The sequence below is a fragment of the Squalius cephalus genome, assembly GCF_949319135.1.
Source record: "Squalius cephalus genome assembly, chromosome: 4".
Classification (NCBI taxonomy): Eukaryota; Metazoa; Chordata; class Actinopteri; order Cypriniformes; family Leuciscidae; genus Squalius; species Squalius cephalus.
Window position 1 is genome coordinate 49,475,355 of NC_137125.1, and position 144,179 is coordinate 49,619,533.

A 144,179-nucleotide genomic window follows, 5' to 3' on the forward strand; every position below is an offset into this window, starting at 1 on the left:
ATGGACATTGAAAGCAATTGAAAGGGTACACGACTGATACCGAGAGCATGAAAAGAGCGTCTTACCAGTTGAATCTGCTCCAGAGTCAACAGAAACGAGTTCACCTATATAATACAAGAGGAAAATAAGCTACAGCAGTTTTCGATCAGACACTGATATGCACCTGGATCACTGAAATCTGAAAGTTCACACCACGCATTGAAGAATCGATCCATTGTTTGTAGTGGGACAGCATGGTGTAGACCCCTGGTCTTTGGGCTCGACCACATCCGACCCCCCAGCTGACCACCCCGGCAAGCTCGTACCTCTCGCCTGTGAAACACGACAGGGGACCGCCAGAGTCGCCCTGAACAGACATCCACACCACAGTTTTTTATTTATTAATATGACTTAATTTAATATTAACAATATTATATCCTCTGTGTGATGTTCTCCTGCATGTTTGTCACACCACACGGCATATATTTATTTATTTATTTATTAAAAAAATATATTATATATAAAAAAAAACAAACATATCCTTCTGGTAACCGTCATTAAAAAAAAAAATGCAAATGTTTACCTCACAATTAATTAATTATTATATATATATATATATATATATATATATATATATATATATATATATATATATATATATATATATATATATATATATATATATATATATATATATATATATATATATATATATATATATATATATATATACACAATATTAGATATTTATTATTAATATTATATGATATTAGGATTATGCAAAATTACTTTTTTTTGTAAAGATTTTTATTAAATCAATCATTTATATACATATTTTCCTAAGATTTTTTTTTTTGTTGCTGAATAAATTAACCAATTGAGACCACGTAAAGACATCAAGACAAAAAAAAATCCAAAATTCCTAATTTGCAAATGTTTACCTGACATGCATCCATTCCACCAGCAGCCGCCCCGGCACACATCATAAACTCATACATTTTCCCTCCATAAAAACTGCTACATGTTTGTGGATCAAAAACAGTAACATTGACCTCTTGAAGTCTGGAGGCACGAGCACCATCTATAAAGAGACAAATACCATCTAATCACATAACCACCACTATTACACAGGTTTAACAGCACATTTAATTAAATAACGGCGTACTTTCTCTGATGGCGCCCCAGCCCGTGACAGTGCAGTTTTCCAGAGGACCCAACTCATCATTCAAGATGCCAACAGGTCTCACACACTCATCAAACAGCAGTGGACTCTGCAGTTTCAGCAGGGCAATATCATTCTCATTTGTCTTTTGGTTGTAGTCCTTGTGGGAGATGATTTTTTCCACCCTGACAGTCTTTAAATAAAACACACAAGAGAGTTCAAATAGCAAAAATCAATGATAATACACTAAAGATCACATAATAAGGTAATGCGATGTAAATATACACGCAGACACTTACTTGATGATAGGATTCATTCGTATTCTCCAAATCGTGCATTCCAACCACTGCGTTCCACATCGACGCCTTTTTATAACTGCTCACAAACAGGAATTTTGGTTTAGACACACAGACTGCACTCAGTCAGTCAGAGGGTTTATAGACTCACCGTTTGAAGCAGTGGCCGGCGGTGATGACCCACCACCGGTCGAGGATGGCACCCCCGCAGGCTGGCGTGTCGGAGTACTGCAGGGACACTTGCCAAGGCCAGGAATGTGCCCAGGCCTCCTGCCCACCTATAATCCGACTCTCCTCCTCATCCTGCTCTGGGATGAAGGCGCGTATGCCAGCCTGCTCTGAAAAGCATGGTGCAAGTAATCATATTTTTAAGCAATCCAGCAGACATTGGGGGAGGACGTGTAAAGCTGGGCAAGGCTTAGCCTTCTCTTGGCCACAGACTTGAGACTAGCGTGGAATAGTCTCACTCAAACCGCTGCTTTGTCTGCTTATTTTAGAAGGAAAAGAAAACTGATCAGCAGTTACGAGCAGCTTTTCTCCATAATAAAGATATTTGGCAAACGATCCAGTGCGTATCAGTTTTTGTGCTCTGGAGAACGTCAAAGGTTTCTATTGACAAAGTGTTTTTGCAGCGTTGAGCAGTGTAGCCAATCACAAACATATCTGTTGATTTCTTGAACGCAATGGCCAATCAGAGGCGTTTAAATTAGCACTGAACAAAACCTCCAGTGAGTGGATTCAGAGTTCTGCATGCTTGCAAATTATTATGTAATTATGTAAACAAGAGATTCATTGTGCAGTCAGCTTCTTTGACCATAATGTGAGATTGCAATGAACTATGATGAGTGACAGATTTTTACTGATTATAAAGGGAGGGCTCTTTGCACGCTTTCTGCCATGCCAAATCCCACATACAGTAGCCTATAGATGCTTGCTTTCTGTTAAAATTAACGGTGGTATGTGAATGTAGAAGCTTTAATAAATAGTTTATCAGGAGCGTTTATGCTGGGATATGTGGCTAGGCTACACATAATTTGAAATTATTTCATGGAAATCTATGTTTTTAAAGGGGAAGTGCATCTCCTTACCCTGGAGTTGGTTCACCCTTCACCTATAGCATATTAACAATTGACATGGAAAACTTTCAAATATTATCTGCAACCATACGATCATTTGTTGCCTAACAAGTTGTTGTGTCTGCTTAACCGGCTACACGACATAAACTATAGCCACATAACATCGGAACAAGCTTTTTTGTTCGATGTATTGTGAAAGGTGTTACCCAATACAAATAGACTTGAAGAAAAGCATTACGAACTCGGTCTCACCATAACATCCCTTGCCAAAGATGCAGTTTGTCTCTGTTGAAGCACTCTCTTTGGGTTTCTTTTCTGCATCTTAAAAGAAACATTAAGATCATTGAAATAAATCACATCAGGTTACATGGTTCCACAAAGCTACCAAAACACGATCAAGATCCGCTCACCAGGGTCAGCCTTAGTCCAATTAAGAGAGAGTATTAAAATAAATAAATACTTTTTACACATGTTCACAAATCTGTTATTAAAAATGAACGGAGAAACCGTAATACAAAAGACTTTACGGGTAAACAACGCGCAAAGCAAATTTAATCCCTGTAACACCTGTGAGGGGCAATCAGCGCTTAATTAATTAAGCGAGTGTGTGGTAGTTCAGGAGTTCACCACTAGAGGCCAGCAGAGATTCAAGCGCGAACACGAGAACTGCACGGATTATAGATGCTTTGCACGACAGATTTTCCATCCTTGTAAAAAATCTATTGTTATAAAATATAAAAAGACCAATTACTGTCGAGAATACATACAGAAATTCAAATTCAGTCTCTACACCAATCTGCATCATTGTTCTGGCTAGGGTCACTCCAGGGTTTTAAATGTTTTATTTAATCATAATTAACGACACATAATAACAATGTTTTTTTATTACTAATTTCAATTGTTTGAAAAAAGAAATGGATTTCATATAGAGAAGCCTACCATTTGCTTATCTTATCATTCAAGCAGATGGCATCATTTCAATAAAAAAATTATGATATGCAAAACAGTATTAGTGCTGTCAAATCGATTAATCATGATTAATCACATACATGTTTATTTATACAATGTGTGTGTGTATATATATATATATATATATATTCATCTACACACATACATACATATTATTTATATATATATACACCCATAAAAAACTTACCTTATGGTTTTATATATATATTGTATAATATAAATATGAAATGTATATAAAATCCGTATTTAAACCATTTTTTGTGCATTCTCAAATGTTAATAAAATAGTTTCGGAATGCTGATAAAAGATTTAGATTTGTAACAAATGCTATATGAAAATGTCTTGTTCAAGATAACGCAGCATTCATTCATGTACCAACGTCTGCGATTAAAAATATTGTTAGGCAAGATGAAATCAAATGAAAATCTTGAATCATACAGCAAATTCAGTAGGAGGAGAAAGTGTTTCTATATCTGATCTGTCAGCTTTGTGTGCATTATGTTAAAACAGTGGGATGTAAACACAATTACACAATTCAATGCAACGGGTAATTTAACACCTGGCCTGGGATTCTGATAAAAAGTGATTGCACACATAATTGCCCATCCAGAGCAATGTCAACACCTCCAAACAACAAGAGCACATTCATAAGTATTGGATAATATTTATTAAATAATCATACATTACTTCACATTGGTTTCTGCTATGACATGTTTAGCACGGCTGCTTGCTCATTTAAAGAAATGTTCTTGATAACAGTTCCTATGGCAACGAAACGTAAGTGCAAAGATTACGGTGTAATCAAGAGTACTGCATGACAAACTCTGGCCAGCGAAAATATGACTCCAATCCATTTACTGTCAACGGTGACCCAGTTCAAGGATACGTCGTTATGCATCATATTCGTAATTCCAATTCACAGAGACTTCAGTATTATAGCTTATGAGGAGAAAAATAGGATATGTAATTCACTGCACAGGTCAAAACGCCTTTAGTCAAAGATACATTCCACAATATTGATGCATGTACAAGATGAAAGATCAAATTAAAGCACATGATGAACGACCCTGTCATTTTTTTGTCCTTCATTTAAACCACAAAATCAGATCAGCCGTGTTCATGGAACACAGTAGATGCCCAGTCATATTTGAAAACTTGCAGCATTTGTCCGAAACGCTAGTTCCCGAGGCTTAGCGATCATCGAAGCAGAACGGAGCCGCTGCGGTCGAGTGGAACGGCTTTACATCCGGAAAAAAAACCCTCTCAGTCTCGGAGATGGCACCTCTGCTTCCACGCCTGACGGTGAGGAATAACACGAGAACACACGATCGGTCTGAGCACTTTAAAGTAGTCGTTGAGTGGTTTTAGAGACAGGAACAATGATGAAATCTTCTGAAATGTGTAGTTGCTGAGGTCAGTGGTGTCTGTGTGCTCCAGTTCTGAATGCAGAGGCTACAAAATGTCAGTCTTTTGGATTATTTCAATCCTCTGTAAACTCTGGAGAGGAAGGAAGCGGTCATGAATCATCTCCTGAGTCCAAACTGTGTTCGTCCGCTCCCTCTCTTCACCCTTCTGTCTCTTGGCTACTTGGCCGATGGTTCGGGTCTCGCTGTTCCTCTAGGCCCCTTGTAGTTTTTTCTCTAGTCTGTCCAGCTTGGCCAGGTTTTCCTTCAGCAGTTTGGAGCTGGGTGAGAGGAGAAGAGCTCTTTGGTAGTACATTCGTGCTGCTGCATAGTCTCCCTAAAAAACAGACAAGAGTGCTTGGATCGGTCTCATGAGGAAATATCCAGGTCATATAATCAAAAGGATTAAAAAAAAAAGAATTAAAATAATATATATTTTGTGCCTTTTCTTAATTAAGCACATTTCCCTCAAAATTATTACTTTAAAAAAATCTCTCATTATCATTGTAATGCAGGCATAAAAATGTTTTTTTTTTCTTAAAAAATGTGGAATATTGTTTTTATTGTTTTTTTATGGTTGCAATGTGACTAAGTTATAATATTAGCATTATAAAACAATATAGTTTTGTATTAAGTAAATCTATTTAGAAATGTTTAATGTAAATAAAACCAATTTTATACAATGTTGTTTACACACACACACATATATGTACACACACACAAATAATATTCTTACAACAATTACCTTTTATACCACCATTTCTGACTATATGCACTGCATATATTTATCTAAAAATAATTATATATATATATATATATATATATATATATATATATACACATACATTTAATGTTTAACTTTTAATTGTTATAATTATTAGATTTTTTTTGCATATTTGATTTGTATTATGAATTATAATAGATTATATCTATTCTATTAACTATAGTTTTTATTCATATTTATATATTTAAATAATATATCATAATTGATTCTTCACATTACAGTAATAAGAATTTTCAAATAAGTTACTTAGATTAAATTATCATAAAAATAATGTCAGAATTATTTATGGTCCTAACCAAAGGCTTAATTTTTCTTAATGCAAACAATTCCTTTGTTTATGCAAAATATTTTGGTTTTTGTGGTGAAATTTCTTGTCAGTTTTCATCAGACCTCAAGTCTCAGCCAACACACCTTGATATGCTGAATGCCGCCCATATTCATCCAGGCCTGTGATTGGTCAGGCTTGAGCTCGACAGCAAGCTTATAGCTCTGGAAACATTAGATCAACACATGACACATTATATATGGTATAAACATGATATGTATCCAATGATGAATGAATTCAACAGCATTAAACCACCGGCGAGATTCAACCTTTTATAACAGTTTTGGTCTGTGTAAGAAACATGATCCATGAAGAAAAGAAAAGAAAAAACACTGGAGGTGAATTTAACAGCCTGGCTCTACCGCAGATGTGGTGTTGAAATACCGCAAAAGGCCTTTTTGTTTAAGCCTTTATAATTGAGCTTTGAACTGGATAGCAGCATTATGTGAACCTGAGACCAGCCTGTTCTCATCCGTCCCTTTGTGGTCCAAATAAATGTGGAACTACAGGGCAAATATTAGCGGGAGACCTGGAATGAGTCCAGGAACAAAGAATAAACCATAACAGTCCTTGTGTTAACCAGACATTCTGCCCATTCAAGTCCTTTTAAGGCAGAGAAAAACCAAGGTTAAGAAGAAAGCTTCCAGCACGAGACAAAGTCTGGACTGTTTATATTTGGAGATGAAAGGATGCGGCTGATGTTCCTGTGACAGTATCAGGGCACCAGCAAGAACAGTGTGAAGGTGAGAGAAGAAGCAAGCAGCAGAAAACACAATTACTCCACATTTAGCCAGACTTTAGTTGGTTTCATACTGCAGCTTATTATAACCATGACTTGAACTCTGTTTTAACACTCTCATAATCGGAAGTCTCATAAAAACAGAATGGTGGCCAAATGGTACAAAAATAATGTTCATTGCTGAATTTTATATCACCAGAAAATGATCATAAATATATTGGTAATATTTAATTTATCACTCATTTAGTATTGCTCTTAAATATATTTAAAAAACAAATTGATGTCATGAACCTGGTAAATGTTGGCAGATGGGTCAATGACAAATATCTAAGATGATAAAAAACTAAATCTTGAAAATGTCTTTGACTTTGTGCCACACAAAAATATCTAAATGAATCTTAATTCGTAAATGGAAAGCACGCTCATCACAGAAGATGAAGTATTCAAGTGACTGTCTATATGAATTGCATTTATGTATATTTATGTGCATTTATGTTTTAATGCAGTGATGAAAATTGTGTCCAAAATTCAGCATTTAATTTAACATAAGTAAATGTATCCATATTTTATTTCATATTATGACATTAATTTTCTAATTTTTCTTTTAAACAATAATAAATAATGCTTCATATTTTTTCCTTTCACAATACAGCAATCAGAATTGCTTTTTCTTAACAAGCAATGGAGAATATATTGTCATGAAAATTATCTATGATCCTAAAAGGCTTCGTTTCTTTATGCAAAGTATTTCTTCCTTTGTGAAAAATATTATATTATCATAGAAGATGTGTTTTCAAGTTATTTTCAGTGTGAATTGCATATTTCAGAGACAAAAAAATAAGCCTCAAGTCTCATGCTTCTCAGAGGACTCATAAAACCCTGTTAATCTTGACTTGGATTTTGTATAAAATCAGCCAGTCGAATAAGAGTTTTCCATTTGAGGAAAAGCTCTAGCAGTATTAAATGGTCCGTGAACTGTCTTTAGGCAAACTACAACCCAGTAAACAAGAATGTGTTGAAAGGGAATATTTGAAGAGCTGTTCTCTCAGTCTGACAGCTGCAGGTGAAGTTACCTGGAAGGCTCGATCAAGCTCGTTCATCTCTCGGAGCTGGTTACCCATGGAGAAGTGCAGCTCTGCCTTCACCACAGGGTCTGCCGGCTCCTGCTGCAGTGCGGTCTTCAACGCATCCAACGCCTGAAACACACACACACACGCACACTCATTCAGCTCAAAACTAGTGCTGAACTTCTTCATCTGCAAGAGCTGAGATTTCTCTTTGAGGTGCAGAATTGCTAAACTCAAGTAATAAAGTAATGAGAAAAGGCATGTGTAATGAAAAGAAATGACACAGAAAAAATTTCTAGTCTGAGACGCCTCACTGAGATTTAATAAAATGTTCTTTTGAACTGCCGACCTCAGCGACGAGATTAGACCGAAGGCAAAATTAAGCTCCTGCATGAACTGATTTCACAGAGCACCAAATTAAGGGGAAAAATCTTGTGTTAGTGTGTTTTCCGTTTCCATACAAGAAAGAGCTGTGTGATTCTGCATAAAATGAAAATCACATTTTTTTTTTTTAATCACGATTCTCCCAGGATTCCGAACAGACAACTAAATAAAGTAACAGGTAATTATTTATGAGGTTCTGACAAAATATTATTTGCTGCAGTCTATTTAAAAGTGTTTAATTCATTAGAATGAATATTTAAAAAAATAATTGGTTCATTTCATTTCAATTTCAATCAGTGTTTTTGAATGAATCTCTGATTCAATGACTCACTCATAAAGATTTCACTTGTTAAGTCAAATTTTTTATGCCCTTCCCTCGATAACTCCCCTCAGACTCGTTCACTTGGATGTGCGTCATTGCTCACAGTGCACGAGTGCACTACTGGAGAAACCCTTGCAATGTGTTTAAATTGAAGCCCTTGATCAGCATCTGCAATAGAGCTGATTTATTATTTACAGGTTTTTTCCTTATGAATTTTACACACCATTCTATAGGCCTGTGTGTATGCTTGAGCTGTTAAAAATTTAAATATATGCAAATATTAATTATGAATATATTTGTATATTTATAATAAATATATTAAAACACAAAAATGATAACACTATACCTGTGTTAAAAAACAGTCAGCTTACAAGTATTAAATGCGATTAAATGTCAAAATAACTAGTTGTATGGGGTGTGGGGTGAATTAAGCGTGTTCTGCTGTGACGTCACAATCATGGTGCATTGTGGTCTATGGATCTGCCTGAAGTGTACATGTTGAGTAGACTCCCTCAGTCAGGATCGAGGGGTCAAGGGTCTGTCCAAACAAACTTCCCTCGTCCACTTGACGAAGTTGAACGCATTTCAAAATGGCGGCAGGGATTCCCCGAGCGGAAGTGCTTAGGGAAGTTTGCCAGTGTATGTCTAAAAGTGAAGTTAAACGCAGCCCTATTTCATTACTGGATGAATCAGCGTTTTTGAACGAATGAATGAATGATTCAATGACACATACATTTTGAACAGTCACTTGTCGCCACCTAGTGGTTTAACAATGTAATCGATACAATCGTTATTTGAAGCGCCAAGTTACATTCAAAAAGGATTTGCTCTATTTTTTGCAATCTTTTAATGATTAACCGTGCAGCTCTAGTACAGGGCAATAAAAGGGAGCACACACACAGACACATACACAGACCTCAGTGTGGTTGCCTTGTTTGCTGTAGATGGCAGACAACAAGCGGAAACATTCAATGCAGTTGCTGGTCTTTGAAATGATGCCCAGGGTCATTTTCTCTGCCTCTGTAGAACGACCTGCCATGGCTAAAACCTGCGCCTGTGGAGACAACGAGACGGGAACAGACAAAACAAGTTAAAAAAAGGAAAGAGGGAATGAAAGAGCGGCCAGAAAGGAACCCGAGAGGTTGCGGCGTTTGTTTCTCGAGTCTAGGCGGTGATGTGAATCACAGTGATGGTTCTGTGGACGTTGTACGCTTTAAAACTCTTCAAGAAAACTATTTTCAAGGACGCTGACAGTTATAACAACATCAAACCTAACTGGTCGGATTGGAAAAAAAAGGCATTGGGCATTTTTTGGGCTAAAAAGTCACTGTAATCTCACCAGGGCGAGCCAGATATCAGTGCTGTCGGGCTGCAGTGTGGCTGCCTCTCTGTAAACCTCCAGTGCCTCCTCGAATCTACCCGTGTTGTAGTATAAAGCCCCAAGAGGCGTCAGGATATCCACTTTACGAACCACTTGCAGGGCCCTGTGTGGGGCGCACACAAACACACACACACACACACAGCGCCTGTGATTTAGTTTACAGTTGTGTAAGCTGGATACACTGTTTAGTCTATACAGTTTCATTTGATCTCATCTTACCTTTTGTACCATAGCTCCGCCTCTTTATTTTCATTGGACGAGCGAAGAAGACGGCCCAGGTTCACCATGGCAACATAGTGAGCTGGCTTGAGACGCACCGCTTCCTGGTAATGAAAGGCTGCACGATCCCCATGACCTAAAAGGGACACAGACAATATGTAGGTGTGCAAAATGTGGTTGATATGAAGCATATATTTATTTATCACTAGAGATTTGGGGCACTAACACCCTCAAGTCACAATCATCTAGCAATGCAACCATTTAAAGACACTAGTTTCAATCATTTGAAGTGAAAAAAGTGTCTTACCCGTGTCCACCAGGAACACACCGTAGTTGTTATGGAGGTCAGAACTGTCGGGACAGTTCTCAATACCCTTGGTGTAAATTTCATTTGCTTCTTTTGAATGTCCCTACACACACACACACACACAAAAAAAATCCTTTTAAAGGAATTGCAAAAAATGTCTAACAAGAACTGAAAAGACCACTTTGTATGTGTCACTAACTGAATCGAGAGAGCAAGACCTGGTCAGCATATAGAGAGGCGAGGCTGGAGTACGCATCAGCGAAATGGGGACCGAACCGAATCGATTCCTTCAACATCCTCTCCGCCTCTTCCTCCTTCCCCTGAGACCTGGAAAACAATATCACCATCATCCTCTTCCTCATATACACAGAGACACAGAGACAGTGTCTGAAACCAAAGGCAGCGGACACAAGTATTATGTGTTTACTTCAGAAGATTGCCCAGGTTGAAGAGAGCTCTGTTGTGCTGAGGGTTAATGTCCAGCGCTCTCCTGTAATAAACCTCAGCCTCCTCAGCCTGATGAGTCAGAGTGCCCAGATTATTCAGAGCACTGGCATGTCGAGGGTACAGTCTACACAAAGACAGAGGACGTTTTTAGGATTTACATTACCAATCAAAGAGCTAATACAGTATTAAATATTAAGTAAAAAAAAAAAATGTAAAACTAATTTTACAAAACTAAAAAAAAGTCTTGTATAAATTAGGGCTGTCAAAAGATTAATCGCGATTAATCGCATCCAAAATAAAAGTTTGTGTTTAAATAATATATGTGTGTGTACTGTGTATAATTAAATTTGCATATATAAATACACACACATGCTTGTATATATTTAAGAAAAATGTGTAATTTATATATAAAAAAATTATATTTATATATAATATAAATTATAAATAAATATATACAGTATATGTATGCAAATATTTCTTAAATATATACATGCATGTGTGTGTATTTATATATACAAAATAATTATACACAGTACACACACATATATTATATAAAACACAAACTTTTATTTTGGATGCGATTAATCGCGATTAATCTTTTGACAGCCCTAATATATATATATAAATAATTATGGTCACACTTTAGATTAGGGTCCAATTCACAACTATTAACCACGACTTTTACCTCAATAAACTACAAATTACTGCCAATTTATAGTTAGCAAAGTAGTTAAGTTTAGGTATTGTGTAGGGTTAAGGGATGTAGAATATGATCATGCAGAATGAGGCATTAATATGTGCTTTATAAGTACTAATAAACAGCCAATATCCTAGTATTATGCATGCTAATAAGCAATAGTGAGAATTGGACCCTAAACTAAAATGTTACCATAATTATTATATGTCTAACATGTCTGTGTCATATACACACACACACACACACACACACACACACACACACACACACACACACACACACACACACACACACACACACACACACACACACACACACACACACACACACACACACACACACACACACACACACACACACACACACACACACACACACACACACACACACACACACACACAGTACCTGAGGGCTGTTTTATAGTGGTAAATGGCTTCTTGGTTTCGCCCTCTGTCCTTCAGGAAGTTGGCATAGTTGTAATGAACTTTAGCATTGTGAGGTAAAGTCTGAATGCCAGACCTGACAGAGGTGGAAGAAAATAGTTCAGGACCCAGAAGGCAAAGAGAAAGAAAACATTTCGCATTCACTATTTAGGAGGAAAATCCAAAGAATGCAAAAGTCAATCCATTTCATGCTAATTGCATTAAAACTCATTAAAAAAAATACAAATGTAATGGAACATAAAATGTGATAAAAAAGAAAATCTCGGCCAAGAATTCTGAAAAATCCAATTGAACCAGCTTAAAATGGCAGATGGAGCCTGTTAGATCAGGGCTGGGCAACTGTGGTCTTCGAGATCCAGTTTCCTGAAGAATCATCAAACTCATCTGCCTTCTAGTAATCCTGAAAACCTTGATTAGCTTGTTCAGGTGTGATTATTTAGGGATGGAGATGAAGCTAAACTCTGTAGGAAAATGGATCTCGAGGGCAACAATCGCCCCCCACCCCGGTGTTAGAATACGAATTTTGTGTTAGATTACGAATTGATTGCGCTAATTTACAAATATCTATGCTGGTTTAGATGGCTGACCAGGCACACTACAAGCTAGATCAAGATGGTCTAAAGGCCACAATATACTTCAAGCGAGATCGAAGAACGAACTGGTGTGACGTCATTTCGAACAAAATCAAGCCACAGCGAAGTTCGTCTGGTGTTCGTTTTGGGAGTTTGAAACAGCTTGCGAATTTTCCAAACCAAAGCGAACATTACGGAAAATGTTGCTCCAGCTGGTAAACACCTTCGAACTACCATTGGTCTGTGGCGATTGCGTAATAGGAAGGTGGGCTCAGCGTCTCCACTGTTTTTCATGTTTATTACTGTAAAGCTGCTGCTTTATAGCAATCTATTGTATAAAGTGGTATATAATTAAACATGACGTGACCGTTAGGATGTTCGCTAACAGTGTACCGCTGCTCACGTTGTTCAAACTTCTTTTAAACCCAAAGTGAAGAATGAAAGGAACTTGGCCTTGAGTATATCGGGGCCTTAATAGCTCAGCCAGGTCCTCTTCAGGTAATAGTCCAACTAAACCAGCTAGAAACCAGTAATTGTGTTGCAAAACCCAGCTATCACCTTAAACTGGTTTACTGTGGATCTTTCAGCTGGAACTGAATATGAACACACCTGAACAGGGCTTCTCTGGAGAGCCAAATCTCATTCTGTTGGACGGTCTTCCAGGAGAAGAGGAGGAGGACAACCAGCATGGACACAGTTAAAGCGGCCGCTCCCCACCGACTGACCACTGAATACAGTCTGTTCAGCCCGTGCACCACCAGAACACAGTAACCCATACTGGACACACACACACAGAGCGTTATTAAAAGCTTTGTAATGTGAGAAACACTGGATAGATTTTTAAACAGGCCTTTGTGTATAACAGGTGATGTAGTGTAGAGAGTATTGTCATATTTTAATGCCATATGGGTGCTAATGCATTTCTAATGCAAACACATAAAGATGGTGATAACCAACTGGAAAATCTTCAGACTTCACATGCAGATATTAACTATTTCCTAGAGCCAGACAGTGAAACTCATGATGAATGGTAATATGATACCCTTAAAATTTGATGTGTGTGCAAGGAAATAGTTAAAATAAGACTGGGGACAAATGACTTGCGCTAAAAATCACATTCTTGAAAGCATCTTTGGGAATATTTGTAGTATCACTGACACAAATACTGAATGACAAAATACGCACGGATATTTAAAAGTGTAGTTTAAAAGTTCAAAACAAAATCACAGGGAAGAAATAATTAAAATGAATATATTAATAGAAAATTAAGTAAAATGTTATTTTGCATGGATTATTCTGCATATTAAATAAGATATTTAATACAATAATTTATAATAAATGTATAATACAACATTTTATAATATATAATCATTTACAATATCCTAAAATAATTATACTGTTAAATTGTATATATATATATATATATATATATATATATATATATATATATATATATATATATATATAACAGCATCAAAATGTTGTATAAATATCAAATTATTAATGTATAAATTATATGTATGTCATTTTTTGAACATTTTATGTCATTTTTTTTGCAGTATTATTATCAAACACTGACTATATTTATTCATTATAGTGTAAGGCACTGGTAATATTCACTATCTAGCAAGATACAAACACAAAAGCACATCCAAAGTGTCTCCAGCACATCTGTGAATGTGCATATTTAAAGGTAATCATGAGAAGGACAAAACCCTCAATCTTTAGCCACAGGAAAGGGGCTGATCCAATTTCGCATCTCACAATGTTTATCCTCAGACGCTGGTGTCACTGTGGACACGGTCAAAAACGGCTCAAGTCAAACACATTTACATCAATCTCTCACAGTGTCGACGCAAAGAGCAAGTTAAAAAAGGGAATGTCTGGTTTATGTATTCAGTGCTGGAGTGTTTTTAGGGCTGAATTTGGACTCAATATCCAGTAACACTTTAGTTTAGGGTCCAGTTCTCACTATTAACTTTGCTTATTAGCATGCATATTCCTAGGATATTGGCTGTTTATTAGAACTTATAAAGCCCGTAATCCTACCTAGTACCTAAACTTAACAACTACCTTACTAACTATTAAGAAGCAGTAATTAGGCAAAAATAGTTCATAGTCGGTTCATAGTGAGAATTGGACCCTAATATTAAAAAAAAAGTGTGACCCAATATCCTTTCAGGTTAATTTTCTTTCTTTGTCTCTGCTTTGCTGCACAGGAAATTTATATTTGGAAGGTGACACCTCCCTTTCCCCGTCAACACCCACTCCCCACAAACAGAACATATGATGACTTCTGCGGCTTCACACACACTTTCACTGCTTCCCACACATGCACGCACACATACACACACACTTCTGAAACATGTGGTACATTCACAGTTCAAATGAATTTGTTTTGTAATTCTGTTTTGAAGATACACCAATTGCACTAGTTTTTACTGAAGAACATATGAGTGCTATGCTATTTTGGTCTCCAGATTTGGTTTAGGTCCTTCCTTCTATAAGTCTAAAGGATTGTTTTTGCATATTTTACCATGAATAGGGAAAAATTCACCCAATCCACTTTCTAAATGCATGTTACTGATCTTGAGAAAGATTCATGTGTATGCTTTATTTTTTTATGACTAGGGGTGGGACAAAATATCGATAGGGAAATTATCGTTGTGGATATGAGAATCGATATACGCTGGCGCCAAACATTGATATTTTAAGTAATAAAATACAGCGCTCAAAATAGATTTCCCTGCTCCCAGCGTCGCTACTTCATGGCTCCTCGAGGTGGTGCTCAACACACGAATGAGGGAAATGTGAACATAAGTTAACTAGTCAAGGAAAAAGGGGATTTTAACGGCATGGTGGACAGCAGTGTGTGTAAAATAATAGATGCCCCAGCCACGTTTAAGTCCAAAGTCTGGAAAACCTGCACTTAACATTTTCACAGGCATTTTGTTTGCATAGTTAGACAGATATCTTGATATATCATTATAGGACTGTCTAGCAATATATTGATTATTACAGAATATTATCGGTATCGTGAGCCCTGTATCGTATCGTGAGGTACCATGTAATTCCAACCCCTATTTATGACCTTTTTATTCTTAATCAAAGTGTCTTAACTTGATCATCTGGTGAAACGACAGATTTCATCGCTTTCTTACGGTCAACTGTCGTATTCAGATCTGCCTAATCTAATCAACAACCCACGCATAGAACAAAGTCTCTGCCCTACGTTTTTTCTTTTTTGATAATTCGTGTCACTTTAATGTACATCACAACACGGAGGAAAAGAACTGAAGCTACTCCCATTTCATTGCATCTTTAAAGGGGCCATGACATGATTTTTTTATTAATATTTTAATATGTCCCCTGATGTTCACATATAATTTAAATAAAGTTTTTTGCATTAAAAAAAATATATTATTTTCAACCTTCATTATGACCCTCTGTCTGTCTTTAAGGCTTAGTAAACAGCCACTAATCTCAACAGCCTCAACACTTTAGGATTTTCGAAGTTGTCATCTGATTGGTTGAATTCTACAGGATGTCTGGGAGACGTGTGTGTCACGTTTTTTAATGGTCCACCTGGAAATAAAGATGCCGTGAAGCCAAACCCCCTCATGGAAGAAGAGAGCCGTCGTGTTTTACAACTGTGATGATGAGCGCTTATCAGGATCAACTAAACGCTGGATTTTCAAAAGGATGAGAAGTATGTAAAGTTCGCGCCATATACTCTTTAAAATCTCCATAGACAAGTGAATCAGAGCCTGAGAGTTCCTCACATTCCTCTCATAGCTGTGTGCTGATGTGTGTGTGAGTGTGTGTGTGTGTCAGAGACTGTGAGTGTAAACGGTTGGCCTCCGAGCCGCAGTGCGGCCCTCACGTGTCTGATCACTATTGCTCTTGGCACTAACAAAGACAGTGCTACTAATATTTACCCAGCATGCATAGAGAATGGCTGCCTAAATGCCAAGATAAGAGCCCATCTGATCCTAACACAAGCCATTAAATTCACTGAGCAGAAACCGCTCATTACTCATAACTAAGTGTACTCAAGGATGTAATGCTGTGTGTATGTGTATTTATGTGTGTATGTGGGCGTTTGTCGGGTCACCGCTACACTCCGAGCTAATAAGATCATTTTTTAACATCCTCTATTAAATACCACGCCTCATTGTCTGTTAATCTCTACAGTTCACATAAATCATAAATCACACACACACACACACACACAGATCAGTGGTGCATTATGGGAAGCAGAGCTAAAGACAGATTATGTACCGTTATCAGTGGTGTGTGATTCCCACAGCGAGTTGAAGGAGAACGAGGGAGAGAAAAATGGGGGTTGAATTTGTAAAGCTCAACAAAAAAAAAAAAAGTATTTTGCAGAGCAAGGAATGTTTTTAAAGGACATTTTCTCTGGCTGTCGCAATATATTTTTACAGGCGCAGACACAAACCTGGGCATGTAGAGAACTCTTTCTGCCACCACAAATCCCACGCGGAAGAACAGATTACTGGCTGGGATGAAGGGAAAGACCAGGAACAGCACGCCCACCAACACCTCCTTCCCTTTCATCCTCTACACAAAGAAAGAGAGACAGAGAAAAAGTGAGAAACCAGAGTAGAGAGAACATGGAAAAACCTTGATGTTTTTTTTGCAATTTTTTTACGAAACAAAAGCAAACGTTTGCTACATGCAAAACCCGCAGGCACAATATTAGGGCATTGCTACTGTATTTTGTTGCTAAGGTGTTGTTATGAAGATGCTGTGTTTTTTTTGTTTTTTTCATGTATTACCTTGTCGTTGATATGGTATTCTGAGTGGTTTTTAACTGCGTTGCTAAGGTGTTGCTATGAAGTTACATTCGGATTGTGTTTAGCACGTTGCTATGAGGTCACTATGGTATTCTGAGGGGTTAACTGAGTTGCTATGAGGTTGCTAGGGTGTTGCTTAGGTTTTTAGGTTAGAAGTTGCTAAGGTATTCTGAGTGTTTTAAGCATGTTGGTGTGGTATTCGGAGTGTTTTTTAACTGTGTTGCTTAGGTTGTTAGGGTGTTGCTATGAAGTCGCTATGGTAATCTGGTACGCTGAGTATGTTTTGTGCAAATGCTTTTTCATCCGCCAAGTGAAATTCATAATAGTAAAGTATAAGCATAGGAAATGTAAGACTGAAAATACTGGTTGAGGCCCTGGTCTGAGACAAAGGGCTAATTACCATTTGACCTCCCCCATACGACTGAAAATACTGGTTGAGGCCCTGGTCTGAGACAAAGGGCTAATTACCATTTGACCTCCCCCATACGACCTCACTTCCGCAAACTACTAAGAACTCACACAAGAATATGGTTTAATGTGAAAGTTTATCATTGACTGTTATGTTTTTGGTGTCATTTGAAATGTCTCAAAGTGAGTGGTACAGATATCTCATATCCAGATAGATAAAATAAAAGGTAATAAGGTTTATAGAAGTTTAGAGAAAACTGGTTAAGCCATTTGAGGGTGGTTTTCCCCATCCCCCATATCACCTGGGCAAACAGGATAAAGGAAGGTGTGCGTGCTCTATCTGGGCTTTTCTTTGCTGGTCACGAATGGAATAGGTGGTCTCTCTCTCTCTCTCTCTCTCTCTCTCTCTCTCTCTCTCTCTCTCTCTCTCTCTCTCTCTCTCTCTCTCTCTCTCTCTCTCTCTCTCTCTCTCTCTTTCCCTTTTTCTCTCTCTATCTCAGGTGCAAACTGGGTAAGATTCTTTGGTGTAATCAATGTATAATCATGTTCTAGATATTTGAATTGATTGTGGGATTGATCTCTGATATCTGAAATATCAAATTGTTACATGGGATTATTCTAACTGATTTTGACATTGTTCATTTAATGGTTAAAAGGAATAGTCAAACATTCGCTCACTTTTAGTGAGGCACAGATATTATTAAAACCTTTCATTTATGGAGTCAGATGAATTAACGAGAGAATACATGATTAATGTATTGCATTTAACCAACCAATACTTTGCATGAGAAAAGGACAGTAACACGTGATAACCTTCCCCGTGTATTGGCGAACCGGCAATTGGACCAATATAACGGGCCTTACAGAAACAACATAGGAAAATGGCCTTTTATGCTCCACTACAGAGCTTCCATATCTTTATTAGTGTTATTTGAGTGAGTATACTTGAAATATGAGCTGGCGTTGTTTTTATCGACGTACAAGTTCATTAAATATGACAGTTGAGGATTGATGGGTCAATAGAGAGATATGAATTGGATATGAAATCTAAGCTAGAGTGAGAGAGGTGGTGGTGCGGGTTAAAATGATAACTGTATCACGCTCGGTTTACTTTACATAGGCCGATACGCTGCTAAAAAATAAACAATATTACCACAGCCATTGTCTGGAGTCTCATTCTCATTTCCACAGACAATATATGAATGTTTTAATATTGATTTTTGCCTTCCAGTCCATCAAAAACATTAATTAACTTCAGGTTCAGCAACAAATAAGCAGTCATTCTGACATGCAACAACTGTACCAAGAAATATACAAAATGTGCTGATGACATTCATTCTCACGGTCTCAAATCAGTAAAATCGACCCACTCTCGGGCCTGCGTGTGTGTCTGTGTGTTTTGCTTGAGACAATTAGCCTAGTAAACATTCCTGCAGAGACAGATTGGAAAGTCATTAGGGTGAATCATTGGCACGGCTGATCGGAGGATGTGCGTGATAGAGGCGTGGCCAAGGATGGTCATGTGACAAAGGAATTATTTCAGTGAAAGTGGAAGCTATGCATTTTAAGTTCAAGTCAAATGAGCTGCAAAGCTCAATTCATGATATCCATTTTTCTGATATTACATAGGTCATATTCTACACTTTCTTTAGCTTTGTTCCCCTCTAAAGTCCACTTGTTTTATTTTAGTATTATTTTTATTGTATTATAGTATTTATTAATACACTGAATTAGCTTTTATTTTTATATTTTCCATTTTCATTTTAATGTGTTTTGTCATTTTTATTAGTTAGTTTTATATTTTATAATAATAATGATTATTTTTTATTTCTATTTAGCTTTAATTTGTTTTTATTTCAGGTTTTGTTTTAGTCATTTTAGAACTAGAACTTATTTTATTTTATTAGTTGCCAATGCAACATTTCATTTAAGTTTTTTAATAATTTTTTGTTAACAATAAAAACACTGCTAATAGTGACTTTCGATTGGCTGATCTTCGCATGGTTATGATTGTGATTCCATAACTGTCTGTTGCATTCTGTATGTGCAGATTTGTTTAAAACAATAAATTATAAACAATCTCTGAGGACTTTATTTGCTTAAATGTTAAAAGATATTTACCTATATATCCACCTCATCCACGTCAGTCCCTCTTTTTTCAACATCACCACAAGTATTTGGCCTTTTGAAGAAACTTTTCACACTCAGCTGGCGTGACATTTTTGCAATTGTGTGTAGTGGTGAGTAAGTCCCTGTCCCAAATGGAGCCCTAAGCCTTTGTGATCTTCCTCCGAGTCCACACTTTTGTGATGTAATGCCACTTTGACTGTCAGGTGGAAGTCTGCAGCGGAGCTCACGGGCGCATATCGGCCGGAAAGGGGGTACTCGCGACCAAATGGGACACTCACATGCGATGGCCATTGTAAGTCCACAAGACTGCAAGTGTACATGGAAGTGTGCCATTTGGGACAGGGCCTAAGCCTCAGGCTGCACTGAGATCAAAGACAAGACCATACTAGATAATAGCTAATTAATATGCGCACTTGCCACCAACTGGACAGGAGAGGGAATTACAGTTATATGTTTAGATAGATAACCCTCAGTGTAATCTGTCTTCAGATTTTTCCCTTCACTGCTAAAAAAAATTCAGTCAATAGCGGAAAATATTTGGTTAATGTTACCACTTATTTATAATTGTGGAAAAAGAGCAAAAAAAAAAAAAACATATGCCCCATTACAAATAGTTCAATACAAATAGGAATCGATAGCAACGCAAAGCAAAACCAGACAACACTCATAAAAACAGAGCCTAAAGCTTATGTTTTTCTGGGAAATATTATAGGGCTGAAGCTGGGTCATGATGATAGCTTTGGCATTATCCTTTTCGCCAGTTGCCATCTGTTGTCATGGCAGCACAAACAGAGGTCATCCGCAGTCTGTCCCAAAATGTCACTGGGCCAAAATCCATTCAGTGGCCTTTATAGACTAACACCTCTCTGCTCTTTCCTTCTGGTTCTTCCCCTCAGCCAGCGCCTAATTTGTAAATGAATAATTTCCGGATCAAAATTAAAAGTCGCTGTGACCGACACTGACCATACAACTGAACATACGTGAAGGCATAACTGTAAGAGCATCATTCACAAGTTTCTGCACAGCCCTAAGTGTGTGTTATTCTGTCACGTACAGTATACGGTGAGACCAATGATTCAGTTGATCAGTGATATTCTCTCACCGCCGACGTCAATGCCTTTTCCATTACATAGCTTTCTGATTCTGACTGATCTAACTCCCGTGCTCGTGTCTCCCGCTATCCTTATTATTAGCCGTTCCATATTTGGGATCGCTTTTGATCAGAAACACCATCAGCTTTACTCGTGGATATGGAAAATGAAACCATGCTTGACTGTCTTTTTGACATTTTGGCGATATTGGTGAATAATTTATTAGGTATATGCACTCTATCCAAACTTTATGCTACTTACTCTCCAAACTTTAGCCTTTACTGGGTGCAAACTAATAAGTAGTAAGCACCAACCAATGAGAGTGATTCTGAACTTAGGAAAGCTGATCAAAAATATATATGCTAAAGGGCCAATGGCAAAACATAACCTCCAAATTCATCTGCATTAACCCATGTTCACTCTGTCTCTCTCTCATACGTCACCATGTAATTGCACTTGTCTATGCCGGATTGCTAAAAAAACCCGGCAAAAATCGGACATTTTCCGGAAAAGGATCCGGCATGATCCGGCTCAAATTAAGCACTTCCCTTAACCCATTCCTTTATTCTCTTTCACCTAGACTTTTTTCAGTCCTTCAATTCCTTCCTATCATCTTTCCCCTTCCTGAGGCAAGAAGGATAGTTGTGTGATAATAGCATTACAATTTAAGTGAAAATTTTAATCATGTGTCTAGGATGATTTGAGAACGATTCAAAGAGCTTCAATATGAGCAAGAACATCTGATAGTCTGTACAAAGTTTGCATGATAATTTTGATTAATGATTTATATATATTTTGAATTAGCTTTTATTTTCATATTAGTTTTAAATAGTTTTAGTTTACAATAACAACAATGATACTCACATACAAATAGTGCACACTCTTATCATAATGTTTCTGTTTTAAAATGTTCTAAATCCTAAAATTGCCAGGATTAAATTAAATCTGAAATCCCAGATTTTCAACGTGGCCTCAGACCTTGAAAGGTGCATGAAAGTTTGAACTGATCCTCCAGTCCACGTGTGAAACATTTATAGAATATGAAATCTGAGATTGTTGTCTCTATAAACGGAATGAGAAAACCAGGTTTTTTCTCTCTTAAGCATTCGCACACATCCACACACCTCCACTCGATCAGTAAAAGGAGCAGGCAGTTTACTGACATTGGTCTGTCAGCTTGTCTCAGACACACACTATGAATTATTCAGTCAGTAGATATGAGATCTGCTGAACAGGGACTGGAATATTCTCTCTCTCTCTTTCTCTTTCATTTTCCCATTCCCCAAGTCTCATTATGTGGAGTCGGATCAGCCTTTCTAGAAACGAGAAAACGCACTGCCAATTTCTTTCCACAAACTCAAGGACCTGTATAGAAAAATGTGAACATTTCTAAAAGATCCCCCAAGGACACCGCCAACACAGCGGCAAACAACTAATAAACCGTTCTGGGGGTCGACAAAACCTGACTGACATCCTCTCGCAGTTTCACAAAATGTTTTAAGAAAACGGTCCTGTAAATGTTTTATTGGTGGCTGGAGCTCTCAAGCTCTTATAAAACCTTGAATGCTTTGCTGTTATCTGTTTTATTCTAATTCATAGGCTTTTTTGAGCTTGTTCAATGCATAGAAATCTGTAGAAAAACTGAAAAATAGATTTGAACCTGCATATACAGTATCATAAGCACACTATCCACTATGTTAACTTTTTCCATGCATAACCAGCAAACAATATTGGTGTCTTTGATGCTAACAAACAAACAAACACCCCTTGCACAGCAAGCAGGAGCATAAAGACCCGTTCACACCAAGAATGATAACTATAGAGTTATAGTTATTGTCCTTGGTGTGAACAGGCCTTAAGACGGGTAGGAATCGAGACATTTTGGTCACTCAGGCATTTAAAAAAGTTAAAAAGTTGAAACAAAGGTCTTTGATTGCAACAGCAAATGCCTTAAGATGTTCTTTGTCTGAGACTATAATGGTGCTAATAAAGATTTGCAAGCAGTTTTGATGTACTGCTAATTCTTCCAGAGTCTGTGATGCTAAAAGTACATTTATATGGCATATGAAAATGATATATGAATTTCACCGTCAGCATATGTGCCTCACAAAATTTGCAAGATTGAGATGAGCAGAAATAATCGCCTAAGGAACTGAAAAACCTGATAAATAAACATCTCACTTCATGCGCAACCTGCGTGAGGAACGTGTGCATTAGCTCACGGGCAAACATCTGCTTCGCGTGATGTGAGCGTTTGCACTCATTTACACAGTTGCTGCTATTTTTCATTGGTTGCTATGGCGATGAGTCGTGGAGAATTGGTGGAACGACAGAATAGCGGGATGTGAGACAGCATGAGTGAAGGCTTTCATATGATCGAAAACAGGAAAGTCTCAGCGGTTGTCTTGACATGAGGAAATTTGTGTGTGTGTGCTCACCTGTAGGCGTGTAACACAGTTCAGGCTCAGTGCCAGCATGACGAGAGCCAAAGTCAGGGAAGCAATATTCCGTCCGTCCCACAGACACTCCACTAAAGGAATGCTTCCCACCTGTCAATCAAAACTCATGCAATCATCAAACGCTTACTAGAATGTAGTTTTTGCAGTGTGTTTCTGTTGATGCCATTTACCTGCCAATCGTAGCAAAGCATTATGGGAGCCAGTAAGAGCCAGGCATTGAAGGAGAGCAGATAGCAGTATGAAAGAAACCTAAAAAGACAGCAAAGATTTGCTAAATTAATACATGTAAAGTTAAAAAAAGTCGTAAAACGATTTCCATGACATGGATATTTTAAGATTTTTTATGCATTCACAGAAAATATTAATGGTTCTTCTTACATAAGATAATTATAGTAGATAAAATCATGCAACAAAACAATTCTTCATCCGGTTATTTATGGATGGGAGGAAATTTCAAGGTTTTTCTGCTTTTTTGAATGCTGTTATCATCCATATATTCTTCAGTGGATGAGAACATATTTCTCATGACGCAGGAGATTCAAATAACTCAGGAGAACGCCGCCACATATAACATTGAAGACACGGAGCAATCAACCCGAGGAAACTAAAGTCTTAAGTTCAAGGAAGAGCTAATGAACTGAGCAGAAACCGGTGCGTGATTCATTTGAAACCATGGAAACCAATAAGCAAATGGAGTACGAGTATGTGATTTTGGATGCAGCCAATCAAACAGTCAGACCGACCTGGTGAGCAGATACGGAGAGAAGGATGCTGGATTGTCTTGCTCTGAGAACAGTGGCATGGATCCACCCATCAACCATAAGCGGAAAGACATGATGACTGTAACCTGCAGAAAAACACAGTAAAACACTTGTGGAATAGTTACAAATTAGCACATGAGGTTCAACAAAATTGCTAATTTAAATGAAATAAAAATGATATAAATCAATTATTATAATAAATCAATAATAAAATAAAAAGAAGTTAAATAAAATAATACAAAATATAATAAAATAAAAAAGTAATACATTTGAACATTAAATAGGTGCTTGTAAAATTGACGATATTATGAAAGGTTAACGTTTTTTAAAATATCACAGGTTCACATGAAAAAAACCCTGTTTATGTAACTGGGATGCTAAAATTATTAGAGGGAGGGACAAATGTGAATACACCACTGAAAACAAGATTCATCAATATTCCTGAAGAAAGACCCCTGATCCACTAAGAGTCTATTTTCCCAGCTTTTAGTAGGTTGCTATCATCTAGATACTCAAAGATCAAAGCTCAAAGCTCACAGGCATGAACTAAAAGCCACAAAACATTGATTATGATTTTCACATTGATGTAAATTTCCGGAAACTTTCTATGGGAAGTTAAGCTGGGGAATTTTGGAAATATTCCAAGTTGGAAACTTAACGGGAATTATGGGAATTAAAGGGAATTCACTTAAAATTTGGGGCAATTTATACAAACTGTATCATAAACATAAATGTAAACATTTTATTTGGTCATAAGAAGACATGCATGCAAACTAAATCAAATAAATAAAAAAAAGACATTTTTGACTGATTTATTTGTTCGTTTCTTTGACTGAACAACAAAAAAGCATGAATGTTGAATAAAATAAACATTTCCCAGATCCCACCCAAAAGCATTGCAATATTTGGCAGTAAAAATGTAGGGTTACATTTAAGTACTGAGTGATATTAAGTAACTACATGTACTTACTATAGGGTTAGGATTAGGGTTTGGTTGAGTGTTAGTTACATGTAATTATGCATAATTTATAGTTATTACTATAGTAACTACATGTAACATATGTAACAAAGACATTGTAAAATAAAGTGTTACCAAATGTAGCTACTTACATGCACCGAGACGACGCAAGCACGTTTGACAAACGGGCAGGAAATTCTGACAAGCTCCTTCAACCTGGAGCGCGACAGATGTCTGGAACGAAAGCATAACCAGATGTGACAGTTTATAAACTCCATAACTCAATCAGCTGATGAACGCATTTTCAATCATTACCGACTTAATCAAACCATCAGTGAATTACTTTAGGGGTATATTAATCCATTTACCGTTGCTCTCAATTAATTACCTCTACATCTTGGAAAACAGAGTTGCAAGAAATCGAGTGAAAACACACATGCAGACAAACACTCTCACAGCCCTCTTTATAAGACTTTAAAATGCCGCTCTAAACTGGAACGCCATCATCCCTCTTTGAGAGTGCCGGGATGTACAGTGAATTTTAATTCAGCGTGACATGACACCATGACAGCTGTGACTGGAAGTGTGGGGTGAGATGAATGAAAGAAAAGAAGAGGCGAGAGAAGGAGGTGGGGGAGGAATGGAGCTCAGGCAGTACATCGCACTTCTGCTGATTGATTCAGTAAAGAGTTGGAGAGAGCTCAGCTTAATGACTATGTGCGTGAATGTGTGTGTGCGCATCAGTGCTGTTCAGAGCGTATTGTACTCCTGGGATCGTAACCGTGCTCAAAGACAGCACAGCATTTTAAAAAATGCAAGCCTCCCGTCTCTATCCTTGCCCTTCATCGCTACTTCCGTTAAAAGACTTCAAAAGACTTTTCGTTAAAAGAAAATGAGAATAGTTTTTACACTGAACAAAGAATGTTTAAATTTTCTATTTACTTTATTAATTTACATTCTTGTTCTTACTCTGATCAATTCCTCAGTACATGCTATTCAAAAGAAATACAAATAGTCATAAAATTTTATAGTAATATACAATTTTATAGTAATAAAATTTTTCATCAAAATCTCAACTTTCCTTTTCTGATGACAAATGATGCCACCAAGATTCAACCAATGGAGAAGTTCCCAGATTCATTTGTGCATGTTATTCCAAAGAAATTCAATTATTAAATGTAGATTTCATTAAAATATAAACACTTTCTCTGCCTCTGAAACAACTTTCCTTTTTAAATGACATCACCAAGTCCACCAAGTTTCAGCCAATGGGGGCTGGTCGTGCTTCAGATGGGGAGGAGTCCTACACAAAATGCAAACTGGCACGCTAATTACATTTTTTTTTTTTTTTCCTGATTAAATATCTACCTTCCCTTGTAAATATATCACTTTAGGGAAGTAAAACGGGTTGCAAATGCAGATAAATGCAAAAATCCAGATAAACAATCCTTTTAATGGAATTGGGAGCATTTACTTAATGTCAGCCGATTGTGAGGAGTTAGTAACTGATACCCTTATGAATATTGCACTGGTGTAGAATTACAGGAGAGAAAACAAGTGTCAGCTTATGCATTTAATAAAGCCCACAGGAGACACTCCACCCCCTCACTGCAAACACACACTCACCAAAACTGAGAGACAGCGTGTCTGCAGGCATTATGATGACTATCAGTCACAATCACACACTCACACACTCCACACTGTGTGTGTGTGTGTGAGAGGGTTTGTGTCTCGTGTCCTCCCCAGGGTCACGGGTAGCAGCAAAGGTTTATGGGCACTTTTGAAAATCAAATAAAGCTACAGAGCCCTCATTCCCCAGAGGGAGACGCAGACGGAGAGAGGAACCTTTCCTCTGCTGTTCTTCAAGGCTGAAGGAAGGGTTATCACGCCCGCCAGCGAGCACACGTCGCTCTGTTTGTAGAAATGACACAGATGTTCTTTTCTGTCGTCACTGAAGCTGTGTCTTCTCTGGATCAGCTCATAAATATTCCTTCAATCTAATAATCTGCCTAATAAATATCCACAGCATGCTCACTGAAAAGGGTACAAAATTCAAAACCTTTAAATTAATCTAAAAATTATAGTTTTTCAACAAATGGTTAGTGAAATAAGGTGCTAAATCACTGGAAAAATGTAGCTCATCAACCTGAGGAGGTCAAACTTATTTTTTTTTTAAATAACTCATAAGTTTGTAAATTTTGCAACATTGTCACTAAAATTTGGGACATGTTTAAATGAAATACATGATTTGTTATTTTGTCATTTTCATTGAATAAAGGATTTTTTTTTAAATACTACATTTATAATTTTTTTATTTATATTTTTTTTACAAAGTGGATAAAAAGTATTTTTTTAAGGGACAATAATGCAGTGGCTTAAATAGGGTTATGTACTAAAAATGTTGAACACTAAATAATTTGTTAAAGCTAAATATTACATATTAGTATTAACTAAAAAAATATTCATTGCATGTAGGATTATAATCGAAAATCTAAAAACCTAAAAACCTTTGAGATGTAAAAAAAAAAAAAAAAAAAAAAAAACCTTTAAGGGGGATACAGTCATATAATTCATTTAAAGGGGTGGTTGATTATGAATTCACTTTTCTAACTTTAGTTAGTGTGTAATGTTGCTGTTTGAGCATAACCAACATCTGCAAAGTTACGACGCTCAAAGTTCAAAGCAAAGGGAGATATTTGCTTTTAAAGAAATTGCTTTTTAAGGACTTCAACAAACGGCTGGTAGGGACTACACAAGCTTCCTCCTGGGTTAGTGACATCACTAACCCTAAAATTTACATAAACCCCGTCCCCGGGAACGCGATTTATAGATTATCATGACAGAATATGCTAATCAATGACTAGAAGATAACTACACATAAGCTACATAAATTCATCAACTAAACATTCAAAAATGTCCTGTTGCTTCTACATGTTGTCACTTCTTCTTGAGTCTCTCCATCTTTGTCTGAATCCGTTTGAACATAAAAGGCTACAAGTTTTTGATATTTTCAGTGCATGTCTGTGTGACGTAAAAGGACACAAGCTGTTGTAGCTCCGCCCCCTGTGCCGGGAGCAGCAGCTCATTTGCATTTAAAGGGACAGACACAAAAACGGTGCGTTTTTGCTCACCCTCAAAAAGTGACAATTTTAACATGCTATATAAAAATATCTGTGGGGTATTTTGAGCTAAAACTTCACACACACATACACACTCTGGGGACATCAGAGTGACTGTGAAAAGGGCATTATACCACCCCTTTAAACCCACTTTACATGCCGGTTAATTTTATTTTAGATAATAAAATATATAACATATCCAACAGCTTTTACAACAGAGTCTATTGCTTTAAAATAAATAAATAAAAGTATCCCAGATTTGTGGAATATGACGCATGCTCATACATAACCACAAATAAACACTACAAGCATCATATCATCCATAATAAATGTCTTAATAATGGATTAAAAGTGCTTTTGCTACTGGATGTTTGATGTACTGTTTATCTCTGAGGTTATGCGCTCTGTGACTAAAGCGGAGGAATAGACGCATGTCTTGTGTTTTTGATCTCTGCAGAACACATGGGAGCGTAGAGAGACTCAATTGCACAAACAAAGCTGGCACTGAACATAATTTAACCGATTGGTGCTGTAGCAATATGAGTTAGACAACATAATGCATTACTGCAAAGTGATAAATACAGGGATGCGAGATGTATCACAGATGTTGCAGTTGACCACACAACTCTCCCTATTATTTGCAAATGTGTTTCTAGGGCATTAGAAGTGGTTCAAATGCTGTTAGGACTGTTAATGTCATAATTAAACCATGCATTGACAACTACACCTCATAACCACGAGTATTAGTTAGAAAATAAATTTCGTCCTCCTCTTCTAAATACCCATACGTTTTTCTGTAAGCCCTAATGGATGAAATAGGAGTTTCATTACACTACCAAAATTGCAAAGCTGGTCCAGCAACTTATTAGCCTGGGGGAGAGGAATGAGCATGGGATTGTGTGCGAATGTGTGTACTGGGGTGTAATGTTTTCACACAGCACTCAAGGATCAGTCTGGCATCTCAGTCGTGTGTCTCCTTCAGTAATGAGAACCCAAGGGCCAGTCAAGGGGTCCCTCTCTGTTTCCCACTCAGTGATGAGACCCTTTGTTCAGCTTTTCACATTCTCGGAGAGTGCAGACCCACTGGACACAGAGCACATTTTAAGTAGCTGCGACTGTAATTGAAGCAAATGAGGTTCACACTATGAGAGAGAGAGAATGCGAGAGTTTGGGGTGAGTCTGAGAGTGCGATTGCTGTTTGTCTCGCCTGATTGACTCTCTTTGAATGCCAATTACCGGCACAGCTGAACGAAAGTGCCGAGCTGTAATTGGAAGATTGCTTTGTGTATTATCCATCGCAGATCTGTGCTGATCTTTGGCTAGATTGTCTGCTCGTACAATTTGTTTGGTACCAGTTAAACAAGAAGTCGTCCTTTAAATGATTAAAGAAGCAAAAAACTAATTAGCTGATTAAATTTTTTTTTTTAAAAAGAGTAGGCGATAAATAGACACACATGATGAAAATTGTGTCATTTGTGCTCATGATGCAACATAAGGCGGATGATTTAGTTATATATTTTTTTAACTTTTTGTTATATATATATATATATATACATACATAAAGTATATTTACATACTTTTATGTTAGATGCAATTAATCGTGATTAATCAATCTGACAGAACTAATGTATATAAATAAATAAATAAATAAATAAATAAATAATATATATACCGTCGATCGTTAACCGTCTCCTAATGAATTTAATGAGTGTCTGTGCTATGTGATCCGACTGCATGTGATGAATGTGTATTGGTCACTTATGGCACTGTCTCAGCCTTGGGTTGAAGATTGAAAGCACACGGCTGCTCCGATGCCCCGGCCACAATGGAATTCTCCATAAACATTCCATGGAAGATTCCGTTATAGACAGACACAGACGGCCTTCTCCGAGCTCTCTACATGCCACTTCTATACACAGCACAACAGATATGAGAGAAAGGATTGCTATTTCAGATCTAAATGAAAAAGATGACCTTAAAACTCGATCGACAAATCAGAGACAATTACGGGTTTGAGAAAATACGCCTAAAAGTGATATAATTTGATATATATAACGTCATGTTGTCATGCTTGTTGAATGTAAAAATATCAACGCAATGACACCCAGTGCCTCCCGAAGCAAAGCCAGCCAATAATAATTAACATCTGCAAATAGTCTAGTATAGTGAGCATACAAACACTTACAAGATGAGCGGCTTGCGGCAGAGCACCAGGAAATCATAGAGGACGCACACACCAAACACAGTAACGCCCGTCTCTTTCACCAGCATGGCACAGGTGCCCAACAACAGACTGAGAGCCAGTGACAAGACTGACACTGTAGTGGGAAACTCGTCCGCCATTCTGCTCGCTGACACACTCCTGAAAGAAAAAAAGAAGTCACCATATTAGACTACCATTCAAGGTCAGTTTGTTTTTAAAGAAATTAATACTTTTATTCAGCAAGGATGTATAAAGTTGATCAAAAGTAGCAGTAAAGACATTTATAATGTTGCAAAAGATTTCTATTTCAAATAAATGTTGTTCTTTTGAACTTTCAATTCATCAAAAAATCATGAATTTTTTTTTATCAGAGTTTCCACAAAAATATGAAGCAGCAAAACTGTTTTCAACATTGATGATAATAATAATAATATGAAATATTTCTTGAGCACCAAATCATCATATCAGAATCATTTCTGGAGTAATGATGCTGAAAATTCAGCTTTGCAAAACAGGAATAATGACGTTTTAAAATATATTAAATAGAGATATTGAGATATTTCTCAATAATACTGTTTTACTTATTTTCATCAAGTAAATGAAGCTTTGGTGAGCATCAGAGAAAACGCTACTGTACTCTGACACTAAGTAAATATGTTTCCTCTAAGACCGACAAACAATTTAAAAAGATGTTATGGCAGAACAAATCTGACAATGTCACAGAATACATAATAATCAAAATAAATAAATTAGATTCTTTTGATCTGATTTATAATCATTTTCAGTACTAACAATTGCAATCGAACACATCATGAAATCTAAAATTTCGTCAAGGTTCGGTTTGATAAGATTAAACTAATTGCATTTTGGATACAAATGAATCGATAGTTATTATTTTTAGAATTATAATCAGTTATTCAATTCAGTAATCGATGCATTGCATGTTCAGTACAGATCTGTATTTTACACCCTAATGGAAAATACTCAGCTCTGTTACCTAATATAGGAGAGAAAGGCCAGGAGGAACAACATGCTGGCTAACACATCTGCTCTCCCAACGATCCCAGACACCTGTAACACACAAGCACAACACATTTATAATCCATCATGCTAATGTAACAAAACCATCAGATTATCAACATAAAGACTTTCAAATTTTATCTTTATTACAGCAACTGTCTGGCACTAGGTTTGCAGATTCAGTCCAGGTCCACTAGCCAGAGATTTATGGGGCCGTTAACATGACACCGCATTCAACTAAAAACAGAAAACTTGTTATGTGTTTTAGCTATTTATTTACACGAAAATGGCATTTTGGGAGCCTTACGAAAACGTTTTTTAAAATGCACGTAAAAAAATAAATAAAATGATACCGTTATAGTCTCCATGTAAACTACAAAAACGTGCATTTGTGAAACCGGTGATGTCATGCGAATGTGTATTCCGTGTTTAGGCACGTAGTGTTTCTTTACAAAGTGGCATCGCCATCTACTGGCCTGGCGAAAGAATACAGCGTTTTTAGTCTTTTTTTTTTTTTTTTTTTTTGGATCCGTGTGAACAGGGATCGTTTTAACAATGTTGTCGTCTGTACGTGAAAAACGCAAAGGAAAAGGTTTCTAGTAAATTGTTGTCGTGTAAATGTACCCTATATCTACATCTATATTCAGCCCATAAATGCAGCAGCAGCTGGACTGTAATACCAAACACACACACACACACATATCGAAAACGGACCTATCAGCAAACCTAGTGTAATAAAGCATTGCTTTCATTGTCAATGTCAATGAGCCTCTCTTCCAAAACGGTTTGAGTAGTGATGCCCATTACTGAAGTTTTCCTACATTCTCATTAAATTCACTCCCATTGTGGCAGCTTTGCCACTGAGGGTGATGTAAAACTGTGAATTGTATGAGGAAAGGGTTGGATAAATCTATGTGTGTGTTAGTTTGCATTGAGGCAGAGACATTTAATGATCACATCTTTATAGGACTTATGGTCTCACAAAACTCAAATGAGGGGGAAGAAAGAGCGGGAAGGAGAAAACGAAAACGTGAGGGCAAGAGGGAGAGAGATTTATTTCCCTGGCGCTGTCTGCTCCGTCCTTTTATCGTCCCATCCCCCTAAATACGCACAACATCCTTAAAATCCGCCTATCCTCTCCAATCTGTTTGCATGCACATTTTTTCCTCCTAGTTTTTGCCTGTTAAAATGATCCCACACTTCACATCTGGAGGGTTTCTGAAGCCCATCCCCCCCAGAGGCAGAATTCCATGGAATTACACACACACTTCCAGAAGACACACCCCGGAGCAACAGACTATGCACCACTGGTGAGGGACAGGGAGTGTGTTTTTGCACTGCTCCGAGACATCTTCAGTGTAAACATATAAAAAGCCCACTGGCATTACGGTCCGGCTGCTGTGTTTATGGGCTGAATATAGATGTCTGGCTAGTGGACCTATCAGCAAATCTAGCGCCAGACTTTCACAGTTGCTGTAATAAAGCAGTCATCCATTAAAAGCATGTATAAATGCTGCCTCTGGGTCACATTGAAATAATAGTATTTATGAGATAAGCGCAGATGAACGTCACCCTAATGTCGTAATGGATGCGGCAACTAGGGAATGCTGCCGTTATCATACTTTTGCTTGTATTATCCATTATTAAAACATCAAAAAGATAAACGTGGAATTTCTGCACCACTAACATGATCATAAAATAAAATAAATTAAAATGATATATTTATATAAAATGAGAGAATAATAGTGGAAGCACATTTATTTTGATCAAATTCTCTAATTCGCCACAATCGCAAATTGAGCATTTTTGACTATCAAAATAAATTGATGCACATCACATCACGTAATTACCAATGTACAGTACTGTGCAAAAGTCTTAGGCATGTTAATACCCCCCCCCCCCCCCCAAAAAAAATGTTTTTAAGTCAGTTATTTATATCTTTTGCTGTAGTGTGTCAGTAGGAAATATCAGTTTACATTTCCAAACATTCTTTTTGCCATTAATTGTAATAATCCAGTGAGATTTCTGTATGCACAAGGAGTCTGACAACAGCCAGTATGATCTGATCTCACCATCATCGAGTCTGTCTGTGATTACATGAAGAAACAGAAAAAACTGAGACTAAATCCAGAAGAACTGTGGGAACGTCTCCGAGACGCTTGAAGAAACCTTCCTGCAAAGCTACAGGACTGTGAAAAGCACTGGCACTTGTGTTAAAATGCTGTAAAGTGAGAATGCTTTCAAAAATAAAATCACAAATTTAATTTATTTATGATTTAACTTCTATTAACTAATTCAAATCAATAGATGGTGTAACGGCCCTTTGCGTTTAAAACGGCTTTTGTCCAGGTACACTTGCGCATAGTTTTTCAGGGAGCTTTGCAGGAAGGTTTCTTCAAGCGTCTCGGAGACGTTCCCGCAGTTCTTCTGGATTTAGTCTGTCTCAGTTTTTCTGTTTCTTCATGTAATCACAGACGGACTCGATGATGGTGAGATCAGATCATACCGGCTGTTGTCAGACTCCTTGTGCATACACAAATCTCACTGGATTATTACAATTAATGGCAAAAAGAATGTTTGGAAATGTAAATTGATATTTCCTACTGACACACTACAACAAAAGATATAAATGACTGACTTAAAACCATTTTTTTTGGGGGGGGGGGGGGGGGGGGGTATTAACATGCCTAAGACTTTAGCACAGTACTATATGTGATTGTAACTAGGAACTTCCTGGATGGACTTGCCTAGAGTTAACAAACACAGAAGAAAAAAAAACATCACCTGACCATGCATAATGCTATTGTCCAAACAGTTTGCGTAAAAAAGTTTGAATGACCCTATAATTATCCATCACTCCATTGAACCTTTACATTATTTGTCACCTGTCCTCCTACACATGTATTTCAACAGGCAATTACCACCACCAACAAACTGTAATCACGACTCCTCAAATGGAAAATGTCACCCTGGACACTTGCAGAGAGTACTTACACATACTGTACGAACAGTGTAGTGTTTACAGTGAAGGAATTGTATTACTTATCGTGTGTCCTTATAATGTTACTGTAATTTTTGTCAAATGCACTGCAAACCTAGTTAAACATTTCATTCAACTGTATATACTGCTGGAATGACAAATAAGTCCAATCCAATCTAATCTAATCTAAATGGACCGCATTGCTGATCTATTGTCTTTTAAGACATTTACAAGTAGATCCATGAATCTCTAGGGTCTCTTCCAAGGGAGAGGAATCAATTGTGATTTCTTCCCCCTCAATTGCGACTTCTTCTAAGATTGGCGTTTAAATGCCCACACGCACACACACACACATCTGTAGAGTAATTGTAAATCAAGCTGGAGATCTGAAACGCTCCACTTCTCAGAAAGACCCACAGCTATACCTCATTTCAGCCAATTACCTAATTCGACAGGAATTCCTCTAAAACAGCTGCAGCCGGGCCCTGTCCTGCCAACGCAGAGGGTCCGCAGAACACACACCAACTGCTTTCCCACTGCTGCGAAACCAAATCTATCAACAGTTTTTCCACTCACACACCTTTCAAAAACCCTTATAAGGGACAGATAGAGTGGAGAAACTACACTTTATCGCACATGCACAGCCAAAAGCCGATTTTTAACAACCAAGAAAAGTTAAGATCAGGAAAATATGAGTCAAGCTTATGGCTAGAATAATATAACGAGAAAAAGTGTAATTAATGCAAGGACAAAATGTATTTTTCAATTACAAGACACCATGGTCAGTGTCCAGCGCGAGGTGCTGGTGGATGTCAGTGCAGGACTAGGACCGACAGATGGTCGGCAGGTTTGGCGGCAGACTTCAGTACAGTCTCCAGGGAGAGACAGAATGCCAGTCCTCCATCAGGAGCCTGCTGATGCCTGTCAAGTGATGCTCCTCTCGACTAACAACTAGCCAACGGCCTGCCGGCAGTCCCTGCTGTGAGGACAAACCTGCGGTTGCAAGCTGGGTGACACACATCTATGGAACGAGCCGAAGAGAGGATCTGATGTAACCTGACGCTGGATATCGTTTACTATGATACTGACTCGACTCACCGCACGAGCATCACTGTATATACACACTACTACCACTCGAAGTTTGGGTCCCTCAAATTTTTGAAAGAAAGCTCAGCAAGGCTGCATTTATTTGCTCAAAAATACAGTAAAAAGAGTAACATTGAGAAATAATATTACAATTTAAAATAACTGTTTTCTATTTATCTATTTTAATGTATTTTAAAATGTAGTGTATTCCTGTGATGGTAAAGCTGAATTTTCACCAGCCATTACGGCAAGTCTTCAGTTTTTAATTAAATTTAACAATATTACTGTTTTACTGTATTTTTGATCAAATAAATCCAGCCTGGCTGAGTATAGGAGACTTCTTTTAAAATGATTATTCCATATATTTGAGTGGTAGTGCTTATTTGTGTGTGTATGTCTGTGTGTGTGTGTGTATATACATTAAATAATATATACGCACATACAGTATATTATAAACAAAAACTTTTGTTAGATGCGATTAAATACGATAAATCGATTTGACAGCATTTTGTCACACATACATATATATATACACACATACATACACATATATATGTAAATATGCACTACTGGTCAAATATATGTTTGCTCTTTATATAGAGAGAGCATGCACGTGCCACGAGCACAGCATAACGTCTGACAGGACAGTCAAGTTTATTTTGTTACGAAACTAACGTTAGAAAAATGACACTGACAGCCTGACAACATCATCTGACAGCAGACACTGAATCAGGACAACACGTTTTTCTCAGGCACTTTTACATAAACCGCGTCTGACAGAAGAATCAACACCGGTGTTGCCGAGTCCGCGGTTTTTCACGGTTACTTTTACACTGTTGCCACGGTTTGTCAACCCACCGGTTGGTTTGGTTTGTATAAAAGTGAGTAAATCATTGTTTTTTAAGTTGATTATTTGAATCAGATTCAAAATGTTTAATGTATAATAATCTAAATAAAATAAATAAAAATGTTTGGTGAAAATAGTTTTTTTCTGAAACGACATATATACACATATACCTTGCTCGACCTTATGAAAGTGGCAATAAATAAAAGGAAAAGAAAACTATGATAATTGCACATACACACAGAGAGCTGGGTACAGATCCTTTTCTTTGTCTTTCTCATATTTATCCAGAGACTAATTATATTTCTGCTTGATCAGTCACAACTCGAAGGACAGCACCTCCCGTGCTGTGTGTGTGTGTGTGTGTGTGTGTGTGTGTGTGTGTGTGTGTGTGTGTGTGTGTGAGAGTCTCATTAATGCTGGTGGCATGCAGTGCAACTGTTGATGTATGGTGTTTACACAGAGCTGATGATCAGACTCTGGCTCAGTGGCATGGACTCACTCCAAGCGAACCAGCAAACGCTCTACTGTAAACAATACACTGTTCACAGCCTTCAATACACTGTCCACATGTCCACAAAACCCCAAGAAAAAACTTCAGAATTCACAAAACATTAAACATAGACATCCTGAATATATTATTAAAATATATTAATACATTGATGGATGGATGGAACGATTGATAGAACGATAGAACGATAGATAGATAGATAGATAGATGGAACGATCGATAGATAGATCGAACAATAGAATGATAGAACGATAGATGGATGATGGATGATAGATTGATAGATAGACAGATAAACAGATAGATGGATAGATAGATGAACGATGCATGGATGGAACAATAGAATGATAGAACGATAGATAGATAGATAGAACGATTGATCGATCGATCGATCGATCGATAGATAGATAGATGGATGGAACGATTGATAGACCGAACAATAGAATGATAGAACGATAGATGGATGATGGATGATAGATAGATAGATAGATAGATAGATAGATAGATAGATAGAAAGATGGATGGATGGAACGATCGATAGATAGATCGAACAACAGAATGATAGAATGATAGATGGATGATGGATGATAGATAGATAGATAGATAGATAGATAGATAGATAGATAGATAGATAGATAGACAGATAGATGGATAGATAGATGAACGATGGATGGATGGAACAATAGAATGATAGAACGATAGATAGATAGATAGATAGATAAGACAGATAGATAGAACGATAGATAGAACGATAGATAGATAGATAGATAGATAGATAGATAGATAGATAGATAGATAGATAGAACGATTGATCGATCGATAGATCGATAGATCGATAGATAGATCGATAGATAGATGGATGGAACGATTGATAGATCGAACAATAGAATGATAGAACGATAGATGGATGATAGATAGATAGATAGATAGATAGATAGATAGATAGATAGATAGACAATGGATGGATGGAACAATAGAATGATAGAACAATGGATAGATAGATAGATAGATAGATAGATAGATAGATAGATAGATAGATAGATAGATAGATAGATAGATAGATAGATAGATAGATAGATAGATAGATGGAACGATCGATAGATTGAACAATAGAATGATAGAACGATAGATGGATGATGGATGATAGATAGATAGATAGATAGATAGATAGATAGATAGATAGATAGATAGATAGATAGATAGAACAATAATGATAGATAGATAGATAGAACGATAGATAGAACGATAGATAGATAGATAGATAGATAGATAGATAGATAGATAGAACGATAGATAGAACGATAGAACGATAGATAGATAGATAGATAGATAGATAGATAGATAGATAGATAGATAGATAGATAGATAGATAGATAGATAGATAGATAGAGTTTTTGTTATTAGTATTGCACAGCCCTTTCCATATAAAACATCTACAGACTCACTGACAATAGAAATGATTAGAAATGCAACATGTGATGCACGAGACTCACAGCTTCGGTGTGAATGGGGTGGACAGAGAAAAGCAGAGCGGTGAGGAAAGAGAAGTTGCTGTCTTCAAACACACACTGTTCGCAGGTGTGCATGAGCAGCGCCGTCACTGAGCAGTGCAGAAACACGTTCACCAGGTGGAAGTAGAACGGAGTCATGCCGCCCAACAAAATGTTCAGCCTGCAGAGAGAGTGAAAAAGAGAGAAACAGAGTCATTAACAAGATGAGGAGTCCCACGCAGTGACGAGAGCCAGCCGTGACAGAAACAAACAACAGGACAATTTTCTTGTGCTGCATTTGCTGGATATCGGTATACTCAGAATCAGATGTGTTCTGATTGGCTGAACGTTCTTTATTTCACTATGCAGAGACAAATTACTTTGGTGAGGAAAGTTGCAGTATTACACCAGAAAGTTGACTTCAAGAGTGTCTCAGCATGGCAAAACAAAAGGACATAGCCGTGGAAAAACCTCTGATGTTCAGTAAACACATTTGCTTGACCTTGCGATACGGTATCACAGGAGGCCCTTAAAGAAAAAGAGAGGAAGGGACTGAACGAGATGAGAGAAGGGAACAATTAGCCTAAAGCAATGCAGCATTAATGAGATTCCATGGTCACCTTGACTTGCAGGAGAGATTGCATTAAAATTTAACACGGCACGGAACAAGATGAACATAAACTCATTTCACAATACACTTTGAGATTTAAAATCACCTCAATCTGATTGAAAATTATCAGGTTTTTTAAATGGTTGAAGAAAAATAAAAAAGACATTATAATTAGGGCTGCGTGATATTGGAAAAAAATGTGATATTTTGTTTTTCTGCGATTTATATAGTTACTTTAATATTATTTATACTATTACGGTATTTTTATATTTTCTGTTTTCATTTTATTTTTTGTTTTCAAGTTTTTTTGTAATTTTTATTCGTTTTTTAATATTTCTATTTCACTTTAATTTATTTCGATTTCGATTTAGTAATTTTACTTTAGTAAGTGAACTTAATCTATTTCAACATTTCTCATTTATGTTTATGTTTCTCATCTAATATTTATATTTGGAATAGTTTTTTAGTTAAAAATAACAACTGTGATCTTAACGTTTTGGGTTTTTAAACTTCAAAACAAGAACATAATGATTCCAAGATCTAATAATATGGAATTATTATTTCTAAATGATTCATTCTGAGAGAGTTACACATCTGTAGTGGACACCATGCATCATAATTTTTTTTTTTAATCTTTCATATTCTGAAAATGTATGAAATGAAAATTCTCTCATGTATTCTTTGTCATGTCACTCCGAATCCTTCCGCTGTTATATTTGTTATTAACATGCGTCCATTCCTCTAAACCTATAAGTATGAACACCATTAACATTGATGCCAGTAACTAAAATCAAATTAACATCAAAATCAAAAAGTTCTTTAATCATAAGTTACTTAAATTAAAGATGATTTTAGAGGGACTTTTGAGTGCTACCCCATTCGGACTGTAAAACGAACAAGTTCTAAGACTTGTCAGGATAAATTCCAGATCACAGTATTTGAAGACCTATGCTTGGATGGCATACTTTGTTATGCAAGCATAAAAAGTTCTACACGAGTCACTTAAAATTTAGCTCCGAGCATGACGTTCAGTGGCCAGGGTAGAGAACGAGAGGAAATTGAATGAGAGCGAAAGGGTGACAGTTAATGAAATGATGGAAGGAAAACGATAATGACTGTGAAACAGTTTGTACATCTGCAGGCAATAATAAGCCGGTGTTTGTTTAACCACCGCTGATTAATGTGACATCGAGGCGTGAATGTGTGCAATACAGTCTCTACAGGAGAACTAGAAAATGTCTTCAAGTCTCATCAGAGATGAAGATAAAAATCTAGCCATCAATTCTGAGCGTGCAGTGTTTAGTTTCCCTCGAACAGCATATTCTGCAATCATAGAGCCATGGGAAACTCTTGGTCACAGCTAACATCAGCTAATTGCAATTCTCTCAGAGAGCAGGGGAGATACTCCAATCGATTTGAGGAAAATATATGAAATTAATGGCTGAATTACTGACATTCCACACCATGGAACACAAAAGTAGAAAGAATAGGGGCTGTGAGGCTCCAACAACCTCCAAAAAGCCCCATAAATGTATCATGACAGCAGGGCTTTTCTGCTCGACCAATCAAGTACTTCCAATTTTTACCCTCGCTGCCAACTATTTACTAGCCCCTCCACAGAAGAACAATAAATTGTTATTATTAATTTTTTTCAATTATATTATTTATTTTGTTTTTATATTAGCAATGTATTTTTATATTTTTGCAATATATATACAATGCAATATATATATATATATATTTTTTTTTTTTAATTCTACATTACATAATTTAAATTTAATTTATTTTTCTATTTCCAGTATATACTAGCCCTGCCCAGTTTCACTGGCTCCACCACAAAATAATTATATAATTTTTTTTTTAGCAATGTATTTTTATATTTGTTAGAAATATAATTTTTAAAACATTATATATTATATAAAACTTTTAATTAAGTTTTATCTTTAATTACCTTACAAAGGATCGTTTCAGACAGAGGATCAGAATGAAGGTTGAAAATAATAGTTTTTACATATATATTATTAATATATATATATATATAATTAATAATATACATATATTAATATATTATATATTATTAATATATATATATATTAGGGCTGTCAAACGATTAATCGCGATTAATCGCATCCAAAATAAAAGTTTGTGTTTACATAATATATGTGTGTGTATGGAGTATAATTATTTTCTATATATAAATACACACACATGCATATATATTTAAGAAAAATGTGTTATTTATATCTAAAATATTTATATATAATATAAATTATATATAATATAAATATATATACACAGTATATACATGCAAATATTTCTTAAATATATACATGCATGTGTGTGTATTTATATATACAAAATAATTATACACCGTACACACACATATATTATGTAAAAACAAACTTTTATTTTGGATGCGATTAATCGCGATTAATCGTTTGACAGCCCTAATATATATTAATAATATATATATATATTTGCTTTTGTGCAAAAAACTTTATTAAGATTATAGGTGAACCTCAAGGGACATACTAAAATAATAAAAATGGTCCATGTCATGACCCCTAAATGTGCAGTAAGTGATTTCTGATAAACGCTGTTGAAAGTGGATAGGGCCGAGCACCGAAACTACTTGTAGCCAATCAGCAGTAAGGGGCGTATACACTCATGAAGGGGGAGGGGCCTGTGCTGCATAGCGTTTGTGAATGTGTGGGTGGGGCTATCAAGATAGGGGTGTGATCCTTTTGGGTAGGGGCGTGTTCATTTTGGTGATTTCAAATATCAACAGCGTTTCTCAGAAATTGCTAACAGCACCTTTACAATTTAGCAGCCATGGTATGATCTCTTGTCGTATACCAAGAGCTGCGTATGAATTCTTCAGAAACATCTACTTTTGTACACCAGGGAAGAAAACAGCATACGAGTGAGTAAATAGTGGCGGAAATTTCATTTTTGTGTAACTAATCCTCCAAATTTGGAGGCAGCTCAAGCTATATCTGCTCGCGTTGTGTTAAAGGCTCTGCTCTAAGCTCCAACTATCTGTGCCCGTCTGGGAGAGACAGCTGAAGTTTTTCAAGAGCCTGTCAAGACGGCATCAAAGACCAGATAAAAGACACAAGGATCGTGCTGAGATACAAGAGCAGCCTGCAAGCTCACAGCTCTCTCTTGCTCTCACACATATACGCCTGTGGGCTCAAGGGTATTCTTTTTATCTCTTTTTCACTCACACACACACAGTGGGGAATGAGCAGCACCCATTTGCTCTCTCATGATGTGATACACGGCACAAATGATACGTTTGAAGACTGATGGCCGCCAAAAAGGGTTACCTTTCTCAAAACTTTCTAAATGACTAAGTATTAAACTTTTCTCTGAATGCAATACATGTATCACTCTAAAACAAGACCATATTCTTTTGTCATATAGGGTTGGGCCAGTAAGTAACCACCCTAGCAGCAATGCACAGAACACCATACTAACTGCATAGCAACACCCTGGAAACCATTTCCTTTGGCACCACTCACTGAAAATCTAGTCTTTCCAATTACATTTAATTCATGCATTATAAATATTCAAAAGGTCTTCTGGTGCTGAAACAAGACTGAGCTAAAATTACTGCCTATACATTAACAGAAAGAGAGGTCTCTATCCTAGGCAAAGGAGGGAGCAGGAAGTGTCTGGCTGCTCCAAAAATAAAGGAGATAAAATATGAGGCGCAGAGTAGGCTGTTAATTGCCTTGCTATAAATACACAACGCCTCCTTTCCCAACTATAAAGGAACAAAGTCCTCCTCCGTTCTCTTTGTGTTAACACTGGTGTGAATGTGGGATCGCTCGCGATGTTGCAGAGCTGTCAGACGCGCGCGCCATATGGACTATGACGTCATCCAGGAGAAAGAAACGCCCCTCGTTCTGAATCTGGAGTAAAAAACACAAGAGCTTATCTCGGACTGTCTGACCGTCTGCTACTCACACACTCGTACTAGTCTGTTTAATTGCACGATTTACGAGCACTTTATTGAAATGACTGTTGTGTTTGGTGCAATTTGAGAAAAAAAAGTAACTTTACACAGCTCTCTATATCAACTGCGCAACAAGTGTTGACTGGCATTGTGTGTAAACAACTGCGTAATGTTAAAGTGATCGTGAACTTGACGTATTTTCACATCTTTAAATGCGCGTCCACGCACAACATGTTCTTGCGTTCCGTCTGCGTTTTTCCTCTACATGCATCAGACTGCGTCGCGACACGAGCGTTGCGTTTTTGGAGAGGTGGGTCAAGTTATTTCCGCGATTAGTGTTCTTCGAAGGCAATAACGCGTCCCTTTGAGATTACAAAAATTAACAAAGCACTTATAACGCCTTAAGTACGCGCTTACTCAATGAGTTAAAAGTTATTGTTAAATAATAAATAATAATAATTTTATGCATTTTCTTTAAGTTTAAAAGAGTATATTTTAAGAGAGAAAAATGTATTTACTAACACCGAGGAAAGGAATGACAATCCTTTTTTTTACTTTTATTTAATAAAACAATGCTTTGAAATCTACAACTTAATCATGTAATCATTAGTCGGTTACTTGTGCAAAATGAGGCTCATTAATATACCAAATATGGTATCTGCATTGTGACATGTTTTATGACATGACAGATATAATCTTTTAGAGACTCTAAATGGAATTAAACAGTGACTCCAGCCATGTAAAAGTCTGCATATGAAAGTTTGCATAAAAGACATCAAAAACTCTTTTTAGAGACCCTTCAAGCTAAATGTTGGTCACTAAACCTGCTCGTCATGCGATGAAAAGCAACTTCTGTGGAAAGTTGCATAAACTGCTAAGACTGGTCTAACAAGTTAGTCATATTAAGACTTTTCAAAACTTTTTTAAGTCAGTTACATAAAAACATACTTGGTCTAATTTGATACCCAAAAGTGAGACTGATTACCCCTAACTAACTTGGTAATACTAATTCCTAAGACACAGTCTTAATACAATGGCTAATTGGCTATGGTTATGCAACTGGCTCCAGGTCTCATCATTGCACGAGATGATGGACTTACTTGAAAGTGAGGATGCAGAGCGGACGGTAGGATTTGTGGCTGGTGTTATCAGCCATCCGTTTGCCCCAAAAGTCATTGGTGAAGATGCTCCGGAGACTGGAGCCCGGTCTGACATCTGGATTGTTGGAGATGGCCCATATATCATCATGAACAAACTCCCCCCAGAGAGAGTTACTGTAGCAGAGCGCGCACACCGCCACCAGCGCGGCGTACCGGAGCAGCCGGACTCCCGCACCCGCTCCCGGCCTCGGCACGGACAGCCAGCGCTGCACACGGGGAGGAGCGGCTTTGGTCCCTCGGCTGTTCGCTGTCATGTCGGTCCCCGTCTCGCATGCTGCTCGTGGAAGTGGAAGAGAGGAGACGCGTCCCGTTCCATAGCCCGTGTGCTGCACTGAAGCCCGGGCAGCGTATCAGCTCGGAATGCGTAATATTAGCGAGTGTGTGTGAATGTGTATAAGGTGTTGAAATCCATGTAACCCGCCTACCAGCGCATGCGCAGAAGAGAGAGAGAGAGAGAGAGAGAGGGGAGAGGGGGGGATGAGACACAGGGAAAGAGACTGATGTAAATGAGAAAGAGAGAGAGAGAGAGATGCAAATTAGAAAGAATGAGCACGTGAGAAAAACAGATGGAACCAGAGAGATAAATGGAAATACAATGGAGAGAGTAAAAAATATATTTGAAAATATAAGTTGAATTTTTTTACTTTCCTATTTATTCAACATTTTCATTTACCTCACATTTTACCGCATTATTTTATACTTAATTTTTTTGTGATTACTGGAGAAATAGATTTTAAAGCACTGAGAATAGCTATAGGTCTAACATCTTATTTACTATTTTTTATTATATTATTTGGTACTTAATAATCAATGATTGGAGTTTCATGCAATGAAAAACAATCTACAGCTATTTGTGTTGATATTAATCGTGTAATTTGAAGAATATGTTGCTTTTTGCTCTTTTTCAAATTTTTTGTCAAAATAGTAGACAATTATTCTTGTATGACACTAGTTAAATTGAGTTAGGTTAAAAGCTTATACTACTGATTACAATTTTAATTTGTATAAATTGTGGTAATTCAAATGCAATTAAGCAAAAGGGCAATAGAACCTGAATGCATTTTACTTTGTTTATACAAATTTCATAATTTGTTATGGTTATAGTAGTATGTTTTGACAGAAACTATGGCCATCAACGTGAAATGTTGGAGGAGAAAATGAGAACGTGAGAGAGATAAATGCAAATTATGCAGCGAATGAGAGAGAGAGAGAGAGAGAGAGAGAGAGAGAGAGAGAGAGAGAGAGAGAGCGCAGGCAGGAAATCAATAAAGAGCTGTGGGATATTTCACAGAATGATTGCACTGCCTTGACCGTGACCTGTGCTTCCACGCAGAAGCAGCCATAAGCAATCGCTCTGGGTTTGGACTTGCTAATGGAACAGGAAGACAGGGATAATGAATCATGATGATAAATGCACTTTTGAAGATTCACTGAGGGGTGAACATCTGGCTAAACATGACTAAATGCAAGAAATGTTAAAATTACCCATCATGGAGGGCTGTTTAAATATATCTGGTGGCTCCCGCAACCAGATTGAACAGCAAAACTGACTGCTGACGGTGCTGTTTTGCATTGTGGAATTATTTTCATGACAATTAAGCACATTTTAATCCTCTCCACCAACTGTCAATAGCAGTAGCAATGAAAAAAAGCACACAATAAATGATATTACTTGTTGTAAAGGGCATAATATTCATAGGATCTGAAGTACATATATATATATATATATATATATATATATATATATATATATATATATATATATATATATATATATATATATATATATATATATATATATATATATATAGTTTTCTATTTTATACATAAATAAACATGTCCTAACACTAGGGAAATTTAATTTGCATTTGTAGTTAATTGGCAAGAAAATGTCACAATGCAAAAAATCCTAAAAGGTACTAAAATTAGCTCAATTTTCTTAAAAAAATAAAATGTAAAATATATATATATTTTTAAATTTGATTTTGGGGTGAAATATGATCCGGCTCAGAAAATATATCACAAATAGATCAGATTAATCACATGTCTTCATAGTAATACCAAAAAAAAAAAAAAAAAACCTGCAAATGATTAGTGTTATATTAACTTTTATGATTTAAGTTAAATCTGAAAACGGACTGTTACAAAAACAAACTCTGAAACATACAAACATATGACAACTATAAACATCACCCTTCGGACATCTAGCCAGTGCACATTTCATCTGTTTGGGCAGAAATATGCCAATGCATCTCTGAAGGCACTGACCAACACGGCAACTCTGGCTTGTCTTGACATGTCTCACCTCACTGTCTTGGTCAAATGGAGGAGAGACTGAGAGAAACAGAAAATATAACATTCAATTACACACACACACACACACACACACACGTACACTCGCACACACGGCTTCAGGGAAAGGGTGACCCAGAGTAACCTCTTCAACTTCATTGAGGCCGCTCTGACCAGTTTTAAAGATCAGTCTCAGTGTTCCTGTTATGAGTCTTGGATCTGAAGAGCTTGCTTTGGGTCCTGGGTTAATAATCCCACCCATCCTGACCGAGACGTCTCTAGTATCCAAAGTTCAGGTTGTTTTTCGTTGTCCAAACTCTTGACAGATTCAAATCCAAAGTGTCAGGTCTCTCTGAACTGCCTCGGAACAACTGGAACATTTCTATGGGGAGAGAAATCTTGAATTATTTCAATAGTTTGAACTAACAACAGCAGTCTTCAGACGGATAAATAATGTAATGTAAATGTGCTTACGAATTATGGCTTTCAATACTTCATCGGTGTCTCCAAGCACTCTCTTAATGGTGCCGTTTTTAATTTCAAACCCTGTCATTCATGTACATCTCATTCCAATTATTATCCCGCCAATTTGAGAGCTCTATAAATCATGTATAGAAGCATGACTTTCCTCATGCAGTGGTGCTGGATGATGTCAATAATATTTCTATTTCAAATAAATGCTGTGCTTTTGAACTTTATTAAGAATATTAAGCAGCACAATTGTTTTCAACATTGATAACAATAAGATATGTTTCTTTAGCAGCAAATCAGCATGTTAGAATGATTTCTGGATTATGTGGTTGGGCAGTTCTTTTAAATTTTACTAATATTTCACAACATTACAGCTGTTACTGTATTTTTGCTCAAATAAATACAGCCTTGGTGAGCATAAAAGACTTTTCTAAAAAAAAACATTGTATCAACCCTAAAATTTTGAAGGGTATTTTGTACAGATTTTGTTCACACAGCAACAGAATACGGTTGTCAGTCCTGTATTTGAGTTCTTAATATTGTTACATTCACACACAGTTTAGTTATTTACAGGAGTGTTAACCACAGTCTATAACGAAACTCATACCTGTACGTTTTCAGGACTCGCAAACGCACCATTGATGTGTGAACAGAACCGGACTGGACAACTAGTTGTCTGTTACTCATACAGTGTCTGCGCTGCACAAACGTCACGTGTGTCTACTGTGTGTTTTCATGTGTGGTTTCGGTTACAGCGGTGGAGATATGAGCCGTGTGTTATCTGAAGGTTTTAGATCCAGTCACTGTTCTCTACCAGAGCTGTTGACTCAAATGCGCCGCTCTCCACCCAGATATAAAAGCTGCTGTCGGTTAATGAAGATTTATCAGATGAACTCGCGGCTCGAATGGACTCTGGTCGTGTCGAAAGTGATGAGAATTTGCAGTTTTATGGACGTCGCCATCTTTGATATTACTTTGGTCACTAATAAGAGAACACAAGCTCGATTACCGATGCACATTCATACAGCAGTGTGTGTTCAAGACGCTACACTGTAAGTTGTGTGTGAACGGAGGATTCCGAGAGCCATACCTGTAACTGAATGTGGTTGTAAATAAAAAAAAACTGAGTATGTACAAAATAAATAAGCCAATGCCACGTTGTTGAGGATATTTCAAGAGAAGCCGTGCTTCCTGTGGAGTCTCAGTGCAGTCAACGCTGATCCAGGTCTTTGAAAAGGTCACACACACACACACACACACACACACACACACACACACACACACTTACCACAGTCCCTTGACTCCTGCGCTCCTCCTCTGTTGGGCTAGGCTGTAGATCTCCTGCAGCTGTTTCCTCTGGTCTTCGCTCAGTGGAGACGTGAGGGACTGATACCAGCCTGCATCTGAACTCTGAACACCTGCAACAGGAAATGTTTCCAATGATTGGGGTTACACTTGTGGACAATAGTTCCAGAATTGATTTTGATATAAAAATAGAAATAAATAAATAAATAAAGCCAACATAATAAAAAAGAGAGAGATTTTGCTAAGAAAAAAATGCTTTGCATCATGCTATATGCTGACTTTAAATAATTTATTAAATAATAAATAAATTATAAATAAATTATTTTTTAATTATTATACATGCAATTTTAATGATTTAATTAAGTGACTTAATTAAGAAAACACATGGAATATTATTAATTTTAAAAACTGAATTTGCCACACCACAGGACCGTCTCAAATGAACCAGTGTAGTAAGCAAAATTTATATATATATATATATATAGAGAGAGAGAGAGAGAGAGAGAGAGAGAGAGAGAGAGAGATTTGAATCAATATTAAGAAAAAATGAAAAAAAAAAAAAAAAAAAATCACAGTAACAATTCATATTTAGGGAGTTGACATGCTATGCCAAATCTTTAATTATTAATTAATTATTTATTTAATAGTAAATTATGAAACTGTATTTTTAAAAACTATTTCAAATAAACTAGTGGAAGCAAAAAAATTAATAATTAAAAATGAATTCGACTACCCATTTATTTATTATTGATCAATATGGAGTAGCATTTTGGACAAATGAGATTTCACTGTGGGTGTGGCTGCCCTATGCAAATATGGCGTAGTGTGACATATCTTATATATTATAAATGTATTATGTAAATGTACATGTCTGTGGTATATTATGGAATAGAAAAATGTGCATACGGAGCAGGGAGGCGGTGAAGAACTGATATTCGTCCTCTCCGTTGTCGTAGTCCAGCGGTGTACTGTACTCCTCTAATGGGGTCCCCTCAAGAGCATCATCATCCCAGTATTCATCATCGTCCTCATCATCTTCATCTTCATTGTCATTCCCAGTGGGAGCGCCGGACGACTGCAGGGCCACCCCTTTCTCTCCGACCTCATCCTCATCGCTAGGAATCTCCTCTGGAAAACAGACATTATGACGAATTTCCAAAATCAGATTTCAGTGCAGCAAACAGGAGGGGTTTGGTGATGAAGTCTGGATCTTGTTGAAGTAAAGGTCACTTCTAAATATAGAGATTTCCAGAGTATGAATCTACCGGTCCCGCAAGTGTGAAGCCAAAAAAGCTCATTGTATAAGATCTAAGAGATTTACATAGCTTACAATTGAACAAGCGCTGCATGCAAATTTGCATATTATCCGAAGTACACATTATGCAAAATTAGGATTATTAGTGTGTCACAAATCAAAATGAAAACTGTAAAAAAAAAAAAACAATGGTGTTAATCACAATTTTTCCCATGTTTTCCAATAAAAATATAATCATATTGTATATATATTAATAAGCAAAACCACATTATTTTCAGGGAATATCTCTTGAATTAAGTTAATTTTTCCCGATTTAAACAAACTTCTCACTAAATTTATGCTTAAATATAATACTGCATAGCATAGTTCATTGGTCTCTCTAACACAAACTAAGTACAAACATTAAGAGTGCACTAGAAGTATGCAAACTGGCATGCAGCTGATGTCTGTCTCACAGGAACCAGAATCATAGTATCAATAAATCCATAACTCCAACAGTATGATGCTGTCAGAATTCAGGTCAGTGGTGTAGCGTCGTGACGATCAATTTAATTCATTTGAGTCAAGTGGTTCAGAATCATGTTAAACTAACACGCAGTCGTTCCTCCATTTCCCATGTCCCCGGGGCCCTGTTAGAGAGATGCAATCAGTTCTCAGTCGTCCGTAAAGCCTGATGACTAAAGACCAACCTGAAGCTATATATGCCAGAAATAGTACTTCCTGCGCAGGGATTAAGTTTACCTGAGGTGAAGTGAGATTGGACTTGATGAAACTGTGAGATGAACAGAACCATACAGACCACCAAAAGCAACAACAAACTTGAGAGGTCTTAATTACATTCTATTTGCTGTGATCTTCTGTTAAAGTGGCCAATTTATACACTTTGTTTTAAGTCATTTATTGCACCAGTCAAGCTTTTCAAAAGACAATTTTCCACGTGACCCTTAGAATTAAAATAATTGCTATGGTACCTTTAAGGGCTCTATATGTAAATGAGGTAATTTGCATATAGAAGTCTTCAAGATACAGGCGCTAAAACATTTGAAAGCGAAATGCTTAAAGGGTTAGTTCACCTAAAAATTAAAATTCTGTCATCAATTACTCATCCTGATGTCGTTCCAAACCCATTAGTCTTTCATTCATCTTGGGGAACACAAAATGAAGATCTTTTTAATGAAATCTGAGAGATTTCTGTCCCTCCGCTGCCTATGCAACTACCACTTTCAAGCCCCAGAAAGGAAGAAAAGACATATTTAAAGTTATCCATGTGACTCCAGTGGAGTTTGTTCACGAAATAAAACGATTCATATTTTGTATTGGATTTCATTAAAAAGATCTTCATTTGTGTGCATTTTACATAAGGGTTAGTTACTTATGGCAGAATTTTTATTTTTGGGTGAACTATCCCTTTAAGAACATCTCTCCCATAACATGTCACACACAATCTCACCATTCTCCTCCTCCTCTGAGCCTTGAGCTCTGGTGAGCTGCTCTGGTTTGTTGAGCACTCGGGAGGCGTAAATGTGCTTTAAACCCAGGAAGAGGAGGAGGATGGACGGGGCGATCTGACCCGCTACTTCCTCCAGGACCGCAGGGCGGCTGGGCAGCTCCATCAGAACACTGAGACCAATGATGCACATCTTACGGTCATGTAGTCTGTGGATGACAACAACAAGCAATCATATATTTATAAACATTAAATACGTCATTTGATAAAATAGGATAAATGTAATTCAATCAAATTTTAAAGGGATAGTTCACCCAAAAAATGAAAATTCTGTCATCATTTACTCACCCTCAAGTTGTTCCAAACCCGTATGAATTTCTTTATTCTGTTGAACACAAAAGAAGATCATTTGAAGAATGTAGGTTGATAGGCACCACTGACTTCCACAGCAGGAAAAAAAAAATACTATGGAAGTCAATGGGGACCAATTACCCCCATTCTTCAAAATATCTTCTTTTGTGTTCACCAGAATAAAGAAATTCATACGGGTTTGGAACAACTTGAGGGTGAGTAAATTTGAATTTTTGGGTGAACTATCCCTTTAAGGGTTGATGATTGAAGATTTCTAAGAGAACTAAGGCTATGTTTACATGGAAACGATCTGAAGAGAAAACGCAAAAGTGGCGTTACGTGATCACTTTTTTATTCTGCGTTTAGACGAGCGTTTTGGGGGGGAAATCTGCGTGCATATGGTGACGCAAAAGTGTGTGAAATTCGATGTAGTATGCACTCCAGGCGGCTAGGTGGCAATGGACCGGTGATCGGTGCCTTCACTGTCTAGCATACTTTTGCGTTTTTACCCTTTAGACGGGAACGCGACGGTGGAGTGTTTTTAAGATTTCCACTCTGAAGAGTGGTTTCACTTTTTTGCGTTTTTAAGCCCCAAAAACGGCATCGCCGTCTAAACGAAAGGCACATCTGATAAAAATATTTTTACGTTTTCACCCGCGAGCGTTCTCGTGTAAACGGGGCCTAAAAAGATGATAATGATACTCATAAACCAGAACTGGGAAACTGAAAATGTCAAAATCTGTGAATTAGAACTGAATTGTAATCTGAATTCGAATGTTTCTGGAAATACTCCTTATAATGAATGCATGACAACATGTTAATGAGTTATTCATACTGAAAAACGACAGCATTTATTATTTAAAGCTAGATCACATACATTTATATGAACTTCAAGATTCAAATTCAGTTTACTACCTCAATTCAAATTCCAGAATTTAACAGGAATTAAAAAAATCAGTAGGAACAGCCGCCACATATACAGAAAAAGGTATTTCATCTAAATCAATCTCTGTTAATAAAGTGCATGTGACCTTCTGAACTAAACGAAAGGCAAACGGCCTCACCCTACGAAGAACTCTGTGTCGTTCATCCATTGGTTGATGAACTGTGCTGTGATTGGCTCCGGGCTGTGTGGGAAGCGGATGTTCTCTAGTGTGTGCATCAGCAGGGTTGGGTTGTAGTACAGAGCTGCGATTACCACCTGCAGACACATGGTGCGCAGCTCGCTGGACTTCACACCGCGCGTTAACCGTTCCAACACGGCCTCCACGAACAGAGGGATGCACTAAAATACACACAAAATGTGACGACACATTAAAGTCGGCATGAAACAGAAGCTGCGATAGTCTTTCATTCCCTGTTGTGACATATCCGAGTGAAACAGCTTCTTGAAGAAAAAAAAAAGGCTGAGACTTGCTTATGTACATTAGTCATTGATTAGATGGTTGTGGTTTGCTTTTTCTGTGATGTCATGTGAGTAAATGTCATCAGAGAAGAGATATTGATGCGAAAGGGAGAGGAAGTTATTCTGGTCTTGTTTACACCTGGTATTAAGATGCATTTTGGTCGATCGGATCAAAGTGTCAAACTTTCGACCACTTACAGCATTCGACTGAATTGCTTTTGTAGTGTTAACGCTCGTGTGGTCGAATGTGTTCAAACAGTCGCAAAAGAGCGTCTACTCTCCACCTACCGAACTAATGCGTAAACATTACAGGAAGAGCGCAAGCCAGACGGGATTTAAACGTTGTTGGCTGGAGACCCAAGTTTGGTTTGAAGATGAAAAACATACCAAGCACATATATTGGTATATAAATAATACTAAAATAACACACTAAACTAACATAATATGACAAAAAACACACAAAAAATGCATGTCTGTCAACCCACAAACATGACTGACCTGGTCAATGCCACGTCCACGGCACTGTAATATAATGACCTCAAGAAGTTTGGCAGCATGGCATTCTGGGTCCTCTCCAGAATCACTAGTTAGGACCTGAGGGGATGAAAGGTCAAAAAGGTAAAATTTTCAAATGCTTATGTAAGAATTAAATAAACTTGAAATGGAAGAATTAAATCGAGGAAATGCATGTTAAGACCTTTTTGCACATGGTGTAAATGACCTCCAGGTACTTGGGGTCTGACAGCAGCGTATTCGTGTCCACGGTAACATAATTGTGCAAGAGGGGCATCATATCTGCATCAACAGGGTAATATATCACATCATTAAGCGAGCACTCAATATCACCACAATCATTTTCAAACGACTCAAGTAAATACGCACATCAATCAACTTAATGACTCTTTCAACCTAGTTCAATCATGACATGAGTTATAGTTTAAGGTGGAGCGGAGAGATCAAGTCTGGGCTTGGCTTTCAGCTGCGTTTTATGCGCTATCTGAGCTACATGCGTGTCTGAGACCTGTGAAGTAGTCAAAGCAGTCGTGCTGGAAGACGTCGTACAGGACCCCCAACAGCTGCCACATCTGGGGGGAGACGGAATAACAGGTGAGTCCAAACGCCAGCGACAAGATCTCCTCATAAAACTCTGAAAAAGACAGAGGGAATGTGACTGATCGCTCCTGAAACAGAGACAGGAAGTTTTGAGAACGGTTAAAAAATATATATAGTATATATAACATCATTAAAAATCAGAGCTCCATCATGTGGTCAAATGTTGTAATATGTTTTTGTAAGGTGCGTTCACACTGACAGCGAATACACTGCGGAAGTTTGACATGCATCTAACTGTATCCCCACTGTTTTCTCATCACTATTATATTCGCATAAAGTTCAATTTGCACAAAGTTCAAATTTTCGACCAACTCTCAACTTTGGGTTGCTTTGTCACTGCCATTCACTGTCGGTGTGAAGTGAACACCTTAAAGCAGGGTTTCTCAAACTCTGTCCTGGAGGGCCACTGTCCTGTACAGTTTAGCTCCAACCCTGATCAAACACACCTTTCTAGTGATCCTGAAGACATTGATTAGCTTGCTCAGGTGTGTTTGATCAGGGATGGAGCTAAACTGTGCAGGACAGTGGCCCTCCAGGACAGAGTTTGAGAAACCCTGCCTTAAAGGTACAGTATGTAACTTTTGGCCCTCTAGTGGTTAAAAAACAAAACTGCACGCATTTTGCAGAAGAACATTGTTTTGGTTGTGCTTTGGCTCTTTTTCAAATGTATGAAAAATTAGTTTGAACTAGAAAATAGTGTCTCACACACACACACCTGCCATACCTATGATGGGTTTCTGGAGGACGAGACCAATCACCTGCAGGCATATTCCCTCCAGCTGTTGACTTATCTAAGACAGAAAGAGAGAGAGATAAAGAAAAGGGGAAATATATGAACCTGTTCAATCAAATCTTGATGCAATTTAAAGAGACAGTTCACCCAAACATGATCATTCAGATCATGCCAATTTGCGAACAAATCATCATTACTCCAGTCTTCTGTGTCACATGATCCTTCAGAAATCATTCTAATATGCAGCTCAAGAAACACTTATTATTATAATTATCAATGTTAAAAACATTTGTGCTAATTCATATTTTGTGGAAACCGCAGGATTCTTTGATGAACAGAAAGTACAAATGAACAGCATTTAATTGAAATAGAAATATATTGTAACAAGTCTTTAATGTCACTTTTGATAAATTTAATGCATCTTTACTGAATAAAAGTATTTTTAAAAACGTACTGAAACTCAAATAGAGCTGCGCGGTTAATCGTTAAAAGATTGCGATCGCGATTCCAACACCCACGTGATCTCGTTCATAAATTTGTCATTGAATCATTCATTCACTCTGTTCATCCAGTAATGAAACAAGTATTTATGAGAGTCACTGAATCGTTCATTCTGTTTAATTAATTCAGATTAATTACACATTTTAAATAGACTGCAGCATTTAACATTTTGTCAGAACCTCTAGTAAAGATATTTTGTTTACTTGTCTGTTCAGAATTGTAGGAGAATCACGATCTCTGTTTGAAACGAAAATACATTGGATACATTGTGATTCTCAAAGTATCCTGAATCGTGCAGCTCTAGCCTCAAGCATGTGTCCAAACCTCTTTTCGGTCGCCCATGACTGTGAGGATGGTGTCTATGGTGCTGAGGATGCCGAGGGCCATCACGGTCTTATCTTCACTTTCCTCGTATTCTTCACTCTGCAGAATTCTGCTGAAGATCTCAGCCTGTGCACAAGAACCTATTTTAGGATGAAGCTGTACGTTTGAACCAACGACAAAGCGAGAAAAAGACGAGTGCAGTACCAGGTTCTGCGTCATGTCCACAGCGATGACGGCCACTTCCTCACTGTATTCACAGATCATCTTCTGAATGACACCGGTGAGGTCGTCGTTCTCGGTTTCTTTGATGATGTGCAGCAGCTCCTGCATCACAGGCCTGATGAAGGGCCGGATGTAAACCTTAGCTGGAAAAACAGGCAGAAAGAAGGAGGAGTTCTGGAAGTACTGGAGGTGCAGGGCAGCCTTTCACTGAATTGGTTTATTCCACTTCTCTCTTAAACCGATTACAGAGAGCTAAATTAATTTGATGCATATTAAGTGCTTAAGTGCTCTGCATTTTGATACAAATTTAAACTTTCAATCAAGGCTTTGTCAAACACATTTAAAGTTTGTCTTGCAGAACTTTTCTATTCCGCCCACTGTGTGTGTGTGAGAATGTGTAATATGTGTGTTTGTGAGTGTGTGTGTGTGTGTGTGGGTGGTTGTGTGTGAGTGTGTGTGTGTGTGTGTGTGTGTGTGAGTGAGCGTGAATGTGTGTGTGTCTGTAAGTGAGTGAGTGAGTGAATGAATGTGTGTGTGTGTGTGTGTCTGTGCGCAAGTGAATGCGAGTGTGTGTGTGTGTGTGTGTGTGAGAGAGTGATTGAGAGAGTGTGTGTGTGTGTGTGTGTGTGTGTGAGTGAGCGAGTGAGTGTGTGTGCGTGTGTGAGTGAGCGTGAATGTGTGTGTGTTTGTGTGTGAGTGAGTGAGTGAGTGAATGTGTGTGTGTGTTTGTGTGTGTGAGTGCAACTGAGTGTGAATGCGAGTGCAACTGAGTGTGAATGCGAGTGTGTGTGTGTGTGTGTGAGAATGCGAGTGTGTGTGAGAGTGTGTGTGTGTATGTGAGTGAGCGTGAATGTGTGTGTGTGTGTGTGTGTGTGTGAGAGAGTGAGAGTGTGTGTGTGTGTGTGTATGTGTGTGAGTGAGTGAGCATAAATATGTGTGTGTTTGTGTGTGTGAGTGTGTGTTTGTGCAAATGAGTGTGAGTGTGTGTGTGTGTGTGTGTGTGTGTGTGTGAGCGTGAATGTGTGTGTGTGTGTGTGTGTGTGTGTGTGTAAGAGAGTGTGAGTGCAAGTGTGTGTGTGTGTGTGTGTGTGTGTGTGTGTGTGTGTGTGTGTGTGTGTGTGAGATCAAACCTTGTTCCTGGTTCCTGACCAGCGTCTGCAGTGCGATGGCTGCCTCCACTTTGACAGGCATCTCCTTGTCCTCCAGCAGGTTCTGCTTGACCAGCTCCACAGCGTTCCTCAGGACCAGCTCGTTGTGGAACTTCAGAGGACTGAACGTGTGCAGCACCCAGCACGACTGCACAGAGACCGCCACACACACCACAATTACATCTCCATGGAAATGAGCAAAATGTATTTTTAAATTAAATTAGTCATGGGTTGTTTGAGAGACTAGTTGGTCATGTCCACCAGAAACCACTCAGATGGTTTATATGGACTATGAGCACAGACAAATAAAAGGCAATTAAACATAACTATTATAGTCCTAAAAAAAAAAAGAGACTTGCAGTACCAATTACACATAATAACAGGAACAATTCTGACAGGAGGCGATTTGAAGTTTGACAGTAATTGTCTTGCAATTTATAGTTGAGGAGCGGCGCTTTGACGGCTGTAGCGGCGGCACTTTAAAAGGATGACTTCAGAGACACAACTTCTCTGAGAGGGTTTTATAGTTTGTTAGAATAATGCCATGACTTGCATCTCTAAATTTTAATTAAAAAGACATTAAATTGAAAGAAAAATGTAAAGCTCAAGTTAAAAGGCTGACGGTGAACACTCACCCGGGCCCTCAAGTAGCCTAGATTAGAGTTGAGCAGAGGAAACACATAGTTTTGTAACATGAGCTCCATCTGGTCCCTGTACACCCGCTTCTGAAGAAAGAGAAGGACTTGTAGAGAAGCTTGTAATGAAACTGGGATCACACAGCAGTTCTTGCTGATTAAATCTAACCTTTAGCAAGGGTTGAGCCAAAGTGCCGATCACATGCAGCGCCCCATCCTTCTTGCGGGGGTCAGCGTTGGGATCCATGAGGATGTGATGGCAGAACTCCATCATTTGGGGCAAGACCTGAGAAGGACACTGATAGGTTAAAGACCCTGATATACTTCAAGTGGAATTGAAGAACGAACTAATTTCAACATCCTACGATTTGGGACACTAATTCTAATTTCAAATGCTATTTAGGATGGATAGTATGCGAATTGGGACGCAGCAATGAACACACTGGAGAGCTGCTTTATAATAGAAACTGAAGTTGTAATTCTATTTGAAAGAAACACTGACAATGTTTTTTTCAGGTTTAGTACTGTAAAGCTGCTTGATTTCAAGCAATCTATTGTATAAAGTGATTTAAAGGACAAGTTCGGTATTTTACACTTAAAGCCCTGTTTACAGATCGTTTCTGATGAAATAGAACGGTTGAGATAAAAATGTGGACACATGCTGCTGTCCCGAGAATTTTAGGTTTATTTCGCTTCTCCCCCCCACCTACAGAATGGCAGCCTATGGGCACTGGAACAATCCTTCCTAAAACGCATTAAACTTTCGATTACAAAGACATGAAACTCACCGAGTGGTCAGGGGTGTTCACTGATATGCTCACACAAAAATCGCTGCAAAAGATGCTTTCCAACAGGTTTTATCGTAGTTTTTGTCCAACTCCATTGACTTGAATTGGATGGGCTGTGTGCAGTACGGTATTACTCCGCCGCTTCTTCTTCTGCTTCTTCTGTGTATTCAATTAAATGCCAGCGGTTTGCTTGCAATTGGCAAAGGTGCATTATCGCCACCAACTGGGCTGGAGTGTTTATTATTCAAGCTCTCAACGGAAGAATCTACGGGTGTGAGACGTTTGGAAAAATAGGTCCACAGTTTTACAACGAATGGTAAAACACCTGTTGGAAAGCATATTTTGCAGTGATTTTTGTGTGAGCATATCAGTGAACACCCCTGACCACTCGGTGAGTTTCACGTCTTTGTAATCGAAAGTTTAATGCGTTTTATGAAGGATTGTTCCAGTGCCCATAGGCTGCCATTGTGTAAGTGGGGGGGAAAGCGAAATAAACCTAAAATTCTCGGAACAGCAGCATGTGTCCACATTTTAATCTTAACCGTTCTATTTCATCAGAAACGATCTGTAAACAGGGCTTTAAGTGTAAAATACCGAACTTGTCCTTTAAATAAACGTGATGTGTCTTGACTGGAGTGCTGAACTGTGCAAACATCCACATCGCTACAGTTAGATGCTTTCTTAACTGCGGTTTTCTCACATCTGTTATTTTTGTTGAGTGCTTATTTTGTTATTGGAGAGAAAAGTGCGCATCACATATATATTAGGGCTGTCAAAAGATTAATCGCGATTAATCGCATCCAAAATAAAAGTTTGTTTTTAATAATATATGTGTGTGTACTGAGTGTAAATAAATTTGTATATATAAATACACACACATGCATGTATATATTTAAGAAAAATGTGTTATTTATATATATATAAAAAATATATTTATATATAATATAAACTATATAAATATATATACAGTATATGTATGCAAATATTTCTTAAATCTATACATGCATGTGTGTGTATTTATATATACAAAATAATTATACACAGTACACACACATATATTATGTAAACACAAACTTTTATTTTGGAAGCGATTAATCGCGATTAATCTTTTGACAGCCCTAATATTTATATATACATCTAAACGCCACTCTCAGCAGTGTGTTCGCTAACAGTGTGCCGCTGCTCGCATATTTTTTTTCACCCAAGAATTTTGCCGTGAGTATATCAGGGCCTTAAGAGTACAAACCCACAGGCACTGATTGAACCCATTTAGGGGGCTTCAGCACCATTTTCTAATCTCAGACCACATAACAATGTTGAGTTAACTTCCAAAATCACATGTGAATGTGTGACCTCAGCAGAAAACAACATTTGTAATGAAACATTTGAGGTTATTTCACTCCTCCTATTTCATGTTTTTCTTGGACGTTCGGAGTGTTTCTTTGGAATGTGAATGTAAACACCAGCTCTGGAGTTAAAGAGCGGTCTGAGGGTGGACTCACCTCCTTCCTCTTCCTGGCTGCGGTACACAATAGAGTCTGAGCAGCCGTGGCAGGGGACACATGATCGTCATACACATCTACAGCAGCACACACACACACACACACACGCACACACACACACACACAAGGAACCACAGATCAGTGAATACTTTCATAACACAATCAAAAGCAACAGGATCCTTTCCTAAATTCACTGACAGAGGAAATTAGTCTCTGTTGGCAAGTAGGCCTGTGGATATAGCTGACAATATATATATATATCAATATTTTTCAGCCTTTAGGCTCAAGACATATCAGAAGAACCATAATCAACCAAGCAGTAATTGTAGTCAATTAGATTAAACATTGTAAATGCAAGAAGTAAAACAGAGTCAGGGTTCATACACATTTTAACCAATACTTTTCCATGACTTTTCCATGACTTTTCCAAGACTTTTTGGCACATTTCCATGACGCCTATGTATTCCTGAAAATGTCAGTCGACATTATAAGAATAAAAATTTGTGTTAAAATTTACCCTCAAAATTAATACCGTACATTAGGGGTGCGCAATATTGACAAAAATATGTCTCGATATTTTCAAAATTTTTCTTGATAATAATTAGATGATATTTTACTGATTGTGTTTTTGTACTGGTATCCTGGCCGGTTTAGGCCTGTTGTTGACAGCAGACTCACGAAGATATTCATATTTTTTATATTCTATGCAGTGGTCAGTTCACAGCAGTGACCGAAATCAACATTTTTATTAAGGGGCAAAATTTGCCACATTCATAGAATTTTGCCAAATTCTAACATTCAAATTAAATTATATTAGAATAACACAGTACGAATGTCAAATTAAATCATTGAATTAAAATCCATCCTTGCAGTGCAGAGGTGACACAGAAGTGGCATCAAAACTGGCATTAGCCTACTATATTTATACTTCATTTACAATTGCATAAATAAAGCTATTCAATATTTAAATGATTTATAATTTTAACTTTTTAATTAAAGGATACTTTAAACATTAAACTAAAACCACCAGTAGGTGGCGGCAAGTCACTGTCTTAATAAGCGAGTTATTGGAGTCATTTATTCAACCGATTCGTTCAAACGGCTGATTCATTCAGAAAAACAAGTGATTGTTCATTGAATCGTTAAAATGATTCATTCAAAACGCGGATTTCATTAAATAAATAAATAAATAATCGATGTCTGTTGGACTACAACTTTATTATGAAATTCTCGTCGGCGATATAAAGTGAAAATTGACAATATTGTGTCCAAAAAGTAACTCGCAATGTTAACTTTATTGTTAATTTAACTGTTGTATAAAATAAATAGCACATTTGCAATTGTGCAAAGGAAAACGGCACTCTTGCTCATGTGATATTCTAATATAACAACATAATATGATATAAATATAAGACAAAAACTCATTTGGGGGCATAACTGCACTGACACATCACGCAGTGAAAGCAAGCATGAGAGACAAACGCGATGTCAGCTCGCACTCGCAGTGCCTCGTACATAGTTAAAACAATGATTACAATATCATCATAGTTCATAGACAACATCGCACACACTCCTAAGAACATATAGAATGAACTCACAATTGAACTGACTTTTACTCATTTTCTTCTCTCCTCTCGCGTGCAGGAGACAGACGTAGGCTAATATTCTGCGTATCGTTTCACATGCGGCCAGAGCAGCAATCCTCTTTCCGCTACATTCTCGACCCACCGGTGCTTGCAAAACTTTAGCATGCTCGTGCCACTTTCCTGCCATTTCAATTAAATTTCTGTCAGCACCGACTTCGCCTCAGCAACATCGCAACAAGTGAATCGGAAGTGAACTGAACGTTATGCCGCCCGAAATAAGGACGTTAAGACAACGCGAAATATTTTTTTTATTAAACAGTTTTTGTATTAATCACATATTATGCTGTGTTAAAAAAAAAAAAAAATCCATGACTTTTCCAAAACTTTCTGGGTCTTTTTATTTTTCCAAAACCTTTCCAGGCCTGGAATTTGCATTTTTCAAATTCCATAACTTTTCCAGGTTTTTTCAAAACGTACGAACCCTGAGAGTGGAAAATAAATAAATAAATAAATTAGTGGTGGGCCGTTATCGGCGTTAACGCGCTGCGTTAACGCGAGACTCTTATCGCGCGATAAAAAAAATATCGCCGTTAATCTATTCTCCAAGTTGGGTTGGGAGGTGGCTCTATACTACACAAGCTATGATGACGCAATCTACCCGCGGCCGCGAGGAACACCCGGCTGCAACGCATCATATTCGTCGTCATCTTAAGTAAACACGGCTGAAAGTGAAAGCTGGTGTAAAAGATCGGTGCAACCAGGGTGCAACATCCATTATTTGGACTTGGTTCGGATTTAAGCCGTCCGACGTAGACTGTGTGGTGTAACAGTTCGGTAAGTAAACACACGACTAATCCGTTCTACCACCTCAAATTCAAAACGAAACATATCACTTAATACCAGCGCGCGCGTATTATTCCCAATATATCTTAGTGAGTGGTGTAGCACATAATCTCTTTTTATTAAAAGCGCCCGATTTTAAGAGTCGTTGTTGTGTTTCTTTTTAACTGAAAAGACATCAGTTAGACAATATTCTCATTTTAAATTTGGGGTTTCATAAGCTCCAAGCCATAATAAACATTAGACCTAAAAGTCTCTGCAGCTAGTGTACTTAAATTTTATTTATCTGCAAAATTATGTTGTATACTTACAGTTTTGCACAATATATGTTCTCAAAACTACATACACCCTTTCAAAAAAAAAAAAAAAAAAAAATTTAGCAGTTGTTTAGCAGGGTCTGTGTAACCTGTTCTGAAATGGTTTTATTATAATATCGTTATCGCAAGAGGCTGGAATGTATATCACAATATGGATTTTAGGCCATATCGCCCATCCCTAATTGATAGCCTATAGTAGTTGATAATAACATAGGCCTACCTAATGTTGCCTACGTACGGTAACAGTACAGTAGTAACCTTTTACAGTCTATGAGTAGAACAGCTTTCTCAAGCAGTTTGTGATGCATTTTGGAAACAGGAGATGAGCCCCTGGTCTAATGCGCCACCTGGCTTGAGAAACCCGTTCTCAAAGACTTACTTTTATAGTCATTATTTGGGTAGCACACATATTCTGAATGCCTTCGGCAGAATTCAAATGAGCCATTTTAATCTAGATTAATCTAGATTAATTTCAAAATTAATCTAGATTAATCTAGATTAAAAAAATTAATCTATGCCCACCTCTAAAATAAATACATTTAATAAAGTAAAATTTACTTTTTTATTAGTGTTGTCAATTTGATTAATCGCGATTAATTGCATCTAACATAAAAGTATGTATATAAACAGTATGTGTGTGTGAGTGTGTATATATATATATATATATATATATATATATATATATATATATATATATATATTTTAGGGCTGTCAAACGATTAATCGCGATTAATCGCATCCAAAATAAAAGTTTGTTTTTACATAATATATGTGTGTGTACGGTGTATAATTATTTTCTATATATAAATACACACACACATGCATGTATATATTTAAGAAATATTTGCATGTATATACTGTGTATATATATTTATATTATATATAATTTATATTATATATAAATATTTTATATATAAATAACACATTTTTTTTAAATATATATGCATGTGTGTGTATTTATATATAGAAAATAATTATACTCCATACACACACATATATTATGTAAACACAAACTTTTATTTTGGATGCGATTAATCGTTTGACAGCCCTAATATATATAACACACACATATATTATTTACAAACTTTTATGTTAGATGCGGTTAAAAATCTAGTTAAAAAATAAAAAAAGATATAAAAATAAATAAATAAATAAATAAATTTAACTTTACTTTTTTATTAGTGTTGTCAAACTGATTAATCGCGATTAATTGCATCTAACATAAAAGTTTGTATATGAACAGTAAATATATATATATATATATATATATATATATATATATATACAGTGCTATGCATAAGTTTAGACACCCATGCTAAAGTTGACTAAAAAGAGGAATAAAAAATCATCTTTTGGAAATTGAACTTAATGCCTTAATTTAAAAAATTAGGAAAAATCCAACCTTTAAGGACACTAATTTTCTTTGTGAATGAATAATGTATCGTAAATAAATAAATGTTCTTCCTTAAAATACATACATAAAATACATACATACTTAAAATACATAATGGAATTAAAATAGCCCCACATCATCACATAGCCTTCACCATACCTAGAGATTGGCATGGGGTACTTTCCATAAGATCATCTCTCAATGCAAATCAAACTAGCTATTAGGCTAACTGAAATAAAACCATGCCAATCTCTAGGTATGGTGAAGGCTATGTGATGATGTGGGGCTATTTTAATTCCAAAGGCCAAGGGAACTTTATCAGGATGCATAGTATCCTAAAAAATTTTTTTTTACAAATACTTAAAAATAAAAATCTGCCTGCCTCTATGGGAATTTAACATAGGGGTGTCCAAACTTATGCACCCTGTATTTTAAGGAAGAACATTTATTTATTTACGATACATTATTCATTCACAAAGAAAATTGGTGTCCTAAAAGGTTGGATTTTTCCTAATTTTTTAAATTAAGGCATTAAGTTCAGTTTCCAAAAGATGATTTTTTATTCCTCTTTTTAGTCAACTTTAGCATGGGAGTCTAAACTTATGCATAGCACTGTATATATATATATATATATATATATATATATATATATATATATATATATATTACACACACATATTATTTACAAACTTTTACGTTAGATGCGGTTAAAAATCTAGTTAAAAAATAAAAATAGATATAAAAAAATAACTAAATCAATACATTATTTATTTTTTAAAAATTAAGACAATGTAAGAAAAAAATTATGCATAAATATTTTTGAGTGTAAATTCGATCAATAAATTACAAATTTATGCAATTATTATAATAGTGCAATTATAACGTGATCTTTAGGAAACTTAATGGCCAAAAAAGCACATTAAGCAAGCTTTACAAAGCGCCAAAGAGAAAAACAATGATAACTAAGCACACTGACTGAATTTCATGCGGATGTACTCGTATGGATCTTCCTGCCATAGTCTTTCGTCTTCATCTTTATAGCACATCAGAGGAAACACCACCTCCTGAGTTATGGTCTGCAGAGACACAGATGTTAAGATATTATGAAAGTTATCATCAGTCTTATGATGCAGTTCCTCATTCTTTCCCCACCTGCATGTGTGGCTTCATCTGTCTCCACGTGAGCGAGTGTGAGACGCCCTGAGTCATGTAGCTCAGCGCCTGCTGGAGGACACGAGGACTCACGTACTGCCTCTGTCTGTGCTGGTCCATCACTTTTAACATGACCTGCACGCACAAACAACAGTTATGGTTTCGTCATGTTGTTTGAAGTACCATGAAAATACCATCACTGTACCATGGTACCACAACAATATGCACTCAATTGTGCAAGGTGTCAAGGTCAACACTACAAAAGCTGTTCATACCTGCTGGATCCCCACAGCATAAGTCTTCAAGAAAAAGTCAGCGAACTCAACATATTCCTTTGTGACATTTCCTGGACTCCCATATCTGGAAATAGATATAAAAATCAGTACGAATCAATTCATAATATAATATAATTCAAGTTATTGTGATAGAAATGTATGTAATTAATCATATAAAATACATAATTTGTTTGTAATATAATATTCCAAGTTATTGTGATAAAAAAATTATGTAATTAATTATACAAAATAACAACTAATATACAAAGATACATAATATAATATTCCAAATTATTGTGATAAAAAACGAATTAACTGATTCAATCATACAAAATCCATACTTTATTTACATAAAATAATATAGTATAATATTCAAAATTATTTTGATAAAAAAATTGATGCAATTAATTAAACAAAAACAATATAACATAATATAATACAATAAAATGTATCAAAATATAATATAATATTTCAAGATATTTTGATAAATAATTAAATGAATGTAATTATACAAAAATATTTACAATTAATATACAAAAAATATAATATAATACAATACAATATCCCAAGTTATTAAGAAAAAAATAAATAATTTAGTGCTGCTCTGTTTTTACTCCGCCTTTGTGAAAAGTGAATTTCCTATTAGAGGATCAATATAGTTCTTTCTATTACAAATGACCACATTGTGGTCTAGCTTGTTTAATCACCTCTCAAACATCCTCGTGATGATGTGCAGAGCCCATTTCTTGCATTTCCACCAGATCAGTTCGGGTCGATCGTCCTCGTCAGCTTCCAGGGTTTCCTGAGAATCATTCAGCAGAGAGTTGTAATATTATACCTGCCCATAATATCTTAACTCTTAACTGTTTCACAAACTCACTGCTGGGACGTCCCGATTCACAACTGTCCGCAGGATCTCCATCCAGTGGGTGATGACTGTGTTATTGATCAGCTGAAGGGGGAGGGAATACTGCAGACACACACACACACACAGGCTCAGCAATGACACATTAGGACTAATCAGGTAAACAAATTAAACAAATGTCCACACACACACCTGTACGAGTGCATGGAAAATCTTTAGGATTTGCTTCTGGATGAGAACGGAGATAAAGGTGGCGTCAGACAGAAGTTGAGTGATGAGCTGCTGGATCCGCGGCAGGAAGATCTGCATCGCAGCCAACAGGGGGTCCCGTTCCTCGGCCTTCTTAAACCTGCCCACCACAGAACCATAATGATCAGCTTTCAAAACATAGTTCATTTAATCTTTCATAAACCTCTGATTCAACCGAAATCTATCTGATTGGATGGTGACAATTATGAGATGAGAAAATGGACAATCCCAGGAAAGCAACGTTAAATTCACCATGAAATCAAAATTGACAATTATTTTTTTGTTATGGAATATTGCAGTATTTATTATAAATGATTTATCTGTGCAAATTAAAATAATAAATGAACATTCCCTCCTAATCTTTAACTTCACAACCATCCAAACATCCAGTCAATTCACGTCCTACATTTTTCCTTGTTGTCGTTTCACTCGTATATACGTCACAATACGGGAAGAAAAGACTATCACAACTTCTGTTTCATGTCACAGAAAATGTATGGTTCACTCACTCGTAGTTTTTGACGAGTTGGTAAAGAGCGAGCAAACTCCCGTACCAGCTCCCGCTGTTCTGGGACTGCAGGTACAGGTTAATCTTGTCCACTACGCCCGTCCACCGTCCAGGAAAGTCGTGTTTTATTATGGCACGCAAACATACTGTCAGCTGAGCCCTGTCAAACAACAACAACAAAAAATCTCCAGTTTCAAGTTATAACGCCTGTAAATCTTAAAGGAGTCATATAATGGTACATGCACTTTTACAAGTTGATTGTACTGAAATGTGTGTTGGCAGTGCCTGTACACAACCATCATAAAATGATAAAAATCTATCCAGTCTATCGACGCCCCTCCCACGATTGGTGATTGACAGCAGCGTTTCAACACAGACCCGCCCTCGCTCGTGAGCGAGCTGTCTGTCATCATAGTCCGCACGTCATTGTTGATACCCTCACTGGAGCGCTGTCTATGAGCAGAATGGCGTCTGTGATTGTGCTCTTCGGTGTAATAAGGAACACAGCAGTCATTTTGATGTTCCTAAATCCGAACCGTTGAAGACGCAGTGGCTGAGTTTTGTTTTTGAAGGGATATGCCCAAAGGATTGACGCGGGGATTCCCTCAAGGAGCATTCCCCACGATCAACCATGCTTTCATGTTTGCGCAAATCATTTCACACCAGACAGCTTTACAAACGAGAAAAAAACGGATCGGTACCAACGAGTTCCTGCTGAACCTCTAGAAGTGAGTGTAATGTTTTATTAACCTTTATATTAATATTTATATTAATCTTTGCAAATTTGCAAACCTTGCTGCACGCTTCAGATGAATGCATCTAAGGTTTACACTCAGGGTACATTACAGCATGTTTTCTATGTATGACGTTCTCAATATAATTCATAATCCCACGTTTATAATGAACAACGCGTTATGGTTATTGTGTTATTATTTCAAACGGTGTACGCACAGAACAGAGGGGCGGGGTGAGCAAAGCTCATTATCATTTAAAGACACATGCACTGAAACGGCGTGCTGAAAACAGAGCTGTTTTTGACCAGGTAAAATTAGTGTTTTCTTACAATACTAATGAGAATATAAAGTATATTACAAACTTTTAATTTAGACCCTAAAGAATCATATTAGCTTGAACAAAAATGGCATTATATGACCCCTTTAAGCAATGTCTCAGTCGCCCGACGGACTCACCGTATGGACTCTGGACAGCGAATAATGGCCTCCACCATGTTTTCTCGGATCTGTCCACGGTCGTTTTCATGGATGTTGAAGGGAAACACCACTTCCCCCAGCGTGGGCTCTCGGTCCTGCCAGTACTGGCTCACCATGTTCTTCAGGTAGATGGCAGCTAGAGGAAGAATATGATGTCACTGGCCATTCCATCCAATCAGAATGCACAAAATCTAAAGGGAAATATCTCATCCCAGACTCATCCAGTTGGGTACGATCTGACTGAATCAGACTCACTCAGCTTGACTGATCAGTATTTTCTTCTGGTTCAAAAAGCATCAAAACACTATGGGAAAAGAGAAGCTCTTACCGGCCTGTCGCACGGGAAACTCCACCTGCTCCGACACAATGATCTGAAGCAGAGTTGGGGCGAAGTTGATGATCTTGTAGGACTGAAAACAAACCAATATATTATATATAAAATCATGAGGTTGACGAGCTTGATTTTCGTAAACAAAATCAATCTGCAATCCTGACTGATTTATCTTTATTCGTGTGTTGGTGTTCTCAGTGATGTTCTAGAGTCACGACTCAATTTAGCATCAAATTATCATGCACGATTGATGCTACCAGTATCTAATCATTCAAGTCAGAACCACTGAAATAGCTCACAGAGCGAAGATCACGAACCTGTCCCCTTTTTAAGCATAGATCTGAACTTCAATGGTTGTAATTCATTCTTTGGAATAAGGATGGTCTCTTTTTGAAGAAGCCACTTAGCAGATTATTGAAGTGAAAGCAGCTTAAAAAAATAAGTGAAAAAGACATTGAAGTTTATGTTTACTGTAAAGCAAATGTACTGAACTAGAAATTTTTTTTTATTTTATACAAAATACATATTTTAAATTGAGCAAGCTGACACCAGTGTCTGCTGCAATCACATAGAGCTTTAGAGGAATTTCAGTCTGGTTTTAAAGCCCTTCCTTGTGCAGAAACACGTTTTTAATGATCTCTTATTAGTCTTACTCTTATTATATGCTTTTAGCCCTCAGAGCTGAATTTGACACCACCGATCACAACATCCCGATCTCTCTGTTGGACCTCTGTGTTGGCATCAAAGGCATTGCTCTGGAGTGGTTTAGGTCCTATCTATCTGACAAAAAGTTTTCTGTCTGCCTTGGAGACTTTGTGTCCCCTGTCAGCATCCCTTTCTTGTGGAGGACCTCAAGGCTCTATTCTTGGGCCAATGCTGTTGTTTGGTTTGCTATTGGTCGATCTTATGTGAGTGACAGGTCGTCCCGCCCTCACGCCAGTAAACACGTCATCAGAGAAGAGAAGAGATATGGTTGCAAGAGGTAAGGAAAGGTTTTTTTGTTTTCAGATTACGAGTACACATGAATTTAAAAATGATCTGCACAGATAAATTATTTAACTTTAAGAAACTTAGCAAATTAAGAATGGTTCATTTTGATTTCATGGTGACTTTAAAAAGGCTATATAATGAAGAATCGTTAGGGTATCAAATGTGATGAAATGAATATAACTATTTGGACTGAATCTTTTTTTAAAAATCAGCTCTCTCTCAAACACACATACAAGTTCATCTGGAAGAGAACTGACTTTATATAGAGCGCTTTCAGAGTGTGAATTGCACAGTATTGCATCAGTGGTCTGTAGCAATGGTGATTTGCATGCAGCAGAATCAGGACACAATAAAAAATGTCATATCGCATTACAACATCAGACTTAAAATTCTGTAGTGCACATTCCACATCATTCATAGGGGTATTATGGGACTACTACTCTTTTGCATAAAAACAGATCAGATCTTTAAAAAAAAAAAAAAGGCACAGGACACAAATATCACTATAATTTAGTCCATATGGACTGGTTGTCAGAAGAGGACCGCATCTCTATCTATTGTTGCACACTGATGCCATCGATGCATTGCAAGTAGTTTGCAAACCAATACATACAAAATCAATCAGATAAATATCAGCAAAGAATAAATAGTGACTCAATCAGACAGATTAAACATTATCCTGTCGTATGCATTAAAATCAGGCCCTACAACCGCATATTCACTAAAGGCATCTCTGGTCTTTTGGTGCTTCTGCTTCCCAAAGAAACTTCTCCAGATGGTTCACTGACCTGGTTGAGTTCATTCTCAGCCGCTAGCCTGAGATTCGGGTCTATGGTGCCCTTCAGAGCCTGTATGATTCGATTGGGATCCATTAGGCCCGATTCGATTGATTAATTTGAATAAACTTTGAACTATCGGACAGATGCGCGGACGATCAGACGTCTCGGATCATACAGGCAGCCCTGCCCCACTCTGCCGTCAAGCGACTGTCATCGTCGCAAAGAACAAAGCCGAAGCAAAACGTTTACGGCAGAGGCTGGCATGACAACCGCTGATCACACGAAAAATGAAAGGGACCTCACTCATACCCTTTTTTACAGTCTATGCTCATACCTAAACCATGACTGAAATATATGAATATATAAAATATATGTCAAATGAAAATTTGTGTTTTTGGAGTAAAAACGAACATTTAAAATGGGAGAGATTGTGCCACTATTCACTATTCACAATATATATATATATATATATATATATATATATATATATATATATATATATATATATATATATATATATATATATAAATTGTGAATAGTGGCACAATCTCTGCCATTTTAAATGTTCGTTTTTTCTACACAAACTCAATACAAATTTTCATTAGGGGAATAATGAAATATATTCATATATGAATATATGACGTATATGTATATATATATATATATATATATATATATATATATATATATATATATATATATATATACATACACACACACGCGTTTATAAATATAAGTTTAAATGGTCTGAATCGTCTGAATAATCTTTGCAATATAATAAGGTTTAATGGACGGATATAGAGATATAAAAATATGTTCAAATATATTATGTAAGGGATCGTTATAGCGAATAACAAGCCCGACAGGCTGAACGAGACCCCGACGCGAAGCGGAGGTTGTTATTCGCTATAACGACCGCCTCTCTATACATTATCCCGCTTATTACATGGCTACCTACAAAATAAATAAATCATTTGCCACGAAATATTGATTTAAAAAGGAGTTTATTGATTTAAAAACGATTGTATTGCTTCCGCCAAAGAAAATAGTCCGTTCCGCGTCCATAGCAACGCGCTGTTTTTCATGGCAACGGTCTGTTATACTTCGCAGCGGTCTGTTATCAAGAAATAACAGACCGCATTCTACATTGGAATTCAGCCCAGCCATGTAATAAATTTAAATAAAATGGCATTTTTAAAATAACTGATTTTTCTGCATTTTGCTTTTGTATGATTCGCGTTTCATATACAGACGTATTTGTCTCCTTTGGCTTGCCGTAGTGTTGTCGTTGAAAAGTGTCATGGTGGCGTTTAGCACTAAGAATGTGCATTTTACCTGGAGGAAAACGATCCGAGCCATTCAAACTCGTTGGTGTGGTTTGTTATGGTCTTTTCTAGCGACCGCGACTGTCGGACACAACATAACGCGCACGTCGAACAGTTTTAGCGCTCATTAAATAACGCTGTCGCGTGAATATGCAGCAGCTGCGAGCGCAAGTGCGCTGATTTGTGCCTGTCATCATGTGTGACACGCAGCGCGATGAGGAACTGCGGCCGGTTCCTAAAGAGAGAGCCGTGCTCGAGAGCTTCTTCACACAGCTCGGGATGTTCTGGTTTGACAGGGCGAAGGATTATGTGGAGAAGGAGAAGGACGCCAGTAAGAGTGCAGGAGCCATCTGGGGGTCTCTTCTGGCCGCTCTCGCACACCTGGCAGCCGCAGAGAAAGCCTACCACAACATGACCTTCCTCGGCCAGAAACTAGGTATGAGAGAAGCACTTCTGATACTGTATCCTTACTCCTTACATAAAAAATACTCTGGTGTTACCCGGGGGTGGGGAGGGACTTCTGGAAGCCCATTTCCACCACATAAGAAGTAAAAACAAAACTTGTTTTGGTATTTTTATCATGACTTAAAGTGTCTTAATGATGAGAAATAATAAATGACAAAAGTTATGATAAAAAGGCAAAATTATGAGATAAAAAGTCACATTATAAGAAATGAAATTATTAGATAAAAAAGTAATAATTTAGATAATTAAACTTGACATTAAAAAGTTGAAAAAACAAAAACATGCTTTGGTATTTTAATCATGACATAAAATGACTAAATTATGCGACAAAAGTTATGATAAAAAGTCAAAATTATGAGATAAAAAGTGGCATTATAGCCTAACAAATGAAATTATTAGATAAAGTAATAATTTAGAGAATCAAAATTGACATTAAAAAGTTGACAAAACAAAAACATGCTTTGGTATTTTAATCATGACATAAAATGACTAAATTATGCGACAAGTTATGATAAAAAGTCAAAATTATGAGATAAAAAGTGGCATTATAGCCTAACAAATGAAATTATTAGATAAAAAGTAATAATGTAGATATTCAAAATTGACATTAAAAAGTTGAAAAAACCAAAACATGCTTTGGTACTTTAATCATGACATAAAGTGTCTAAATTATGAGATAAGTGACATGACAAATGAAACTATGAGATAAAAATAAATAATTTAGATGAAATCGTAATTTTGACAAATTATGCGATTAAAAAGTCCTAATTATCATAAAAAGTCTACATTATGAAATAATCGAAATTGAAACAGTCAATTGACAAAGTCAAAATTATGACAGTCCTAATTAGTATTATTACCTAGTTATTACTATAAAAGTCAAAATTATGAGACAAAAGTTATGATAAAAAGTCAAAATTATGAGAAGTATGAGATACGAAGTAACATTATGACAAACGGAATTACAAGATAAGAAAATTAATAATTTAGATCAAATTGAAATTGACATTAAAAAGTTGAAATAAGATACCAAGTCAGAATTATTAAATCAAAATGTTAACATCAAAAAGTCAAAATTGTGAGATTAATAAGACCTAGTTGCCTAATTATTATTATAAAAAGTTTAAATAATGCAACAAAAGTTATGATAAAAAGTCAAAATTATGAGATAAGTGACATTATAACGAATGAAATTATTAGATAAAAAAGTAATAATTTAGATAATCAAAATTGACATTAAAAAGTTGAAATAAGAGATTAAATCAAAATATCCAAATTATGAGATAAAAAATCCTAATCACCTAATAATTATTATTATAAAAAGTCTACATTATGAAATAATCGAAATTGAAACAATTTGAAGGTATGAGATAAAATGTCAATTATGACATATAAGTCAAAATTATGACAGTCGTAATTATAACAAAAAGTTATAATTCTGACCATTTTTTTAACTTTTTCATGATACATAATTATTTTATGTCATAATATTGATTTACCAAATCATATTTTTGGTGAAATCTGCTTCCATGTATCAGATTTTAACACTACACACATTTATTATGCTAATCATTCAGTAACATCAATGTAAGGTCATGTTTTCGGGCCTGTTCCAGGATAACACCATGCTTTTTGACATACCATGGCTTTTTAGACATAGTATTATCCTAGTACATGTAACCATGGTAATGTCATGGTTTTGAATATGCCAAACATGTGGTATTACCCTGGTACATGTTTAAAAAAAACAAAAAAAAAACACTGGAATGTGCATGTATCAGGCTAATGGGTCATTGACGAATAAGGTTTTTAAAAGTGTAAAAAAATAGAATGGAGATATAACTATATTTGAAACCATTTTTTTAGTTTACCTAGGTGTTAAGATTTTGTGGTTTGTACAATCAATTAACACTGTTTTTTTGTCATTTTTTACAAGATGGACAAAATGTCACCAAAAAAAGTCATTCGGTTTAACCACTGATTTGAAAGTTAAAAACTGATTTGACATTGATGTTGAGATATTATATAGTGTGTACCTCAGAAGAAATATTAAAACAAATTATCACTGATCTCATAAATGTAATCATTTATTGGACTACTCTAAACACTCCAACATATTCAAGTAAAACATTGCACAGGGAAAGGAGAAAAGGGGAAATGTAAAATAAAGAGCCTTATCTGCTTTATATGTGTATTATTGTAGTTCCTTTAGATATTAAAAACAATATTATTCCATTTAAATATTTACTATATCGGTTTTACCGAATGACCTTTTGACACTTCAAAATCTTTAAAATACCTTTATATGTAGTAAAATATAATTAAAACCTTTTGGATTCAGTAAAAGAGATCAAGTTGTACTACCTTACATACTTTGGATGTTATATATTTGTTTTTTTATTATTATTAAGGCCTTTGGACAAGAAAAAATGACCCGTCACGTCATTGACCCTAATCTAATATTTTTTTGGACATGCCATAAAACAAAATGTAACCCATGGTGTATCATTTAAATACAGCAGATGGCGCCATGTGGCCATACATAATACATCACCATCTGTTTGGTCTGTTATCGGCTTGAAACTCTCCAGCATTGTGTTGTTTTAATGCCATCATATTAATGTATGTGTGTCATGCAGGTGGTCAGTCATTCTTCAGCCGTAAGGATTCCATCAGAACCATCTATACGTCTCTGCAGAACGAACTGAAGAAGGTGGTCTCCATGGGCCGCCACACATCCGGAGGCTCGTCTCCCAACCTGGAGGACCTCCTGTCTCATCTGTCCGAGCAGCTGTGTCACTTCACGCAGGCCAGGGTGGAGATCGCAGACTTCTACGAGAAGATGCACTCTCTGGGCAGCCAGAAGACTGTGAACTCTGAGGAGCTCGTGAGCACGCTGGAGACCATTTTGCAGAAGTACAGTTCCAGGTGAGAAACGGAGAGTAGTGTATGGTGTTGTAGATTCTTCGTTATTATGACTTTGTTTTAGTTTCATTATTCTGAGAAACTATTATTAAATCAATGTTTCTTTCATATATTACTGAAATTATTTGAGAAACATTCACTTTTAGATTGAGGATCGTTGTCTGTGTGTGTGTGTTCGCGCATGGGACTCTGTGTTGTAGTGTGTTATCTATACCCCCAGGGGGAGTCTTGGCTTGCCTTGCTCACATTCACCTTTAATTTATTAGCGAAACAAAATGGTTCTACACTACATAGATCTTATGTAGCCCTGCCCCTTTTCAGTTCTGCGCTCGTTGTGTTCTGTCTTCCTGTTCGTATTTCCACAGCATGAAGGTCAGATCTTACGGATTTACGAATAAACTGCCCGTTTTAAACTCTTCCCTGTCTAGTCTACTGATGTTTGACATGACATCCATTTCAAACATTAAAATGCTCATGATAACTTTTAACTCTACAACAAATAAATTGAATTCACTTCACCAACTAATTACTCTTCACAATATTCTAAAGATGGCTGTGCGCTTGTTTCTCTGGTCTATACATGTGTAATAGAAAAGTCAAGTCTTCTTCATTTATATAGCGCTTTTAAGTTTAACAATGTAGATTGTTTCAAAGCAGCTTTACAGAGACAAACGTATAATTTAAGGTAACAGAGATTGTTTTGGCTTTATAGCGGTTCTTTAATAAAGTTATTTTCCAGCTAAAGTTAGTTTTGATTGATTCGCTTCCGTCGCAACGATCATTTGTTATTAAATTAGGGGCCGCTAAGACGACACCATTCTCTCTAAACGCAAACCTGTGAGAAACACTGATGGCGTTCACATGCGCATTAAGAATTGGTTCTATAGTTATGTGCGTTTGAATATATGTGCGCAGGTTTGTAATTCCCAACAAACCAAGCCTAAACAAAGTACTGGGAAAAAAACTATGAAAGCCCATTTCCACCTCGGAAATAAATGAAGGTAATTTAAAATAAACTTTCAAAGAAAACTGATGAAATCATGTAATTGAAATCAAATCAAATGTAATTTCGAAAATGTGCTAGATGTAATGGTGCATTTAAAAATATTTTTTATAAAAGCATCTGCCAAATAAATAAATAAAAATATTCAGAATTAATATATAATTAAGTCTTGGACTATGTTGACATCCAAAGAACGTAGGGGGTGGTGTGGCGCAGTGGATAAGACACATGCCTTTGGTGTGAGAGACCCGGGTTCGAATCCACTGTGAGACACCAATGTGTCCCTGAGCAAGACACTTAACCCCTAGTTGCTCCAGAGGCGTGCGACCTCTGACATATATAGCAATTGTAAGTCGCTTTGGATAAAAGCGTCAGCTAAATGAATAAATGTAAATGTAAATGTAACGTGTCTCCTCATAAACCATATATGCAAGAACACACACACACAATGAAAAATGAAAGGGACCTCACTCATACCCTTTTTTACAGTATATGGTTTATGTATATATATGGTTTATGTTCCTGTGTCCTCGTAAACCCCAATGGCTTAAAAAACAAAAAAAAATCAATTTCAAAAATGCAGAAAGTTTTCTGTAATGGTCATGTTTAGTGTTTAGGGATAGAATATACAGTAAAGTTTGTACAGTATAAAAAACCATAGATCTCTAGATATATATAGATATATAGATCTCTCTCTATATATCATTTTTTCACCCATGATTTCTTTTAAAGTGGAAAAACTACTTAAACGCACCTTTAAATGGCCATATTGTTCTATCAGAAATGATGTTTGATGAGCCCAGCTCCTGGTTAATGACATCTGAAGCCGAGCGCGCTCCCACTGACTGCTCAAGGTGAACTCTGCACTTTACGGAAAGAAGGATGCCAAACGTTGAGTCATCGCTGGAGTAGAAGAGACAAGATCTCCCAAATGTTATCTGATCAATTAATCAGTCAGCCGACGGCTCGGCGGAGATTCAGCTCTTGCCTGCAGCGTGACGCTTAAGAGGGTCGCCGAGGCTGACCTTGACAAATCAGTGTTCAACTGCTGGCCTACAAAGAAAAAGCATTATATTGCAAAAGTGATCATTTTCAAACAGGTTTCCTCAAACACTCCCGATCTTCCATTGAATGGGCAAACCGATAGACCCGCCCCAAAACTCACACCATTGGTCGCCGTGTTGGGCCGGTCAGGATTTTGTCCTAGCACCAGGGTTTACAAATGGCTCGTCTCTGGATTAAACTGAAATAGAAAGTATTCTTCTGTGAGCTTTATTTTTAATTTTCTTTCTCTCGCTCTGTCATTTCCTCATGCTCTCTTTCTGGCTGCCTGCTAAGACATGTAATTAATGATCAGTCAGGGGTGAAGAATTTCACGCTGCTGCTGAATGCAGGAGATGTAATGAGCTCTATGCCACCCTGCAGTATTCATGACTTTCTCCAGAGCTAATGAGCAAAGAGAACAAGCTGGCACAGCGTCGATAGCTCAAACAGGACACACAGATTGCAGGATTACAGAGATGTTGACAATCGTCCACCATCTTACATCGTCTCATATTTACATCATTGAGTTCCATTACACAATATTGGAAAATCTGACAATGCGATATTCAGTGTTTCTGATATATTTTGCGGTATGAAAAAATACAGAATTCTCAGGATGACTTAATTAGCTATTTCTGAAATAATCATTCTTGAATGAGATGATTTTGTGGAGGAGTGCATTTGAATTTTTAATTATTGTAAAAAATAAATTGAAAAAAAAAAAGACTTTTTTTGAGTGCAAACCATCCTTTTGTGGTTTAACAATTTGGGAAATACTTGAAAAATGTGGAAAAACGTCCACAAGTGTTTTCATAAGCCACATTCACAGTTTTTGACCCATTCAATGTCTATAAAATGATTTTTATTGCTATTAATTAAAATATTAAAAATAAGAAATAAATTACAATAAAACAACTGTACTGTAAAAAAAAAAGTATTTAATAAATAAAAAAATAGCATTTTGAGTAAATTTTTTTATAGCACACTAAAATTAAAATACTAATATTTGTCTAAATTTCTTCATTTTTCAAATGTTAAAAAAATTGCGCTTTTATTTTGGTGGTTTGCCAGCAAATATATGCGCTGCCAGTTTCAGAGTGAAGCGTGGCACTGCTTATGATTGTTTCAAAGTGTACTGAACAAAAATTAGTGCAGTTTACTTTGAAACGATTTTCACAAAGTAACAAGTAACATTGAATTAAACAACATTTTTAAGGTGAATGATTGAAATAAGGTGCGATCCCACTTGTAGAACTCATAATTACTACTTGTAAGACTTGCACGTGATCACTGCAGATTCATTTTGCAGTTGATAGTGTTGCTATATAGACCTAATGTGCCAGAGAAACAAGCGCACAGCCATCTTTAGAACTTTGTGTTTGAACTTCTGTTTTTGTGGTAGATCTGTATATTTCTACAGGTGAAACTCAAAAAATTTGAATATTGTGCAAAAGTTCATTTATTTCAATAATTCAACTTAAAAGGTGAAACTATTATATTATATAGAAAATTACATGCAAAGTGAGATACAGTGCTATGCATAAGTTTAGACACCCATGCTAAAGTTGACTAAAAAGAGGAATAAAAAATCATCTTTTGGAAATTGAACTTAATGCCTTAATTTAAAAAATTAGGAAAAATCCAACCTTTAAGGACACCAATTTTCTTTGTGAATGAATAATGTATCGTAAATAAATAAATGTTCTTCCTTAAAATACAGGGTGCATAAGTTTGGACACCCCTATGTTAAATTCCCATAGAGGCAGGCAGATTTTTATTTTTAAAGGCCAGTTACTTCATGGATCCAGGATACTATGCATCCTGATAAAGTTCCCTTGGCCTTTGGAATTAAAATAGCCCCACATCATCACATAGCCTTCACCATACCTAGAGATTGGCATGGGGTACTTTCCATAAGATCATCTCTCAATGCAAATCAAACCAGCTATTAGGCTAACTGAAATAAAACCATGCCAATCTCTAGGTATGGTGAAGGCTATGTGATGATGTGGGGCTATTTTAATTCCAAAGGCCAAGGGAACTTTATCAGGATGCATAGTATCCTAAAAAATTTTTTTTAAAAAATACTTAAAAATAAAAATCTGCCTGCCTCTATGGGAATTTAACATAGGGGTGTCCAAACTTATGCACCCTGTATTTTAAGGAAGAACATTTATTTATTTACGATACATTATTCATTCACAAAGAAAATTGGTGTCCTTAAAGGTTGGATTTTTCCTAATTTTTTAAATTAAGGCATTAAGTTCAGTTTCCAAAAGATGATTTTTTATTCCTCTTTTTAGTCAACTTTAGTATGGGTGTCTAAACTTATGCATTGCACTGTATTTCAAGCCTTTATTTGTTATAATTTTGATGATTAAGGCTTACAGCTTATGAACATTTTCAAAATTTCTGAGATTTTGAATTTGGGGTTTTCATCAGCTGTAAGCCATAATCATCAAAATTATAACAAATAAAGGCTTGAAATGTCTCACTTTGCATGTAATGAGTCTATATAATATATTAGTTATAATATATATAATATATAATATTATATATTATTGCACGATATTCAATTTTTTAGAGTTTCACCTGTATGGCATCGCTGTTGAAGAGTAATTAGCAGGTGAAGTGGATTTACTTACTGTAGAGTCAAGGAAAGTTATCATGTGCATTGTAAAGTTTGAAGCGGATGTCATATCAAACGTCAGTAGACCGGGAAGAGTTTAAAACGAGTTGTTCATTCACAAATCCGTTAGATCTTACCTTCACACTGTGGAAATACAAACCGGAAAGACAGACCATGAGTGCAGCGCTGAAAAGGGGCGGGGCTACATAAGGCCTATAGAAACGCATTATTCCGTGTCTGAGGATGTGAACCGCTCACGGGTTGTCATCTCGTAATTATGGTAATTACGACATGGCACGAACCCAGTTTTTTCTTGTAAATCACTTGTATTCGCAAAAATACTTTTGTTACGGTGTATAAATTAACACAGTGCCACGCTTCTCTCTGAAACTGGCAACGAATTAGTTAGCCTTTGCAATTTGCAAATGCGATTGTTCACCCAAAAATGAACATTTTGTCATTACTTACCCACAAGTTGTTTCAAACCTGTCTTGAGTTTCTTTCTTCTGTTGAACACAAGATATTTTAAAGAGTGTTGGTAACCTGTTGACGGTAGCCATTGATCAAGTGGTATTGATTTTACTTAAATATATTGCACAGCCTTATAATTCACGGGAGGTTATATCTGTAATCCCTGATGGCCATTTAATTTCTTTCAGATTCCACCATCCAATCCTGAGCCGTCTGGAGAACAGCTTCCAGGTGGAGGTGGACGTGTTGACTCAGCTCCTGCGATGCCAGGCGCAGATCTCCGAGTGGCATTTCCTTCCGTCTCTGCTGAACCTGCACGGCGCCCATTCCAAACTGCAGGCATGGGGGCAAGTGTTCGAACGCCAACGAGAGACCAGGAAGCACCTCTTCGGAGGCCAATCCCAGAAGGCCGTGCAGCCGCCGCACCTCTATCTGTGGCTGCAGCGCCTTCAAGCGACACTCCTAGCCAAGTTTAGTTTCTACTTCCATGAGGCTCTTAGCCGGCAGACGTCACAGTCCGAAATGAAAACCCTGACGGCTCGCACCTCCCTCGATTACTTCGGCAAGATCTCTGGCTTTATTCGCAAGCACGACGCTTCGAACGTCTCCTTGGTCTTCGACAACCGTGGGTCCGAGAGCTTCCAGGGACACGGATACCACCATCCGCACTCGTACCGTGAAGCCCCCAAAGGCGTTGACCAGTTTCCGGCCGTTGTGTCGCTTCCCGGCGGAGAAAGGCCAGTCACGCACTGGCCCAACGTCATCATGATCATGAGCGACCGCGCCACGGAGCTCAACGCTCTGGATAAGGTGGTCCACTTTTACGACGATAAAGTCCAGAGCACTTACTTCCTCACGCGACCCGAGCCGCACTTCACCGTGGTGGTGATCTTCGACGGGAGGAAGTCAGAGAGGGACTCGCACATCGTGGCATTCCTGCAGGAGCTGACGGGATCGCTGAGGAACTCCAAACCCTTCACTACACTCAAACCAGGCTCCAAGGGATGAACTTCATCATGAACTATTTTCAACCCAAACATGGTTTATTTTAAAAGGATGTTTCAGGTCAATATCAGTTGCCGACGCTCTTTTATTCACTCTGCTGCTGAAACCGTTTTATCCTTTTCCTTTTGAACAATTATTAAAGAGGTCCAAACGCTTCATGATTCAAACACTTTCAGACCAAAGACGAATATCACAGCTGTGAACATTTGTCTTTTTTTTTTAATGTGCTCGCAAATGAGTGTTTCGGCTTAGCAATTGGACTTGATTTACTGAATATTAAAGGGACCTATTGCAAAGAATTTTGATTTCCCTTTTAATGTTAATTTGCTATGTGTAACATATTTTAATAGCTAAGCCTTTGGTTTTAATGTTTTGACTGTTTTCTCCTCCTGTACATTTTCACTTCTGAAATAAAGTTTAGAATTGTGTATCATAAATTTAGTTGTGAATCTTCACTGACACTTTTGACCTTTTTTTTTTTTTTATAACCATTCCTGGTTGCTTTTTAATAGGTCATCGTCCTACTGGAAAATTCATTATTTTCCTGTTATGGTTCACTGCAAACCCAATGAAACACATAGGTCACAGCTATACATATGAGAGTTGACGTCTGTGCTCAAGGACAACCGAAAGGATGTACCACCTTGCATTTGAAAAATGAAGATTAATATAAATCAAAACATTAAAGATTGATAGCCGTATACCCATAACACAAGACAGAGAAAACAGATCCCATCCACAAACAGGAAACCACAGTGGTGTCCAAAAGTCTGAGACTGGACCAGAAAATCTGGACTCAAAATCAAATTTAAAATTAACTAAGAAATGTTGTTATTTGATTAGTGTCTTGTTGCTGTAATATCTGTCTATACAATCATGTGACTGTATAGACAGATCAAGCTCAAGATGCTCGGATCATCTTAAATCATGCTTGAGAACAACACGATCATCAGGTTTTACACAAAATTGTGGAGTTCGTGCAGCTGAAGCAAAAGAGAGATAAACCAAATACTTAAACATAATGATATTCACATTAAATAGTAGTAGTGTTAAATTATAATAATATAAAACAAAACATTTTCACTAGTGATCTCAGACTTTTGGATCCCGTTATATTATCCTTTTACCTCCACTTCAGCATCAGCCAAGTTAAGGTGCATGATGGGAAATGATTCCTTGCTAAAAGGCAGAGACTGTGTCCACCACTTGTGCACTTCTGCGTGAGCCATAAAAGGATCCTCGAATCTTCCTACATTTTTAACAGCAAGACTGAAATAAAAGCATAGGTTATTATTAGTGCACATGTGTAAAGGACATGGATTCTTCCAGATGGATTCTAACATTCCAAGGAAAATTGAGGGACATTAAAAGTATAGTTCACTCAAAAATCTTTTACATTTTTAAAAAAGCATTTCGAAATGCGACTTTAGACATTCTACTAACTAGAAGTAACTTTGCAACTACATGTCAACCAATCATTGATTATAGTAGTAGACTGTCTGCTTAATATCTGCTAACACTTTATTTTGATGCTATCCAGTAGGCATTTTACTGATTACAGGCAGTGTTGGGGAAAGTTACTTTTTAAAGTAATGCATTAAAATATTGCATTACTCCCTAAAAAAGTAACTAATTGCGATACTTAGTTACTTTTTATGGAAAGTAATGCATTGCGTTACTTTTGCGTTATCTGCGCTGGCCTTGCTTATTTGTGTTATAATAACAACAACAGCAAAAATTATATTTTTGTCGAATGTTACAGGCCCTTTCACACCAAAAATGAAAATAACCTGAATTTGCTTTTCACTGTTTTTTGTGCAAGTGAGATGAGTAAATGCATGCTCACATTTGGTCTAGAACTACACATAACGCTTCTGCACTTACTCCTGATTTCTCTCAACATGGGGACAGGAGAGCTGTCAGTTAATAAAAGGGAAAACAAGGTAACTTGCATTACCTGTTTGAAAAGGTAACCCAGATATTTTGTTGTAAATGTAAAAGTAATGCGTTTCTTAACTAGTTACTTGAAAAAAGTAATCTGATTACATAACTCCCAATTATAGGTAACTTTCCAAGTACAAGTCAACTTATTCAATTAACCCTATCTGTCAACTAATATACTTTAATAAGAATGAATTGACATGTAGTTCCAAATTAATGAGCGTTATTTGATATGTAGTTGCAAAGTTATAGTTAGAATGTCTAAAGTGGACCATCAAAATAACGTTTAACCAAAATTCACAATTCATTTGGTAGAAGAATGATATTTTTGTGTGCATTATCCCTTTAAATATCATAGACCATCTTTACTCACCAGCACTGCAAACTGAAATATATCAACAAAAAATAAAATAAAGTACAACACGCCATTTTTGAGACATATTAACTTTCCTTTATTTCAAAGACATTCAGTTTCGACACATTTTAAAATGCACTGGAACATGATTTAATGCTACATGCCAATACAGTCCTATACATGAAAGTGCGACATCACAATGGATTAAATGTACATATTTATTATTCATTTAGGTTATTAAATATCTGGAAAGAGCTCTAACGTTATTATTGTTATTATTTAACTTGGGGAACGACTCTTCAGAGAGCGACGGGAGCACACACCCTTGGCAGACCAGGCTCCTGCATTCAACATGCATCCTGAAAGGCACTTTCATGTGAACACAGTGTGTGTGTGTGTGCTTGTGTGTGTGTGGGAGGGTGGGGCGATGGCCTCAGATATTGCACATCGCTTGTAAAAGGATAAAAGGTGGGCGTTGGAATACGGCGACAAGTGGACGTGGTCGTATGAAAGAGCACCAGTAAGAAATAAATCCTCGTAGGTAAAAAATTAGAACTGGTAGAAAAACGTAAGAGCAGCAGTCAAAAAAAGTGGAAAAACAATCATTGTTAGTGTATAAAAAGTGAACCAAGGCCATTCATATCATAAAACGACTCACCTCACCTTCATGCATATTTACACACCAGTCTAAACACCCTCGTTCACACACACTCACACTCACACACATACATATCTTGTCTACAAGTGCAGTGCACTCTTTCTAACTCTCTTTCACTCACACACACACACACACACACACACACACACTCTCAAACACTTAAGTTGCCATGTACAAGCATGAATTATCCATCAATAGAGTACTCTGCACTACTCTAACCGCGATTCATCATGCAAAACCCCCCACATACACACACACAGGAGAGCCATGTATGGTTAGTGTGCTCCAAAGAGTCTGCCGTTGACGATATCGTACAAACACACGTACACTGGAAGCACAGGGGACGTTGAAAATCGAGGATCGAAACACCATTATGGTCCGTCAGAGGAGCAGCAGTGGAAATTGTACTCGGACGAACTGAGGGAGGGCAAGACCTGCAATCCTCCCCGGATACAATCAAATCTCTTTTGCATGTTCAGCAGGATATTTCATTAAAGCTTAGTTCACGTTTGCCCTCGGAATGTTACCAGTTCCGTCCCTCCCACGTCGTCCAATCAGGCTTCAGGGTTTGGTTTCCACGGTAAAGGGGGAGGTTTATCTGGTGATCAAGGCTTAGTGTGGTATTTTTCCGAGTGAAAAAAGAAACAAAAGTGGAACATTCATGGAAATACATTCTGTGTTCTTCAGTCGCCTCGTTCCTTGCGGGAAAGGCTAGGTGCGTGGCTCGAAAAACAGAACAAAAAACCTAAATTACATTCCCCATCAACTTCCAACAAGTGAAATAACCATTTTCCCAAGAGGCACCGGTAGTCCTGTAACTCGAATCGAAGCATCAAAGGAAGCAGCAGCAACTTATAAAAATGGCGTTCTCGACGGAGCAAACACATCCCTCTTGTGACATAAGGCCTAACAAATCAAAGCACTCAAAATGCATTGCACCAACTCAATGGAACGACATTTCCCAATGAAACAACAACGGTACTTCCTGTACAGCCAGTCTCTCTCCGCTGTCTCTGAATGGGTTCCTCATAAATGTATCTACACACAGACACGATAAAGTCCTATTCACTTTGAGAATACACACACACACACCACCCTGACAACACATTTATGGATATAATATCATAGACTAATGCTATCAGACCGTTCTGCATGTAAACTAGCTATCGGCCGTACAATCATGTCATTATTAAGAGATTAACCCTGTTTGCGTTCTTCAAGCAATCGTCAAGTCTTAAACCCTGTTTCCTTCGGTTGGACCAATTGACTCACATAGTTCCCGATTTGTCGCCGCCGAGGCCCGGAGGCGCATTCTGGGGCTGCTGGGAAGGCGGAGGGTTGGCTTTGGGGAGAATGGGCGGTTTGGGGCGTAGGGCGGGTGGGCGCAGCGTCACTCCCATGCGGGGCGAGGCGATGGGCTTGAAGGAGGCCACGGGGTCGTTGGAGCGGCGGGACGAGGGGCCGGGCAGTGGAGGGAGAGGCGGAAGGGGGCTGATAGGGCTGAGGGGGCTCGGGGAATCTGACGGGCTGGATAAGCTGGAGGGGGTGGAGCCGGACGGGCAGGACGGGCTGCTCTTCACCTGCTCCAGGGTGTCCAGCACCAGGTCAGGAGCCGCGGTCTTCCCGTTCTGCCTTTCCAGCTCACGCAGCTCGTTCAAGGCCAGACTCATAGTTTCCTCTATGTCCTGGAGAGAGAGAGCGTTAACTGTACGGGTATTACTATAGCGACACGTTGGGTCAATTGAGCGTGCGTGAATGTGGATTTGGGTGAATCTCATGAAACGTGTCATGGACATATCCGGGTCATCATTTAATTTCAAGGGAAACAAGTAAGAAATAGAGAAAATAAATCCTATTTTCAGGATCACTCTTTTTTTCCCCAATGAATACTATAGAAATTAATATCTAATATATAAATATATTGTAATACTGTATATACAAATATTTTTTAACATTATTATATTGTCACTTCACTGATTAGTACTTTTATTATTTAATATAAATTGATTGTACATTTGATACACAAATAATGAAATCTAAACAATTTATATATAGATATTATATCTAATCATTTATCGTAATTTATGACTATAAATTAATTTGCAGAATAATTGTATTAATCAAATTTTAACAAATGAAGTATATATAATATATATTATATAATATTTTATATCTAATATATATCTAATATAATTTATCATAATTTATTATTGTCACTGATTATTCATTTTATTAAATCAAATATTTAAAAATCTAATCTTTTTCCAAAATGAATTTATAAATTGATATATGATTTAATAATTCATTTTTAAGAATTTAAGTGGAAATTGTAAAAAATAATGTCAATGCAATAAATCTTATTTTATTAAAAAAATTAGGTATCAATTTTAATATGTAAAATATTTTTTTTCCCTTCTAATTTTGATAATGGCATGTTTTTGTGAGAGTCACCCATTTTCATGACTGTTCATAAACAAACCTGTGCCATCGTGTGTGGGTTCAGCGTCTGGGAGCGTTGAATAGGTATCCCACAATGCAGCGCGGAGGGTGACTGGCGTATCGGAGGACTCTCTCGTTCTCTCTCCCTGCGCAGAGACTCGTGTCTGCTGATGCTGGCAGTGACGTTGCCGTTGGAGTTGGCGTTGTGTCCTGTGCGTCTGTGGTGCTCAGGACTGTCCAGGGCGCAGCTGTTCCCACGTAACAGCTCCCGCGGGCTGAAATGCCCCGTTACGGTCACCGTTACAGGGGGCGAGCTGCGTTCCAGCCCATTGCCATGGCAGTGACCGTCGCTTAGGCGACCAGGGACGCGGCGCAGGAGGGCTTCCGTCCGCTTCCGGTGTCTAAAGAGAGGGAAGAGGAAGTAATAAAGTGGAATACAAGGAGAAAAGTGACTGGGAGACAGAGGGCAAGTGTGTGTGTGTGTGTGCTCACCGGCTGATGAAGGTCTCAGGGATTCTTGGTTCAGTAGGGGACGTCAGCGATCGCCTGGAGCTCACTTCATCTGAAGGTGTGGTGCTGAGCTCACTGTCTGCTTTCTGGCTCAGAGTGTCTGACATGCCCTCATCCCTGAAATATGCCATTCACAAGTTTATCCATCCATCCACCTTAAGATCAAGCTTGATCGTTTGGTCATAATTTATTCCTAATAGTTCAATTAGGAAATTCAAGCCATTTTTGTTATAAACAGAACAGAACAAACTTCATATAGTAAAATTACCATGATAAAAATACAATTACAGTTATTGTTACTACAGTAAAAATGTGGTAAATATTAACTGTAGTCACCATGCAGCAGTAACAGGAAGAAATAATTAGTCAATACTGTTAATAAAATAAAATAAAATACAATTTTAAATAAAGTAAAATAAAAATAAAGTAAAACAAAGTAAGGTAAGGTAAGGTGAAATAAAATGAAATTTAAAACAAAGTAAAATAAAAGTAAAATCAAGTAAAATATAAAGTAAACTAAAGTAAGGTAAGGTAAAAATAAAATTAAATTAAATTAAATTAAATAAAATTAAATAAAATTAAATAAAATAAAATGAAAACAAAAGTAAAGTAAAAGTAGTAAAATAAAAAGTAAAGTAAAATATTAAATTAAATTAAATAAAAATTTAAATAAAGTAAAATAAAAATGAAGAAAAAGTCAAATAAAAAAGTAAAGTAAAATAAAATAAAATATAAAAATAAAAACATAAAATTAAAATAACTTCTCATATTGTGTAGAGAAGTCACCATGTTAATTTTCTATGGTTTTAGAGCAATAATTAAACAAGTGACTTCTCAAACTGTATAACGGAGCTCCCGTATTAATTGAATTAAGTGTAACAACAATCTTTGGTTGCTATTGCATTTCTTTGTAAGGAATTTTATATGCAAATATAAAAAAAATGATACATTTATGATAGATTTTGTTGCCATCACTTTATAGATGAAGTACAGTGTGAACTCACTCCTGCAGCGTGACGTATTGGTGTGGGATGAGTCCGTCAGTGCCGTTGTGACGTCCCTCCCACCAGTCCTCAGACGCTCTCTGGAACAGCAGCAGAGTGGCGCCTTTTTTAAAGGTGAGTTCCCGTCCAGAGCGTCCCACGTAGTCAAACTTGGCCATTGCCTCCACAGGCTCACCCTCTGAAAGGCAGACATTTGAAAATGATTTGCATTTTTGGGAATAAGAAAAAATAAGCGATGATAAGCATTTTAATTACCCTCCTCACTCGTCTGTGTTTCCGTCCCTCCATCCTGCTCCCCTTCCTCAAAGGCTCCAGGTTCACTGTACGGACTTTCGCTTTGAGGATAAAGGACGCAAAAAGATTATCAACATGCAATACACTTTAAACCATGTCAGTAATAATTAGGTAATCGGTTAAGCACTCACCAGTACTCAGTATTGCTCATGCACTTCTCATAAACGGGTCCTTCCAGCTCTTTGGTGTCAGGGAGGATGGTTTCATGGTGAATGATGATGGTCTTGATGATCTCGTTGACATGCGCCTGACATGAAACCTGGTCCAGAAGGTCCGGGGTCGGCATCAAAGTCGGGCCGAAGCAAATGGCCAGGTTTCCAGGGTCCATCATGTTCTCGTCACTATACTGGGACAAGCTGTGATGGGAAATAAACCCAAGAGTGCATTGCTATAATTATGTATTCTCAATCAGATTGAGTCATAAATTCCATATCGCACCTTTTGTCTTTGCACCTTTACACAACACGCTCCCACCCTCCCTCTGTCTGTCTCTCACGGCATGGAGGTGTGGGAGAGCTTTTAATTTCCGGTGTGAAAATGGATGCTTAGTTTAGCTGCATTTCTCCTATTCAGTGAGACACTTGAGCTTTGCATAAGTATTAGATGGAAAAGTGTCCATGTGGGTTTAATTAGCTACACTTTAGGGACAAATCTGTAAACACAAGTCTAAATCTGGCAAAACATTCCTTTGAGGACATCTGAAGACATCCTAAAAATAAGTGTAAAATGTCTTTTTCTAGTATTTTCACTGGCAAATGAATTTAAACAGTTATTACACAAAAGCTGCATATGTGTTTGTGTATTAAATTTAAATGATATCTGACCTATCAAAGGTTTGATGACTGTAATCCGTAAAATAAAAAAAATTGGCGCCCTATTTTCTTTTAGCATTAGTGTTTAATTTATAAATAAATATAATACATAAATTACGTTTTATATATATATATATATATATATATATATATATATCAGATGCAAAAGCCTCTAAGTGCCATCTGATATATATAGGGTCATTATAAAAACCAAAATCATATAAAAAACAAAATCATAAAAAACTATATATATGAAATAAAATAAGTGTTAATGGAAATAAAATTAAAAAAAAAACTTAAAAGTTATTTTATTTCAGCTAGCCGTCAAGGCAACATTTCTTATTTGTTGTTTAATTTGAATTACTAAAATAACTAAAACTGAAATAAAAAAATAAAATAAAAACTATACACATTTAAAACAATTTTTTTAAACCTTTAAGTAAACTTAAAATGAAAACCTAAAATGTTAATAAAAATATAACTGCAAATCAATGATACCAAAATAAAACTGATTTATACTAAATTATAATATTTAGTAATATTTATATGGTTTGTTATAAATATGGTTTGTTTATATGATTGTTTCCACCACAAAATAAAAAAGGTAATTGCGACCTCATAATTCAGATTTTTCCTAACAATTGCGAGTTTATATTTTATAATTCATTCTAATTTTTTTTTCCAGAATTGCGAGTTTATATCTCGTCATTTATTCAGACTTTTTTCTCAGAATTGCAAGTTCATATCTCTAAATTAATTCAGACTTTTTCCTCAGAATCTTCAGAGGTGCGAGTAATAAACTCTGAATTGTGAGAAATAAAGTAAGAAACGTGAGATATAAACTTGCAATTGTGAGAAATAATCTTCCATAAGAGCATGTCCTCAATTGGATAACTACATAAATGTGTGCAGGAATACTCACTGGTTGAGGAATGCAAACAGGTATCTCATGACCACTAGTGTTGGCCGCGGTGTTATGGTCAAGATCTTACGGATGGAGAGGGCACGCTCGTACAAACTCTCAGTTCCTGTTGAAGGCACATGAACACGCAAGATCATAAACAAGGAAAATCAGACGTCCCATGAGCTCAAAAACAGGCAGTGACTCTTTTATAGATGCATGAAAAGACACCAGCTGTCCAAACTCCCCAGGAAACCCGAGTACTTAGCACCCTGTCATTTCCCGAATGCTTGTGCCACCATTTCTCACACACACCTTTCCTTCCTCCATCCTGCTTCATTCACATACATGCGCATATATGAACGCAGGGGGAAAACGTGCACTCACGGACGCAGGCGATGAGATCGTTGAACTTCTCCTTGGGGAAAAGCGGGTTGTCCAGGTTGCGGAAGTACATTTTCAACACGCCCGCTACCGAGTTAATGTCATGGTTGTTCTCCTCGTCAGTCAAGGGGTCGTTGCCTGGGAAACAGTCACTAAGATGAGAGTGTATCCAAGGTGTGTATATGTATAGATGATCCGATGACTGTGTTCACAAACCTCGTTCGAAAGAGTTCTTGATGTCATTGACTTCCACCTGTGACCCTGAAACCCTGAAAATACCCTGGTGTTGCAGACCTGAAAAAAATCAAATAATAATCACAACATGAATGCGTACAGTATATGCGTGTTTGATGGGTTAAATTTTTGCATTATTCATCAGATTATACACATTCCTCACCGTATAGATTAATAAAGCGAATGCAGCTTTCTACAATCAGAGGGATGGCCTTCCCAGAATCCTGTGTGCAGATAAAAACATCCCAAAAATCACAAAGAAGCCCATGGAAGTTAATGTGAAACATGCGTGCTGGTAAAAGGCCGTTACCTGGTGCCTACTATGGGAGTTTCGTCGGCGGCTGAGTGGATAAAAAAAAAGAGTGAGAGACAACTAAAACCAGTTTTAGCATTCAAAAAGGTCATGAGAACCTTTACAAATATCAAGAGGACCTTGTGATTCAGAGCAGTAGATGTAAAAGGGGCATTAAAAAGAAGGTCAGACACATAAATGATGAGATATACCTGGTTGTCATGATGTCTGATCTGTATCCTGCGGACATAGATATTATATTAGACGACATTTCACTTATCACAAACGGAACTCCTATAAAATCTCAAATTATGGCACTTTCTCTTCATGATGTTATTTAAAATGGTGAACAGATTATTTATTTATGGATTTATTCAGATGGATCCTTTTTATATAAATCTGACTAGTGTGAATGGTAAAGCAATACACATTTTATGGCAAATGTTAAATCGATACAATTTATTTCTATGACTTGCTATTTCGACATGTAAAACTGCATATACTGTACTCTTTAAATACATATTCAGTAGATTACGTACGATTTGTATTCAGCTACTGATTCCAAATTACATGTCAAAAATTGTAGTTAGCAACTTACATTACACATTTAAGGTAAATGTAATCGGACTGTGGACTTAAATAGGGCAGTGGTTCCCAAACTGGGGTACGTGAGGTGACAGAAGGGGTACGCAAACATAATTCTGAGATTTGCGTTAATTTCATTCCACCGTGCCTTAAAACAACATGCAAAATATAAAAACAGGAAAATGGTAGTGCCGCAAAAGGTCAAATACGTGACATCCATTCAATTTACCTCATCTTTTGAGGTCTCAACTGACTGCATCCACACAAGCAGCGTGCATATGATAGGTTATTTTATTGTCAGTATTGTTTGCTCTATTTTGCAACAAAATAATAAAAAGCCACAGCAGAACTTAGTGAACGAATCCGCGGCTTTGAACGAATCGGGAGAGTCAATGATTCAATGACACATTCATGAATACAGTCACTTGCTTCGTTACTGGATGGATGGATGGATGGATGGATGGATGGATGGATGGATGGATGGATGGATGGATGGATGGATGGATGGATGGATGGATGGATGGATGGATGGATGGATGGATGGATGGATGGATGGATGGATGGATGGATGGATGGATGGATGGATGGATGGATGGATGGATGGATGGAGTGTAATTGGAAGAGATGTGTAATTGGAAGAGATGCAGAATGATGTTAAATGCCTCAGGTGATACGCCACTCTAAAGAAATTTGGGAACCACTGAATTGAACTGAAACCCTATTGTTCATGTTAGGATTTTTATTATTATTATTCTGCCATAAAACTGATCAGGCAGACCGAACCGTAAGGCCTAGAGACTTGAATCTTGGTCAGATGGTAATAGTCTTGCTCGCTACTACGAATCGGTCAATAGGGGGCGCTACAGCGATCAAAAACGCAAAATCGATCATGTACCGTTTGTCGTAGACTCAAGTGTCTTATATCATTGGAATCCTTGGCTTAAGATGAACAATTAAAAAAAAAAAAAAAATCATTATTATTACTATTATTATTATTATTAGTAGTAGTAATATTATACAATAATAAATTAAATGATATTATAATACATTGAGAAAAGTGCTCACCTTCAGCTATGCTTCTCTTCAGCATGTCGTGTTTGGCTTGTAGTTTAGCGATAAGATTACTGCCTTCCAGATACTCCTTCAGTTTCTGCAGCCAAACAAATGCACACAGTCAATAATAATCCACTTACACTGGAAATTAATGATCTAATTAGTCCTGGTCATCCTTCAGTAGCCATAAACTAAGTTTAAAGATACTGGCGTTGCTTTAGGCTAAAACAAGACCATTGATCCGGGGGTCACAATGCTACAAAACTACAGTGTGAACAGATCATCGACTGTGAAGTGTGAAGCAAGGAGGATAAATACTGTGTGTCTGATATGAGTATGAGTATATCTCTTACTAAACACTATCCCTGGTTTCACAGACAAGGTTTAAGTCTAGTCCTAGACTAAAATGCATGTTTGAGCTGGACGTAACTTGCACTGGCAGAAGCACACCAGTAATATTTTGGTAACACTTTACAATAAGGTTCCTTTATTAAACATTAGTTAATGTATGAACTAACATGAACTAACAATAAGCAATACATTTATTACTGTTTTTGTTAATCTTTGTTAATGTTAGTTAATAAAAATTGTTTGTTCATGTTAGTTCACAGTGCATTAACTAATGTTAACAAGATTTTAATAAAGTATTAGTAAATGTTGAAATTAACATTAACAAAGATGAACAAATGCTGTGTAAGTGCAGTTCATTATTAGGTAATGTTAACTAATGTAGTTAACTAATGAACCTTATTGTAAAGTGTTACCAATATTTTTTTCTAAGGCAACTTAAATGCCCTAATTAAACTAAGGCCCAATCCTGGCCTAATCTAAGCCAGACAGGGATATTTCCAAAACAGGCTCTGTCTGAAGGATTGTGTGTGAGCCAGCATTTACTGTGAAATAGAAGAGCTCTGTTTCCTGCTGGTTGGCGCGTCTCTTGGCCAGGCTGGGTTTGCTGAGGTAAGTGTCTGATACGCTGGATTTGACCGACTCAGTGGAGCGACTGTGCTGGAAGCTCTCGGACACGTCGTAGTCCTCCATATTCACCATGTCCTGGATAGTGCTGAGAGTGGCCTCCGACGTCTTTTTCACCTTCAGAGGGAACATCGAGAGTTATAGAAGTGGTGGCGCCATATATACTATTGCATTGAATGATTAGCACATTTGATTCATTTTAATCCAACACCTTATTTTTAGGTTTACACCTTATTTTCATATTTCACAAGTGGTTAAAATACAGGTGTAAATGGGGTCCAAAACATTTTACATACTCTATAAGGAGCATTTTCCTGCCTGATCAAACCCTTACATTTATGTAAGCTAATGTATTCTATTCACAGTATGTTGACTTGGTGTTGTTAAATAATTTTAATTTAGTTAATTTAGATGATACCAAATTTAGGATAGCATTTTTCAGAGAATATCTAAAATAATTTGCAGTGAGATTAAAATTTGTAAATCTATTTAGAAGCAACAATGTTTTCCCCACATAGTGACCTTCTACTCTTCAAAAGATTGGTGTCAGTCATTTTTTGAATATATTTTTTAATAAATTAATGTATTTTATTCGACAAGCCTGCATTAAATTATTCAAATGTGACAAAATATTTTTATTTCAAATAAATGATGTTCTTTTGAACTTTTTATTCATCACAGAATCCTTAGAAAAAGTATCATGGTTTCCACAAACATATGAAGCCGCACAACTGTTTTCAGCATTGATAATAATAATAAAAAAAAATTTTTCTTGAACAGCAAATCATCATATCAGAATGATTTCTGAAGGATCATGTGACACTGAAGACTGGAGTAAAATTCAGCTTTGCACCACAGGAATAAATTCAATTTTAAAATTTAAAAACAGAAAACACTTGTAATAATTACTGTTATGTTTGATCAAATAAATTAGTATTATCATGTCCAACCAACCAAGCTAATAGTACAATAGTGGTGCTTCTTGTTTTGTGACAGTCACACACTGTAATCAGTAATTGGTCCATATCCATCTAGAGAAGCAGGGATAGAGGAATATCACACACACACCCGTCTCTACAGTCACTGCAGTAATACCGCATTCATCAGCACTTCTGCTCTGTCCTTCACATGCTGAGAGCTGCAGGAAACAGCTGGCCTGCCAACAACCAGCGATAAACAACCACGCACTCCAACAGAGACGGAGAAGATGGAAACAATATGTACGAATGTGCCTGTAGTTTTGAAGGAGTGTGCTGGTATGCATATATAGTGCCTGACGACAAAGACAGAAGGAACGAGAGAGGGGAAAGGAGAAATGGAGAAGGTGTGTACGCCTGTCATCTCATTCTTTATCCTCAGTGGGGGAACCGCAGCTGCTGAGGTGCTCATTCGAGAGGAAGGGATGTGTGTGTGTGTGTGTGTGTCTCACCTCCTCGTTTTCTATCTTCAGTGTAGAGAGGCGCGACTGCAGCTGCTGGAACCGGAGGAGTAGTTCGGCTTGCACCTGCGGCAGTGCTGTGATTTGACTCACCTGAAATATCAACACGCATAAATACACACATTACAGAAACCGCTCGGTAGAACAAATAAATCATTTGATCTTTTTATAAATATTATTTTGGCCTTTTGGAAATTTTCAAGGACATGGATGGTCAAGAAAGTACAGAAAATGATAGGAAGAAGAAGACGGCGCAGGATAAAAAGTCGACCATGATCATGAATTTTGTGCTGAAGATTAATTGTCATACAAATAATAGCGATTAGCGAATTAGCGAGTTTATTTTTTTCATGTCACTTACTGTGTAAGCCTAATTTTATTACTATTTTATAAAATAAAAAAAATAATAAAATAGACCCATATGATTTATGAAAATTATGATATATGATATAATAATAATTTTAATATAATATATTATATGATATAATATAATAAAAAACATAATATATTATAATACATATATACATATATAATTATAATCTAATGTATAATTTTATCTCTCTTCCCATTTAGATAAAACCGCATTTTATGATCCAATCAATCACTGGACAGTCAAAATTAATTTGAATAAACGATTTTATGTTTGTAGATAAAATCCTTTTTTTTTTGTTTAGCCAAATTATGAAGATATAAAAGGACAGTAAGAGTCACCGCAATAGCAACCCTTCCTTCCTTTCCTACACAGAAGAGTATAGCCTCATGATTTTGTTTTGTGAATGCAAATATGCAGTGGACACTAGGTGGCGTGTGACCTGGTCTCCCATGTGTGGCTGGAAGTTGAAGCGTGCAGGAGGGGTGAACGCTGTGGGGTGAGTCTCCATAAAGCGTTGCCGGTCACTACCGGGGTCCAGCCCCTCCACGGCCCCCTCCAAAATATCCAGGCCCTCGTGGCGAGAGGTTTCCATGCTGTATTCTGCCGACAAGTAGGTCCTCAACGCCCGGCTCAGGCCCGCATGATAGCCGAGGTCACAACACTGTTAAAACACAGACACATGCAATCGATTTTCATAGAGAAAAGAACACGAATAGTGTGGATTTGTGTAGAGCTGTCACTCAAAACCGATTATGATGGATAAAACATTACCTTAAAACGCTTATCTAGAAATTATCCTCCACGGCTTCTGTTCTCAGGGTTAATTTGAAGGGTTTTCATACAGGCTTTTACCGTATCTCGCTTTACCACCCCCACACAATCTCTCTCTCTTTTAGCCACCCACGGACACAGATTCTCCTGCTGTCTTTATCTCAGTGTGTGCAGGTTTGACCTCTGTGAAGGTCAGTGAGACGCAGCGCTCCGATCGGCCAGATACTGCTGACCACGATCAGCCCGCTGCAAACTCTAATGAGCAAAACAACACACACAGCAAACCGAGGAGCGGGGACGACCCGCGCGAGAAACGGCTCCTCTCTGAACCACTGAGGATTCTCCTGGCCTCATTGTGCACTAGATCGAGTCTGCAAGATCCTCAATAGCATCCTTATAGATTAGTATGCATTAGGTGTATAGTTTGCAGATTTTCTGATGATCTGCTACAGTTGCGGAAATAAACAACTAGAGCACACTACATGGGACACTCTATCCCACAATGCAATGCACACAAACTGACCTTCCATTTTCAGAGTGATGAATTAATCAAAAATCTAGTGTATATCTCAATGTATACTGCATGTCTGCATAATATGGCATATATATACAGTATCTATACTGTATATAGTGCGGTATATAGTATTTAATATGATATATACAGTTTGTTTACAGTATGGCATATGTTGGAGTCTAATAAAAATATACTCTGTGTGTGTTATATAAAGATCAAATGATGGATGAATCCATAGAACAATATATAGATAGAACGAGAGTTAGATTGATAGAATGACAAAATGATAGATATGTTGTATATTATATGGTGCATAATATGTGTATACAGTGTGATTTACATTATGTTGATGCGCTAAGGTCATGTGACAATGTAGCATCCTACTGTTTAATATGTTTACCACTGCATACTATATTTAAAATAATTTCAGGACAGTATATAGGCCAATTCACACCGCACCGACAGACGGCAACAGACACTTCTTCAGGTTTTGTCGGATCAGTGTGTACCCCTTGTTTTCGTTGGTCTGCGTCTGTCAGTACAGTGTGAACTGTCCTTATACTGTGCAGTAAGCAGTAACTAGCATGCTAGTATTCCCTTCCAAACGTGGCCTGTGCTCGTAATTAAAGGCTTAATCTCCATCCCATCCTGCCTGTTACAGGGTGCGTTTGTCTCTAATTAAAGGCAGTGGAGGCTGCCTTAATTAGTGATTATTAATCAGGACTATAATTCATTACTGTGCTTGGTGAAAAAGCAAATAAACACAACCATAACACTGTGCCCTTCATGCAGTGGCAATTTCCTGCCGTGGATTCACAGCGGCGATTCATAATAAGATACTCACGTCAATCAAATGCGACAGGTCGTGGATGTAATATTTAAACAGAGAAGCGTTCGTGGCCTCCAGAGTCAGGAGATACTCGTTCCGAGCTTTCATAACCTTCAGTTTGTTCTCTGAATACTTGGCTTGGCGCTGGGGGGAAAAAAAGAGAAAGACGGAGAGGTTAAGGAGAGAGAGAAGGACAAAGTGTTTAGCAAGTGCTATATCTCCATCAAGGCAAGAAGATAAAATGTTTTTATTGACAGATAATTGTATGGTTATATAATTATAATTATATAATTATATTATATAACTCGTTTCTAGTGCCAGTGTGTTCACAGTGAGGCTTGGTTTGCGTCTGCTTCTCTGTAAATGTAATTGCTCCTTTAATTAAAGTCCATGACTGTTGGTAAAACCCACAGATCTTTTAAAGCAACATTATCATTAAATCAAGCAAGGATCCTAAACATTCAAGTCCTTTATCAACAGTACAGAGCTATAGTGTCAATATAGTAGACTGTAAAAAAAAAATTACATCCCCAAGTCAAAAATTTCTAGTGACTGATCACATCTAATTTTTTCAATTAGTCTGACGTATTATTTCTCATTGAGCCAATGTTAACAGACTATTGCAACAAGAATTGCACTTGGGCCAATTTAAAAATTTAGATGTGACCAGTCACTAGAAAATTTTGACTTGGAGAGGTTAGAAATTTTTTACAGTGTAGCAGTTTAAATTTTATAAATATTATGTTGAATTTGCATTAAATTTGAATTTGGGGTGTGTTTCGGGCTGCAGTGTATAAACACACACATACATTTATGATATATGTGACCAAACGGTTTTATGCTCCTGCTATGCCTCGGAAATATGCTTGCCTTACACTGTTGACTCTGTCCATCGGGATATCCTGTCCACCTATTCTGTCCAATCCTGTAACCATTGCTCATTCTAACCTCTCTTCCCATTTATGAAGAGAAAAATGAATGCAGTATCAAACTGTAGTGAACACACAGTGTGCCATGGGGGAGTATGTGCTGAAGAAAGACTCCTGCTTTATTTACACAATCTGACATCATAGTCACCTGGGTTAGTTTACTGTATACTGATGTGGAAACTGTGAAATAACCATTTTGTGCCCTAAAAATGGTTTACAAATACAGAATGGTTTGCAAAATGGCCGCTCTCCTTTGCTTTTTTTTCTCTCTCCCCATTTCTATAAATATGTTCCGCTTGCACATGCTGTAGCTGTGCTAAAAAATTATAGATTAAAGCATTGCCATTAAAATGTATTTCAGCTCAACAACATAAAAAAATGATATTAATATAGCATTAAATAAACCAAGCAATCCTCAGTAAATCTTCAGAAGCATCATTATAATGAAGCATCAAATCACCTAAACCAATAAGACCAACAAAATAGGCTCGTTTTTCAGTTAGTTGTCCATAAATCAGAAATGATTCCCTCATAATGTCCCCCAAATTACTCCAGAACTCCAGTTCACAGTATTTCATCAAGACAAATGAACTTTGCTCTCTATTTCTGGAAACACATCTGGCACATTAAAATTCAAGGAATCTCATTTGCATTGTGCATAATACACTCTTAGATTGCAAACAACAAAACTCGGTTTCAATTTATTTTGATGGTCCCAAACACATTCTGTTGACTGTAAGTAACACTGCACTTACATGTCTACTAACTCTCATTAGAGTGTTAGTAGAGTATTAGTAGACTGGTAGGGTTAGGGTTAGGGTTAGAATAAGTTGACATTAGTTATTATTAGTTACTTAGTCAGTAAAATGTCTGTTGGAGGACAGTCACAATAAAGAGTTAGCAGATATTAAGCAGACAGTCTACTAATACTCTAATGACAGTTGACAAGTTACAAAGTTACTTATAGTCAACGGAAAGTTCAAAAGGGACCAACAAAATAAAGTGTTACCCAAATCTCATACAAGGTATAACAAATAAAGACCCCTTGAACAACAACAGAAAAATGCAAAAGGCCAAATATTTGGAACACACCTTCTCTTTCATCTTCTGAATCTTGCGAGCAGCGTTGCGTCGTTGGTGGCGATCTTCGGTGCGCAGACTGAAGACGGCCTCTCCGCCTCGGCCTTGTCGTTCGCCCTGCCTCTCTGCGTCCTTCAGCTTATTCTCTGCACTTAGAGTCTCAGTGTGATACATGTGATACGTCTTCATCACCTGCAGGGGGCAGAGCAGCCAGGGAACTACATTACCCACAATCCCTCAGAAGAATGCAACCCTTCCTATAGAATGCAACAGATTCCGGAAGTAAAAACATTCATTTTCTCCATAGGGAAACTGATTTTTAACTTATAAACCTTTAAAGACAGACTTGTTTTTTGATGGCACTTCTGTTAAAGCCGTTAGCCCACATGATTTCAACTTATTTTTTTAAATAATCATGTTTAACAGCAGAAATCATGGTGAAAAACTACATTACCCATGATGCTATACAGAAAATTCCACCAATCAGTCATGACAAGCAAAATGCACCAAAAGAGCTCTTTAGCTCCGCCCACTCCCATAAAACCAACTAAAATACTTCAATATTTGCATGCATATTTTGCAACCAACTTAAAATATATTGTTTATATATAATCAATAATTTTATATTTCTCCTGCGTTTTTAATTCGAATATGTAGTTTGCAATGCTTCATGGGATTGTAGTTCTTTCCCTCACTAAAGCCGTTGTCCAATTTTCAAATACTTTTTTGCTTCGAATCAAAGTTTGTGATGTTATTATGATTCACCTCGTAGCTGGTTGATTTGGTTCATGAATTATAACACTTTAACGAAGAGTTTTAACGAAGAGTTTTAAAATCCCTATGGGCGAAATGAATGGAAAAAATACTCCCGGAACCAACACAGTGTTGCACTCTATTGAGTTAATCTGATTCATAAATGTCTATCATGCATGTTTGTAATGGAGTGACTGCAATCTGACAGGATTTTGTATTTATGTTTGTTGTCTTTCCAGAAATATTTCACAAATTGCATCTTTCTTTTATTCGGACTGCTAATAGTCTATAAACACTGTGTTAACATTTGGGGAATTCATGCAGACGTGTAACTGTATTTTGGGCCGTGGTGGATCAAAATTATTTTTGCAGAAAATGCCAAGACTGTCAAAAAAACACTCCTTGCTACATGCTAAATCATGCAACATGCTCCCTGTCCCACTCTCGTACTCTGATGTAAATCCATCTCAACAAGGACGCAAAACTGCTTACATGAGGGTTGCAGTGGGGTGGAAACTTCCTGAACTCTGAGTACTTTGGTTCAGAGAATTCATCTCAATTTTATTGTGCGTTCCTTATGTAAGCGGTAAGCTCAGCTGACAGACCTAATGTGTGCTGCGTGTTTTTGTTTTATCAAGGTTATTTATGCAAGAGCTTCTGGCTTTTAAGACTTCAGGCCTGTCAGACAAGCTTATATTCAGGTAAAATATTCACAACTGCACATAAAAACAATTACAGACAAGTACAATTTCTATTTTAGGTGCTGGTTAACATGGAAAGTGCACACAATATTTTTCCATACCATATTTTCTAATTGTATCTTATTAATCTTATTGTGAATGATTAATCCACGCATATGATTAATTACATTTTTTACTTTCTTTAGTGTGTAATGTTGCTGTTTGAGCATGAAAAAGGTCTGCAAAGTTACAGTCACTCTAAAGGGAGTTATTTTCAATATCAGAGCGCACCGTTTCTGAACTCCCTGAAACGCCTCCATTGTAGTCTTGAGTTTTCTTCCAGGAACGAACACGCCACAATATTACACATTTAAATAATTCCCGCCAAAGGAATACACAAAAAAGGGGCGGGGCCTTGTTGAGTTAGTTAGCAGTGTGTTGAAACTTGCGGTTATGGTAAGGGGAGTAAGTAACACACTCTAAGTGTTTGACCAATCACCACACACTGGTCCAGCCGACCAATCAGAAGACATTGCTTTTTGAAAGGAGGGGCTTTATAGAGTCAGGAACTAAACAGACAGACTGGGAAGAGAGGTGCTGCAGTAATATCAAATATTTGAACATTCAAGCATTACATAATTCTAGTAGTCCCCAAAAATTAAATCAAGACTTTGTAAAAGAGCATAATATGGCCTCTTCTGTGAAAATCTGTGATTTCAAATTTGCTACCTTCCATCACCAACACTCATTTTTGCATACTTTTTTTGAGCCACTCTTATCACTCTGGAGATGCACGAAAATTACATCACAGCTCAAGATAGTAGCTACACTGTAAAAAATTTGCTGTAGTTTTGCAGCTGTTTGCCAGTAACTTACTGTAGATTTAAATTTATGTTATTTACTGGCAACAGTTTGTTCAAAGTTAAATGAACATTAAACATTAACAAGTCTTTGTCTTTAAAGAATAAAATTATAAAATAACAATATAATGCAAAGCATTCTGGGAACCAGAAATCTTCATCAACCTTTTTCTGTTTTTTTCCTTCAGATTTTGGTTCCCAGAATGCTTTGCATGAGGATGTTATTTTAGTTTTATTCTGTAAAGATAAAGACTTGTTAATGTTTAATGTTCATTTAATTTTGAACAAATTGTTGCCAGTAAATAACATCAATTTAAATCTACAGTAAGTTACTGGCAAGTAGCTGCCAGTAATACTGTAATTTCTACAGATTTTTCTAACAGTGTACTGATATGCGTTCCTGTAATACCATCACTTCAAAGGCAGCAGTTGGGTAAAATATCCCATATAAGTCAATTTTATGCTGGTCTTTCCAGCAACTACAGGATAGGGTAAAACTAAACAGCAGCAGAAGTTGCAGACAAAAGGAAAATTGTCATCACAAGGTGAAGGGTAATGCAGAAATGCTAGATTGAGTACATGTAAGATAGATGAAACCGATACGGTCGAGTTCTGGAAGAAGGCGCGCGAGAGACAGAGAGTGTCAGTGATAGAAGAGGCGAATTATATATTGATGGAATGATAAAATGAGAGAGAGAAAAGCACCAGCAAAGTGATGGGATGAAAAAGTAATCCAAAAAGAGATTGAGCGGATGATGAGAGAGAATGAGACAAGCTCACCGTGTAGAGTTCGTTAAGAATCTTCATCAGGTCTTCTTGCAGCTGGAAAATGATCTCTTTGCTCTGTGGGCAAACCCCCCCCCCAAAAAAACACAAGGTGGGTTATAATGGACAGAGAGGAAGGGCCGAGCTGGGTCAAACTCAGATATACAGTCAAGAAATTGCTGTCCTTGCTTTGTCAATTCTGAACTAACACAATAGATCAAAACAACTCAAATGTCCACTTAATGGACAGTGTGAACGCGGCCCTTTTCTAATCTACATTAGTGCCGGTCTACTAAAGTGTTGTTGTGCAGAGAAAGAAATTCAGTTACTATAAATAAAACACAACTGTGTTGGATTCTACAGAGACAAAGACTGAATAATGAATGGTGAATCCACATAAAAAATAAAATCACAAATAAAACTCATGCACACAGTCCGAGACTTAAGATTGAGGTAATTATACAGACAGAAGTCAAACAACCTGGAGCAAACTCTGTTTTGATAACACCAGAATTACTAAAGAGGAAGTTCATATTTTGTTTATCCAAATGACAAATGTACTTTGTACTTTTCATCTCCCATCAGTACCTTTAATGAATGCATATTTTTTCCACCTTTCATTTTGATGTAATTATACGTGCATCCCATCCCATTATAGTAGTGACAGGGACCTCACCTTCTTGAGCAGGCGCATGTTGTCCTCGCTGACATGCGTGAAGCGTGTGATGACGTTGTTGAGGTAAAGGTCGCTGAGTGTGGCGTGGTCCTTACTCTCTCTCCTCACCTGGTTCAGCAGCAGATACCAGCAGTTCACGGGAGAAAGGAGGTTCTGGTCCTTCCTGCAAGCCATGAAAATGTGCGTTTTTAAGATGTCGATGGAAAAATAATCAAACATAATACTCATGAAAACACAAGAAAATCAAACTCAAATCTCTGTTATCAAGTGTTTGTCATCTGCAAGTAATTCAAGTGAATAATTTTAAATACCTCTAATTATATATATATATATATATATATATATATATATATATATATATATATATATATATATATATATATTAGGGCTGTCAAAAGATTAATCGCGATTAATCGCATCCAAAATAAAAGTTTGTTTTTACATAATATATGTGTGTGTACGGTGTATAATTATTTTCTATATATAAATACACACACATGCATGTATATATTTAAGAAATATTTGCATGTATATACTGTGTATATATATTTATATTATATATCATTTATATTATAAATATTTTATATATAAATAACACATTTTTCTTAAATATATATGCATGTGTGTGTATTTATATATAGAAAATAATTATACTCCATACACACACATATATTATGTAAACACAAACTTTTATTTTGGATGCGATTAATCGCGATTAATCGTTTGACAGCCCTTATATATATATATATATATATATATATATATATATATATATATATATATATATTCTCAAAACCTGCTAAGGGGTAATAATGGAACAACAGTTTTAATAAAAAATTCACTATGATTCCCAAAAGGATCTGCATTTTCGTGGGTTTAAATAAAGGATTTTTGTCATAAGAGACAATAAAACAACTTTGTGCATCAAAACCACTCCTTTCATGGTAAAAATTCACTTTATTTTCAAAAGTCAATGAATTTGCATCTGAATCATTTTATCTGAAATGTAACATTTTTGACAAGCCAAACATGTCAGTCTCTGGATTATAAGTAATTTATTTAAGTCATGAAATAAACTTCTTTCCGTAAAATAAGTATAATGAACTACGCAAAAAAGGCATTTTGATCATCTCCAGAGGTTTTATAATTACCCAAAAATCAAACATTCACCCCTCACGCATGTTATCATGTCTGTCAAAAACTTAGGCTGGCTGATGGTTGGAATATTATTACTAAAAACTTGGACATAACACACTCATTGACATCAATCACTTCACTGAATAAATAATTATTACCTTACGATCTGTTTTCAAATCCACATCATTTGAATATCACAACATCAATGTCTGTCAAAAAATAACGTGCACAATACGCGGTAGTATATACGAGAAGAGGTCCAGCGAGTCATGCATTTCCTGGAAAACCCACACAACCGGATGTTTTGAGTATTTCATCGCTTTCCGAGAAGAGGGAGAAAATGGCGGCCTGAGCGGCTTCAGCATGCTGTCTGTCAGAGACCATAACGTACATAATACATAACGGACTCTCGCAAGCATAGATTCATGAACTTGACTGATGATTTTTATATGTAGGCCTAGTTAAAAGGTAGTTTCTACAAAGTAATTTCTTCTCAGTTGTTAAATAAATTAAGGCAATTATCAAAGTTCAAGAAAATGTTGTTTAATTTTCCAATAAAGGTTTTATGTGATTTGTTACATTTAAGATTTTGACACAAGCAGTTTTCTAAAATTAAACTTTTTCTGAAATGTTTTGCTTGAAAAGAGTGATTGTATTACCTACATTTATTCAGTAATAGAACAGATTCATATATTAAGTGACCTACTGTGCTACATATTAAAATATTATATCAAGCTCTTAAATCACAAGCTCTTGGTGATATTTAAAGTGAATATGTTCATTTCTGCTGTAAGACTCTCTGGGTGGCCCGGAGGTTTGCTGTACGTGCTGTTTTTGTGAGTGCTGCTCTGTGGCTTTTTTCAAGCAGTCATCCAAATCCACTAATGAACCATTTCTTATTTATTCTCCGAATTTATTCACCGAAATGCTTAGGCTTCGGTGAAGATTTCAGCTGCAATTAACTGAATAGACTAGTTTGCCCTTGGTAGGATAACTCTTTCCAGGAATCAGGGTGTTAAGCAAATGTACCACAACCCTTAAAATCCATGTAAATGAGCTGCAGCTGAACACCAAATAGAGTTATCATAAAATCTTCATTATGAATGACCAAGTGAATATATCAACATACTGTTCAAGCCACTGATGACCAGTTATTGCTGTGAATCTCAAATTTTCCCATAATATATTTGATGCATGAGTTCACAAACTGAATAATAAACTCTTAAGACACACTAAATTAATTATTATTAATTATTTCCTTACTGACCCTAAACTTTTGAACGGTAGTATATACTGTATAACTACGTTTAAAATCACATAGCATTTTTGTCAGTGCAAATTGCTCATTTATTTTGGAGAGTGAGGATGGCTTAACCACCTGCCGAGGTGAGGTAAAAGACGCCATTTTGTTTCACACACTTGATCTTCTATATTAGTAATGGCTGTAGCGAAAAGACAATGGGAAGCCATTTTGGACCAAAGTGGCGAATGTCTTCAGCAGCCAGTGACTAATCACAAAGCTCAGCAGGCATCTGATGGGACAGCCCCATGAGGACCAGGACACTAACAGTGCCCAGCACGAAGGGGGGGAAATGCAACAGAAGAGAAACTGTGAAACTCTCTCTCTCTCTTTCTCACCCATCCCTCATCACTCTATTTTCCCAGCAGAATGTTATCTGCATTAATGAGACAGCAAATACACAGATGCCTGTACACACACACACACACACACACACACACACAAACACACACACACACACACACACACACAAACAATAACTACAGCAGACGCAGCAATCGCCTCTCCTCTGCCATCTCTGATTTTTCAAGCATGAAGCTGCGGAGCATCATGGGTAAAATATTCCAGACGTCGCCCTAATCCACCACAAACCACAGTCAAACAAAACGGGGAGGGAGAAATCATTTGAAGGTGATTGAAAGGCACCTGAACGAAAATGATTCGCCACTGATCCGGCTCAAGAAAACGAATCTTTAATCATTTATTAAAGCGTGGCACACACACACACACACATACAATCTCCACTCACTTGTATTGTTGGTGGTCCTTGGTGCTGCGGGTTTTGGCCATGAAGCGTTCAGCGAGCTTCTCCAAGTTGCGTGAATATTCGCTCTCAATCTCGGCTTTCTTCCTGAAGAAATCCTGCAGGTCCTGGAGGAGCTGAACCCGCATGTCCGTCTGCTGCTCCAGACATTTCTGCTGCTCCACTAACTGAGACCGTATCTCTGCTCACACACACACACACACACAGACAAAATTGTGTTAGCTAATTAACAACGGCCTTTTAAAATGACAGTGTTTCATACTTAATGACAGCTGCAGTGTAACTGACATCACATGACACGTTCGAGAGTGACTTGAACACAATGTGGGCACTGATGGGTGAAGTTGTGCTCTCTGAACCAGAGGTTTTCCTCCTAACAAGGCGGTCGGATTCTTCCTTAACAACACACTGGTTATCACACTCACTGCCGTTGCCAAGACAACAGGTAGTGGAGTGGAGTATCCCATGAGGATTAGCGTGTGTGTTTATTGGGGAGGAGGTATTCAGTATTCTCCATCCTAGTTCTCATCTCCACTTCTCCTCAAACTCCTCCTTTTCCTTAAAGGAATAGTTCACTCGGAATTAAAGACCTGCCTCATGTCCTTCTAAACCCATCGCTCTTTTCCATAAAAAGGCAGTGGATAGTGACTTGTTTCGACTCATTTCAAAACAGAAGCAAATGTATCATAAAAGTTCTAATCTAATTCTTCTGAAGCGTGTTATTTTTGTATTACTTACATACTATTAAAGTACTTATTATTTTGAATTAGCTTTAATCTTTATTTTCAGGGTTTGATTTTATGTGCTTTTGACATTTTTATTAGTTTTTTTAAATTAGTCTTAGTTTTTTATTATTTTTTCTAGTGTTTCTTTTAGTCTCTTTCAGTTCTTTTAGTGCTTTATCTTAAACCTGTTTCAGTTGCCAGGGCAGCATTTCTCATTTTCATTAGAAAAATTAGTTAATTTAGTTAATGACAATAACCCTGTTCTGAAGACACACGACAGCTTTGTGAGAGGAATAGTCTTAAATCTAAGCCTTTATGTACTGATAATCTAAGATCACGAGTCAGATTTGAGAATTAATCATTCTTGTGATGTGAACCTGATCAATCTATTAATTGAAAAGTTTCATAAACTCATAAGAACGATTATGAGACTATCACTATTTCTCTCATTATAGGCCTGTGTAACAGTCGTAAGCCAGTAAGAGCTGTGCGTGTAAACCTCACTCCCCTGGCCTCAAGAGGCTCGCGAGAACCCTTTTGAAACCTGAAATGACAAATGGGACACCCCACGATCTCATGGACTTAACGGACACGGGCAGCCATTGTAAGTCCACAAAACCGAAAGTGCATATGAAGTGTGCCATTTGGGACAGGGCCTCTAGCGATTGACGCTACTGCGGTATTTAGCCTCCTTGCTAGTGCTGCTCAGAGCGAGTAGAGTAGGACCGGTTATATTTGGTGCCGTGACCCGGATGGGAGTGAGGTTTAGGGGTTGAGTGTAATGGACGTAGGCCAGTAAGAGGTGTGTGTGTAAACCTCACTCCCCTGATCTCAAGAAGCGCACCAGCGACTGATACTAGACGCTGCGGTCTTTAGCGTCCTTGTTAGCAAACCAACTTTCTACACCTGGGACCCTGGTTCGAATCCCGCTCGGAGCTGGTTGACTAAGACCAGTTACATTTGCATGGGATTGATTTTTCAATCCCGCAAGATTATGTACCGCTCCCGTCCGCTTCCCCCAAAAATGTGTGAGATTTGATCCCGCTCCTGCCTGAAACTTTAACATTTTGTCCCGTTCCCTCCCACAAAAGCCGGTAGGAAGAGGTCTACGCTGATTTTTCAGTCCCGGTCTGGTTAGATTCTGTCTCATTCCAGTGTTTACATAGTCTATTTTTTCCAATTTACACACACTACACTTCAGTGATAGACTTCTGCATGCTGTTATTATTAGATAATTATATTTTGCGGGAGCCCATGAGTCATTTCTTTCTCCCGTACGGAGCCCCTAAAGGGAAAAATAATGAGATGGGAGGAAAAATAATAAGTCACTTTTGCGTTCTCTCGCAAATGTTGCATTCCCCTGAGAAACTTGCATCTGCTCGCAAAACCTTTTGAGCTCTCTGCGAGTGAACACAAAGTTTCTCGAGGAACGCAAAAAGTTTTCAGAGGGAACAATAGTTTATTGGGGGAACGGAAAACATTTGCAAGAGAACGCAAAAGCATTAACAAATAATTTTTCCTCCATCTCATATTTTTTTCCTGCAAGGGCTCCGTACTCCCGCTCCCTGCGCACATTTTAGTATCTTCCCTCCCGCACCCAGAAATTCAAAACTTGTCCAGGAAGAAGGACAGATTTTCAGTGACTTATAAATTCGGGTACAGTATGTTGCTCAGACAAAGCTATCCTATGACCTGTAATATAAGTGAATACGTCATATGGACCATTTGGACTGTTTTTGCATCCTTTTTGAAGCTTAAAAATATTCAGTGCCTGTTAACTGTAATTGCTTGGAAAGTGTAAGACAGCCATACGGTTTTGAAACAGGGCCATAACCACCCCAAAATTCCCCCTAGGACAATCCTCCTGAAATATTCAGGCCGCTGTGTCTTTTTAAATGGTTGATTCTTACATTTTGTTCCCCCGGTCTTGAATCCGCCTGGATTTCAAACACAATGAGGATGACTAAATAATGACAGAATTTTCATTTTCAGACAAACTATTTCTTTAATAACTGCTTTTAATAATATCACTCCCTTGTTCCCCTTCACCAGCCCTGCTCTCTCCCTCCTTTTCTTCTCCCTCACACTTTTCCCCCTCTCTTTCTCTCTCCACAGACCAACTGTTTAATGTCACACTGCCTCTCCAACTCGAAATAACAGATGAGACAGCAGGCTTGGCGTGAGCTTTGTGTGTGGGTGTGTGTGTGTAGGAGGGTGGGAGGGACTGTGAGAATCGGAGATGTGTGTGTGTGTGTGTGTGTGTGTGTGTGTTTGCGTGTTCTGCATCAGTGATGGTGGCATGGTGAGCAAGGTGACTCTTTTGATACAATATAAGACATGCCTGTAATCCAGCAGAGAATCAGAGGTGATTTATAAAAATAAATGTGGTAAATGAAATGCCACTGCCTGGTGTGAGTGATGCATGTGTATTTTTCCTTTAAGCTAAAGTGTGCACTTTTTTGCATCGACATGCAACGACAACTACACTGGGTCTATACAGAACCTTAAAGGGGCTATGAATTGAGAAATCAAATTTTCTTTACTTTTGTCATTTAAGAAGTCAATGTATTATATATATAAAAAAAAATATCCAGTGAGTTTCAGAACTCAAGACTTCCTTGTTACCCCAAAAACAGCTTTTATTAAAACCAAGCAAGAAAACAACTCGTTTCGGATTTTGTCACATCATTACATCATAGTGTGACAAAAGACAAACCTCAACAATATTGAGACAAAAGATCAACGCCTACTTGTACATCATTGCCTCTTTAGCCCCCCCACCGATTTACGCATGTCATGTAGTACAGATGCAAACACAGGATAGAGATGCCTCTGAGACGTTTTGCATTTCCAAGTTGTGGAAAAACACAGTCTTTGCGTTGCCATTATTGTGATCCTAACATTAAGAATACATGGATGAATTTTATTTTTTTTAACGAAGTTCCAGTCGGATCGCGTCAGTAAGACCGTTTGTTCACTTCATGTTTCTGCGGATTGATTTTATATAAGACAACTTGACGCAGGCTTTTCAGAGAGACTGAAAATAAAAGATGATGCAGTGCCAACTTAGATTTGACAGTAATGTATATTCTTCTAATTTACTGTATATATATATATATTATAAAAATGATCATTTTTATCAAGCTTGTATGTTTATGTTCAGTTATTTCACTTTAATGGCAATGAAAATTACCTATTAATTTACATTAAAGTGAAATTATTGAACCTAAATATATGAGCTTGATAAAAATACTAATTTTAGAAGAAAATTTCAGATGGCACTTAGAGGCTTTTGCATCTGAACTCTTCATATATATATATATATATACACACATACACACACACACACACATATTCACATATGCATATATATACACATATACATATATACATATTGTATATGTGTGTGTATAACCTATTAACCTGCCATGTGAGCAGAGATCCTAATCTTAAAATGGCCAAATATTGGACAATTGCATGCAGTCTTTTACTATTCCAGCAGTTGCCGACGATGCTGTTCTCAAGAACATCTGACGGGAGAAAACATCCGACTGCAACGGAGCGCATCCTCACATCCACTGCCTGCACTCATGTTGATGCCATGCTCATCTGTCATCTGGACAATGTGCATTCAGAGTGTCTATGCAGGTTTCCAACCAGTTACCAACAGCTGACTGGCAAAAACCAGCTTGAAACAACTGCGGAACTGGAAGTGAAATGATATGGCAACAAAACTACAAATAAATAGACAGTGACTCATTTCCACAAGCCTTTGAAGCACAAAACAGGCAGACCGTGTTAATTAAAACAATATAAAATCATTGTTTGTCCATATGGATGGAGCGGAAATACATAACATTCACATCATGCTGTGTTTGCGAGGATGTGGATATGGACAATTAGAAAGATGAAAAATTTAACTATAACAAACTTGCTGGCAAACAAGTGTAGCGTGCACACTTTGTTCCATTCACTGCTATAAAAATAATCGCCATTTATAATTTTTTCCCAATTTTGTCTTCACAAGTCACTGTCTATCTCATATTTGACCTTTGAACTTGTGACCGCGGTGAGAATGTCTGATACCCTGCGGCATGCGCCCGACCCAGACTGTTTCCATGGCAACAAGGCTTCTGCTCGGCAACCTGAGAGCGTGAGGAGTGCGCAGGCATGCTGTACAGCAGCACTGCACATATTCACATGATGCATAAAAATGGGAACTCAAACCACAATAGCACCAAAATACACATGTATGCCCTCCACACATATAAAAATATCCTATTTATGAGGAAGAAAGGGAACTCAAATTTTTATTCCCTAAAAAACCACATACGTCATGCTGAACGCTATTCTGCCACTTCCCAATTATTTTCCATTTCTGCTTAGACTTCTAATCTGCATCTCATCCTCTCTCTCTCTCTCACGCACTCTTCTATTTATCAAAAGCAAATTTACTTCTTAAGCTTTTTCCTTTAGCCTCTACTTTTCGCTCCCTCTCCTCTCAGTCTAAAAAACTCATAAGCATTGCCGAGTCTTTGCTTAAAAGTCTTGAGAATCATTATGTATCAAAATATAAAAAAAATTCTGCAGGAATGTAAATGCAGTTAAAACAACAAATCGACTTTTTGAGACGCCGCCTGCTTCCGCATATCCAGGGCCGGGTCGCGGGGGCAGCAGTCTAAGCAGAGACGCCCAGACTTCCCTCTCCCTAGACACTTCCTCCAGTTCTTCCGGGGGGACATCGATGCGTTCCCAGGCCAGCCGGAAGACATAATTCCTCCAGCGTGTCCTAGGTCTTCCCCGGGGTCTCCTCCCGGTGGGACGCACCCGGAACACCTCCCCGGGAAGGTGTCCAGAAGGCATCCGGACCAGATGCCCGAACCATCTCAGCTTGCCCCTCTCGATGTGGAGGAGCAGCGGCTCTACTCTGAGCTCGTCTCGAGTGACCGAGCTTCTCACCCTATCTCTAAGGGAGCACCCAGCCACCCTGCGGAGAAAGCTCATTTCGGCTGCCTGTATCCAGGATCTTGTCCTTTCGGTCATGACTTTAGGTGAGAGTAGGAACGTAGATTGACCGGTAAATCGAGAGTTCCTTCTTCACCACGACAGACCGGTACATCGACCGCATTACTGCCGAAGCTGCACCGATCCGTCTGTCAATCTCCCGTTCCATCCTTCCCTCACTCGTGAACAAGACCCCAAGATACTTGAACTCCTCCACCAACCTGAAGCGGGCAAGCCACCCTTTTCCGACTGCGAACCATGGCCTTGGAGGTGCTGATTCTCTTCCCAGCCACTTCACACTCGGCTGCAAACCGTCCCAGTGCAAGCTGAAGGTCCTGGTCTGATGGGGCCAGCACGACAACATCATCCGCAAAGAGCAGAGACGAAATCGTGTGGTCCCCAAACCGGACACCCTCCGGCCCCTGGCTGCGCCTAGAAATTATGTCCATAAAAATTATGAACAGAACCGGTGACAAAGGGCAGCCCTGCCGGAGTCCAACATGCACTGGGAACAAGTCTGACTTACTGCCGGCAATGCGAGCTAAGCTCCTGCTCCGGTCGAACAGGGACCGGACAGCCCTTAGCAAAGGGCCCCGAATCCCATACTCCCAGAGCACCCTCCACAGGACGCCGCAAGGGACACAGTCAAATGCCTTCTCCAAATCCACAAAGCACGTGTGGATTGGTTGGGCAAACTCCCATGAACCCTCCAGCACCCTGGAGAGGGTATAGAGCTGGTCCAGTGTTCCATGACCGGGACGAAAACCGCACTGTTCTTCCTGAATCCGATGCACCCAAGTCTAATATAATATATATATTATATTAATATATATAATATATATATATATATTAGTGTCGATTAATCGCATCTAATATAAAACTTTTTGTTTACATAATGTGTGTGTAATGTATATATTATTATATTTATTTATATATATTACAAGTCTCTCTGTGTGTGTATTCTGTATATATATATATATATATAATATATATACATATATACATACATATACATGCATATACATACATATACATACATTATATGTATATATATATATATATGTGTATATATATATAGACCATTGATGTTATATCAGGTTACTGATATTTTCTGTGGCCTAACCCAACCCCTACCCAAACCTTCCTATCACAGAAACTTGTGCAAAACACAGATTTTATAAATCTTTTTTACTAGTGTGGACCAGTAAAATGTCCTCACTAGTCAGTTGTCATAATATTTCACTATACAAGTCGGGACATTTGGCCCTCACAAATATAGCCAAACTCATACACATATATTTACACACAGATGGAATGAATGTTTTTACATAAAAAGTGTCAAGGAGAAGTCAAGATTAGGTGAGGCTTCATCCAATACACAAGACACAACAAATGTAATCAAGCACATACGGATCCAAGGTCAGGAGATACGAACAGCTGAAGTGTACGTGTAAGGACTAAACAGACAGACAATGACTCAACTCCACACCAGACTTAATGTAATTGACCGTAGTCACGCAATATTTCATTCAACACAAATGAAAATTAGGTTATGAGGGCTAGACTGGCAAAACATCAAAACATCTTTCAAACTAAATATTGTATTTCAGATGATTTGAAATATGTCTACCCTGAGTCCTGACTAAGCTCCATTAGCACATCTCAGTTGTTTTAAACGGAAATAAGACTCGAGATAATCTGTAAACCAAGCCTGGCTAAATAAGCTTTCAGCTTTAAACCCAAGAGTAAAGGCAAAGACAGGCTTCAAGACCCACAATCCTTAGTGTAAGTACTGCAGTATATGTGGTCCTCTCCGCCGTGGTCTTAAATAGATTACTGGATCGATATCTATACTTGATTAATGAGACTTACAGGGCTCCTATTATAAATACATGCAGTGGGTGGCTGGAAAATCTGTCTGGTCTCGACTCTGATACAAAGAATTCAGTTTTGACCAAATGAGCTATTTGTTCACTGTCTGTTCTTAAACAGAGGAAGTGAGGCCATATGTGGTTTCCAATCATTATTTTGAAACATGACAACCTAGGCTGAGATGGGTACATGAGAATAGGACGATACTACACACACAACTCACTATTAAAGTGTACACACGTAGTGGACATCTGGTCCTTGTCCACCTCTCAGCATTTGCCATCACCTTACTTGTATTACAATACCACATGCACATTTAAATGAGGACGTTTCATAGGTTCCGTCTGAAATCGCATACTCCATTTGATGAAGACTGCACTTCTCGACCATTAATAATTTATGTTCTGTATTTGTGTAGTATGATACAAATCAGGACATACTACATCATGTTGAAATTGTCATGTAACCTACAGTAGACGTCAGTCTTGTTGCTTTTTTCAACGTTCACAAATATGATGATCCCACAAATGTCATCAGATGCACACTTTAAAGTCTTGGCAGAAGCAATACATCGTCCGAGGTTTTTTTTTATGAATGTTTTATGTTTTACCTACTGTTTTATGAATACTGTGTATTTGGACATGCTACTAATTGGAATGTACAGCTTTTTGCAAACTAGGCCAACACTTTTTGCAAAGTGTTTGCAATGTTACCCATGTTTGGCTTTGTTGACACCTACTTTTTTTGACACCTATTAACTCTTAAACGCATGAATGTTTCGTCGATCATTATTACATATTTGGGTCTTTAGCGACCCGGATCTATATCCAACAACGATGGATCTCTACCTGTCACGATAATATAAAACTCTCCTGATATAAGAGTAACAATTACAGAACCATAAAATAAAGCATATTTTGTTCCCTTTCTGTGCTTTAAGGGTTCAGTTTAAGCAAATGTTTTATATCATCATTGCTGTCCTCGCCAGAGCTCATTTCCAAGTGCATTCAGCATCTGGCTCATATTCACCATCACAAATATATTCTCAAAACGATCATTTGCAACATTTTCAAAATCATTATTTTGATTGCTGACAGCTTCTTTACCAGATCCAGCATCAAGGGACAGTGACACTAATATTTGATTGCGTTCAGTACTTGCTCTGAGACATTTCAAGCTTTGCTGATGATGCTTCCTATTCTTTTGTTTTCTGCCTGCGTTAACTATGAGTGAAAATCACTTCATCATTGTGTATCAGACATTTCCACCTTGTCGAATAAAGGTGAATTGCACTTATTCAGTCATCAAAGATTCAATTATTGTTGTGCAGAAAAAAATATACTTAATGGAACACACCTCGGGTCGTTAGCGACCCTATATAATTTTTACAAAAAATAAATGGAAAAAACAAGCACTCTTTTGCCTTGGAAGTGGTCGAAAGTGGACAAGCTCAAAATGTTTTAGACCATGTTTACACCTGTGACTTGATCGACCAAAACTAATCTTAATTCCAGGTGTAAACAGGGTCTTTGACCCCTGAAAATGTGTATAATTTAACAGTTTACTCATGGAGCCACATTGAAATCCCTATATCTCTGGAAATGCACCATATTGGGGCTTAAAAATGAAGGTACCAAAAGAAAAGTTTAAGAAGCAAAATCTTAAAGGATATTTGAAACTTATTGAGTTACAGGCAAGGAAACTTCGGGGGGAAAACACAAGAAGTGCTTTTTCCCCATTTTTGAAGTGTCACCGTTGGCATATGTAGCAACAAAGATGGCTAAAGACAACAGATTGTATTAATAGACCCACCAATCTCTGTGTATTGGACTGGATTGGATCCAATAAGGATCAATTTGACCAGCAACATAAAAATCATAACCAATCTGAAAATAATACAAGGGTTAAAGGAGCAGAACATTTCCCATGATTTCATACTGTAAAAATGCAAAATTTCATAATTTAAAATGTGACGTAGCGACACACAAAAGAAGATGTGGACGCCCCCCCCCCCCCCAAAAAAAAAGAAAAAAAAAAAGAAGAGTTGGTAGTGTTTCTGTGAATGGATAGTGAATTTCTGAAAAATCGGAAACATAATACATAACAAACCCGCTAAAAATGTTTCTTTCATCTGTACAAACTGTTTCCTGTCACTTTGCATTCCCTCTGAACATTTATTAAAGAGATGTTTGGACTCTGATGGCTCCTTCTGTGGGACTCTAAACTAACAGATGAAATGTCTTGTAGCGGATTGGATCCCCTGAGCCGCAATAAATCTGATTCATACAGTCTTTCTAGGCAGAGGAAGTACACCAGTGAGTCAGTCTGCGGCCTCCGACGATGAGGTGTATGTGTGTGTATGTGTGTGTTTGTGGCTGGACTGGACTGGACGGAAGCCAGAAGTGCAACCCGACATCAAATCTCATGAGAATAACAGAATAAAACGTAGCATTATGGCAATGTCACATGTCAATTTGTTTTCTCCATCTTTGTGCGTTTGCTTTGAGCCTTGCATGAGAACACACTGTGCACATGCACACACATGCTATAGCTATCAGGGGATGATATGAGGGTGGGGTTTACAGTAGTGTTTCTGGTCGCATGCATGTGTAAAGCTTTTGTACAACACAAGCTCCCAACAGGACAGAAAAAGCCACTCGCTCGAGCACCGTTTCTTGCTGATGAAGCAAAAATATTTTGTGTAATGCGCGCACACACACACACACACACACACACACACACACACACACACACACACACACACATACACATACACACACATACACCAATGTTTTCCACATTAAACTGACTCGCTTTGAATCACCATAATTGTGTAGTTCAGTTTGTGCGTGTGTGTGTGTGTGTGTGTGTGTGTGTGTGTGTGTGTGTGTGTGTGTGTGTGTATTTGCAGGTACAGTCAAGGTCATGTGCCTCGCTTTCCTTCTAACTTCCTCCCTCAGAGAAAACCATTTCCTGTGCGGACGCTGACAGACTCTAGCAGGACATTTTTTTTTTTTTTTTTTGCAGAACCTATTTTTTTTTAATGGGCTAAAATTTCAAACAAGCATACACAGTGAAATTTGTTTGTACGCCATTTTTTGTCAAAGTCGTCAATTTTACAATTAATTCCAAAGAAACATTCAATTAGAAGGGAAATTCTGAAGAAGAACATCTTGTAAAACATACTTCAATAATAAAAAATCATTACATATAGTGTTTTTACACATATTACACTAACAAATGCTGAGTTGTTTCAACCCATGCCAAATATGTACAAAATTTTGATTTGGGTTTGTCCATATTTGACCCAAACACGTGTTGAAACAAAACAACCCAACATTTTTTAGAGTCCAAGCATTTAAGCATGGAAAATTAAGCATGTTTGCAAATAAGTGTCTGTATATATGAGAATAGTAGCGGTCCCTTCTGACCATCAATCACTCATCTGTCTCAATCCATCCTCAGTCACACTACTGTATGCCACACACACTGCCGTACGTGCGGTCCATACTAAACAGCACTGCTGCGGCAGGAGGATTCCCTGATCTTGCTCCCTGACACACACACACACACATGCACACACAGAGCCAGATACCCATCGCTTCCCATTGGACATTCACACACAGACTGGTGGTTGAGTATCCATGGAAACATGTACAATGCAGCAAGATCCTGTTGAAAAAGGAGTGTACCTAAGCACACATTTGACAACCGTGAGACGTCCATATGTTGGGAGTGTGAGCACAAACGCAGCGGCCCTGATACTACACCAATCTATCAGCATGCCTTGAGTTGCCTAGAGACCACCCTCACTCTCACCATCATTGGCCAATAGCAGCTGAGACAGCAACTCAGCTCCTTACATTTAAAAATGGTGCTTCTTTTTCCAGATTTTTTTCTAAAACATCTTCCCATTTTATGATCTAAACGAGCCATACACCTTCACCTGACTACAGTTGGAGCGCTGGAGACAGGATCTGCCATCCGGGTTGCCATGGAGCCCCCCCCCCCCCCTCTCTCTCTCTCTCTCTCTCTCTCTCCATCTCATCGATTACACACTGTTAAACGAGTGCGCGTGCACAAACGCCCGCCCTGCTGTAAGGGCAAACAAATCAAGCAGGGTGCATTTTATATACTATTATGTTGATTTTGCAGCCTGTATATGTTGTACCTCCCGCACTTATGCTGGAAATCTACCTTATGCTTGTTTTGGAACATGGTTGCTGGTTTCTAGATAGTCCAAGCTGGTGAAATAGCCACCTAGAGCTGGGATGTCCAACTGGTAGCTATTTTTTCAGCTGGTAGTCAACCATCTAACATGGTTCAAAAACCATGTTGATCACTTTGAGATGCTGGTTGACCAGTAACCACATTTTATATACCATCTGGACCATCCTGAGCTTGTATGAACAGCTGGTTGCTGGTTTCTTATTAGCTGGCCATGTTTCAAAAATAATCTTAACCACCATCTAATTTGGTTGACCACGTTGCGACCTTCTCAACTTCCTTTAGCTGGTAAAAGCAGCTGACAACTGGTTTCTAGTTCGGCTATTCCAAGCTGGTCATTAACTGGTCGACCAGTAACCACCATCTTGAGCTGGTATGACCAGCTGTTTAGCTGTTAGTTAGCTAGTAAACCATCTAACATGGTTCAAAAACCACCCTGAAAAATCACCCTGAGATGGTTTCTAACTGGTTGACCAGTAAGCACATCTGGACCATATTGAGCTTGTATGAACAGCTGGTTGCTGGTTTCTTATTAGCTGGTCAACCAGCAGCAACAATATTTCAAAAAATCATCTTAACCACCTTTGGTGTCAAGCTGGTAATAATATGGTTGATCAGTTACCATGTTGTAAAAACTATCTCAACACCCTTTAGCTGGTAAAAGCTGACAACTGGTTTCTAGTTAGGCTTATCCATTAGCTGGTTGACCAGTATGTTCCCAACACCATCTTGACCAGGTATGACCAGCTGGTCAAAGATGGTTTACTAGTTCTAACCAGCAAAATAATGCTAGAAACCAGGTTAACATGTTTTAAAACACAACCCCCAGCTTAACATGGATTTTCCAGCAGAATTAAGTGGTTTAATATATTTTGAAAAACAATTCAAATTAAATTGGAAGCAATAATGCAATTGAAAGGCATTATGAAATCTTATTTGGCCATTATGTTAACGCATGCACAGGGTTCGTATTAGGTGCATCAGATGAAAGACCGTCTCCAGGTACCCATCAGGTGCGAGTGTTCTTACCTTTCACTTGGCTCTCATACTCCGTAATGATTTCCTTTTCCTTTTTACTCTTGATCATGTTAGACATGACGCCTGTGTAGTCCAGATCCGCTGGTCCCTTCTGTCTGAAACCTTTCTGCTTCTCCGAGACGCGTCCCTACTGTGCCCGATGCGTCATATCTAACCACAGGTTCAGTGCGTGATCCGGCAGCAGGAAACTGTAGTCCGTAAAGCAAAGCGATGACAGTCAACCATGCACATCAATGGTTATTAGACCTGCACAGACAAAAGACCCCTGAAAAGTGGCACGTGAACCACGGGGCGCGTCGTTACAGCCGCATCGCCAGACGCGCAAGAACGATTGGAGATGCAAGTGGCCGCATCAATATTACGCACAGGTTGAGTGCGCACGCGATTAACAGAACAGATACGCGCGTCTAGAGGTGAAAGAGACTGTAACTCATCTAAACTCACTCTAAGGTGTGAGAGTATCTGATTGTGTATGCAAAAAATTCGTTAGGTGTGCGAGTTTCTTATGCGCGCGCTCTCCACGCTACTGTCAATTGGTGGGCGGGTTGGGGCGTGAGTGTGTGCATGCGTGCTATTGCCTACACATAAAATTGACAGTCACACTATTTCAGGAAACCTCAAATCCAGTTGTTTCCAGCCCAGGACCTTGAGTTCCCAAGTTCTGAACATTTTGGATGGTTCTCTCATTTAACACACCTGATTTGTATTATCGGCTTATTAGTAGATGCTACAAGACCTGAACTGGGTGTGTCAGATAACGGAAAAATCCAAAATGCTGGATTGAGAATCACTGGACTAGATTTACCAGGCTATTTACTTACCCATAGGGTTGATAGATGGCATTTGTTGAAATTGCAGTAAAAATTCATTTCTGTGGAGCAATTAAGTCTGATAAAACTTTATTGTTGTTGTTGTTTAAAAAACACAATTGGTCTAGTAGTTTCGTCAATAGATACCAATTAAGGCTTGAGCACCCAAAGGAAGTAAAACTATATATATAGAGAGAGAGAGAGAGAGAGAGAGAGAGAGAGAGAGAGAGAGAGAGAGAGAGAGAGAGAGAGGGATTTTTTTTTTTTTTTTTTTTTTTACTTTACGCTTCGACAGCATTTCAAAACATTTCAGAAACCACAAAGGTTAGATTTCAAGAGTGTGCTAAATGTGTAGCCTACGTTCGCGAAGTGACAGCAATTATTTAAAAAAGTCCACCCCTCTGAAAATCACCGAGTAATTGTCCAATAATGCGGTGCAAATGCATGATGCCAGGTTTACATCAGGTTGAATGTAACCTTTAAGGTGGATTGAAACACGCAGTAGCTGTGGGAAGCACCAGTCTGACTTCTGCTGGAGCAACTGTGCAACTACAAAACAAGAGTAATAATTCACACAATGAAAAGGCTTCTCAATGACTCCCCCATTCTTCACTTAGACATAAGTGAAGTGGCTGAATGATGTAGGAGGCGCTTTGTCCAATAGAATCTGTCTGCAGGCTGCAAGACTTCAAGTTACGCCCACTTCAAGTTACGCCCTCTTCCTGTTACGCCCCTCTCTTGCAGTCCGCAGACAGACCCATCTCGCTTTGTGGGTCACTTATAACACTGCGCAGAGTCAGCAGGGGGAGACAGAGAAGAGAAAACCAGAAGGTGGAACCAATTCTGCGACACTGATCTCATGTCAGTTCTAAGAGCAAACAGAGAATGGCTAGTGTTTAGGTATATTTTGAAGAAAAGATAGTTTTATCATTATTTATCTCACATTTCTAGTTTGATTGTTCTACAGGGTAAAATCAGGTTAAATAAATAAAGTTTTAAAACAAATAAAGTAATAAAGTTTTTATTTATTTGAATCAATTTAAATGTATTATCTATTATCATGTCGGGACAGCATGTAATGCTGCTGAGAAATCATCCTGTCAAGAACACAATCAGCATAAATCAGTACCACAAATAGTACCATGATGTAAATATTTTACACTTGAAACATATACTGATTTATGGTATTGATATAAATTGATATAAATTGCAGTAGTTTTCATCAAAATAATGTTAAAGTGTTAATTTCAATAGAATTATTGAATGAAATCTAAGCATTTGAATTAGAAACACATTAAAAAAATATTTTTTCATGATTTATCATGTGACAGAAATTTTATATGCTCTATATGTTTGCATTTTCTTATATTCATAAACTTAGAAACATGATGACCTGACAAAAAGTAATGTGTGACTAAATGTATGGCCGAGACAGAGGGTCTCCATTCAAGTTTATAATATGATAGACAAATCTAAACAATAGCTATGGCTGAGACATATCTTCATTTAGCCTCGAGAAATAACCTTGGGGGAGCCAGTACTATAAAGAAGAAAGGATGCCCTCCTCTCCTTCTGCAGCCACTTTGTGCTGTATGCTGACCTTTCCTTGCAAGGGTATAAATAATCTTTAAAGACAATTGTAACATGTTTGTCTCTTATTCAGTAATAGAAAATTGTTTGCCACCACAATCACAACATTTTTTATGTTGTCAAATCATATGAAATCATTTCTGTGGTTTAGATAACATACTATTTTGAGTTTCTGTTGATTAAACCAATCTCCTTCATTGTATTAACTCACATTTTTTAATTTCAATGAACTTAAAAATTTTAACGCAACCAGGTTACTTACTTTTTTTTTTTAAAGTTAAACCAACTTTTTCGTTTTTTTACAGTGAACTACTGCAATGCTTAGGAACATAATTTGCTTGCTCTCTTTCCAAAAAAACAAGACCTTCCTGTATAACAACAATCTCATTACCGCTTGACATATATCAACAGTTCATGGCATCGGTTACATAAGATAAAGTGTGTGTGTGTGTGTGTGTGTGTGTGTGTGTGATGTATGTGAAAATGAGGATATAGCGTCTCTCATGTGACACTGATGCAATGTTAACATCATTAGAAGGCTTACATATCTGCTCAATAATAAATTATTTGACATCACTATAGGGTCGGGAACAGGCTAGTGACACACAAACACGCACACACGTACTGTAAGTACAGGAAATGTATATCTGTTCCAATCACTGAGCACACCCTCACTCTAACGATGCATTTATGGGCACTTAAATGTATTTTTAGACTTCTGAGGGTCGTTTTAGATTATTTATTATAGACTTACATCACGTAGACGTAGAAGACTCATATGTATAACTCTTGGGTATTATATGAAATGCTCGATTCTATAAAAATAGGACATAAAAGGTGTCCTGTGGGTGCTGCATGAATGAATCCATGATGAATTAATAATTGTGCTGTCTATACCTTGTAAAGCTCCATTTAAGGGCTAGTAAAGCTTCTGTCTATGTTTAGTGGGGTTCTGGGTGTGTTTAGTGTAAGTGACATCAGTGAGTGTGTTTATATCTGCTTTCATTGAACCTTCAGTACAGCACAAGCCTCAGGACAGAACATATTGCCACGACTGAGGAGATGTACATGTTCAGCATGCAAAATGGCCGCCTCAAAATACTGTATATTCTCGTTGTCAGAAGTGGAACACGTGTATAATAATTCATTTGATGAAATACACTACACAAGTGAAAGTGTTATTTGATATTTCATGAGCTAATGCAATTAAATTCGTACATTTTAAAGTCTTTGCTTCCCTATATCTGAGTGAATCAGCTTCTTGAACAAGAAAAACTGTAGGCGGGACTTGATTTTGTACACCAGGAAGTCATTGGATGGTTGTAGTTTGCAATTGCTGTGATGTCATGTGAGTGACAGGTTGTCCCGCCCTCAATTTAGATTTCATTGTGACTTCAAGTGATGCTTGAGTATGTCTCGAGGTTCCCATTCCAGGTCCATTTCAGAAAGCTCCAAACCTGTGGTCCGTATGGAGGAGGACCTTCAAAGGGAGCAGATTGGATCAGTTATCTGTTAATCATGAAGTTTCCTGTTAAAGCAAACTGGTCTCAACTTAAACTGTGTTTGGACATGGGAAAAACATCTGAAGCATCCAGTCAGTAATTACACCGCTCTCATTAGTAAGACTCATACATTGAGTGGGGGAAAGCGCATAAACATTTCCTCCAGTAATGGCTTTACCACAATTTGTTCTCTCCTGAACGTTCTGTTCCTCTCAGGCAGAGGCTCTAAAAAGGATGACGCCGATTATGTGATGTTCTTTTTGCCGCTTTTACTTGGTCTCCAAAGCGAGGTTCTCCCACACACTGGCAAACCTGACAATCATACATTACTGCTTTGTATGAGTGCTGTCAAATGTCTGGCATCTGCAAATCGGCATTCTGTGAACAAAAATGAGAAGAACTGACCTCAATTTGAAAGAATAGTTTTAAAACACTGTCATTAACTCAACGTCATGTCATTCTAAACTTCCTTCCGCTGAACTTCAAGGGAGACATATCCATTCTGCTTTTCTATACAATGAAAGCATACAGACATCAAAATAAAAAAGGGCAATCAAACACCATAAAGGTAGTCCATTCAACATGAGCACTTTATGACAAGCCTTTTGAAGTCATATGCTTTTTCATAAACCAGGTTTGATGCCAATGACACCAAATGACATTAAAAAAGCATTTTTTTCAAATTTTCTGTAAAAATATAATGGTCCTTACTGTCACTTTGGATCAATGTAATGCATTAACGCTGAATAAGAGTATTCATTTCTTTACTCACCCCAAACTTTTGAATGAAAGTGTGTATACTGTATATACACTACATGGACAAAAGTAATGTGGCACACATCTTCATTTTTGAATTCAAGTGTTTCAGGTGTATAAAATCAATCACTTCGCCATGCAGTCTGCATTAACAAACATTTGTGAAAAAAATGTCTCGTTCTGAAGAGCTCAGCGAATTCGAGCATGGTATAGATGCCACCTTACAATAAGTCGGTTTGTGAAATTTCATCACCACTAGATGTTCCACAGTCAACTGTAATCGATATTAATGGAAAGTGGAAGTGTTTTGGAGCAGCAGCAACTCAGCCACGAAGTGGAAGTCACAGAACGGGGTCACCGAGTGCTGAGGTGTATGGTGCGTAAAAGTCAAGCGTGAAAAAACACTCTTCTGATTCCACAGCTGAGGAGTTTCAAACTGGCATTAAAATCAGCACAAAAACTGTGCGGCGGGAGCTTCATGGAATGGGTTTCCATCGGTATGGAATAATTCGACTGGCCCACACAGAGCTCTGACCTCAACCTTGTCGAACACCTCTGGGATGAAGTGGAACGGAGATTGTGAGACAGGCCTTCTTCCAACATCAGTGCCTGACCTCACAAAAATGTTGTGGAAAGCCTTCCTATAAGAGTGGAAGCTGTTATAGCTGAAAAGGGCGAACTAACTCCATATTAATGTCCATGTATTTAGAATGCAATGTCATTAAAGTCCCACTCAAATACTTTTGTCCATAAAGTGTATATTGAATTAAACTAATAACTTCAGACACTGCAATAGCTACAGGGGACATGGCCTCTTCTCAGACAGATGACTGGAAGGGCTATTCAGGTCAATTAAACACTGTATTTGATACTTCCTGTAGTTATTAAATCCACAGTAGGAGTCTAAGGGCCAGATTTACCAGTGCAAACCCTCTTTTGGCTTTAAAAAACTACTGTCAGAATTTACTAAAGACGAAAGTGAAAAATTAGCGCTGTAAAGGCGTGGACAGTTATTTTTGCGGCTGATCTTATTGCATATGCATTTGAAGAAGTTTCAGATGCAAAATTTATGGGAGGAAAGTATTAAATGAATCATACAAGGTGGTTTACTTAGGTTTGCGCTTATCAATTTACTGGTGTTTGCACCATTATACCGCCCAAAAAAAGCATGCCTTAAACCAGACACTAACTGGTAGATTGCGTTGCTCATTATGGAAATGATCCGGCTGCGTCTGTGTTCTTTAATTTGCTCTTCGTCAGTAGATCACGCACAGAACTTTCCACTTCCATCTGCGCTTTTTTTGGGAATTGTGCTCTCACGGCTGAAACTAATTTGCCCTGTTTAGTAAATCTGGCCCTAAACCAGAAGTCCTGCATTGAGATGTCACTCACGTCCTTCTGTCTATGTTATCCTTTGACCTCTGTGACTCTTGAAAGTTGTGTTTGGCTTTTCTCTATAAATTCTGTTTGATCTGCCCCACGTTACAGATTTATAAAGGTCAGATTAATATCATCAGCCCTGACTGGCATTCCGTCCATATCTTTCCTTCACCCACACAACCTTTTCAAGCTGTGTAACCTCAATATCCCCTTTCCTAGTGGGACTAGAAAACCTGTGGTCCTCAATTTCAGCTGCCATGACAATGGGGGCTAAGAAATCCCATAGCTCAGCAGGAAGGGCCACTTCGTATCGCTGTTCTTGTCGCTGTTTAAAGAGATTGGCGGTTGTCAAAAGTTGGCGGCTGTCACTAAAGACAGCTTGAAGTCGGCATGAAACGGAGGTTACAATAGTCTTTTCTTCGCTATTGTGACGCGTATCCGAGTGAAATCGCTTCTCGAACAAGAAAAACTGCAGGATGGGACTTGAGTTTGTCCATGGGGAATTGATTGGAAGGTTGTGGTTTGCTATTGCTGTGATGTCATGTGAGTGACAGGTCGACCCGCCATCAGAAAAGAGAAGAGATGTTGCTTCCAGAGGGAAGGGAAGTTATTTTTATTAAAGATTATGAGGGCACATTAATTGAAAAAATCGTTTTTTCAAGCAAGGATAAATCATATATAATAAATGAATGCTGCAATAAAACAAGAACAAAAATAAAAAAAATAAAAAAACAAGACTTTTCAAATTTGATGTCATGTGACAAATGAATTACATAAGACTGATGCAAAAGAAAGCGCAAACTCGATAATATAATGGAGTTCACTGCCTTGCATTGAAAGTGGCTTTTTTTATTTACCAGCAGAGGGTGCCAGGACATTTTCAGCTAGAAGAAACACCTTGCACTGGAACTGGAAACAAGTAAATAAACTATAGCAATTGCATTAAGTGAATGTGGAAGAATGAAGGTCCCATATAGATGAGTCTGGTGATTATTCGTCATAAAGATGAAATTTCGAGCATCAATTCAGTGCTTGTATGCTGACAACACAAGTATAACTGTTGATAAATTAAAGGGATAAAATGCAATAAAAAATTACTATTACAAAAAGACAATTAGAGCAAAGAAAGAAAGAACAGCATAAAAAGGATCAATGTTGATTGTAAATGTACATTCATTTCACATTAGTGCTCCACACAAAGTCATTCACCTAGAAAAATGGTGTCTTGTGTCTTTCAGATTATTCTGTAGAAAGGCAAAACATCTTATAAAGGTGAGAAAATAAACCTTATGTCTGGATTTAAGATTTTTGCATAATCTTTCACTGAAAGAGCAGCTCAGCAGGAAATTAAAGAGGAAAAGAGGGATAAAGTTAGGGGGCCAGGATTAGCCTAGTGCTAAAATAACAGACTCAAATCTCTCCTCGACAGTTCAATTTACAACAGAAAATTGGTGCGCTTTGACATTAAATAAGAGATGAGTTGTGGCCTCATTTTAAAAGTGTCTTTTTGAAGTTACGTTTTTGACTGGAAAAAATTCAAAGAAATCAGAAGTACGTTTGAAACATCACTTATGTCAGTGTCACAGAAAAAGCTGTTTAATTCTACATAGAACTGGTTACACGTCAATATCATTCATATTATTTCAGTTACCTCCCTATATCGGACATTTGGGAATAAATTAAAAAAGTATTCCTGGTTCAATATAATATCAATCGACAGCATTTGTAGAATAATATTGATCATCACAAAAGTCATTTTGAAGAAAAAAGAAGAAATCACCTTAAGATCGATGTATATGATAGGAGCTCATTATTATGGCCTGGGGGACTTGCCAGAGATGGAGAATTTTACTTGGCAGAAAGCCATTCTCAGTTGCCTGGAATATGTGTATCCTTCGTCACCACTGGTTCTGCACAGCTCCCAGTCTCCTTCATCACCACTGGTTCTGCACAGCTCCCAGTCTCCTTCATCACCACTGGTTCTGCCCAGCTCCCAGTCTCCTTCATCACCGCTGGTTCTGCCCAGCTCCCAGTCTCCTTCATCACTGCTGGTTCTGCACAACTCCCAGTCTCCTTCGTCACCACTGGTTCTGCCCAGCTCCCAGTCTCCTTCATCACCACTGGTTCTGCCCAGCTCCCAGTCTCCTTCATCACTGCTGGTTCTGACCAGCTCCCAGTCTCCTTCGTCACCACTGGTTCTGCCCAGCACCCAGTCTCCTTCGTCACCGCTGGTTCTGCCCAGCTCCCAGTCTCCTTCGTCACCACTGGTTCTGCACAGCTCCCAGTCTCCTTCGTCACCACTGGTTCTTCACAGCTCCCAGTCTCCTTCGTCACCACTGGTTCTGCCCAGCTCCCAGTCTCCTTCATCACCACTGGTTCTGCCCAGCTCCCAGTCTCCTTCGTCACCACTGGTTCTGCCCAGCTCCCAGTCTCCTTCGTCACCGCTGGTTCTGCCCAGCTCCCAGTCTCCTTCATCACCACTGGTTCTGCACAGCTCCCAGTCTCCTTCGTCACCACTGGTTCTGCCCAGCTCCCAGTCTCCTTCATCACCACTGGTTCTGCACAGCTCCCAGTCTCCTTCATCACCGCTGGTTCTGCCCAGCTCCCAGTCTCCTTCGTCACCACTGGTTCTGCCCAGCTCCCAGTCTCCTTCGTCACCACTGGTTCTGCCCAGCTCCCAGTCTCCTTCATCACCACTGGTTCTGCACAGCTCCCAGTCTCCTTCGTCACCATTGGTTCTGCCCAGCTCCCAGTCTCCTTCATCACCACTGGTTCTGCCCAGCTCCCAGTCTCCTTCGTCACCACTGGTTCTGCACAGCTCCCAGTCTCCTTCGTCAACACTGGTTCTGCCCAGCTCCCAGTCTCCTTCGTCACCACTGGTTCTGCACAGCTCCCAGTCTCCTTCGTCACCACTGGTTCTGCACAGATCCCAGTCTCCTTCGTCACCACTGGTTCTGCACAGCTCCCAGTCTCCTTCGTCACCACTGGTTCTGCACAGCTCCCAGTCTCCTTCGTCACCACTGGTTCTGCACAGATCCCAGTCTCCTTTGTCACCACTGGTTCTTCACAGCTCCCAGTCTCCTTCATCACCACTGGTTCTGCACAGCTCCCAGTCTCCTTCGTCACCACTGGTTCTTCACAGCTCCCAGTCTCCTTCGTCACCACTGGTTCTGCACAGCACCCAGTCTCCTTCGTCACCACTGGTTCTGCACAGCTCCCAGTCTCCTTCGTCACCACTGGTTCTTCACAGTTCCCAGTCTCTTTCGTCACCACTGGTTCTGCACAGCTCCCAGTCTCCTTCGTCACCACTGGTTCTGCCCAGCTCCCAGTCTCCTTCGTCACCACTGGTTCTGCCCAGCTCCCAGTCTCCTTCATCACCACTGGTTCTGCACAGCTCCCAGTCTCCTTCGTCACCACTGGTTCTGCACAGCTCCCAGTCTCCTTCATCACCGCTGGTTCTGCACAGCTCCCAGTCTCCTTCGTCACCACTGGTTCTGCCCAGCTCCCAGTCTCCTTCGTCACCACTGGTTCTGCACAGCTCCCAGTCTCCTTCGTCACCACTGGTTCTGCACAGCTCCCAGTCTCCTTCGTCACCGCTGGTTCTGCACAGCTCCCAGTCTCCTTCGTCACCACTGGTTCTGCACAGTTCCCAGTCTCCTTCGTCACCGCTGGTTCTGCACAGCTCCCAGTCTCCTTCGTCACCACTGGTTCTGCACAGATCCCAGTCTCCTTCGTCACCACTGGTTCTGCACAGATCCCAGTCTCCTTCGTCACCACTGGTTCTGCACAGCTCCCAGTCTCCTTCGTCACCACTGGTTCTGCACAGATCCCAGTCTCCTTTGTCACCACTGGTTCTTCACAGCTCCCAGTCTCCTTCATCACCACTGGTTCTGCACAGCTCCCAGTCTCCTTCGTCACCACTGGTTCTTCACAGCTCCCAGTCTCCTTCGTCACCACTGGTTCTGCACAGCACCCAGTCTCCTTCGTCACCACTGGTTCTGCACAGCTCCCAGTCTCCTTCGTCACCACTGGTTCTTCACAGTTCCCAGTCTCTTTCGTCACCACTGGTTCTGCACAGCTCCCAGTCTCCTTCGTCACCACTGGTTCTGCCCAGCTCCCAGTCTCCTTCGTCACCACTGGTTCTGCCCAGCTCCCAGTCTCCTTCATCACCACTGGTTCTGCACAGCTCCCAGTCTCCTTCGTCACCACTGGTTCTGCACAGCTCCCAGTCTCCTTCATCACCACTGGTTCTGCACAGCTCCCAGTCTCCTTCGTCACCACTGGTTCTGCCCAGCTCCCAGTCTCCTTCGTCACCACTGGTTCTGCACAGCTCCCAGTCTCCTTCGTCACCACTGGTTCTGCACAGCTCCCAGTCTCCTTCATCACCGCTGGTTCTGCACAGCTCCCAGTCTCCTTCGTCACCACTGGTTCTGCCCAGCTCCCAGTCTCCTTCGTCACCACTGGTTCTGCCCAGCTCCCAGTCTCCTTCGTCACCACTGGTTCTGCCCAGCTCCCAGTCTCCTTCGTCACCACTGGTTCTGCACAGCTCCCAGTCTCCTTCGTCACCACTGGTTCTGCCCAGCTCCCAGTCTCCTTCGTCACCACTGGTTCTGCACAGCTCCCAGTCTCCTTCGTCACCACTGGTTCTGCACAGCTCCCAGTCTCCTTCGTCACCGCTGGTTCTGCACAGCTCCCAGTCTCCTTCGTCACCACTGGTTCTGCACAGTTCCCAGTCTCCTTCGTCACCGCTGGTTCTGCACAGCTCCCAGTCTCCTTCGTCACCACTGGTTCTGCACAGTTCCCAGTCTCCTTCGTCAGCCCCAAGTCTTTAGATGATTTATGACAGCTGTTCTGTCCACTCATTTGCATTTCAGCATCTGGAGAGTCTTCTCTTGAGCTAGATTTGTGTCTTCAAGGTCTGTAGTGTTTCAGACTGTCTGTGACCTGCGGGGGTCAAAAAGCACAAGGGTTAAAGATCATTCACATGCTGGCCTCTGTTACTGACACGGTCAATGCCCTCCTGGTTGTGTATCATTGAACCCAGTCGCCACAGAGTCATTTGTTCAACATCATAAGAATAGATGAATCTATCACTCACACCAACAACTATGTGGCCTTCAGATCAACACATGATTCATATTTAGCACCACCTCAACATTCCTTCACAACATAAATCACAAACTTAATATCTAAATCTCTAAATCTAGGAGACCAAAAGAAAAACACAAAAAACAAACAATGGAAATTGATGAATGTGATGGAACTGATAAAGGTAAAGCAAAGGAAAATCAAGTGTAAGTTAAAGTTATGTATGCTTCTATGCAACAAAATACCAACCTTTCCATGGGGGGTGCACCGATGAGCCTATCATGCTGCCTACTGAGGCATCTCACTATGTTTGGAACCAAGCGTTAAATGTCTTAGGTAGTTCATTGTGAGAGATAATTGTTAGGTAGAACATACTGTGATTATCTATGTTTTAAAAATGCATACAAAATCTTTGCCTTATGATTTGCTTTCTGGTCGTGCATGAACTTCTACAGCACACAAATAAAACAGTGGATGGGCTTTGATTCTCAAGAAAATTAATTATGCGCTGTCAGGCAAGCACCGGGTATCAGTCTCTCACTGCTTTTCTCTTTGTTTCACACACACGCACAAATTACATGTCATCTTAACGTTGACAGAATAATTTCTGGGCTGCTGTTACTTGGATGCTTATGAAAGCTCTCATTTAGGGCATCACACTGTGTGCAGGACCAGTCTGAGAATGGACATGAGAATGGATGAAATATATACAACAATTGCTATTTAAACACGCACATAACAAGAAAGCATGCTATTTCAGATCTGGAGACTATCTGCGATTAATGTCAGATTCATTAAAACATGAAGAGCTTCATGTTTGTGTCAATATTAGGGATCAAGTGTCACACAGTCTCTATGACACACACACACACACACACACTCACACACATAAATGACTGTGGCAACAGGTAAAGAATCAGTCACATGTCAAACCACATGACAGAATAGATTGCTGTTGCTGAGATTTGCTGTCTGCAACTGTCTGTCTGTGAAATGAGATGCCTGAGGATCGAGACGACAGAAAGTGAAGGGGAAAGATGAGTTGAGACAGGAAGGGAACGTAAAGGGGTGAAAGCTAGATGAGATAAGAAGCAGCGAAGTGAAGTGATGAGATGAAGAGACAAGAAATAAAGTAAAGAAGAAAGAGTTGAGAAAAGACAAAAAAAACACATGAGACAAGGCAAGAATAAAAGTAAAGAGTAACTGAGATGATAAGAAGAGAAGAGATGAGATGAGATGTAAAGCAAAGAGAAGAGACAAAAATACATTAGATGAGGTGAAATATAAAATAAATAATGAAAAGAAGAGATGAAACTGAAAGTAAAGTAAAAGAAGTTTGTACAAAACAAAACAAAACAAAACAAATATATTAAGTGCGAAGACAAAAAAAATATGAGAAAAATTGAGAAGATAATCAAAGAGAAGAGGAAAAAATAGCCAGCAGACAAGACGAGAAGAAAAAAATAAATCATGAGAAAACGATGTGACAAGAAGTATATAAAAATAAAAAAATGAAAAATAAATAAAACCAAATAACTAAATGGCACACATATTAGATACATTTCCTCATTGATGTCAAATCTCTCTGCCGCTCTACAAACATTCCCTGCTGAACGGCTCCTAAACAGCAGCCCACATTCACAAGTGCTCTTCATTATCATGATATGGAATGTAAATAAACACAATGTGCTTATTGATCGACATATGAGCCCACGGGGACTCAAGGAGAATAAACTGGGAATTTACTACTGGCTGCAAAAGAATTTATATATACTGTCTGGAAATGATTACTTTGCTTCTGAAACCAACCTGACAGATCTGTCCTTAATAAAACTCTTAACATGAAGCATTTTGAGGCAGACATGTATATATTCAGGTATAATGGAGGGAGCTGCTATTAACAATGTTTTTACGCATATTTCAAACAGCGGGATGAGTGTTTTTTCCTTTCAAAGGTACAAAGTTAAGCATCCTGGTTAACTACTACAGAAATATTTTATTAGTGCGTAGGTTCATTTGTCATAATGATCAAAGTGCTCTAGACCCCAGACATCTATCATTGTCACTTTAATTGCGATAACAACAGAGATGGCATTTGCGGTGAGAAGCAGCATCAGTAACAACATGATTCTTCCTGACATAAAGACTTCATTAATCAAAAACCATCCCATCTAGGTAGTAGTCTAATATTTTAGGAATGCAAAAACAATAAAACTTCCTTCTCATCTCTTGCTTGTCATCTTTCTCCCTACATCCATATTCCTAAAAAGGCACCGTCAACGTGAGTGAGGTCTGTTTTGAGTCACAGACCACCCTGTGATGATCCCAGAGCTTTTCCGTGAGCTGCAGTCATAACATAAAGAACATAAAGCAGAAACTATAAAAACAACGTTACCTTTATGGTTTCTGTGAAGGGTGAGGAACATCTGATTACATCAAGGACCACCCTCCTAAAAATGATGATCACTTAGAACCAGACTTTGTGCCTTGATGCAACAGGAGAATCATTAATAAAATAAAATATGAATCTAATGAATCGATTTACCTTCAAAATTACACAATATAGTAATGGAATGTTCCATGCAAAACATAACCTAGCCTGACATAACATAACATAACATAACATAACATAACATAACATAACATAACATAACATAACATAACATAACATAACATAACATAACAACAAAATATAACATAACATATAACATAACATAACATAACATAACATAACATAACATAACATATAACATAACAACAAAATATAACATATAACATAACATATAACATAACATAACATAACATAACATAACATAACATAACATAACAACAAAATATAACATAACATATAACATAACATAACATAACATAACATAACATAACATATAACATAACAACAAAATATAACATATAACATAACATATAACATAACATAACATAACATAACATAACATAACATAACATAACATGACATAACAACAAAATATAACATATAACATAACATATAACATATAACATAACATAACATATAACATAACATAACATAACATAACATAACATAACATAGCATAACACAACATAGCCTAACATAGCCTAACAACATGACCTAACGTAACGTAATGTAACGTAACATAGCAACATATGACATGACATGACATGACATGACATAAAACAAAACAAATGACAGAAAAGCTTTTGCAGCACATTTTGCAACAGTTGTGTTTTGTGGAACTCAGATCAATATGTGTGACCAGCTCCATGTTGTGATGTGGAGATGTGCTTGAGAGTCTGGTCACAGCACTGCTGTTCCTGTCGTGTCAGATTCTGTAGGATGCAATAATGAGTGAGCAGCTTCAGGCTAAAGGACACTGAGGGAGCTTCACCAGCAGAGCCAGGTCTCACAAGAAAAACAAGCAACCGGGTCTAACTAAACAAACTATCCTCTACAATCAGCCTACATAAGGACCCCAATATTTATGTTTTTATGTGTAGACTACTGGCATTATTCTTAATATTTTAAACAGGCTTTGGGCTTATTTTTTAATGATATATATATATATATATATATATATATATATATATATATATATATATATATATATATATATATATATATATATATATATATATATACATTATATATATATATGTATATGTATATATATATATATATATATATACTCAAAACAAAAACAAATATAATATAATATTAATAATAATGTAAATAAATAAATATTTTTATTATAACAAAGTTTAAAATATTAAAACTAATCTGTAAATTATATGCACATATATTTAAATAATAACAAGCAGACATGACAAAACTGACCTTTACACACAAAAATAAATGTCAACTCACCGAAGCTTTAAAAAAAAAAAGCTTACAAATATTAAAAACAGTCACAAGCTTTGAAAAATAAGGTCAATATCACTAACTCATACCCACAATGCATTTCAAGGTGGTTTAGAGAGAGCAGTAAAGAGAAAACAAGAAAGAAGGTGGTAATCCGGGCTAAGAGCTGTATCATAAGGTCTCTGAACATAAAGCCTGTGCAATAAAATGGGGATCAGATTAGAGAGCAGAATCAGGGGTAAAGCTTTGAGGAAAGCTGGCCACTCGAAACCCCAGCAATCCTTTTAAACGACCATTAACAGAATATTACAGAGTCTTCCCTACAATATCTAGCTCCAATACTATTCTCACTGGACGCATTAGAGCATCATGGATTTATACAGAACTGACATACAGACCCAGAGGAGAGTTTTTGTAAATGTAAATAATCCTAAATTGTCCTAAACTGTGTCATGGGATCAATTATTTTCATATAAACCAGAGGCAGCATATTATAAACAAACTTCAACATATCTCCTGTTTCGCAGTGCTGCTGAATCTCATTGTTTATGGAAGTACACATATTAATGAACACCAATTATTGCCATCTATGGTGGTCTCTATATATGTATGTCTGAGTGTGTGTGTGTGTGTGTGTGTGTGTGTGTGTGTGTGTGTGTGTGAGTGTGTGTGTGTGTGTGTGTGTGTGTGTGTGTAAGAGAAGGAAAGCTTTTTACAGTAAAATTATGCATTTATTACTGAACTTGAAATTTCAAGAAAACGACATGATATTTTGGTGGCTCTATAGTTCTGGTTGGGTCAATTAAAGAATGAATGGCTTTCTTCAAATAAAGCTGAACATTTACCATGTTAAACATTAATGTATTAAATAAAAAAAATAACATTTAAATCATATTAGAATATCACTGAAGACTTTAGGAGGCGAAGCCTAAAAAAACATTATGATATTATTGTCTTTCATACTTTATGTAGGTCTTATCTTGCACTTTATCTCACAATTACCAATTTTATATGCTGTAGTAGATATGGGCTTTCATGTTGTCATAAACTCTGGAGGAAAAGGAAAAGGGTCTGTGTTTGTTTCGTTATTCAATTGTCAAATTCAATATCCTGCATCATGTCATCACATGGACTAGAACACCAGACTCATATGAAGACCTCTCACACAGTTTATTTACACTACACATTCTTACTTACTATCCTTACTATCAAAATAAAAACCGGCCAAAACCGTCTGAGTGTATTTGGCTCAGGTATACATTCTGCAGTCCAAATGTCAGTCAAATCTGAAATCACCTACATAGAAGTGAGTCCCCAAGAGGAATAAACACACTAAATAATGTCTTAATGAAAATCTAAAATAGTTTAGGGGATAGAAAACATCATTAGCTCAGTATAAAAAGTCCCCAACATGATAGAAACACAAATGTGTTTATGAACTGAATACAGAGACAAATATGATGGATTAACACGTAACATTGGTTAATGTACTGAGACAGTGGCTTATATATATATATATATATATATATATATATATATATATATATATATATATATATATATATATATATATATATATTATTTTTTTTTTTTTTGCATGTCATTGATAATAAATAGCCTGCTGTCTATTAGTCTGATTACATTAATCTGTATTTATGGCTTGTGGCTTTGTTTTTTCTATTACATGTATATTTAATATATATTTTATATATAATATATATAATTTATTAAATATGTTTTACCATTCAAACATTTGGGGTCCGTATGACATTTTTTTAAAGAAGTCTCTTGATCACCAAGGCTCCACTGATGTGATCAAAAAGACAGTAAAAATAGTAATATTGTGAAATATTATTACAATTTAAAATAACTTTTCTATATTACAATATGTTAAAATGTAGTTTATTCCTGTGATCAAAGCTGAATTTTCAGCATCATTACTCATGTCACATGATCCTTCAGAAATCATCCTAATATTCTGATTCGCTGCTCAAGAAATATTTCCTATTGTTATCAATGTTGAAATCAGTTGTGCTGCTTCATACTTTATGGAAACTGCGATAATTATTATTTTTTTTTTTTTTCAGGATTCTTTGAGGAGTAGAAGTTTAAAAGAACAGCATTTATTTGAAAAGGACATTTTTTGTATTATGAATGTCTTTACTTAACTTTTGATCAATGTAATTCATCCTTGCTGAATAAAAGTATACTTTTTTTATTTATTTTTTTAAATCATAGCGACCCGAGACGTATAATTGGTAGTATAAATACTGTTCAAGAGCAGTTTGGCTATTCTTGGTCATTGTTTTTAATACAAATATTAAGGCATGTTAAACCTTTTCATGTTAAGTATTGCAGGATGTACGTATATTTGAATGAACCTGTTTGAAGTACTCTATACTTGTGTTATCACAAATTATGACATAAAGCCCATATTCAAGCCACGTCTATAACATTCATAAGCATGCATGTGTTTTTTCTTCCCAGCAAGTATGAGAAAAAAAATCATGCATTCTTGAAATCATTCCCAATCATAAATCTCATTGACTTTTTTGCTTCATGATTGCTTTATATGCTACACACACACATTCCACCACTCAAATTACAAACTTACACGCTCACACTTGTGTGCATGTGCATTGATTTATTGCATTAGAGTCACATTTCATAAAAGTTATAGCTGCAAGTCCATGCTCCTGTTGTTTTTTAATTAAAATAATTCTCAGTAAAATATACACCATCCAATTCCAGAAACAATTATGTATAGGATCTTATCAGGACTGACACAATTAAACAACAAATAATGAATAAGACGCCTTTAATTTCAATTATAACTCAAATATCTAATTTGCACCACTCATTCTACTCATATGCACATATGAACACCCGTAGGTCCATAGATTTTTGAGTCTTTCAGAGGCACTTAAATATCAATGGACTTCTAAGCTGTGGGCAAATACATTATGAGCTGCAAATTTCATACTGATTTGAATCACCATTTTATTCTATTGTGAACACCAACAACATGCAAAGAGATAAGGACGTTACAGCCTCTGCTGTAACTCCCTACTGAGTAGATGATGAATGTGAGACATTGCGCTCCCCAGGCATCTGACTCATTCTTCAAAGCCTAAATTAAACCCAAATGGTATACACACATCGAAACATTTATCATTCTCCCATCTGTCCATCTATCGTTTTCATTTCATCTCTCTCCTTTTGCTTCTGTCCCACATTTATAAGTCAACTTCCCTCACAGCGTTTCCCACATCAACAGCTCGGTGATGCATTAACCCTTGAGCAGGGAATGCCAGAATGTGGGAGAGTACAGCAGGATCACTGACCCCTATCTTTGCACATGAGGATTGGCCTTGATGGCCAGGCATTCACTGTGACTGTGATTGGACATAGCCCTGGAACAATATTATGGCCATGGACAATTATGCTATTTTAAAGGTTGGAATTTTGATTCGGAGTTCTCCTACAATAGGTTTAAATGCATCAAAGGTTAAAAAAAACTTTAATTTTCTCATAATATACATTGCAGCATCACCTCAATTGTCTTAGTGTCTGAAATGGTTCGATCAAGGATTCGGTCTCTCTAAACCCCTCCAATCCGAGAGCCTACTCTGCTCTGATTGGTCAGATGGCCCAGTCTGTTGTGATTGGTCTACTCTGCTCTGATTGGTCAGACGGCCCAGTCTGTTGTGATTGGTCTACTCTGCTGTGATTGGTCAGACGGCCCAGTCTGTTGTGATCGGTCTACTCCGCTCTGATTGGTCAGATGGCCCAGTCTGTTGTGACTGGTCCACTCTGCTCTGATTGGTCAGACGGCCCAGTCTGTTGTGATTGGTCTACTCTGCTGTGATTGGTCAGACGGCCCAGTCTGTTGTGATTGGTCTACTCTGCTCTGATTGGTCAGACGGCCCAGTCTGTTGTGATTGGTCTACTCCGCTCTGATTGGTCAGACGGCCCAGTCTGTTGTAATTGGTCTACTCCGCTCTGATTGGTCAGACGGCCCAGTCTGTTGTGATTGGTCTACTCCGCTCTGATTGGTCAGACGGCCCAGTCTGTTGTGATTGGTCTACTCCGCTGTGATTGGTCAGACGGCCCAGTCTGTTGTGATTGGTCTACTCAGCTCTGATTGGTCAGACGGCCCAGTCTGTTGTGATTGGTCTACTCCGCTCTGATTGGTCAAACGGCCCAGTCTGTTGTGATTGGTCTACTCCGCTCTGATTGGTCAGACGGCCCAGTTTGTTGTGATTGGTCTACTCCGCTCTGATTGGTCAGACGGCCCAGTCTGTTGTGATTGGTCTACTCTGCTGTGATTGGTCAGACGGCCCAGTCTGTTGTGATTGGTCTACTCTGCTCTGATTGGTCAGACGGCCAGTCTGTTGTGATTGGTCTACTCTGCTCTGATTGGTCAGACAGCCCAGTATGTCGGAAATCGAAACTCCCATTACCATATCTGAATTTCAGGCTTCCTCAGAGCTTGATAAACAGGGATGTGAACAGTAAAGATGGCGTCGGTTTTACCGTATCAATTCAAGTCCTCGTCTTTTGGAAGTGGAGCAAAGTGGATTTGCTTTCCCAGCAGAAAACAGCATCTTCTTGACATGTCGAAAACATGAACCAAACTCTTCCAGTCTCAGCTACAACTGCAGTGTTTGAGGGCGGGTCAAAGCAGACGTTCGCCGGCAGCCAATGGCATTATGAAATTTTGTTGCAATATTACACACATGAAAGGTAATATCTAAAAAAGCATAATAGGGGCACTTTAACAATTTAGATTTTACAGTTGAGTTGGGGCTTGATCAACATTCTCACCCCTATAATTTTAGGGGTTGTTAATGAAAAAAGGTAAGGATCAAAGCCCTCAAATTGGCTTTTAAAATTGGGTACAGCATCCATGTTTTGGGGTAAACACGGTTGTGCTCTAGGGCATGTTAGAGCAGACTGCTTTTATTTACAATTATTATTTCCTTCTTGTCTGGTGCATTAACTTAATTAAGCTGTTTGTGTATCCTAATTATTTATTTAACCAGGACAAAATAATTAAGAATCTCTTTTACAGGAGTGTCCTAGCCAAAAATAACAGGGAGTTCATAATGTACTGGTGCGAATATACACACTCCTAACCTTAAGGTTAGAAAAACACTAAAGAATTAAGATGCATTGCTGTCTTTGGACAACAATTAAATGTGTCTGACTATGATTTAAAAGACAGCACTTTAGTGTAAGCATGGGGGTTTCAAGTAGCCTAAAGTTTGATTTAGAGGTGATATGCATTTGTTTTTAGTCTTTCAAGCTGTCTGGAGCTGAATATCAATCATCTAAGAATGAGAAGTAATTTCTTCACTGAAAGCAAAAACAACGCAAGACAACGCAATTACAGCCACTCAGAACACATCTTTCCTTATTCATCTATATGGAGTGGAGATTTGGACCAATTATGTAGCTGTACATTTGCATACGACTGAATTCTTCTGAATTCTCCATAACTCATGTCACCTCAAACTGCCAATGTATTGAAAATGATAAACTCACTGAATAGTGTTATCAATGTTAAAGCCGGGATAGTTCAGTAAGCAGATGAAATTTCAGCATAATTAACTCACCCTCCTGTCGTCAAACCTTTATGACTTTCTTTCTTCTATGGAACATAAAAGAAATTATTTTAAAGAATGGTTTAGCTGTTTTTGACGAACGTCAAACGTCAAATTCTTTGTACAAATGCTATGGTATATGTAAGACAATTGTGTAAAGAAACCTCAAGCATTCAGGCACAGATATTATATTAATGATAGATTGCATGCTATGCTGTCTCAAAGATGCAACTTTGGTTTTATTTAAAGTATATGCACCTGCACCTTGTGACTCACTGGCCATTAATAAATAGCTAAACCTGGCGATGGAGGAAAGGAAGGACATAAAGAGCTCCCAATTCCCTAATTGCATGACTCATCCCAGACTGTCATGCAAACGCATAGCTAGGTGGTTGAAATTCGAAACATGCTTTAACATGATTAATTCATGGCAGGCATTATTAATGCTGATTAAAAGATTACTGGAGTTCATAGTTGATCAATAGAAAAAAAGAATAAAAAGAATCAGAATTTGGCATCAGTCTGTTCTCCCAAGTCGATACATAGATTTAGCTGTTGCCATGACAACACCGTCGCCAGATTGTCCAAATAAACAAATCACTTCAACTGATGTGTCTCTGTTTGGACCTTTCATGCTAACCCTGAATTATATGTATTTTCACCACCAAAAATAGTAGGTTGCAGGTTTTAGAGAAACACTGAAGAGCTTTAGCCCAGATTCCCCTTTGTTAAAAGTCATTTCTAATGTTGTTCTAATCATGTTTCAAGCTTTGTAGGATTTTAAAAGAATTGACAAAGCGGTTTTGAACAGAAGCCAGAGCGAATCAGTGGAATGAAAGAGAACAAAACACAGTAAATGTGTTGAGTTTCAGCTTTCATAAAAGTACGGGTTAAATCAATGGCCTATGGACTGTGATTAATCTCAGTCAAAGGCTGCGAACAAAAGTTTTTTTTTTTCAGTAACCTACAATGATTCACAAATGGTGTGAATGAACACAACAGACGACCAAAACCCTATGTAGTTTGCACTCTTATTCAGATATAGGTCACAACTCATGATGAGTTTAGATCAGGGCTTTTTTTGAAAGCAAAAGTGAAAGAAATTGGCTTATTTGAAAAAGCAAAACTGAGAAAAGCTTCTGACGCAAGAATCTTGCGAGAAGACCTTGTATGAGTTGTATGTCAATGCTGGGATTTCATAGTTGCAGTAATTGAAGAAGTTAACTTCATGAAGAAGTTAAATTCATTTCAACATTTGCACGACCCTTTTCCCCCCCTAAAAAGCTCAAAGAAATACCCGGTTCTGGAATATTTTCCAGTTCGAAACTTGCAAGTTGCAACCCAAAGAACCGGTCCTTTTTCGCCCTAAAACACTAAAGACGTGAGTCATTTCAAACCTGAGTCATTTCAAATCTGAAACCTCAATTAAACATGCATATATTAAAACTCAAAGAGTCACGAAGCATCAACTGAAGATCATCTTTTGTTTTTTCATGTAAGAGCAAAAGTCATACAGGGAGAATAAATGACGACTAACGTAGAACAAACTGAATTCTTAATCTATTTATTACTGTGTTTCTTGGGGCCTGGAAGTTTAGCTGTGCATTTTTTTGTACTATCCATCAAAACCCTCATCTGAAGTTAAGCAAAGTTGGTAACAAGCTCTTCGCTTTTTATACACGATCTTAAGAGAAAGAAAGTCTACTAAGAGTTTCCGTAGCGCATCCCACGGGGTGCAAGAGTCTTTGATTAAAACTTTGATTAAAAGAGTAGTTCAGCAAAAAAAAGTCCTCATTTACTCATTATCCACTCATTTCACTTTAAACCAATGCTGTTCTTTTTGTTCTGTAGTGTTATAGCTCTTGCTACAAAATGACACTTCACAGAGCCAATCAAGAAGCAAAATGGACAATAAAACGCACAAAAAAGGACCATGATTATACAGCAGTGGCCAAAAGTGATGTCCCTTTATTCAAATATTACTACAGACTTGTTACAAATTTTGTGTAGTTGTGCTTGCAGTCAGTTGTTTTATTTGTGGTAACGCAATGAAACATGCCAAATTGTGTGAACATCATTTTTGGCCAGGCTGTCATACAAAGAAATAATAAACACATGCAAAAACAAGAACCAATGAAACATTATTAACCGGATTCAAAAGGTCAGTAGGCTTTGCCTGGTGTCTTTCATTCACAACAACAAGAGTGTGAGATGTCTGTGTCTAATTAGAGTAACCACTGGCTGTGAATGTATAGGGAGGGCAAGCCAAAGATCATTGTAACATCTATATTAAGGCCTGTTCAAACCAAGAATGAGAACTGTTAAGATAATGATAAAGATAACTATATCAGCGTCCAAACTAGCGGCCGATTTCTGTTTATTAAAGGGATAGTTCACCCAAAAATGAAAATATTGTCATAATTTACTCACCCTCAAGTTGTTCTTCTGTTGAACACAAAAGAAGATATTTTAAAGAATGTTGGTTGACGGTAGCCACTGACTTCCATAGTATTTTTTAAATGTTTTTATCGTTCATCGGCTGGGAAAAATCGTTCTGAAAGTGATTGCACAACGATATTGTTTCTCTGTGCCGTTACTGTTATAGTTGAGGTGTGAACTCGGTTATTCTTTTATGTTTGGAATGATTTTATAACTATCTTTATCGTTATAGTCATCATTGATGTGAACAGGCCTTAAAACAGGGAAGGTTTTCCTCCCATTTTTATCACTATGGATGCCAACACACAGATATAATACATTCATTATCCAACACTCCGTTGGATTAGCATCAGTAGTGGATGAATAAATTAATCATGAAACCATATTATTTATTTGGCAGGGCAAACCAGCAGCTCCACTGGGATCTACAGGGTTTAAACAAACAGGTCAATGCTGAAAGCTAGAAATACTGATTTTCTGTTAGTTCTGCTAACTAACAGACATGCAAACACATTTCTCTGACATGTGAATGTCATGTGTCTATATCAATCGACGTATGGAGGTCATGTTGGATTGAGAGGGTTATGGTGTTTAGAGTTCAAGAAAGAAGCTTGAGAAAGAACAAAACATACGTTTCATGTCTTTAAACAGCAATATAATGGTTAAATGCACAAAAGAGATCGAGGTCTATCAAGTACCTCTCGAAGAGAGAACAAGCCTCTTGAGGATTTTATGTTTAAAATTACAGACATTGTAAAGGAAGCAAAACAAACTTGCAATACTGCAAAGGCAATCAATATTCCTCTGTAGATCTTTAACCACAATCCTCAAGTGTTTCCAATGGCATTGTATAAGGCAGAACAAGCTTAAGCTTGGTGGTGAAAGAACATGATCATCTAGATGGACCTGTCATACAAAATACAGCTATGGTCACTGTAAAAAAAAAAAAAGTCGCTGCCTTAAAGTTTTAAGTACAATCAACTTTGAAAGTCATTTCAACTTAAATGACATTAAACTGACTTAAAAAAACGAGTTGAATCTTGTATAACTTATTTTGATGAGTTAAAGCAATGTGAATACATATATGTTGTCATAACTTATTGATCTTATAATTTTTTTACACCAGAGCATTTGAAGATTTAGTAGACAGACTTATGTAGAGCAACGTATAAAAAGTGTTAGCAAGCATGCAGTGTTTTTTTCCAACTAATTATATAGTTATATTATGTTTTTTATTCTAGGATAGTAAAATAGCTTTCCTTGCATTTGAATTTACATTTATCTGTATTATACACTCACCTAAAGGATTATTAGGAACACCTGTTTAATTTCTCATTAATGCAATTATCTAATCAACCAATCACATGTCAGTTGCTTCAATGCATTTAGGGGTGTGGTCCTGGTCAAGACAATCTCCTGAACTCCAAGCTGAATGTCAGAATGGGAAAGAAAGGTGATTTAAGCAATTTTGAGCGTGGCATGGTTGTTGGTGCCAGACGGGCCGGTCTGAGTGTTTCACAATCTGCTCAGTTACTGGGATTTTCACGCACAACCATTTCTAGGGTTTACAAAGAATGGTGTGAAAAGGGAAAAACATCCAGTATGCGGCAGTCCTGTGGGCGAAAATGCCTTGTTGATGCTAGAGGTCAGAGGAGAATGGGCCGACTGATTCAAGCTGATAGAAGAGCAACTTTGACTGAAATAACCACTCGTTACAACCGAGGTATGCAGCAAAGCATTTGTGAAGCCACAACACGCACAACCTTGAGGCGGATGGACTACAACAGCAGAAGACCCCACCGGGTACCACTCATCTCCACTACAAATAGGAAAAAGAGGCTACAATTTGCACGAGCTCACCAAAATTGGACAGTTGAAGACTGGAAAAATGTTGCCTGGTCTGATGAGTCTCGATTTCTGTTGAGACATTCAGATGGTAGAGTCAGAATTTGG

The 144,179-nt window shown here is 37.7% G+C and overlaps 5 protein-coding genes across 13 annotated transcripts in view; 1 reads left to right on the top strand and 4 right to left on the bottom strand.

Annotated features, from left to right (window-relative positions):
* ovch1 (ovochymase 1) overlaps window positions 1-3,077 on the bottom strand; it is a 4,692-nt gene extending 1,615 nt beyond the window's left edge. Inside the window, exons 1-8 of one of the 2 annotated variants that reach the window (XM_079869674.1) lie at window positions 2,924-3,077; window positions 2,766-2,834; window positions 1,589-1,775; window positions 1,441-1,516; window positions 1,145-1,334; window positions 921-1,060; window positions 193-346; window positions 66-104 (exon numbers count right to left, since the gene is read on the bottom strand). In XM_079869674.1, coding sequence (XP_079725800.1) covers window positions 66-104; window positions 193-346; window positions 921-1,060; window positions 1,145-1,334; window positions 1,441-1,516; window positions 1,589-1,775; window positions 2,766-2,834; window positions 2,924-2,984 — 916 coding nt within the window. In that variant the 5' untranslated portion in view covers window positions 2,985-3,077. The remainder of the gene's footprint in view (window positions 1-65; window positions 105-192; window positions 347-920; window positions 1,061-1,144; window positions 1,335-1,440; window positions 1,517-1,588; window positions 1,776-2,765; window positions 2,835-2,923) is intronic. The other variant, XM_079869675.1, reaches the window with a different exon arrangement.
* A 1,051-nt stretch (window positions 3,078-4,128) lies between these two features.
* On the bottom strand, window positions 4,129-44,600 carry tmtc1 (transmembrane O-mannosyltransferase targeting cadherins 1). Its single transcript, XM_079868187.1, has 20 exons — window positions 44,118-44,600; window positions 38,450-38,627; window positions 31,516-31,589; window positions 30,501-30,677; window positions 25,349-25,430; window positions 24,221-24,324; window positions 23,648-23,726; window positions 23,457-23,567; window positions 17,032-17,153; window positions 13,182-13,349; window positions 11,963-12,076; window positions 10,841-10,984; window positions 10,632-10,740; window positions 10,414-10,516; window positions 10,107-10,242; window positions 9,846-9,990; window positions 9,423-9,560; window positions 7,807-7,929; window positions 6,081-6,158; window positions 4,129-5,222 (listed from the first exon to the last, which is right to left on the bottom strand). The coding sequence occupies exons 1-20, from the start codon at window positions 44,429-44,431 to the stop codon at window positions 5,100-5,102; spliced, it is 2,622 nt and encodes an 873-aa protein (XP_079724313.1). The 5' UTR covers window positions 44,432-44,600; the 3' UTR covers window positions 4,129-5,099.
* A 1,668-nt stretch (window positions 44,601-46,268) lies between these two features.
* ipo8 (importin 8) lies at window positions 46,269-70,366 on the bottom strand. 6 transcript variants are annotated; one of them, XM_079868165.1, is made up of 25 exons: window positions 70,175-70,366; window positions 68,394-68,475; window positions 68,045-68,201; window positions 66,856-67,014; window positions 66,290-66,446; window positions 66,113-66,202; window positions 65,940-66,034; window positions 65,233-65,317; window positions 64,958-65,092; window positions 64,782-64,881; window positions 59,670-59,746; window positions 57,549-57,665; window positions 57,380-57,469; window positions 56,727-56,892; window positions 55,579-55,739; window positions 55,375-55,500; window positions 54,541-54,607; window positions 53,725-53,850; window positions 53,401-53,498; window positions 53,202-53,297; window positions 52,363-52,583; window positions 50,951-51,156; window positions 49,152-49,373; window positions 48,229-48,358; window positions 46,269-46,851 (listed from the first exon to the last, which is right to left on the bottom strand). In XM_079868165.1, coding segments are annotated over exons 1-25 (3,048 nt in total). In that variant the 5' UTR covers window positions 70,259-70,366; the 3' UTR covers window positions 46,269-46,850. The 6 variants fall into 6 exon arrangements, with proteins under 6 accessions (XP_079724291.1, XP_079724290.1, XP_079724292.1 ...); XM_079868164.1 differs by having other exon boundaries at window positions 54,532-54,607; window positions 70,175-70,360; XM_079868166.1 differs by having other exon boundaries at window positions 57,380-57,466; window positions 70,175-70,347.
* A 1,072-nt stretch (window positions 70,367-71,438) lies between these two features.
* Window positions 71,439-81,466, top strand: kics2 (KICSTOR subunit 2). The gene is made up of 3 exons (XM_079868167.1): window positions 71,439-71,926; window positions 74,595-74,883; window positions 80,216-81,466. Exons 1-3 carry the CDS (start codon window positions 71,686-71,688, stop codon window positions 81,033-81,035), a joined length of 1,350 nt encoding a protein of 449 aa, XP_079724293.1. The 5' UTR covers window positions 71,439-71,685; the 3' UTR covers window positions 81,036-81,466.
* Window positions 81,467-83,406: 1,940 nt separating this feature from the next.
* On the bottom strand, window positions 83,407-119,691 carry srgap1b (SLIT-ROBO Rho GTPase activating protein 1b). 3 transcript variants are annotated; one of them, XM_079868153.1, is made up of 22 exons: window positions 119,195-119,691; window positions 106,323-106,518; window positions 103,138-103,300; window positions 102,477-102,539; window positions 99,416-99,595; window positions 97,410-97,538; window positions 95,720-95,941; window positions 94,899-95,000; window positions 93,389-93,586; window positions 92,507-92,591; window positions 91,069-91,096; window positions 90,875-90,905; window positions 90,728-90,788; window positions 90,547-90,624; window positions 90,334-90,468; window positions 89,968-90,073; window positions 88,365-88,589; window positions 88,204-88,274; window positions 87,940-88,117; window positions 86,918-87,052; window positions 86,466-86,826; window positions 83,407-85,671 (listed from the first exon to the last, which is right to left on the bottom strand). In XM_079868153.1, exons 1-22 carry the CDS (start codon window positions 119,259-119,261, stop codon window positions 85,255-85,257), a joined length of 3,231 nt encoding a protein of 1,076 aa, XP_079724279.1. In that variant the 5' UTR covers window positions 119,262-119,691; the 3' UTR covers window positions 83,407-85,254. The 3 variants fall into 3 exon arrangements, with proteins under 3 accessions (XP_079724279.1, XP_079724278.1, XP_079724280.1); XM_079868152.1 differs by having other exon boundaries at window positions 88,195-88,274; XM_079868154.1 differs by lacking the exon at window positions 119,195-119,691 and adding an exon at window positions 106,626-106,662 and having other exon boundaries at window positions 88,195-88,274.
* Window positions 119,692-144,179: the final 24,488 nt, after the last annotated feature.

Coding starts and splice junctions, on each gene's coding strand:
- tmtc1 (XM_079868187.1), bottom strand. CDS start 44,431: ATGACAGCGAACAGCCGAGGGACCAAAGCCGCTCCTCCCCGTGTGCAG. Junction 31,590..38,449: donor ACCCCATTCACACCGAAGCT/GTGAGTCTCGTG, acceptor TGTGTGTTACAG/GTGTCTGGGATCGTTGGGAG. Junction 9,561..9,845: donor CTGATATCTGGCTCGCCCTG/GTGAGATTACAG, acceptor TTGTCTCCACAG/GCGCAGGTTTTAGCCATGGC.
- ipo8 (XM_079868161.1), bottom strand. CDS start 70,258: ATGGATCCCAATCGAATCATACAGGCTCTGAAGGGCACCATAGACCCG. Junction 67,015..68,044: donor CGCTGTCCAGAGTCCATACG/GTGAGTCCGTCG, acceptor GTTGTTTGACAG/GGCTCAGCTGACAGTATGTT. Junction 66,035..66,112: donor TGAATCGGGACGTCCCAGCA/GTGAGTTTGTGA, acceptor AATGATTCTCAG/GAAACCCTGGAAGCTGACGA.
- kics2 (XM_079868167.1), top strand. CDS start 71,686: ATGTGTGACACGCAGCGCGATGAGGAACTGCGGCCGGTTCCTAAAGAG. Junction 71,927..74,594: donor CTTCCTCGGCCAGAAACTAG/GTATGAGAGAAG, acceptor TGTGTCATGCAG/GTGGTCAGTCATTCTTCAGC. Junction 74,884..80,215: donor TTGCAGAAGTACAGTTCCAG/GTGAGAAACGGA, acceptor AATTTCTTTCAG/ATTCCACCATCCAATCCTGA.
- srgap1b (XM_079868152.1), bottom strand. CDS start 119,261: ATGTCTAACATGATCAAGAGTAAAAAGGAAAAGGAAATCATTACGGAG. Junction 92,592..93,388: donor CAGAGCTCTTCTATTTCACA/GTAAATGCTGGC, acceptor GTTTGGCTGCAG/AAACTGAAGGAGTATCTGGA. Junction 90,074..90,333: donor CGATCTCATCGCCTGCGTCC/GTGAGTGCACGT, acceptor TGCCTTCAACAG/GAACTGAGAGTTTGTACGAG.